The sequence below is a fragment of the Camellia sinensis genome, chromosome 11 (genome assembly GCF_055761805.1).
Source record: "Camellia sinensis isolate YWXY chromosome 11, ASM5576180v1, whole genome shotgun sequence".
NCBI lineage: Eukaryota > Viridiplantae > Streptophyta > Magnoliopsida > Ericales > Theaceae > Camellia > Camellia sinensis.
In genome coordinates, this window is record NC_138971.1 from 174,915,698 (window position 1) to 175,059,876 (window position 144,179).

At 35.0% G+C, this 144,179-nt stretch overlaps 4 protein-coding genes across 7 annotated transcripts; 1 reads left to right on the top strand and 3 right to left on the bottom strand.

The window, feature by feature from the left end:
- Positions 1 to 36,041: 36,041 nt before the first annotated feature.
- Positions 36,042 to 38,942, bottom strand: LOC114300106 (uncharacterized). Its single transcript, XM_082896373.1, has 2 exons — positions 37,108 to 38,942; positions 36,042 to 37,026 (listed from the first exon to the last, which is right to left on the bottom strand). The coding sequence occupies exons 1-2, from the start codon at positions 37,585 to 37,587 to the stop codon at positions 36,190 to 36,192; spliced, it is 1,317 nt and encodes a 438-aa protein (XP_082752499.1). The 5' UTR covers positions 37,588 to 38,942; the 3' UTR covers positions 36,042 to 36,189.
- Positions 38,943 to 40,430: 1,488 nt separating this feature from the next.
- On the top strand, positions 40,431 to 54,995 carry LOC114313300 (endoglucanase 6). The gene is made up of 9 exons (XM_028259676.2): positions 40,431 to 41,155; positions 41,310 to 41,522; positions 42,382 to 42,582; positions 47,966 to 48,055; positions 51,493 to 51,657; positions 52,704 to 52,988; positions 53,159 to 53,507; positions 53,620 to 53,685; positions 54,224 to 54,995. The coding sequence occupies exons 1-9, from the start codon at positions 40,949 to 40,951 to the stop codon at positions 54,520 to 54,522; spliced, it is 1,875 nt and encodes a 624-aa protein (XP_028115477.2). The 5' UTR covers positions 40,431 to 40,948; the 3' UTR covers positions 54,523 to 54,995.
- Positions 54,996 to 55,535: 540 nt separating this feature from the next.
- Positions 55,536 to 70,853, bottom strand: LOC114261326 (long chain acyl-CoA synthetase 4). Of its 4 annotated transcripts, none has more exons than XM_082896375.1 (19): positions 70,456 to 70,853; positions 69,563 to 69,626; positions 69,381 to 69,470; positions 68,776 to 68,832; positions 66,153 to 66,201; positions 62,096 to 62,172; positions 61,774 to 61,813; positions 61,598 to 61,692; positions 60,670 to 60,837; positions 60,440 to 60,550; positions 60,278 to 60,365; positions 59,723 to 59,789; positions 59,038 to 59,113; positions 58,800 to 58,917; positions 58,166 to 58,411; positions 57,932 to 58,071; positions 56,814 to 56,996; positions 56,555 to 56,674; positions 55,536 to 55,844 (listed from the first exon to the last, which is right to left on the bottom strand). In XM_082896375.1, the coding sequence occupies exons 1-19, from the start codon at positions 70,605 to 70,607 to the stop codon at positions 55,809 to 55,811; spliced, it is 1,977 nt and encodes a 658-aa protein (XP_082752501.1). In that variant the 5' UTR covers positions 70,608 to 70,853; the 3' UTR covers positions 55,536 to 55,808. The 4 variants fall into 4 exon arrangements, with proteins under 4 accessions (XP_082752501.1, XP_082752503.1, XP_082752500.1 ...); XM_082896374.1 differs by lacking the exon at positions 55,536 to 55,844 and adding an exon at positions 55,863 to 56,076 and having other exon boundaries at positions 70,456 to 70,850; XM_082896377.1 differs by lacking the exons at positions 68,776 to 68,832; positions 69,381 to 69,470; positions 69,563 to 69,626; positions 70,456 to 70,853 and adding an exon at positions 68,544 to 68,736.
- An 8,141-nt stretch (positions 70,854 to 78,994) lies between these two features.
- Positions 78,995 to 93,201, bottom strand: LOC114313302 (mitochondrial inner membrane protein OXA1). The gene is made up of 9 exons (XM_082896383.1): positions 92,479 to 93,201; positions 87,185 to 87,275; positions 86,334 to 86,381; positions 83,332 to 83,390; positions 82,382 to 82,457; positions 82,118 to 82,249; positions 81,139 to 81,246; positions 79,915 to 79,969; positions 78,995 to 79,645 (listed from the first exon to the last, which is right to left on the bottom strand). Exons 1-9 carry the CDS (start codon positions 92,940 to 92,942, stop codon positions 79,380 to 79,382), a joined length of 1,299 nt encoding a protein of 432 aa, XP_082752509.1. The 5' UTR covers positions 92,943 to 93,201; the 3' UTR covers positions 78,995 to 79,379.
- Positions 93,202 to 144,179: the final 50,978 nt, after the last annotated feature.

Consider the following 144,179-nt stretch of genomic DNA (forward strand, 5'->3'; position numbering starts at 1 on the left):
TTTAAATTCCGAAAATCAAATTAGAAAAATTAGAATTTAATTTTAGAAAAACAAATTCAAATGTTTTTTACCCAAAAAGATAGGTATTGGGTCGGACAAGCCCAACCCAATCTCACACCACGCACCCGTGCCCAAGCCTAGGCCCAGCCCGCTCGGACAGCGTGCGCGCTCATACGTGGTGATTTTTTAGTCCAATGGCTCTAGCTCATTTTGCCTATAACCTTTCTTTTCTCAAAACTTGGGGTTTGGGTACCCCTTGGGACACACTCCAAGTTTCAATCCTAAGTCTTATAAACCCATTCAAAACTTCCCACCAAATCAATGTGGGACAAGCCTTCTTCAAACCTTTAAGAATTTTCTACTAAAACTCCATTTCCATGGAGCATACTTCGGCTTCAATTTTCCATTCATTCGGTAATGGTTTTGAGCAACCAAATATACCACGTGAATCAGTAAGTGACATAGAACGCGTTACCACTTTGACCCATGAAAAATGGCGCACAGGTCCCACCTAAATAATAGACTAATGTTTAGGAAAAAATTATGTTTTACTTAGAATTTTTCCAACAATTTCTAATAAGATGAAGAAATTTTTTTGGCTTAAAATAGAAAAAGAATTCAAGATGGAAAAAGAATGACATATATATATTTTTTATACTGAGAGGGTCATTTTATGTATAAAATGATATATATATATATATATATATTTTAAATTCTATGAAAAATAATAATTTTCACAAAAACAGGGGGGTCATGACCCCCCATAATCTTCTCCTAGTTCCATTCCTGCCAGGATTCACATGGCCATACTTTTCACCAATCACAATTTACCATGTTCTTTCATGTTTTTCAATTGGTCAACACAAATTCGTGAGTCTTACTTATAGCTGCAAATGAACAAAACTATTCGTGAATAAGCTTGAGCTTGACTCAGTAAGAGCTCGTTCGAACTCGATTCGTTAAATTTTGTTTGCATTCGAGTTCGAACTCGAGTTCGTTAAATTTTTAATTAATAAGTCTAAACATTCTAAAACTTGGTTCATTAGCTGACTCGTTTAATATTTATTATTTATATATTAAATAATGTAAAAATATGTATAAAAAATAAGATAAATATGTTATTTATATATTTAAAAAATATAAATGTAAATAATAATTAACTATAAATGGTAAATTTATATAATAGGGTAGTAGATATTATTATTTTGATAAAATATTAACTTTTTTTAGTATTATTAATATAATTGTATAATCAAAGTTTTAATTATAACTTTAGTTTTATAAATATGTTGGTTTGTTAAAACTTGTGAACAGAGTGGAACTTGAGTCAAGCTTAAACCAACCCGGTTCGAGTTCAATTTGTTAAATATTTATTAAGTTCGAATTTGAATTCGTTAAAATCTTAATAAACAGGTCCAAACATATTAAAATTCAGCTCGATTTAGCTCATTTATAGCTTTAGGAGTGATTTGAGACGATCTAAATAAATGTACTTTTTAACTTTTTATAAAATATGAATTAGATATAAGTTAAATTCAAAATGATATAGTAGAGAAGTAATATAACTTAAATAAAATAATACGACTTAAATAAAATCCTAACTTTTTAAATTTTGAGCTTTTTAAAATTATAACAAACAAAATCTTACTTTAACCCCTCTACTAATCACAATATCATTTAGACACCACCTGACGGGATGCAAGACGAACCAACAACTTGTCGCTTTTTTGTATGTTGCATGGCGGTGTCACGTGGTGGGTCCACCCTATACTGTCAGAACTTGCACAAGCACTCACATGTCACATGATCATGCTTAATGTCACCCTCTCTTTACCACTGCACACGTGTCATCTTGTTCCGGATATCACGGCCGCGAAACCACCGTTGATTGCGATTGAAGATTCAGAATGTGGGACCTCTAAGGCCCTACCACGAGGGTCTCGAAGGTTTTGACGGTCCAGATCCGCTTACAAGACATTCTTATCGTATTCTCGCTTCTATTTTGTCCGCTTATTTTATATTCTGCTTCAAGTCCGCCGACGACGCGCCAGTGTTTTTAGGCTTCGTTTGCCATAAAAAATCTAAATTAAAATAGTTAATAAGATGAAATATTAAATTTAAATTATAATTATTTTATATTTTTTTCATAAAACTTAAAAAAAAACTAAAAAAAATCTATCTCAAACCAAACATTTTAATCTCAAATTAAAATAATCAAAAAAATCAACTCACATCCAAACAAAGGCTTAGTTGTAAAGTTAAATTATAAAAATAAAAATCATAATTTCTTCATCTTACCTTCTTTTCCCTATCAACTTTAATCCATTTATTGTGCAAAAAAATATAAAGAAATTATTTTTAAAAAATCAAGATTTACCTTTATAACAAAAACAACCTGAATTTTTTATTTTGTTAATTTAAATTTTAATATTTTGATTTACTTTTAATCTAAACATCTATCTATTTTTATTAAATAAAATTAACAAAAAAAATATATTTTTATCATTAAATTCAATGAAAAATTTATTTTATAAATTTTATAAACACTTATATTGAATTTAATGACTAAACACTATTTTTGTTCATTTTTTCACTTAACGGAAATAAGTAGATAATTTAAATTGAAAACAAATCAAAATATTAGAGTTTGAATTGATAAAATTAAAGCGTTTTTTTTAGTTTTTTTTTTTTTTTTTCCATTCACAACAACTAAAAAGCATGGTGTACTATTTTTTATTTTTTTGTATAGAAAGATTTGTGGAATGAAAAGAAGAAGAAAGGCGAAAGATAGAAAAAGAAATTAATTTTTACTATATTTATTTTCCCCCCTTGAAATTCCAAGATATAAATATAATTTGAAATGAAGTGGATTTGATTTCAATTTTTAAGTTTGTATTACTACAATGGATTTGAGTAAAAATTTTGTTTGTGATTAATATGACCTTGCTCAATTATTCTGCTTTGGAATTGAGAAAAGCTATGTACGAGAAGTCCTCAAAAATAAAAGGAAAATATTAGGAACTCTAAATATTTTATTAAATGTCCTACATACATGAGTCTCATGTTGATCCCACACTCATGTGAGATATTTGATAAAATATTTGATAAAATATTTAAAATTCCTAACATTACTTAAAAGAAAATGTATAATTGGAATGTAACCTTGTATAACTTTTTATTATTATTATTTTTTTTTTTATAGGGAAAATTGCTAATCAATGGTAAGAATAAAAAAATTACGAACTGATGAAAAAACTTATAACTTCAACTATTCAAATTGATAAGTTTTATCATTAATTTAAAATTTATTTTGAAAATTTGCACTGATTTGTAATTTCTCTTATTTATTTATTTATTTTTGGTGATTATTTTGCCCCTAACAAGAAGAGTGTGATTACTTAGATTATTTCTCTAAATTAATCTCCCAAAACAAAGGTCAAAATTAAAATTGGATAAATTAGAGATTATATGTAGTATATATAAGTTTGCCTCAATTTGACATTGCTTTTGTGGCCCGCACTAAAATCGCATCTCATCTCTAATGTATTTAGAGTATAGATTTAGATAGAAATTTAAAAAGAAAAAAAAATTATATATATAATCTAGGTGATATGGAGAGTGTTTGTTTGGGTTTTTCTGAGTTAACTTATAGCATCTATCTTTGAAAAGTTATTTTGGACTGTTTGGTTAAATTTTTTTTAAACAACTTCTGATTCTAACAACTTATTTTAAGTCAAAAAAACTGATTCTGAGAAGCTGCTCACCCCTTACTTCTGAGACTTCTGATTATCAATTTCTGCTGTGGACATGTTAATTTACAGTTATACTCTTAGATTTTTTTATTTTTTATTTTTTTTAAATAGAAAAAGATCCAAATGAACTATAGAATATTATTATTATTTTTTTATGAGAAATGTAGATAAGTAGTGAATAATAAAAAATAAAAGTTAATTGAAAAAGTTACTCCACAATTTATTTAACAAACATTGCTTATCAATTTAAATCTATAATTCAACAGTTACACCAAACAGATTAACAACTTCTAATTAAAGTTATAATATATAATTTGTTAAGTTATAATTTATAATCTATTTTAACAGTTACACCGAACGGGTCTATAGTTAACTGTTCCACCTCAATGCATTTTAAGGAGAGCCAACAATATGAGTGGCAAAGTATAGTAACAATATCGATGAAAAGTGCCAAAGTTGTTAAATTTTTGAAAATGAAATGCACTAATGTGTAACCAAATTTTCTAAGTTTGGCTAAACTAAAAAAGTGTACTTATTTAATCTTTTTATCTTTTTTAGGTCACATCAATCAACATTTTCTCTCTATTTTTTCTACACATAATACAAGAAAAGTCAAAAAATACACTTATTTAGTCTTCCTAAACTTGACCTAAGTCTTTTGAAAAAGTGCCAAATTGAAGGCAACAAATATAAATAAATTTCACAGTTCAAAAAAATATATATATAAATAAATTTCAAGTAATTACAAAAAGTTTGGGTCCAAAAGTGCAGTACAGTTAGTGAGTGGAGCCGTTAGATCAATCTCTGGGATTCGGCTGTCGGCCTCTTTAATTTTCAGTTCATGTTTCAACTCACTTTTCTTTTTGCTTTGTTTTTTTTTTTGTTTTTTTTCAAATAAAATTTTCAAATATTTTTTTCATTAGAAAAATACTTGGGAGCACTAATTAGTGCTCCCACTAATTAGGTGACAGTGAATCCCGCCATTAATGATGTGATGTTTTAGTCTTGAAATTGTATTTTTTTTTTTTTACTTTTTTAATGCATTAGTGCTATTAGTAATGATGTTTTTAATGGGATGAATCATTGTTGTTTTCATTATTGTACTTATTTTGGGGCTCTATGTGATAATTGTGGGGGTCTTTCTGTCCCTTCATTTTCTACACTATCTTTTAAGTGTACATCCACTTGCTTTATATTTTTATTTTTAGACAGCATAACTCACAATCCCAATCCATTAATGATACAATAATTCCCATACCAAAAATGAAAAATAAATAAATAAATAAATGAGAACAACCCTAACTTCTCAATTAAGTATGTACAGGAGTAAGAATAATACTATATGAGTAAAGTTAGAGATCTTAAATATTCTATCAAAAGTTTTGTCAAATATCTTACATAGGCGTGGGACCCACACAATGTGTGTTCCATGTGGGTCCCACACCTATGTGAGACATTTGGTAAAACTTTTAATAGAATTTTTGAGACTTCTAGCATTTTTGATATTATATATACCAATTAATATACTAACAGATGATGTGACATAATTTTAAAAATTTTGAATATTTATAATTTATATAATAGGTGAAGTCAGTAATAATGACCTAATATTAGTTGATACACTAATGTGTATATTAATTAGTACATTTAACACCACCGAGTAATATAATAACTCGGTTGCAACTACTGAGTGATTGCTATAAAAAATATTTTTTACCTAGTGGCATTGTTTAGTTGCTCCGTATACTAAAAACTCGATAAATTTAGCTAACTAGCTCTCTTTAGTAGTAGCTTAGCCAAACAAAATGGCCATCCATGTGAAATTACCCTCTCTTTTTCAGGGTCCTCAATGATGGCCATCCACTTTTTTTTTTTTTTGAAATCTTTAGAAAATTAGCTATGGCTTCCAATTTTCAACCTACACGCCATGTGTTATCTTAAGGTTAGTGTTTTAAAGTTGAATTGATTGTCATATTGGTAATGTGACAATATATCTTTTTTCCAAGTCTTCTACGTCTTTTATTTTAAGGTCTTTATCTATTGAACTATCAGTATCGGAGGAAAGAGATCTGCTGTATAAAAAATAAAAAAAAAATGGCTCGAAATAAGATGATAAAAAAAAAAGAAAAAAAAAGTCTAGAGATACAAAAAAATGATCACAAAACTAGATACAAAACTTATACGAATAGATAAGATTTTTTAGAAATAACCCTACCAACAAAAAATATAAAATGTTATTCATTTATATATTCTATACTTATTTTTATAATTGATTTATGTGTTCATAGCAAAATCACAGTATAAAATCCAAACTGAAAATCCCATAACTTCTAATGTTAACCACCCAAAATAATATATTGCCAAAAAGATTTGGGTCGTGGACCACTAAGAGGTAACTTTGTCCATTTTTGGCTGTAATTTCCATGTCTCTCCTTCTCCTTCTTCCTTACCAAGTACAAATTGGAGTCATTGTCCCTAAAGTTCTTTCATGGGTGCCTATTTAAAATAATCTTAGTTGTACAAAAATAAAATCCAAAATTACAAAGAATTCAAAAATGAATATTAAGTTTTGGAAGAAGAACAAGTGCAATTAGGACCTCAACCATGACATTCACTTTCTTTGGAGTATTGCAAAACTTATGATTTTTGACAGATTAGTACGTGAACAATATTAAAAATTTTAATGGACATTATTGGTTTAGAACTTTTCAGGTACTGTTAATGATGTGAGGAAATTTTTTCAAAAGAGCTAATCATGAGCATTTTATATTAATAACGTAAAGTTTCTACAATATGAAACGACAATTGCTAGAATTATAGTGGTTACATTTGTTTCTTGCATTATGTTGCCATGTTCTATAATTAAGGATTAATTAACAAAAAGTTGCTCATAAAAACAAAAACAAAAAGTTCATTCTATAACTACAAAGTGACAATGATGTTTAATTGTGACTGCCTTGTATAATATAGAAATTAGTTGTAGGAGAAATAATTACCTATCATTTGACACAATAAGAAAACCCGATAAATCATAGTTTGAAAAACTAAATAAGGTCAATTTGACAAGTTGAAAAAAAGTTAAAAAGTCAAAAATTTAAAAAATTATCATTATTTATCAAAAGTCAAAAATTACGACTGCACAATTCTCAATCATAATTTTTCTCTACACACTAATTTATATAATTTTTTAATACATATTTTTTAATAAAAAGTTAAAAAATTAACTCAAACATCCATATTTTTTTTTCTCAATTTTTTAATTTAAAAAATAAAAATACACTTATTTAACACACCTCAAACAACTCCTAATTGTCAAAAGTGTTTGTTAGTTTACTCTTCACTATTATATAACACCATTTTGTATTATCGGGAGCAAATGTCATTTATATTTTATTTTTTTGGTAGTGGTCTGAGTGATGGTCAGAAAGTATAGAAAAGAGATGAATAAATTAAAGTTTATTTTCTAAACAAATGAAATTAACTCTTTTTTTATTGTAAGAATTAATTAAATTTTATAAATCGTTTACGGTTTTTTGCAAATGAAAATAGGCATCAAATAATTTTTATTTATAATAATTTACATTTTTTTTTCTTCACAGAAGTGCTGCAGGCCCTAAGACTCCCACACACCTGAGAGAGCAAAAAATATATAATGAGTGATCATCAATCAAGGTCTCATTTGGAAAACGATCGGTTTAATCAAAAAGTTATTAAAAAAATCAAAAAGTCAAAAATTTTATTTTCTCTTTACTTTTTATACATCTTTTCTTAAAGAAACAAAAAATCATTCCAAATATATTAATTTTTTTACATTATATTTTAACTAAAAAATTAAAAAATTACTAAAAAAAATCTATTTCCAAACGAGGCCTTAAGCCATGAGAGTCCCCTATATTGACGTTTCAAGTATTAATCTTTTTTTCTAGACATGAACAAACTGAAAACACATTTTTCTACTCAAAAAATCTTTTTCAATATAGTATTGGATTTTCATCTTTCTTTCTTTCTTTTATTTATTTTTTTAATAAAAAGTCCCAATTGGCTGCGAGTCTCATCGGTAATCACTCCTAAAGTGATGGTTACTTTGAGATTACAAAGGGACAAACACACATTCTAAAAATATATAAAGAATAGCAACAATAAATTAAATTGTGCATTTGAAAATCCAGAAACAAACAAGAGGGTATTGAAAACAATTAAAATTAACAATCGATGAAGAAGTGGAAGAACACACAAAAGGAATACATACATGTATGATTTGAATGACACAAAAATGGTTTCTCTCTAGTCCACATGAACAAATTAATCCAAAGTTTGAAATGAAGATTTTAAAGAGTTGAGGTTTCAGAAATTACTTTTAAATAGTTTTATTTATTAGAATCATTTAATTATATAACGATAAGTTATGAACTCACACATAAATAAAAATTTAAACTTACACTTCTAAATGGGGTCTTTTGAGAAGAAGATAAAAAGATTAATTTTTTGACTTTTTAACTTTTTTATACAAAAAAATTATAAAAAAAAATCCAAAAAATCACTTTTTTTAGCTAAAAAAATTATTTAAAAAGTCAAAAAAAAAAAAACTAAAAAAACACCACATGATTTGTACATGCCTAACAAAAAGAAAATAATAAGAAAATGAAGGAAAATCTCAAATCCATGTAGAGAGAACAAAAAGGTTGTAGGGTGTAGACCGGCGCACCACATGCTACTGTGATTGGCATTCTGGCTGTGGGACCCAGCCCATCAATTCTCTTGATTTGCGTTCTTTGCTAGCTTTCCCATGTCTTGTTTTTTAATCTGATTTCGTTCACATCACACTATGAATTTGAATTTTTACGTGTGCGAGTTCATGAGTTATGGCTTCACGAATTAAACAATTGTTTAGGATGTTTTAAATAAGCGTATTTTTTATTTTTTTAGATTAAAAATTTAAAGAAAAAGTTATGGATATTTGAGTTAATTTTTTGACTTTTTATAAAAAAATGTGTGTTAAAAAATTTAAAAAATTGGTTTGTAGAAAAAAATTAAGATTAGGAGTTGTGCAGCCGTAATTGTTGACTTTTGGTGAATAATGTTAACTTTTTAACTTTTTGAATAATTTTTTGACTTTTTGACTTTTTCTTATCTTTTCAAACTTGGCTTAAGGGTTGTTTTGAGGAGGTAATTAAAAATTAATTTTTTAATTTTTTAAAAAAAATGTAAGAAATGATTTGATAAAAATAGATTAAAAATTAAAAAATAATTTTTAATCATTTTTCTAAAATAGCACTAATGGGTGCTTTGGCAACCCAATAAAAAGTTAACTTTTAGCTTTTTTATCCATTTTTGTTCACATCACCTCTCACATTTTTTATTCACAAAAATATAAAATAAACTAAAAAATTTAAATTTTTTTTTTTCCAACTTTTTAAAATACCACTAGCTCTGGAGCCTTAGAATCTAACTCAGGAAGTCACCATTTGGCATTTTGTTCACACAAGTAGACAATACATCTATTTTGATTGGTGAAGAAAAATAAGACAGATTGATCTTTGAATTCATAGGTTCAATTTTAATTATTTTTTTTCTTTTTTAAATCATAAATGTATAAATTATTTTAAAAAAATTATATTGATTTAATAATTATAATCATATAATTTTATCATATTTATTTTTAAAATATTAAATAATAAATATGATCTGTGATGCAACATACCTTTTCTTTTACGTCCTTCAGTCTCAATCATGTCTTTTTCCTCTGCATTGCATTTAGGGTTGCAAACGAATCGAATCGAGCCGAGCTTTGCTGAGTTCGAACTTGGCTCGTTTACTTATCGAGCTCATTTATTGAGCTCGAACTCGGCTCGATAAAAAACTCGGCTCGAGCTCGGTTTGACTCGATAATTTTTTTAAATATTATTTATATTACTTAAATAAAAAATATTATTTATGAAATTTTATATATAAATAATGTATTTATATTGTTATTTATATATTTATATATTATTTTACATATAAATAATATATTTATTATATAATTTAAATAAAGATAAACGAGCCAAGCTTATGCGAGCTCAAACTCGTTTACCAAATGAGCCTAATAGTCAAGCTCGATCTCAGCTCGTTTACTAAACGAATCGAGCCGAACCGAGCCGAGCTTGTTCATGAACAGCTCGGTTCATTTGCAGTCCTAATTGCATTCGTCCATCTAATGGCCTTGTTTGGCAAGTTGAATTTTAGTATTTTTGGAGATTAAAATTGATAAAAAGATAAAGATCTTGTTTGACAAAGGTTAAAATAGTCAATTTTAGGCTAAAATTTATAAAAAAATAAAATAGGTTAAAATAGTCAATAAGATTAAATGTCACATCAAACTTATAATCATTTCACTTTTTCTCTCACAAACATCGCATCCAACTACAAAAAAATCTATCTTCCTAAACACAAAAATTTTAGTCTACTAAAACAACTAAACATTAAAATAGCCTACTAAAATAACCACCTTCCCAAATAAAGCCAAAATAAATTAAAATAATTAATAAGATAAAATGTCACATCAAATCCATAATCATTTTATTTTTTCTTTCATAAATATCATATCTAACTACAAAAAAATCAATTATATTTCTAAATACAAAAGTTTTAACCTGCTAAAATAGTCAACTTCCTAAATGAGACCAATGATGTAACATTTTCACTGGTTTATCATCCCTTTGATATTAAGGTGTCGTTTGGGAAGTGGGTTAGTTTTTTTAACTTTTTAACTTTTTTGACTATTTTAGCCTGGGGCTAAAAAGTCTATTTGAGAAGGGTTTTGGTTTTTTTGACTTTCTTGTAAAAGAAATAATGTAATAACTATGAGTTGGATGTGATGTTTTGTCTCATTAGGCTAAAAAATCTATTTTGTTTTTTGTGGTTATTTTAGCCAAAAAAACCCTAAAAGCCTCTTCCCAAACAGAAAGTATTTTTTTAAAAGATAAATATAATAAAATTATATTATTATAATTAATGAATTAATGAAATTAATTTTTTTTTAATTGTATAATGTACACATAATGACCTAAAAGATGAACGTAATAAATTTTGAATTTGTTTGAGTTGTGGGTTAATTTTTTGACTTTTTAGTTATTTTCGCCTGAAACTAAAAAATATCGTTTGGGATAGATTTTTTGTCTTTTTTAACTTTTGTAAGAGAAAAATTAAAATGATTATGGTTTGGATGTTACATTTTATCTTATTAATTTTTAAACTTATTTTATTTTTTTATAATTAAAATAATTAAAAAAAAATCAAACTTTTTAACGGACCAAACGAAGACTTCAAGTGGAACTCCTGATAAGTCTCACTATCCCAGACAATATTGTTCAAAATCGGAGAAAAGCCTTATACAACCTCCAATTCCCCCCAGATAAAATAAAGATCTCCTTTCAAAAACACCAAAAATAAAATCAAATTTTTTTTTTAATAAAAAGATACCAAAGTGGGTCCTAGTCAATTGGTTTGGGCTTGGTTACTTTATAAGATCTTTGTCAAATGGTTTGGCCTCAGTCAAAGTTTTCGGCCACGGCCTGTCATATTACCATGCAGAAAGTCTATTTTTAGCCAATATATTCACGCACTGAAAGCAATTTTGTGTGGGTATCAAGATGTGAGCTCCATTTTGTTAACAAGTTCCACGTGAGATGTGAGTAGTATATCCTTAAGTTGTTGTGTTATATATTAAAAACTTTCTTAAAATTTTGTTTAAAAAATAATATATGAAAATAAATTTTTTTAAAATTATATATATATATATAACACATCTTAAATTTATACTTTATACTTCATTTTCATAATAATACAGACAATTATTCATCCTCCAACCGATAGTGTTTGAGAGGAATTGAGGTTTGGGTAGGGCCATTAAAAGGCCAAATGCTCAGTCGTTCTGCCAGTGAAAAATCTAATAATTTGGCCGAGCAAGGCCCAACATTATCTGTCCTTAATTTTTTTTCTTCTTATTATTATTGAGTACAGGACTTTCAAAATTAAAGTACACTATAAAAAAAGAAGATATGAACTTTGAATAAGGAGTGGGTTAAGAATCTTTTTAATCAAATTTCGCTATTCTTTTATTTAAAACACTCATAATCACTATATCATTTAAAATCTTAAATTACAGTAGTATGAAAAAGAATATTTAGAGACAGAGAACTTATAAGACATTAATTTACTCAAAAAATGGTGTGTTTCAATGGATTTTCCAAGAACTTATTAGATATGAACCGATTTAAATAGCACACATTTTCTTTTCGTTCTTAATGCTTGAGTTATCTTATTTGCTAACTGTGGCGACACACACAGATAAAGATAGAGAAATAGTGAGAGAAAGAGAGGAAATAGACGTTGAAAAGGAAGGCACAAGTTGACCACACCGGGGCACCCAACGTTGGGCGAGTACAAACACAACGTAGGACATAGGGGGAGGGTATGTGATCAGGGACGAAGTCCGAATTGAGATTTTGCGAAGCTACTTTACATAATTTTAAATTATTTTAAAATTTTCTTTTCGTTCTTAATGCTTGAGTTATCTTATTGGAAAATGAGTGGGAGCTTTAATTAGAACTACTACTAATGATGTGGTAATGGGTTCCATCCATTGTCACAGTATGTGTTGTGTCTGTTTTGTTTTATTTTTTATTTTTATAATTTTTTCACCTCATTAGTGATGGATTTAGAGTCATAAAATTAGTGGTCTCTAACATGATGGTATCTTATTTGCTAATTGTGGCGACACACACAGATAAAGATGGAGAAATAGTGAGAGAAAGAGAGGAAATAGACGTTGAAAAGGAAGAGCGCGGATTCACGGCTGCCCTACCCGGCAGCCAAACCCAGCAGCCCCCAAAACGACGTCGTTTTGGGGGCAAATTTTCAAAAAAAAAAAACGCAGAGGAAGAGAGGGAGGAAGGAGGGAGAAGAGGGAGGAAGGGGGAGGGAGGAGGAGGCAGGACTGGAGGGGGCCATAACCAGTGGGGGAGGAGGAGGAGGAGGAGGAGGAGGCGACGAGCTGCGACGGCCGGCGACGAGCTGCGATGGCGAGGCGAGACGATGATCGGACGGCTGCGACGGCCGGCGAGGCGAGACGACGATCGGACGGCTGCGCAGCCTCCTCCCTCCTCCTTCCTCCCTCTTCTTCCTCTCCCCTCCCCTCCCTCTGGTTTCCGTTCGAAGAGAGAGAAAACGAGAACGAAGAAGAAGAAAAGGAAAAAAAAAAAAAAAAAAAAAACCTCAAAACGACGTCGTTTTGGGGGGCTGCCGGGTAGGGCGGCCGAGGATCCGGATTCGAAAAGGAAGGCACAAGTTGACCACATCGGGGCACCCAACGTTGGGCGAGTACAAACACAACGAAGGACATAGGGGGAGGGTATGTGATCAAGGACGAATTGAGATTTTGAGAAGTTATTTTACATTATTTTAAATTATTTTAAAATTTTTAATATAATATATAATATTTTTAAAATTTTTAAGAGTACGATTGCCCCTAAATCCATCATTGCATGTGATAATTATAGCAGTCGGGGTAGACAAATGCAAAATATCAAAAGAGATCTACATAGGGGGGGTCATGCTGTCTCTCTAGTCGAGTGTGTGGCACATATGGTCCCATAGACACCTGGTTAGTTTCGGTACACGCATGCATTACCCATATCACTCTTTTCTTTTCCTCTTTTGCCTTTTTATTTTTTTTAACAAGACTTAACTATTAACAAATTATTTAAAGTTATTATTATATTATTCAGATTTATTTTACAAATAAACCTGATATTATACAAATTTAATTTTTATATTTATGAGTATTTTGTTTTAAAATAAAACGCCACCATTAAGTTAAATTATTATGTTTGAAAATTTTATATAAAATTTATGTTCATATATCATCATTTAATAAAAATATATTTAGATAGATATAATCATAGAAAATTGTATAATGTAATCATGGTGATAAGAATAAGAAATGGTAGAAAAAAAGGGCAAGATGATTATTTAAAAAATTTAGTACATGACATCGATAATTTGTAATGAGATTACAAATCTTAGAGAGGAAAATATAATTTTTCAACTGTGAAGGGAGATTTATATTCAACAGAATCCTCAAAGGTGTCCGTGTAATTTATCCAAAAAATAATAAATAAAATAAAATTATTATGCGGTCCACAAAATTTGAAATGAAGTCATCCAACTCCTGAACATTTGTTTTTTTAAGGGGCTTTGCAGAAGGGTCATTTCGAAATATAAAGAAGTTTAATAGAGGGATTAGAGCAACTCCAATACCAATAGGCATCATGTCTAATAAAATTATATAAATAAATTACACTATGTATTTTGCATAACTATTTTGCCTAGTTTATATTCCAATAACATGCTTTACTTCTAAAATTGTTTTGTCTAGCTTTTAAAACTCCGAAAGTAGCTAACCAAGGGAGAATGAAACAGAAGTCATATGTTGTCTATCCTATTAGAGCTCTATCTTATGTTAAAGTTAGAAAAAAATGCTTAAAATGCTCTAAATGTCTTTCCTATGCTTGTTTGTTTACGGTAATACGGATTGACCATGTTTGATTACCAATTATAAAAGACAAGACAAGATATTATTGTTTTTGCTTGCCAGCTTTAAAGATATATAGGGCATTTTGATCGTTTTGTGATGATTTTGTTTTTTATCTACGCTCCTTTTTTTTCACAGCAAAAAAAGTAAAAAATAGAAAAAGGTCTTTACTTTTTGCGCAATGGCAGAAGTTTCATGCTATAATAATTTAAAAAAAAAAAAAAAAAAAGGTGAGTTTGAATCATGCCCTGTTTGAAAACAATGGCGTATTACTTGTTAGTCATAATATTAAATGGGCAATCCGTGGTAGTTGAACAGAAAAAAAAAAAAAAAAAAAAAAACTTGCAAATATTAAATAAATAAATGTAAATTAATTTCAAAGAACAAATTATTATACGGCAGTGGGTTAGATTTCAGTCCAATCCCTGAAGACACGCCACCCATTATATGTATTGTCTGATCATTAAGCTTTAAAGTACAAAATAATCAGTGAATTACTGAATTATATGGTTAAAGTGTTTTAGATTGCAAGGTTTAAAATCCAAGTCAATGCTCGAACACAATTTGGTGAATTGACTTAGTTATTTAGTGCCTAACACAATCTATATGCAGATTGAACTAATTCAAGACCAAACTTCTGAGTGTGAACCTTGAGAATTACCAAATGCGAACCAGTCAAATGCGGGCTGAACTTGTAATTTCTAAGTATTTAGACTTGAGGGATGATAATATATATTGCTCCACACCACTTATGTTTGGACAAGTATCATGTTATCTTCTTAAAAGATACTTTTAAGTAGGGGTGGGCGCGGATCGGTTGCGGTCATGGAACCTCCAATTCGCTATCCGTCCGCCAGATTGGCGGATTGGAGAAAATCAATCCGCATCCGTCCGCCAATCCGGCGGATGTGGATTGAGCGGATTGGCGGTTTGGCGGATGGATGCGAATCGGTTTGGCGGTTTAAAATTTTATAAATTTTCAACATAATTCAACTTGTGCACTTTCTCAAAAAAAAAAGAAAAAAAAAGAAAGTATTACAGTCAATGACTTAAAAAAGTATTACAATCACTGTATGTCTTATTTAAAGAAAGAAAGTTTAAAACTTTAGAATATCACGATCACTGCATGCCTCATCCACATATTATAATCACAGCATGATTCATCCACATAAAGTATTACAATATGTGGTTCTTAAAATATAATAACAATTTAAACCACCAAAACTATGAACAGAACAGTAGTAGAGATTGGATGTCTCTGTATTGTTATATATGTTTTTGAAAACAAAAACCAACCAGCATATATCATATTTTCTATTTATTATTTTTGGATTTAGATTTAAAAACCAAAAAATATAGATAAATAATACCTTTATTTTTTTCAATTCAAAAAATATATTCAAGTTGAAAACTTTTTTTCAACAGAATATTTAAACTCTTTTTCAATTGAAAACACAAACATAATATTTAAACAAATTGAAAACACAAAATCTTATAAATTACTAGGGGTGCTCGTGGTTTGGCGGTTTGGCGGTTCGGTTGCGGCCAAATAAATCTCAAATCCGCCATCCGTCCGCCAAATTGGCGGATTGGAGAAAATCAATCCGCAACCGTCCGCTCGTCATCACGCATCCGTCCAAAATGCGGCGGATCGGTTCGGTTCGGTCGGTTTTGGCGGATCGGTATATCCGCTGCTCACCCCTACTTTTAAGTAATGGAACTCACAATTTTAGTCAATAATATACAAGTTAAAACACCACCTAAATTTGCTCTGAGATCAAATTATAATTTCTCCTCTCCTTAATGGGTCATTTATGCGAGTTAAGATCCTCTCCTTCATCTCTCTCCTTAACTCCTTACTTGCTAGGCTATTGGGCTAACTTTTGGGTTCAATTTTAATGCTCCGAACCATTTATATTTTAAGATTTGTTGAGTATATCATACTTATAAAAAATTAAGTTGATTGGATATCAGAAAACATGTGTTCGAAAACTGTTAATTAAATTTTTTTAAAAAATGATTTGTAGTTCGATGATCCGAACACGTAATTTCTGATACCCGATCAACTTGATTTTTTACAAGTATGATATATTCAACAAATCTTAACATGTGAACGGTTTGGATAATCGAAATTGAATCCAAAAATAAGTCAAATAACTTAGCAAGTAAAAAATTAAGAAAAGAGATGAAGGAAAGGATTTTGATTCCATTTATGCATATTTGAAATTTGAAACCATTATACCCACTTGAAGCTGCATAGCAATGTGAAGTAGTTTGAGTTTGAACTTTGAATCGTCCACTCTCTAGTGTGTATAGTGTGAATGTCCAAATTTCAAAAGATGGCCTAACCATATTCTAAAAATTAAAAAATCAAAAACAAAACAAAAGTGGAAGTATATTATTTTTGGGAGACAGTGCCAAGGTCTCAAACAAACAATAAAGCTTCCACTATGAAATCAAGGGATGGATGACTTTTTGATTTCTCATTGGAGACCCTCCCAAGTCTTCAACTACACATCTAACACTTTCCACTTTCGGCAGCTGAGTATGGAATGCCCTTTTAAAAGTTCATTCAGAGCATTGCTACCAAGTCCTCTAAGGCCTTGCAATATTAGGGCAACCAAAACTGTCCCAAACTTGAATGGCAACCACCCAATTGGAACCGCCTTCAAGAGCCTAAATCACTTAAAATTATCCAGCCTTTCAAAAATAAAATATAATTTTACACCCGATTGATAGTATTTTATTATTTTTTAAATTATTTAAGCCATACAATTACATAATCATTTATTATTGAACGGACACATCATATTTTTAAAAAGCAGGCAAAAGAGGTACAAGGTTATCATTGACAAAACAAATGTAACCGGTAACTATTTTAGAATGACAATGAGAAATTATCAAATGTTTTTGACATAATATATAATTATGTTCTCACCTAATAATATGAGAAATGTCACTATTTTATAAAAATAAAAATAAAATAAATAATTAAACGTGTGTAATGAAACAAACATATTGATATTAATGAGACTCATATTAAACTTATTATGTCAATAATTATAAATAAAATATAATTTAACGTTCTCTTGAAAATCTTACTAATAACAACTTTAAGGATTGTTTTTAAATTTAAAATACAAAAAAACTTAAATATTTATAATCTTAATATATTTTTACACATGTTTATAAATTTTTTAAATTATTCTGATTATTTTTTCTTATTATAATTTGAGGCTGTCAACATGTGACTATATTTGGTGGTAGGAGAAATTATAAATCAGTGAAGTATTCTCAAAATAATAATAAATTCATAAAAAAATTATTGTTTTAATAAATTTATTATTTTATAATTTATAAAATATTTTAATAATTTATAATTATTTTGAGAAGCTCACTGAATTAAAATTTCGGTAGTGCTAGAGGCCTCGAATTCGTGGCCTCGAATTCGGCTCGAATGCGTTTTTTTTTTCTGTGTAAGGAAGTTTTTTTTGTTTTTGTTTTTTGTTTTTTTTTAGGATGGTTATGGGTAAGGATGTGTCAAAAAAATTAGACATTCTGTACCAACTCATCGTATAAAATTATATGAAATTAACAAAATTTAACCAACAACTTAACTGATCAGTCAATTTTATTATTCAACCAGTCTAACCTAATTGACTGATCAGTTAGACTGCTAGTTAAAATTCATTAATTCCATATAATTTTGTACGATGAGTTGGTGCGGGATGTCTAGTTTTTTTGACACACCTCTACACATAACCACCATTAAAAAAAAAAAACCAACACAGTTCAACAAATAAAATAAAATTGTGTGAGTGAATTTCTGATCACACTGCCAACTAAGTATTCAACTAGAAAGCATTGGCAGAATAGATGGTGCCTAAGTGACTTACAACAGAAAGAAGAGATTTCGGCGGTGGTTCGTCCACCTGGGGACACTCCGACGATCAAGTTAGTTATCTCTCAAAGATAGATCAAGTGCTTAACTCACTATTCCGAATATAAATTGCGTATCTTAGACCCATGGGGGTGTCTCTTTTTTATAACCAACACAATCCTAGTCCAAATAGAAGCCTAGCTTCAATGGACTTCTGCTCTGTGCTTAGCTTGGACTCTCTAATAGATAAAGATAAACTCCCTAAGAGCTTTATCCTTATCTTGGCTGAAGTCATTCCTCATTCTAGGACTCTTGTCCCTTATCCGCTTATCCCGGACTCCGATATCTTCGGAGATAACCTCGGCCTAGCCGAGATTACCTCTGCGTCACGACTAGGACACGTGGCACCCCCGGCTGACACGTCGGCGTCACCTTGGCCACGTGTTGGTATTCAGAAAATATATCCACACAACTGCCCCCTAGGTTCTATTACCTCGGCATCCTGAGGTGATGGAACCTATATCAGTACTACCTTCTATAACGTCGGCTAAGCTTGCTTCTTAATTCATTACCAAAGTAAGAACTCGTTGGCTCAATATGACCAAGACCTATAGTCTGTTTCCATCAATGCCTCAGAATCATTAACCAGGATTTGTTCAAGTTTCTTAGCCGAGATCATCCTCCAAGCCGAGGTACTGCTCCATGAAATTAAGAATTCCAAGAGCTTTATCACGCGTAGGAGCTGTCACGCATGACTATTCAACTGTTTTTGCCACGCGTCTCTCTCTCTTTGGGCTGTACCCGACACACGCCACTAAGTCGAATTGCTCTCATGTGCGCCGTCTGATACGTACGTCGTTTTAGGCACATTAATTGCCTTTTACCACCGTTTCTGAAGTTTTTCCTCTCTCTAACTTTTTCTCCTAAGTCTACCATTGTCGCTCCCGTGAAGCTTTCTGCAATTACTTCCGTTCACTCCCCTCCGGCGAGGATTTTTGCTGCACTTTTCTAGTCGCTACCACCGTCTGATCTCGGTGACTCTAATTTTCCCTTGTAAGTCACTGTTCCTTTGTTTCGATTTTTATTTTTCCTCAAACTGTTATATCTGTATATTGTAATTGCAATGTTGTTCATTTTTGTCTTTTTGAATCCAACCATGTATTATGAGCATATTTTCCTCATGATTTTGCTTTTTGCCCAAATCGTTCTTTAATATACACACAATACCCACATACTTGTTCATTCTGTCACTGTTCTTGGCCTTGCACCCTGGCACACACTCTGTCACAGTATCCTTAATGATTCACCCCTATCCTTGATTCTGAATCGTTGTTCTTGTTTCTGTTTACCGTGTTTTTTCTAGATTCTTGCCTCCAATCTTCGTTTCCATAGATCTAGATTTGGGATTTGTTTATAGAACCCACAAATTCTAAGAAGAACTGAAACGATCCCCAAAAATTCTAACCCCAGCTCACTTTTAGGTTTTTGCCGAGGTCACTACAACCCCTACAAAACACCTTATTTCTGAAATCCAACTCCTCCGAGTTAAGCCGACGTTATGGGTATGTTGAAGCATAGGATAGACACCCCAACCAAGTTAGAACACTTTAGGCGGGAGTTTGACATCGCGGTCGACGTTCATCTGTGGTTAGCTGGAGAGGATGACTCCATCATGCCCACAACTGATTCTATGCCCTTCCCCGTTGTAGCTTTCATTGAGTGTGGACTTAGACTCCTACTCGACATCTTCTTCCGTGAGATAATCCATTACTATAAATTGAACCCAACGCAGTTTGTCATCAACTCCTACCAAGTCATAAATGGTATAATAGCCTTAGCCAAACAAGAAAATGCTAGGATTACCTTAGTCGATATCCAATACTGCTACACCATATGTGGCCTCAAAAATGAGAAAGGCTATATTTACTATCTCAAACCGAGGTCCAAAGAGTATAGAATTGTTGCCGACCTCCCAGACTCCAACAAGAGAGCCGGAGATGATTACTTCATTATCTCAGGGAACTGGGAGTTCCCTCTAGATGAGGACCTCCACTTCTACCCTCTTCCTCGAACAGTTTTTGTAGAAGGTAATAGTAAGAGCCCAGTGTTTATACTTAGGGGTGTGCATAATACCGCCGAAACCGCTGAAACCGCCAAAACCGCACCGAACCGCACCGCCAAGGCAAATTCGTTATTATTTGTCAATCGAACCGCCGATTTTTGGTAAGAAAAATGGCAAATTCTAGTAACACTTTTATCAATCCGCCGGTTTCTATTTTTCTTCCAAACCGCACCGACCCGCACCGCTATTAAATCATGTTTTATAAGATTCTAAAAATTCTTTTTTACTTAAATTTGCTTGTTGTTCTATACCTTAGAATATAGTATTACATTACTGCTCAAGGGGAATTTTATGTATTGTATTTGATCATTGTAGCTTCCACAGATGCTTGTAATGAACTGATGGCATAGTCGTTCACATTATCATGTTGTTGCTACACTTGCTGCATCAGAAGAAAACTTCGCAAGATGCTTAACATCACGGTATCTCTCGTCTTTTTTTTACTCTTTGATTTAAGTTTTGTAATTTGAATTATATTTTTTATAAACCGCCAATCCGCCCGAACCGCCAAGGCAAATCCGCTATTATTTGCCAACCGAACCGCCGGTTTTTGATAAGGAAAATGGCAAATTCTAGTGACACTTTTATCAATCCGCCACCCGCCATACGGTTTCTATTTTTCTCTCAAACCGCACCGACCCGCACCGCGCACACCCCTATTTATACTTACTTGTTTTTAAAGTCTTCAATACTTCGTTTGTTTCTAATGTATGTCTTTCTTGCAGCTCTTTCCCAACCAGAAAAAGGCTTCCGTAAGTCCTTTTTCCCCAGCAAGGGTTTGAAGAAGCTATTGGATTTGCGAGTTCACACCTGTCATATTATGTTGTTGTTAACATTCACATATGTGTATCATTTAAGTTAACAACATAATAAGCATATAATGTTCACTGCGAATGATGTTAATGTTCACATCTGTCAATGTGAATGTTCAGACCTGTTATTTTATGTTGTTGTTAACATTCACATCTGCCTATCATTTAAGTTAACAAAATAAGCATATAATGCTGAGATGAACATTCACATCTATTGAACATGCAAATCAAATACTGTTCATGTGAACATTCTCATCAACATGAAACATAAACAAACCAAAAGTCTAGTGGTTACCAAACATGCGCTTGTAAAGATGAAGGCTGAATCCTCCAAACTTGGGTTGACTAGCCCTTGTAGTTCAAGTAGAATTTCACCATATACATCTATCACCTACAGAAACAGAGGGGTAGCAGTACATTATTTGCAGTGTCTTTACAGTGTGTGTGTGTGTATGTGTGTTTTGTACACATTTACGATTGCAATATATTGTTGGTTATTGATTCTTCCTTGATGATGTGTATGATGTCATCAAAATACACATCTTTAGTCTTTGTGTCCCCTGGCCACACTAGCAACTTGTGCATTGTGATTACAAAAAACATTAATGTCAACATTGCACATTTATGAAATGATCTAATCTATTAAGTATGTATGTGAACTTAACATGAGCAAAAAAAAAAAAAATCAGTTGGGGATATGTAAGATCGCTTACTCATCACCGCCGTTCTTGTGCAAATTTTGGACCTTCTGCTTGTTGAGTTTGTTCATGCCCAAACCTTCAGTTTGTTGTTCAATGTTAACTTCTTGTACTTTGTTGGGTGTTTTTTTGTGTGGATGCTAGTCTAAATCTTGTGCAATTTGGACTGCATGGGATTGCTTTTCAGCTCATTTTTTCCCTTTCTTTTGACCAGGCAAGTTGGGGTATTTAAACTCATCCAACTAGTGCTCTTTCCTTACCTTCTGCTTGATGCGCTTTACCCTTGATGGTGGGCTGATAATGTGTTCCAATGCTGTGGTGTGATGCTTCTTAAGGCTGTCATGAGCCTTTTGTGCTTCAACTTGAGTGATAATGTGGACGGACTGATCGTCAAAAAGGTCTTGAAGAATTGTTTTTTCACATTCCAAGTTGATGACCAACTTTGTCAACGTTGAATTTCTGTATCTTTCCACTCCATGCAATTGTTGATGTCCATGTCCATATTGAATGGGCCCGATTGGTCAAATAGTTTGGCTTCAAGGGAAGCAATCACCCTTGCCCTCAACTCCCATGATTCTTCCAACTGTTTGTATTTCACTTCTCATTGTCGTACGAGACCCCAATCTTTTTGGTTTTTTTTTATAAGTACATCCACAATGTCCGGCTCACTTGGTTGTGCTATGATGATACCTCTCTCGGCATTGGGGGTGTTAAAGCTGGGGTTGATGCCATGTCCAACATCATTTAGGTCCATTGCATTGCCAGAAAATCCATCGATGTCGTCACTGCGTTGACTGTCTTTGCTTTCATCATCATTGCTTTCATTTTGTTTTGCTAGTGCACTCGACAAAACCTCATGTTTGCGTTCCATATTCAATTTTGTATGATGGTACATCTTCGCTTCAGTTGGGGATGCCATTAGCTCGCCGCCATATACCTGCAGTTGGAGACATTATGTTAGTTAGATAGTTCATTGTCTCACTATGTGAATGGGCACAATATTTTTTTGTTATACTTCTACCTCATTTAAACCAAGCTTAGCCAAAGATATGGACTTCATGTTGGTATGTAAGGCTGTGAGGTCCCACTTCACACATCACAGAATGGCATTAGAGTTGCGGGGTTGTAAGATTGTTGTATGCTCACACAACCAGTACTGAAACAAATAACAAATATCAGTAATGTGAATGTTCACATCAAATAACACTAATATGAATGTTTACACTAGTGGCCAGTAATGTGAATGTTTACATCAATTAACACTGATGTGAATGTTTACACCAGTGGCTAATAATGTGTGTTTATACATTACTGAACAGTAATGTAAATGTTCACATTATTGATGTCAACTTCCACACCATTGCCTAGTAATGTAAATGTTCACATCAGTAATGTGAATGTTCCAAATTTGTTTTGGTGCTACCATCACATCAATCTACATTAATGTGAATGTTTACATCAGTGTATACTAATGTGTGTTTGTACATTACTAAACAGCAATGTGAATGTTTACATCACTGATGTCAACTTCCACACCATTACCCAGTAATGTGAACATTTACATCAGTAATGTGAATGTTCCACATTTGTTTTGGTGCTAACATCACATCAATCTACACTGATGTGAATGTTTACACTAGTGTCTACTAATGTGTGTTTGTACATTACTGAACAGTAATGTGAATGTTTACATCACTGATGTCAACTTCCACACCATTGTCCAGTAATGTGAACATTCACATCGGAGTGGGCAGACCCTGTAAATGTTCATATTAAACATAGAATAATTTTTATGAGATTTACCATTAACAACATCACACATCTAGTGACTCGTCCTGATTTTTCACAATTTTGGCCCATTGAACCTATCAGGGCTACCCGGATGCTCTCAGCCCAGTCATACTCGATCATGTTGTCTAATGGGTCCATGTATGAGTAGAAAGCTCATCCAATTGTTTCTCCGGACGTAGAAAAGAACAGCTTGACGCATGCATACATGCAAACTAATCTCGCGACCTCTTCATTGTCATGTTTCTTTGTGCCCTTTAATGCTTCGCTCAGAATTTCTCATATTTTGGCAGCACTTAACCGACTAACATCATTGCACATTCGGTGTATGATGCCGATCGTTGGTTTTGCACCATAAGAGAGGTCCATCGACTTGGTGCCGCAGTCTACCCCAAAAATCAGTGATACATCGCTTCTAAAAATCTGGATGCTCTTATCCCCGATGTAAAACCTCCTACTAGATAGATTGAATGTCTGCACTACACGTACAATGACATCATCGTATTTCATGCAGTGGTTGAGGTCGACTTCATTACTAATCAAGCAATCAAATAAGAGCCAAAACGATATTTTTCTAAGGAACTTCAATTGACCACTTGTAAATTTTGTATCATTTAACAGTTTCACCAATCCAGTTATATTTGACCGGTAGTTAACATTTTTCATGTTCACTTCTTTAGGACCAGCTGTTTGATCAGGTTTGGCTTTGGCACGGGATTCCCCTCTCTTTTGTTTGCCATCAAATCTACGGGGAAAACATGTTTGTTCCAATAAGAACATATAATTGGTTGAAAAACAGAGGATGGTACCAACAACACCAAACAACATTCAACAATCAACAGTGACAGTAATGTGAACATTCACATCATTATACACTGATGTAAATGTTCACATCAGTGTTTACTAATGTTAGTTTATCCAGTATTCTAATGTGAATGTTCACACCATTTATGTTTGCAAAATCAATTCCAAAAATAACAACAGTTATAGGGAAATGTAAATGTTTACATGGGTGATCATATTATGTTATAATTGGCTAAAAATCAAAGGGTGGAACCAACAGCACCAAACAACACCCAACAACACAAACAAGTCTGACATTTATGTCACAATGTGAATATTTACATCATATTCCATCACATTGTTGAGTGAGGATTGGGGGTTCTATGGACATCAACAATCAACAATCAGGAGTGACAGTAATGTGAACATTCATATCATTATACACTAATGTGAATGTTCACATCAGTGTCTACTAAAGTCAGTTTATCCAGTATTGTAATGTGAATGTTCACATCATCTGTGTTTACGAAATCAATTCCAAAAACAACAACAGTTATAGGGCAATGTAAATGTTTACATGGGTGATCACATTATGTTATAATTGGCTAGAAATCAAATGGTGGAACCAACATCACCAAACAACACTCAACAACACAAACAAGTCTGACATTGATGTCACAATGTAAATATTTACATCATATTCCATCACATTATTAAGTGAAGATTGGGGGTTCTATGGACATCAACAATCAACAATATCAACAGTGACAATAATGTGAACATTCACATCATTATACACTGATGTGAATGTTCACATCAGTGTCTACTAATGTAAGTTTATCCAGTAATGAACAGTATTGTGAATGTCCACATCATCTATGTTTACAAATTCAATTCCGAAAACATCTATGTTTATAAATTCAATTCCGAAAACAACAACAATTATAAAGCAATGTAAATGTATACATCGGTAATCACATTATGATTGAAAAGTAGAAGGTGGAATGGTATTACTTACTTTTGTTCCTTATGGTGGTGGGTATGGACCACACTCAGCGGATGAAATAAGCTCAATTCAACGACAAAAATTTTCGAACAACGAAGCACCCTCCTTCCGATGTGAACCTTCACAGTAGTGAGATGAAGAGGAATCTGGGGTCGACGGTGGACGACAACGACGATGGTGAGGCGATGTAAATCTGGAGTCGACGTTCAGTTTTTGTTTTTGAAATTTTGTGGATTGAATAGTTGGAATGGAAATGGGTTTTGCAGAATCGATTACACGCGGGAAGGCACAGGAGAGTTATTTTGTCATTTTACAATTAATGGATCTAATGAAATATTTAAAAATAATTTAAATTTTATAGAATAAAATAATTACAAATAAGATTTATCAAAAAAAAACTCATTTTTTTTTATTGGTTTGAGGCCTTTTTAAAGAAAAATAAAAATAAATAAAGTAAAAGAAGAAAACAGAGATTTATCTCTTTTTCGGCGGAGGCCGTTGATTGCGGTTAGGAATAAAGCGTTCGGAAGTGGGGCCCACTGTTTTTTGGACCAATTTGCCAATTTGGCTTTTCACTTTTGTTTTTCTGTTTTATTTTTATTTTTATTTATTTTTAGTAATTATAAATAGGAGACTACTTAACAGTGGATGGGAAAAAAAATTACAAAAATATTATAATACAAATGATTCTGTGAGTAAAAAATTATAGGGTGCAAGACTTGCATTCCTCCATGTTTAAGTTTTTTTTTTTTTTTTTTAAAGCAATTTTTCTTTATAATATAAATTTACTTAAAACACAAATTATTTATGTAATTCTAACAATTATAAATGCCTTATTTTCAATTACTTTTCTATATAAGAATAAAATTATTAGAATAATAAATTAAAATATATATCCGACATCATTAAAAATTATATACAATTATAAATTCTTTAAAAAAAATATTGTAATTTTCATTAAAATAAAATAATTCATATTTTAAATAAATATTAGGGATTGTATTTCTAATTTACTTTTTTTTTTTTTTTTTTTTGATTCAAGGATTAATGTTGAAAAAGTGGGCATTGTTTTGGATGATATTACGCGGATCTCACCATTCCCATTTGACTGGTTGTAAAAGTAATTAGATTTATCCCTACTGTTGTCGGTTGGTTATTTTTTAAAATAAAATATATTTAAAAATATTAGAGTTTTTAAAAATTTAAAAATTCTATTAAATATCTTACATAGGTGTGAGTTACCGGTTAAATATGTGCCAGTCTTCTCCAGACACCCCACCCACATGTATAACATTCATCTCATTTTTGCATTTTTTTTTTTTTTTGTTCTTTTTGTATTGCCTCATTTTTACATTTAAACTTAGAGTAATATTATTCAAATTAACCTCTCACACACACACACACACACACAAAAAAAGTTCAATAACATAAATTGTTTCTATTTTATTATTAAAATAATTTATATTTAACTTTTAAGATTTTATCTTTACATATATATCACATTTGTTGGTAAAATAAGTTTACAAAACAATCAGAGCATAAACAATACTTTTTCTCTTCTCAAATTACAACGAGAATCATATTTCTCATGAAAATTATTCATTTTTCCATGCAATTTGAGTAATGAAATGCCTAGAACAAACCTGCTTAGTGGTTGTAGGAAATGATTGGATCCTACTAAACTTTCACTTTAGGGTGTTTTAATTAGTGAAGGGGATAAAAACAAAATTTTCAACTTAGCAAAAGAACAAAAAAGAAAAACCAAGTAAAGAAACGGGGGAAACCCCAAATCTAGATAAAGGCTTTATTTATTGGTCAACTAATGTTGTGTTTGGTTAAAAGATTTGAGGAAAGATTTGAAAAAGAAAAAAAAAAAGTGTGTGAAACTATGTGAAATATAAGCATGTTTTATTCACATTTCACATACTTTTTCTATTACCCTTTTCAAAACCCTCCTCAAATCTTCCAACTAAACACAACGTAAATGACTCAAAATCAATGTAAGATGAACACATGATATAAATATATGTACACATATTTTTCTTTTGAAGAGCAAAGAATATTTGTATCGAATAAGGAAAAATACATTCAAGAATATTATAACTTGCCTCAAAAATGACTAAAATTACATAATCCCCCCCCCCCCCTCCTTCCCCCAAAAGGACTCACAAGTTGATAGAGTTCTATATCTCCGTTATCATGCCCAATTGTATAGCAACACGATGGGGGTGAAAAAAGAGAGGAGAATGATCAGTTTCTCTTGCTTCTAGCATAACAAGCTTTCATTGAAAAATTCACACGATTAGCTATTAGCTCAGTGATAGAACGTGCCTCTGGTAATTACATCGTTGTGCTCCAAGATTTACATTTTTTTTTTTTTTCATTTTTGAATAAGAGAAAAATAGTTATATTCTCAATTAGCACAATTTTTTTTTTTTTATTTTAATTATTGGTTAGAGATTATTCGATGTTATTAGAACACCATATGTCTTTACCCACCTATTATTCGTCAAATATCACCCCAATTGATGTCTAATATCAACCAATGTTTATTCTAGCAAACCCATCAATAGAAGGTGTGACGCTTGATAAATAATATGAAATAAAACCGTGTTATACTCTAAGCCCAAAAATACCTTTTTAAAATAAAATATAAAATAAAAAAGAGCTCTCCCAAAAATGAAATGTTACATGAGTATTTCTAAACACACTTTAAAAAGTATCTCATGCAAACCATTATTGTAGTAGCCCAATTCTGTTAACAAATCTTTTATTCAAATAAAAAAAAGTCTGCAAAATATATATAAGAATGATGTTATTATATTGTGACTTATCCTCTTAAAATAAAATACTTATTTAAATTACATTTAATTATAGAAAAATTATGAAGAATAATTTTCAAAACAAGAATAGGTATGGTATGGGGCACGTATGTCAGTTAGACATTGTTTGAAACTTTTTGACCCTCTTTCCGCTCCTCATTTTCCCCTTTCTTGTTTTAGTAACTGTGGGGATGTATTTTCAGGATACCAACACGTGGCATGGTGACGCCGACATGTTAGCCGAGGTGCCACGTGCCCTGGTAGTTAAGCCGAGGTAATATCGGAGAAGCCGAGGTCATCTCCGAAGATGTCGGATCCCGAGATAAGGGGCGAGAATCCTAAGGCAAAGAGGATTGAATCAAGATATGGATTAAACTCTTAGGGAGTTTATCTCTATCACTTAAAAGAGTCCAGAGTAAGCAGTGAACTAGAGTTCATAGAAGTCATACTTCTAGTGGGACTTGGATTGAGTATATTATAAAAGAGAGGCACCCCCGTGGGTCTAAGGTATGCAATTTATACTTTGAGTATTCAATTTAGTACTTGATTATCTTTGAGAGATATACTGACTTGATCGTCGGAGTGCCCCCGGGTGGAAGAACCACCGCCGGAGCTTTTCTTTTCTGTTACAGGTTGCTGGAGCCATCTATTCTGCCGGTGCTTAGCTGCTGATCACTAAACGGGCAGTGTGGTCAGATTTTTACCCACACAATTTGGCGCCGTCTGTGGGAACGAAGGAAGAATAGATGGCCAGTAACGGACAACAAGGAAACGCTGGGGACGATGCTCCTTCTGGAAGCAACAGACCGATTAACCTTGACACCGAAGGAGACAATCGCAATACAGAAGCCCGTGACCAGGGTCACAGGGAGAACGACGATATCCAGGAAGGTGACACAACAAAAAGATCAAACCAAGGAAAATACTACAATGAAGACAACCTCCAGGTATGGAGGGACAGGTGCCTACGCAGAGACGAGGAAGTAAAGGAATTAGCAAACAAGTTGGCGGACCTCCAGTCGGTCGTCAACTTCATGATGCAGAACAATGTTATGCAACCACCATACCCGCTGCAAGATACGCCAATGCCAGCAACCAACACCCAGAAGGGCGGAGGAAAAACAATCCCCGAGGTCCCTCAACATACCAGGAGCGGAAGGCATTCTCACCGGCCTTCCAGGGAAGTCGGACGAGAAAGGCCGAGGCAAGAAGAGTCCCGAAGGACGCAACACATGAAGAATCCAGACCCCAAAGAACATCGACATGTTCAGGGGCAAGTACTCCACTTTGACACAACCCATGAAGAGAGACCCAAACGGACCCACCTCGAGGCCGAGAGCAGTATACCAAAAAGACTAAAATCAAAAGACAGCCGAGCTCCAGGGAGGAGCAAAGAAGACTTAAGGGACTACCTCAAGAGGAGGCAGCAAAATGCAGAAGCCGAGGTAAACTCCCCAGTAAAACCGAAGACAGCCTTCTCGGTAGAACTGGACAAATTCGAACCACCCAAGAGGTTCAGTATGCCGAGGTTCCAAATCTATGATGGTAAGTCAGATCCAAACTTTCATGTTGGGCTATACCTAAATTCAATGGCACTATATAGCGGGAACGAACCATTGCTCTGCAAGGTATTCCCCTCATCCTTTGGGGAAATTGCATCTGATTGGTTCCACAAGTTACCGAAAGGAAGTATAAAGACATGGGAAGGCCTGGCCGAGATGTTTGTGGCCAGGTTCGTGACCAACAAGCTGCAACCCCTGAGGGTTGATGCTTTGATGGCTCTAAGAATAACCAAGGAAGAAGGCCTTAGGGCCTATGCGAAGAGATACTACGAGGTGTTCAACCGAATACCTGAATGCAACCAGGAAGTAGCAGTCGTATCTTTCAAGAACGGCCTGAAAGATGACTGCCCACTACGGAAGTCTTTGGCAAAAACACTGCCAAAGAGCATGGAAGAACTCATGGCACGAATTGAGAAATACGCCAGGGCCGAGGAAGATACGTCGGGAAACAAAGAGGTGAAGCAAGAAAAGGGAAACGGCTCGCCAAAACGAGGCCGAATCAACAATGGACTCACCAGGCAAGAAATAGAATTAAGAAATAAACAGGCGGTAACCACGGTATTCCGGATCCCCATCCATAAAATCTTGGATCGGATTCGGAATCAACCATATTTCAGGGCTCCAGAAAGAGCACCAGGGGAATTCATGGGAAAAAACGTCGGCAGACGTTGTGCCTACCACAATGAAGGAGGGCATCCAACTCAAGGTTGCAGGGCCTTAAAAGCACACTTGGAGGACCTAGTAAGGCAAGGCCTTTTGAGGGACCTGGTCGATGAGGCCAGAACAAGGGAAGAACAGGCAAGGTTGCCTCAAGCACCAGCAGCACCCCCTCCCCCAGCACAGCGACCACAGGCAGGAGAACCAAGGGTGGTCAATGTGATCCACTCAAGGGTCAACGAAAACGAGGTCAGAGGAGAAACCCAGAGGGTAAGACATTTGCAGCATATCCACCAAGTTGGGGACAAGAGACATCGGCCAGAAGAATGCCAAGGGCCAACAATAGCCTTTACCGAAGCCGACCTAGAACTGGTCCAACATCCGCATAATGATGCCTTGGTAGTATCCCTCCAGGTTGGGGAATGCCAAGTAAAACGCATCCTAATAGACCAAGGCAGCTCCTGTGATATCATGTACGTCAGATGTTACAGAGAGCTAGGCCTTCACCCCGATGACCTAGAGCAATCCAGCGGCCCGATGGTCGGCTTTAATGGGACGCCAACATGGCCACTGGGCGCAACAAGCTTGGAGGTACAAGCCGGCACTAAAAAGATCAGGACAGAATTCCTGGTTATTGACACACCCTCACCATACAACATCATCCTTGGAAGACCGTGGTTGCATACAATGGGGGCAATTCCCTCGACGTTGCACCAACTACTCCGATTCCCAACAGAGAATGGGATTGAAGAAGTCAGAGGGGATCAACTACAAGCCAAAAATTGCTCAATGGCAGCGATAAAGTCCACCTGTAGTATACAGGAGCCAAAGAAAGCAGAAGTTGAAGAGGGAGACATGGAAGTCCTGGAAGACGTCGGGAAAGAACCGACCGAAAAAAGCGAAGAAGCGCTAAAGAAAATCCTCGTCCAGGAGGGCGACGAAGAACGATTTTTTCTTCTCGGCTCTGGCTTAGCTGAAGAGGAAGAAAAGGAACTAGAAGATTTTTTAAGGGCAAACATAGAGGCATTCGCCTGGACACCCTATGAAATGCCTGGCATTGACCCCGAGGTCACTTGCCACAGTCTGAATGTCGACAGATCGGCAAAACCAGTGATTCAACGAGCCCGAAGGCCGACGTTGTTACACGTCGAAGCGGTCGAGGAAGAGGTAGACAGACTCCTTGAAGCCAGGGCAATCCGAGAAGTTCAGTACCCAACGTGGCTGTCCAACACAGTAGTGGTAAAAAAGAAGAATGGTAAGTGGAGGGTTTGTGTGGATTTTACCAGCCTCAACAAAGCTTGCCCCAAGGACAGCTTCCCTCTGCCCAAAATCGACCAATTGGTAGACGCCACTTCGGGACACGAAAGAATGAGTTTTTTAGACGCATACAGAGGGTACCACCAGATTGCTATGTACCCTCCAGATGAAGAGAAGACCGCGTTCATCACCCCGAAAGGCCTGTACTGTTATAAGGTAATGCCTTTTGGGCTGAAAAACGCAGGTGCAACCTATCAGAGGTTAGTAACAAAGATGTTTAAACATCTGATCGGCAAAACAGTAGAAGTTTACATTGATGACATGGTCGTAAAGACCAAGGAGTCAAAAGGTCATCTTGCCGACCTAAAAGAGGTCTTTGACATACTCAAAAGATATCGGCTCCGACTCAACGCCGCAAAGTGTGCCTTCGGAGTTGGGTCAGGTAAATTCCTAGGCTATCTGGTGACAAGAAAGGGCATAGAGGCCAGCCCAGACCAAATCAAAGCCATCCTGGAGCTACAGAGCCCAACATCGGCAAAGCAAGTCCAAATGCTCACTGGAAGGGCCGCAGCCCTGAACCGATTCATCAGCAGAAGCTCGGACAAGTGCAGACCCTTCTTTAACCTGGTAAAAAAAGCCACAGACTTCCTGTGGACCGAAGAATGTGAAGCAGCCTTAGCCGATCTGAAAAAGTACCTGACCACAACCCCGGTCCTTTCTAACCCTGTTCCAGGAGAAGAATTATTTTTGTACTTAGCAGTCTCTGAACACGCAGTCAGTGCAGTGCTAATCCGCGAGGAAAAAGGGGAGCAGAAAGCTGTCTATTATGTAAGCAAGACTTTGGCTAACGCAGAAACAAGGTACCTACCACTGGAAAAATTAATGCTAGCCTTGGTAATGGCCTCAAAGAAACTAAGCCATTACTTCCAGGCACACAAGATTGTGGTTCTAACAGAGCACCCATTGAAGTCCTTATTACATCAAGGAGACTTAACAGGAAGGATAGCAAAATGGGCAGTAACACTGGGACAGTTTGACCTAGAATTCAGGCCAAGAACAGCAATAAAGGGCCAAGTTTTGGCCGACTTCGTCGCAGAACTCACACCTGAAGCCATCACATCTCAGGCTCCGTCGAGCCGAGATGAGCATCACCCCGACAAACAAAAAGAAACCCAGTCAAAGACAAAACAGCAAGAGAAAGAAAGGCTCAGACCATGCAGCATCTACATCGGCGATTCGTTCAGACTATATGTCGATGGAAGTTCAAACCGCCAGGGAGCAGGAGCAGGAGTACTGCTGATATCTCCAGATGGAGAGATTGTAGAACAATCCATCCGACTGGGGTTCAAAGCCTCCAATAACGAAGCAGAATATGAGGCATTAATTGCAGGATTAAAGCTAGCAGCAGCAGCAGAGGCAGACGAGGTAATTGTTTTTTGTGATTCACAATTAATTGTTAACCAATCAACAGGAGAATTTGCAGCCAGAGACGAAAGAATGTCGGCATATGCAAAGGAAGTCATCCGACTGGCAGCCCTATTTCAGAACTGCAGATTACTCCAAGTCAGCCGAGATGACAACACCCACGCCGACGCATTAGCCAACCTGGCCAGTTCAATTCAAACTGGAAAAACAAGGACAATTATGATCGACTACATGTCGGCCCCGAGTATAGATAAACAGAGCACCGAACAAGAAACAATGTGCGTGGGCCTTGGACCAAGCTGGATGGATGCAATCATTGCATTCCTAAAAGAGGGGAAGCTGCCAGAAGATCACAAAGAAGCACATAAAATTAGACTAAAATCGGCCAGATTCAGCCTAACAGCGGAAGGCCATCTTTACAGGAGATCCTTCACTGGACCACTTTTAAGGTGCGTACACCCTTTGCAGGTTGAAGATTTTCTTTATGAGATCCATGAAGGAATTTGTGGAAGCCATGCCGGGGGCAGATCGTTAGCCCATAGGGCCATTACCCAGGGGTATTGGTGGCCCTACATGCAAAAGGATGCCGAAGCCTATGTAAAGAGATGTGAGCAATGTCAAAGGTTTGCACCTTTGATACATCAGCCAGCTGCCGACCTAAACCCAGTATCCAGCCCCTGGCCGTTTGCCCAATGGGGCATGGATCTGGTGGGACAACTTCCCCAGGCAACTGGGCAAAGAAAATATTTACTGGTAGCAACGGACTACTTCACAAAATGGATAGAGGCAGAGCCTCTTGCCAAAATCCGAGATGTGGATGTCAAGAATTTTATTTGGCGAAACATAATCACCAGATTTGGGATTCCAAGAGCAATAGTTGCCGACAACGGAACACAGTTCGACAGCAAACTAATCAAAAACTTCTGTGCGAAATTCAAGATCAAAAACTATTTCTCAACTCCAAGTTTTCCTCAAAGTAATGGGCAAGCAGAGGCGTCCAACAAAGTAATCCTGGATGGGATAAAGAAGAGGCTCCAAGCAGCAAAGGGAAAGTGGGTGGACGAGCTGCCCAACGTACTTTGGGCATATCGGACCACGCCGAGAAGATCAACGGGAGAATCCCCTTTTGCCATGGCCTATGGCACAGAAGCAGTCATCCCATTGGAGATCGGCATCCCAGGGATCAGAACCCAGGGAGTAGAGAATGGCACCAATGACATACTCTTAGCCCGAGACCTGGATCTGCTGGAAGAACGAAGAGAGAAGGCTGCAATTCAGCTTGCAGTATACCAGCAACAGCTTGCCAGAGCTTACAACAAGAAGGTTAATCCAAGAGATTTTCAAGTTGGCGACTTAGTCCTAAGAAAAGTCGTCGGAAACAAGAAGGATCCCAGGGAAGGCAAGCTTGGCCCGAACTGGGAAGGACCCTACAGAGTTACTTCAGTATTGGGCAATGGAGCATATCGGCTTGAAGACAATGAGGGCAAAGCACTACCCAGACCTTGGAATACTTGTAACTTGAAATTCTTCTATCATTAGATAAACATCATTGTTTGGCCGATATTATCAATAAAGTTTTTTCAGAATTCTCTCAACACGTATGATTAATGGTTATTGAAGACATATCAAACTCAGGCAAACTAAACCGATATAATTCCTTGATCCACTTGTTGAAATTTGTAGCAATTTACAAGTTGGAATCAAGCTGATTCCTTATCTTCACTTGTTAAAATTTGTAGCAATTTACAAGTTGAAGTTAAGCCGATGTTATTCCTTGATTCACTTGTTGAAATTTGTAGCAATTTACAAGTTGGAATCAAGCTGATTCCTTATCTTCACTTGTTGAAATTTGTAGCAATTTACAAGTTGAAGTTAAGCCGATATTATTCCTTGATCCACTTGTTGAAATTTGTAGCAATTTACAAGTTGGAATCAAGCTGATTCCTTATCTTCACTTGTTGAAATTTGTAGCAATTTACAAGTTGAAGTTAAGCCGATATTATTCCTTGATTCACTTGTTGAAATTTGTAGCAATTTACAAGTTGGAATCAAGCTGATTCCTTATCTTCACTTGTTGAAATTTGTAGCAATTTACAAGTTGAAGTTAAGCCGATATTATTCCTTGATCCACTTGTTGAAATTTGTAGCAATTTACAAGTTGGAATCAAGCTGATTCCTTATCTTCACTTGTTGAAATTTGTAGCAATTTACAAGTTGAAGTTAAGCCGATATAATTCCTTGATCCACTTGTTGAAATTTGTAGCAATTTACAAGTTGGAATCAAGCTGATTCCTTATCTTCACTTGTTGAAATTTGTAACAATTTACAAGTTGAAGTTAAGCCGATGTTATTCCTTGATTCACTTGTTGAAATTTGTAGCAATTTACAAGTTGGAAATCAAGCTGATTCCCTACCTTCACTTGTTGAAATTTGTAGCAATTTACAAGTCGAAGATAGGCCGAGATTATTGCGTAAGTTCTCATAGCAATATGTGGGTTGTCTGAACCCTAGAGAAGATGCTTAACACTTGTTGAAAGTTGTAGCCATTTACAAGGTTATGTTAAGCCGACGTATGATCACCCACTGAGGTATACAGAAAATTAACGGGTCGATGCAAAGGTTAAGTATATTATTTAAACACTTGTTGAAATTTGTAGCAATTTACAAGTAGGTTAGAACGAAATCATTGTTTAAGTACTTATTAAAAACAAAAAAAAAATGGCAAAAGTATACATTGAGTAGTATGTGTTTAGTTCTTGACAGAATTTATACAAGGTTTGCAGGTCAGTATCCTGCCGAAGTAAAAGCCTTGCAGTTATACCCAAGGTATGTAACCCCGAGAAGATTGCACAAAGAAAGCATGCAAAAATTTCTAAGTATAGAACTATGCAGAAGCAAGCAACAGAACATCACAAGATCAAAAATATCCTTTGCAAGAACAGTTGCAATTACATACTGAAAAAAGGCACATCGGCCATAAGAAGGAATGTACATTGTTCGGGAATTAAAAGAAAGAACAAAGTCCAAAATCCAGAAAAGAAAGAAGGGAAAATCAAGACTCTTGAACATCAGCAGCAGCAGAAACTGGAGCCTCGGATGATTCAGCTGGAATATCCTCGGCCACCTTCTCCGCTCGTATTTCGGCATCTATCTCTGCTAAAGTTGTGTCAAGACTTCTGTCAGTCAGAAGAAGATCAGATGATGGACACCCCTGAACAGGTTCCCTGGGCACTTCCTCAGCCTCATCACCCACTTCATCTTGAGTTAAGTCTAAAATTTGCTCAGCTGGAAAGGACTTGGCCTCAGTAGCGCCCTTGGGTTTTCTCACCAAGGCTTCACCTTCATCTTCGTCTTCACCCTCAGCTTCTACCTCGGTCTCTGATTCATCCTCAGCTTGACTTGGAGGAAGAAATGGTAAAAGATTAGCATCAACCTGGCGCAATGGCGAGTCAGCAGGGAGATCAAGCTTCTTTATCAGAGACATCCAACCAAGGGAAAATCCCCTGTTGCATGCCTGCCTGACTTGAAGTTTGTATTCTTCTGCAACGTCGGCCATGCCTTGAGCATAGGCCTTTTCATCGGCCTCCTTGACTTCGGCCTCCTTGGTGGCCAGAGCTTGTTGAAGTTCTTTTTGCGCTTGGACCTTCTGAGCCTCGGCCTCCCTTTTCTCGGCCTCAGCTACTTTTTTAACGGCCTCAGCAGCTTCGGCCTTCTCAAGAGCTAAGGTTTGGTTCTTCGTCGCAGCCTCGGCTTGATCCTCTAGTTTCTTCATTTTTACCTCAAGAGCCCTTAATTCTCTCTTCATTGAGGTCGCTTCCCTCTTCATATCAACCAATCTTTGACGATTCTCAAAGGATTGCATTGAAAATGAGTGGGCATGTTGGATAGCCTGAATGCAAACAGAAGTATCAGAAAAATTTCTCAGAAAGAAAAAGAAGGAAGAAACATAAATACAAATAGAAATACTTACTTGAGCAGAGTGTTGGAGCATCAGAGCGTAATTTTCATACTCACTGAACTTGGCATTTCGCTCCAAGTCATTCGGTAGAAGAAGAGCAGTGCTAAGGGCAACAGCAACGTTGATATCATCAGCACTTTCACTAGCCATGATAGGCCTGTCCTCCAGAGAAAGATCAGGGGCCCATGGGATGTCAGGCTTCTTTGAAGCCGAGGTCGTCGCAGACGATGACCTTGGCCTCTTTGTTTGTGTAGATCCTGAGGGTTGGCCCTCAGCAGACCTTTTGGTTGCAGTAGAGGTTGATTTTTTGCTTTCAGCTAGCTTCGAAATCGGCAGAGCATCCTCAGCCTCGGCGTCTGTAGCCTTGGCCTTAGGCTGAGCCTTTTTTACTCTCTTTTGTTTGGGAGGGAGCGTTGATTGCGCCGGTGCGGCTTCGGCATCAGTTGGAATATCGGCGAGAAGGTCTTGGACGACAGGCCTCGGACGAACCATCTCGGCAGTCTTTACTAGCCTTCGTCGGCGTTTACGTTCAGGAATTGGTATTAAGAAGGGGGCCGAAGTTGATGGAAGATCGGCTGGGTCAGATGTGGACTCTTGATCTGTCCGAGATGTAGAAGCAGTTAAGGTTGTGGCTGTTGGTGGAGAGAGACTCTTCTTCCTTTTTCGAGGGACGTCGGGTAAAATGGATTTGTGTGTGGGGACAAAGTTTAATAATACTGGGGCTTTTCGTTTAAGGATTGGAAGACCAAGAAGTGTTCTCAGATCTAGTCCTGGGAAGAAGGATTGACGAAAATTTTTCGGTGGTTGATGAAGATCTGCAAAGAATCAGACGTCAGAAACAACAAAAGTATTTAAGTGTTGAATGAAAACAACTAAGTGTTGACTCAGGGCTCTTACTCTTGCCCTCTGTAAGTGTTCGAGGAAGAGGGTAAAGGTGGACATCTTCATCTGGGCCAAATTCCCAATTTCCAGAGGCAATAAGATAGTCATCTCCAGCCCCCTTGTTGGAGTCTGGAAGGTCGGCTATAATCTTGTACTGAGTGGATCTCGGCTTAAGGTAATATACAAAACCCCTATCCTTCAGATCAAGAGGGCACATGGTATAACAATATTGAAGGTCGGCGAGGGTGATTCTGAGGTTTTCTTGCCTAGCTAAGGCTATAATACCATTAATTATCCTATAGGAATTGATAGTAAGTTGCATGGGGTTTAGCTTATAGAAATAGAGAACTTGACGAAAAAGGGGATCGAGTGGAAGCCGAAGTCCACATTCGATAAAAGCAACTACTGGAAAAGGCATTGTATGGTCTGTAGGCACGATAGTGTCATTATCCCCAGCCAGCTTAAGATGAACGTCGGCTGGGATAGAGAATTCTTGCCTAAAGTATTCAAGACTTGTTGGGGTATTTACCCTGTGCCTCCACATACCCATTGTGTCGACCCAAATTAAGAGGAATATGTTTTAGAAGACGGGCGTTTTTCAGGTTTCCCTAAAGATTAAGGGTTCTACAGACAAATCCCAAATCTACGAACTATTAAGATAAAGATCGAGGGCACAGATCTGGGGCAGATACAAAAAAGAGAAAACAAAAACGAGGTTTCAGATTCAAGAACAGGGCATAATTTTCAGAAACAATAGAGGTACAGGAAAAAATCAAGAACAGCGGCGAAAAGAATGATGGAAAAGCATAGAGGTTCAAAATATAGCCACAAAATTCAAGATACAAATAGATCCCAGACCTCGAGTAAGATCAGCAATGGCAACAGACTGACAATAGCGCATAAAGAAAATAAAAGAAATTAAAGGAAGGGGTCTTACCAGGAGAAGTGAAGCCAAGGCAATACTCGTTGAATCCAGAAACCAGTTGCGACAGCAAAAAAGGCTTTGCAAGAAATACGGGACTAAGGACAGTTCCAGAGAAGAAATTGAAGCAATGGCAGATTTGAAGAGGAAGAACGAGCTTTCGGAAGAGAAAGAGTAAAGAAGATGAAAAGAAAAAGTGAAGAAAAGATAGAGGCAAAAGAAGTTTTGTCAAAAATTTGAAACGGCGGCAAAAATAGGGCAATTATTGCGCCTAGGGTAACGCACGCGTCAGACGGCGCAGACGAACGAACAGACAGCCTCCAGGCGCGTCACTAACACACTCCAATAAAGACGAAACACGTGGAAGGAACAGTTAGACATGAATGACAGCTCATGTGCATAGGGTAGTACGACCGAAGCCACGTTCTCCGAAGAGAACACGTCGGCTGAGAAAAGATAATCTTGGCAAAGCAGTCTTCTTGAGCCATTATTCAGAAAGGGAAAAAAAAAAAAAAAAAAAAAAAAAAAAAATTCGGAATAGGTTCCATCACCTCAGAATGCCGAGGTAATAGAACCTAGGGGGCAGTTGTGGGGATGTATTTTCAGGATACCAACACGTGGCATGGTGACGCCGACATGTTAGCCGAGGTGCCACGTGCCCTGGTAGTTAAGCCGAGGTAATATCGGAGAAGCCGAGGTCATCTCCGAAGATGTCGGATCCCGAGATAAGGGGCGAGAATCCTAAGGCAAAGAGGATTGAATCAAGATATGGATTAAACTCTTAGGGAGTTTATCTCTATCACTTAAAAGAGTCCAGAGTAAGCAGTGAACTAGAGTTCATAGAAGTCATACTTCTAGTGGGACTTGGATTGAGTATATTATAAAAGAGAGGCACCCCCGTGGGTCTAAGGTATGCAATTTATACTTTGAGTATTCAATTTAGTACTTGATTATCTTTGAGAGATATACTGACTTGATCGTCGGAGTGCCCCCGGGTGGAAGAACCACCGCCGGAGCTTTTCTTTTCTGTTACAGGTTGCTGGAGCCATCTATTCTGCCGGTGCTTAGCTGCTGATCACTAAACGGGCAGTGTGGTCAGATTTTTACCCACACAGTAACTATCATACCCCAAAAACTCCAATTTAATTGCCAAGTGTTACTATCCACTAAAGTAATCAATTAAATTATCAAAAGACTAGTTGAGGTTTGATTCACTTACTAATTTAACTAATCTTTTTTCCTGATGATTTGCAGTAATTTCATACATTATTACTTAAAATAATGTTAAAATCTCCATCAATTTCTGTCATTTTATTTTATTATTTGATATGTCAATTTAATTATAAATACTTCATTAAAAATATCAAACAATATCAAAAACAGAGATTAAATAGAGAATGAGATCTATCACTTGTGAAACATTTATGTCCTAGTCTATATTTAATCATCTATACTCTTATACTCATTGTAAAAATATATATGAATGTTAAAATTTATTATACTAATATTGTGTCAAAAAATAAAATAATAAAATGTGGCATTTTTTTTACTATACATAACAATAGACCCAATACAGTCCAAACATCGACCCTTCCCATTACAGAGACGAACAAACCCACATGGCTCTGCTCTTTCTCAACCGTATACACCCCTAAAATAGCAATAAAATATTCACAAATTTATTACAATTATTGAATCACAACAAAAATAAAAACTCACATTTATTAATCTCTGGTATGGGGTGTATCATCACATTTATTAATCTCTGCCAATTTTCTGTGCAATTGGCATCTTCCCTCCCAAACTCCATTTATAGGGCCTTTAAGCTCTTCCCCTTCCCTCCCACCACAATCTCTCTCTCTCTCTCTCTCTCTCTCTCTCTCTCTCTGAGGGTCACTCTGTTTTTAGTGGGTTTATCAGGACTTTTAGCTGATAGATCTGACCAACATTGCCAATTTGTTCATATAAATACACATATACACCCTCTATACAGAACATCTCTGTGTACTCTTCTAGGTTTTGTTAATATACCCTCTATTGTTACTTACAATGCAGAGGTTTGTGAGACTCTGTTCCATGGCTCCTCTGTTTCTGCTTCTTGGTCTTCTTCCTCTAGCTTTGGCTGGCCATGACTATGGACAAGCTCTCACTAAGAGCATTCTCTTCTTCGAAGCTCAGAGATCTGGTTACCTTCCCAGCACTCAGAGAGTCCAATGGAGAGGCCATTCTGGTCTCAACGATGGCAAAGCCAATGGGGTATATATGATATCCCTCTTCCTCTGTTTTCTAGTCTAAATTTCTCTGATCCCCATTTGGGTGTTGTGTTTGAGACCCATTTTAGAGATAAGACAATTGTGATTTTGCAATTTGATGAAATGTTTGAATTGGGTTGTTGTTGTTGTTGTTGTAGGTGGATCTGGTAGGAGGGTACTATGATGCAGGGGACAATGTCAAGTTCGGGTTACCAATGGCTTTCACAATTACGATGATGTCATGGAGTATTGTTGAGTATGGGAGGCAAATGGCTGCAAGTGGAGAGCTCAGTCATGCCATGGAAGCTGTTAAGTGGGGCACTGATTACCTCATTAAAGCTCATCCCCATCCCTATGTCCTCTATGGAGAGGTATAGAAATGGCAAATATGTTTTCATTGCTTTTGTTTTTGTTCTTGTGGACTTCCAAGTTTTTGCTTAAAACACAGTGATTGCTATGTTCTCACCTAAACACATTCAAATCAATACATGAATTTGCTTTTATATTTCAATTTAGGTCGAATATTTGGATTTGATTTTGTGGGTTTCATTTTGTCTGTCATTTTCAATGGGATTATCTTTTCTAACTAAAACCAAATCTAGGATTGATGTATATATATATATATATATATAATTATATAAATGTACGGTGATTTGTATAAAATTTGTTTTCATTGTTTTTGCTTTTGTTCTTGTGGGCATCAATTTGTTGCTTTAAACACACGGAATACTCTTTGGAGCAATTTTATATCAATTGATTGCTCTGTTTTCACCCAAACCCATTCAATGAAAACATGAACCTATTTTTTTTTTTTTTAACTTTTCAATTTAGGTTGAAAAATTAGATTTGGTTTTGTAGCCTTCATTCTGTCTTCTCGTGTCTTTTATCAAATAGAAAATATGTTTTCATTGTTTTTGCTTTTGTTCTTGTGGACATCAAGTTCTTCCTTAAAACACACGAAATACTCTTTGAAGCAATTTTTTATCAGGTGATGGCTCTATTTTCACACAAACCCAAACATGAAAACATGAATTTGTGCTTTTTTTTCATTCATATTAGATTGAAAAATTGGATTTGGTTTTGTGGGTTTTACTCTGTTTGTCGTTTTAAGTGGGATTAACTAGAATTCATTTATAAAGAATTATATAAATGAACAGCAATTTGTGTGATTTGTTTGATTTGGGTAGGTGGGTAACGAGTTTTGATGTGATTTCTGTTTATGTTTTTCAGGTGGGAGATGGGAACACAGACCACTACTGTTGGCAAAGGCCAGAGGACATGACCACTTCAAGACAAGCTTACAAGATCGACCCGAACAACCCCGGGTCGGACCTCGCCGGCGAGACCGCCGCCGCTATGGCCGCCGCCTCCGTCGTCTTCCGCCACCACAACCCCTCCTATGCCAATGAGCTCCTGACCCACGCCCAGCAGGTTCTCTCATATCTCTCGGGAAATACTGTGCACTGTATAATTAAAAAAATTTATAATTTTAATTTTTTGAATTATAATTAAAAATATATATTATAAATAAATTTAACATAAGATATAATTAAAAGTTGCATGAATCATCATAATTAAATAAAAAATTTATTATAATTAAAAATAATAATAATATAATTAAATATATATAGTATATATTTTTTAAAGGAAAATTTACCCATAAGTCCTACTTTCTGAAAAGTTGAACAATTTAGTCCTAAAAGTTTTCTTATGCTCCATTTAGTCTCATTTGCACATCAATCTAATGTTTAAAACATTAATCTGATGTTTGAAATCTAATGTTCGAAACATTAATCTGATGTTTGAAACATTGTAATGGGACCTTTCAGTCTATAAGAAAATTTTTAGGACTAAACAGTGTATAAGTTATTAATTTGGAATTTATTAGTGCATCCCCCAATAAAAGGTACATTAAAATTTTTCTATTGTCGGTGGGTGGTGGTGGGCTCATAGTGGCGTATGTTAGCAAGGAAGGGCGCGTAGGTTAGGATAGGTAGTTACGATTCGGCACTTTATAAGTGTGTATGTGTGTGTCAGTCAGGCTGGTTGTTGTTTAGCAGTGTATTATGAAACAAATCTTTTTAATTTATAATATAATAAGGAAGAAACGATAACCTATTTTTTAGAAAAATAATGAAATTACTTTTATTGTGTTAAAAGACTAAAATGCCCTTACGAGAGAAATTTTAATTTGCATAATTTTTAATTTCAAATTCCAAATTTTTTAAAGTACAAAAAAAAAATAAATGTCTTTTTGTCAAACTCTTCTCTAATTGGTTTGAACATTCAATTTAAATTTTGTTGTAGAAATTGTCGGAGTCACACTAAAGTCTATTATTGTTGGATTGACAATCTGTCGCATAAAATTTAAAATATACGTTTCATTCAACTAGGAAGAAATTAACCCCTAACAACAAATGGGTGACATGGTATATATTTTAGGTCTTCATTAATAATTAAGAGGCTATGGCCAAGTTTGGCAACCTAAAAATAATTCATCTTTTTATCTTTTTTCTATAATATCACATCTCATCTCTATTTTTTTACACATCTTTTCATAAAAAGACAAAAAATATACTTATTTAGGTCATTCCAAATAATCTCTATATTGAAATTTTTTCTCTTTTTTGTTAGTGTTTTTTTCCTTTTATTTCAGTAGTATATTTTACTAATATTATTATTATGCTCTTACATTTTCTTTATCCTGTGATTGACTACCAAAATCTTATCCTAGTGAGATGCTTTTTACCCTAAAGTTTCACTTGAAATTAACAAAAGGCAAAAGACAAAATTTAAAAAAAAAAAACATTATGGGTGTGACCATGTGAGATATAGTTGTCTACCTCCATAATAATTTTACCAGTAATGGTATATTTAAAATTTTAAAGAAATTATAAAAGAAAATTCAGAATTTAACTTCTTATAATAAAATAAATTTTTTATTTTTAATTTATTAATTTAAATCTTAAATTTTTGATTTCTTTTTAGTCTAAATTATCCATCTATTTTCGTTATGTGAAAATGATAGAAAAAATATACTAAAGTCATTAAACTCAACAAAATATATATATATATATATATATATTTAAATATTTTATAAACACTTAAATTGAGTTTAATGATTAAAAATATTAAAATTTAAATTGAAAAAAATAAAAATTTAGAATTTATTTTGTTAATGAGAATTTTTTTTACCTCCCCAAAAAAGTTCTGATTTTTTTTAATAATTTTTTTCTAAATTTTTTATGTAGAATTTTAGAATTTAAATTCATTCTTTGTATCAACTCCAAAATATATTGAGGAAAAATATCATTTTGCCTTTCAAGTTTTCATGATTTTTTTAATTTGATCCTAGATTTTTTTTTTTTTTGGGGAGACAAATTAATTTTAAAGTATAATTTGAGAGTAAAATGAAATTTTAAATTAACTGTGGTATTATGTCATTACAATCCGTTTATTTGTAGATAAAATATGACGATGAGGTTAAATTAATTAAAATTTTAACAATTTAAATATAAAATTTATATTAATCAAAATTTGAAATTTAAATTAAAAAATATGTAAAAATTTAAGAAACAAATTAATATTTCCTCAAATTATATTTGAGTATATCTTTTGGGGAGAAGCACAATTAAGAATGACTCCGTATTCGACGCCAAAGTTGGACGTCAATGTTTTTTTGTTCCTTGTAAAGGTACATTGATAACCTCACCTGCAATAATAATACAGGAAAATCTTTCGGCATGTAATTGGGATCTCGGTGGGGGCATCTTTACCGTGTGAATCACGCGTTATGTCTGCTAAACCGTCTGATCTGTGTTTCCCTCAGATCTCAGCCGTCCACGTTGACAATCCCCCTAAAAAACGCTGTTTTTATTGTCTGTCACGTGAAACGACTCCGTGCTTGTTTGGCATGTATTATTTTAATTATTTTATTTAAATCACATCATCTCTTTATTACACTACTTCAAATTCAATTCATATTTTACGTTTTTTTTCTTAAAGAGTCAAAAAATATACTAATCTAGCATTTTCTAAACAACCCTTACATTCGTCCTCTCGTACTATTTTGATGAAATTATTTGGCGAAAAAGGGGCACACGTAGTGAGCAGGTGTGTTGTTATTAGGGTGTGCGCGGTGCAGTTCGGACAGTTTGAGAGAAATTACAAATCGAATGGCGGATTGACGGGTTAACAAATTACGGTTTGGACGGATTGGCGGATTGAAAAATATTTTAACTAATTATCATACATTTGCATAATATATAACACTAATTTGTATAATATTTTTTAGATATATAACACAAAATAATTTTAAATAATATGTTTCATATATATAACTATTAATTTGTAATAAATTTATATCTTAAATCTCTGTCATACTCATTTTTACATTGAAATTTCATTAGAGATTAAAAAATATATATGTATTAACTATAGCGGAGCGATGTGGTTCAGTTAGCGGATTATAAATTTTAAAATTTAAACCGCGGCTAGCAGTTAGAGCGGTACGGATCGGTTCACACAATAATTTTAAATAATATGTTTCATATATATAACTATTAATTTGTAATAAATTTATATCTTAAATCTCTCTCATACTCATTTTTACATTGAAATTTCATTAGAGATTAAAAAATATATATGTATTAACTATAACGGAGCGGTGTGGTTCAGTTAGCGGATTATAAATTTTAAAATTTAAACTGCGACTAGCAGTTAGAGCAGTACGAATCGGTGCGGTTTTAACGAATTAAGCAGTATTTTACACCGTTCTAATTGTGATTGGTGGAGGATTTACGATTTTGTATTAATTTGATCGTGTTTGGTCAACGGCATGGTGTGCGCGGTGCAGTTCGGACAGTTTGAGAGAAATTACAAATCGAATGGCGGATTGACGGGTTAACAAATTACGGTTTGGACGGATTGGCGGATTGAAAAATATTTTAACTAATTATCATACATTTGCATAATATATAACACTAATTTGTATAATATTTTTTAGATATATAACACAAAATAATTTTAAATAATATGTTTCATATATATAACTATTAATTTGTAATAAATTTATATCTTAAATCTCTGTCATACTCATTTTTACATTGAAATTTCATTAGAGATTAAAAAATATATATGTATTAACTATAGCGGAGCGATGTGGTTCAGTTAGCGGATTATAAATTTTAAAATTTAAACCGCGGCTAGCAGTTAGAGCGGTACGGATCGGTTCACACAATAATTTTAAATAATATGTTTCATATATATAACTATTAATTTGTAATAAATTTATATCTTAAATCTCTCTCATACTCATTTTTACATTGAAATTTCATTAGAGATTAAAAAATATATATGTATTAACTATAACGGAGCGGTGTGGTTCAGTTAGCGGATTATAAATTTTAAAATTTAAACTGCGACTAGCAGTTAGAGCAGTACGAATCGGTGCGGTTTTAACGAATTAAGCAGTATTTTACACCGTTCTAATTGTGATTGGTGGAGGATTTACGATTTTGTATTAATTTGATCGTGTTTGGTCAACGGCATGGTGTGCGCGGTGCAGTTCGGACAGTTTGAGAGAAATTACAAATCGAATGGCGGATTGACGGGTTAACAAATTACGGTTTGGACGGATTGGCGGATTGAAAAATATTTTAACTAATTATCATACATTTGCATAATATATAACACTAATTTGTATAATATTTTTTAGATATATAACACAAAATAATTTTAAATAATATGTTTCATATATATAACTATTAATTTGTAATAAATTTATATCTTAAATCTCTGTCATACTCATTTTTACATTGAAATTTCATTAGAGATTAAAAAATATATATGTATTAACTATAGCGGAGCGATGTGGTTCAGTTAGCGGATTATAAATTTTAAAATTTAAACCGCGGCTAGCAGTTAGAGCGGTACGGATCGGTTCACACAATAATTTTAAATAATATGTTTCATATATATAACTATTAATTTGTAATAAATTTATATCTTAAATCTCTCTCATACTCATTTTTACATTGAAATTTCATTAGAGATTAAAAAATATATATGTATTAACTATAACGGAGCGGTGTGGTTCAGTTAGCGGATTATAAATTTTAAAATTTAAACTGCGACTAGCAGTTAGAGCAGTACGAATCGGTGCGGTTTTAACGAATTAAGCAGTATTTTACACCGTTCTAATTGTGATTGGTGGAGGATTTACGATTTTGTATTAATTTGATCGTGTTTGGTCAACGGCATGGTCCCGTGGTATCTTTGAATCACAAAATAATTTTTCTATTTGGTGACAGATTATTATAATTGGTGAAGTGAATAGAGTCCGTAATTAGTGATTGGAGAGGGATATTGCGATGTGCCACCCCTGAGCTACCAAATAATTTTTCTATTAATATTTGTCCATTTCTTATTTTTCCATTAATTTTATTTTTCAGTTGGGCGTTGTTTGGAATATATTAAATTAGTCAAAGAGTCAAATACAAAAATCAATTTATTCCCTTTATTTTTTGACATTATTTTGTTTATAAAAATCAAAAATTCACTAAAAAAAATATCAATTCTAAATAGGGACGGATCCAGGATTTTGTCTTGAGAGGACTACTCTATAGTTTTAAAAAATTGAAAAATTACTCTATATAATTTTAAAATTATTTAGAAAAAAATTTGGAGTACGAATTTCTATAATTTAAGTTATTTTTAAAATTTTAATATAGTATATAATATTTTTCGAATTTTTGTTTAAAATTTTAATATAGTATATAATATTTTTCGAATTTTTGTTTTGTTGTGTATGCAGCTATTCGAGTTTGCGAACAAGTATAGGGGCAAATATGATAGCAGCATCACCGTGGCTCAGAAGTACTACCGTTCTGTCAGTGGATACGCAGTATGTGATCACTACTCTTTCTCACTAGTAACTATTGTCATGGGAAAGGGTTTTTTGAAAAGATTGTTAAAAATTAATTTTTTTGACTTTTTTCTTTTTTGTAACGGAGTTTAATCCACTTTCTAAAATAAGTTTAAATTTTCAGTTCACAACATTTTATAAGATTTATGATTGTGGCCTAAACATTTCGGGTGAAATATCAAATAAATTTTAAATAGTGATTTTATGAATTATTTGGTCCTCTTTTTTTTTCGTATGGATTCAAAGGTCCCATTCTAATATGAATTATACTAGCGGTATCCGTGCGATGCACGAAAAAATAGACTATATATATTTTATGTGTCACTTGATAACATAAATAACTTGTATCAAACTAAACAAAACATTAAAAGAGAGAAATTCTATAAGCTCAGAAAAGTTTTCATAAATTTACTTGGACTTTTAAATCAGTGGTGTATAATATTATTGTGGGATCAAATTATGAATAAATATCAAATTTTAATTATAATTTATAAGTAGTTTTTAAAAAAATTTAATCTAAGTTTGTTGCTTTGCTTATAAAAAGAATTTCTCAAACAAATTATTAATTGATTATATTAGCAATTCTCTATCTTTGATTTCTTCTATCAATGACACACTCATATCATATCAAAATACTTGCATAGTTCCTACGTCATTTTAAAAAAATTAATCAAGATAAGAATGTCATAATATTATAAAAATTATATAAGAGAATAGTTTTAATCCATTTTATAAATATAAAAAAATGATAAAAAATTATTTGAATTGTACTTGAAAAAATATAACAAATGATAGCTTTAATCATTATATACCTCAAAAAAAATTATATCGGTTACTTAACGAAAAAATGGTCAAATACAAATAGAGTCATGAACATTGAATTAAATCATATGGGCTCTAAATAAATTGATAGTATAATCTAGCAAATCAACTAATTAACATAGAAATATTGACAAATATGTAGTGCTTCCCTATCATCTTTGTATTATATTCATTAATTTCATATATTATATGAAAGTTTTATTCGTCTCGATCCTTCAATAAAATAAGGATCAAGAAAACAAATTTGATAAGAAATTAATTCTAAACTTAATTATTGAAAAAACAAAAATTTCAAAGAGAGAATTTAGAGATGGGATTGAAGAAATACTATAACGAATGACAGCCTTATAAAAAAATTTAAAATTTTTTTTTTAAAAAAAAGCATAACAATGATCTAATGCAAATTATTTTTAATAACTAATAGAAAGAATCTCAAATTATTACTTTTTATAAATATAGTGAAAAAAATTAATTTTGTGAGATTTTTGTGCTACCTTCTCCCATGTAGCCTTTATTATTTCATTATTAAAACTATTCTCATTCAGAGCGATAATTTTTTTTTTTTTTTATAATCTTTATCATTTGGTAGATTATAACGAATAATAAAAATTATCAAGAGAATGTTAAGAATGTTAAGAATTTAATAGGAGATAAGAAGTTATAGATAAGAGCATTTCAAAAGATAAAAAATTTAAAATAAAAAAAGATAATATGTGATAGGAGAAAAAAAAAAGAGTAAATCAAAATAAAGATTTAGATATATATGTTTTTGATAGATATATAAATCAACAAATCATATCTTTATCTAAATTTTATTATTTTAATTTTTTGAAAATCAATTATTTAATCTTTATCTTTATCTGTAGGCCACGAAATTAATCTTTATAAATTATTTATCAATTTTTATATGCTTATTTATCTATAAGTCATGAAGTTATTTTTTTTAAATAATTTTTAAAATTTTTATCTTTATCTATAGGTCGTGAAATAAATTTTCATAAATTATTTATGAATTTTTAATTAAAGTACGAAATGGGAGGGGGGGAAGAGAGTAATTTTGTTTTTTTTTAAAAAAAAATCAATTATTTAATCTTTATCTTTATTTGTAGTCCATGAAATTAATTTTTATAAGTTATTTATCAACTTTTATTTGTTTATTTATGGGAAGAAATTTTAAATTATCTATAAGTTATGAAATTAATTTTTTAAAATTAATTGTTTATTTTTTATCTTTATCTGTAGATTATAAAATTAATTTTCAGTTTTTATATGTTTATCTATATGAAGGAATTTTGAAATTCAAATCTTTATCCATAAGTAATGAAATTAATTTTAATTTTAATTAATCAAACAAATAAAAAATGAAGAAAAATAAAAAACATGAAAGGCAATCAAATAAGGTTGCCATGTGGGAAAGAAAGTGTTTTAAAATTATGAGAATTTAGGAATAAATATTTGGAAATTTTTGACAAAATAACTACATTTGGTTATATATATATTATATTATATTATATATTATATATTATATATATATTATAGATAAATGGTCAAAATATGAATTTTCTCATAATGTTAAAATTTATTAAATGTAACACTTCAAAAAAACTCCTTTAGTAATTTTTTCAAATGTAATATTTTAATATAATATACTAAAAAATTCATTTAGTATTTTTTCTAAACGTAACACTCCAATCAATGTAACATACTAAAAAACTCTTAAGTATACTTTTTTCAAAAACTCCTAATTATACTTTTGTCAAACGTAACAACGTAAAATTTTAAAAACATTACGTAATGTATTTTTCTCAAACGTAACATTTCAATCAATGTATGTAACACACAAAAACTCCTTAATATACTTTTTCTAAACGTAACACTCTAATATGACATACTAAAAAACTTTTAGTGTATTTTTTTTAAACATAAAAACGTAACATTTCAAAAAAAATTCTTAGTATATTTTTTTCGAAAATTAACACTCTAATCAAAGTAATATACAAATAACCCTCCAATATAACACTACAAAATCACACTAACAGAAATATGGATTTCCATGCTTGATAATCAACACTTCAGTCACCAATTCCTTCAAAAAGAATTTTTCACACCTCACATTTTCATTCCCACCCGAAAAATGAATAAGAAAATTAGAAAATGAATCATAACAAGGCATTCACTTAAACTCAAATGGCACCAAATCAAGTAAATATAATTTTTCAAAACAAAAAAAAAAAAACTAATTAGTTCATAAAAAAACTCTTAAAACTGAATGGATTAATATCCTCTCGTATGGGATTTATAGATAAATTGTCCAATAATTTCTATAATTTTTTTTTTTTATCTACTGTTGTGTTCAATTTTTATATTTCTACAGTTTAGCCAAATATTCCTCAGAGCAGCACGTAACATTGTTACACATGCACATCCCACCATCTGTTGCAGAGGCTCCATGCAGGATCCACACCAATAAATAGTCGGATATTCATATACAATAATGTCGCACACTATACCATATTACCATTTATACTTATTTATTTATTTATTTTGGTTACATTTGGACTTTTTTGTGATGTTTTCTTCTTCTGCATATATAGGATGAGTTGCTATGGGCTGCTGCATGGTTGTACAAGGCTACTAACAACCAGTACTACTTGAGCTACCTTGGCAACAATGGTGATTCTCTTGGTGGGACCGGTTGGGCCATGACCGAGTTCGGATGGGATGTCAAGTATGCCGGTGTTCAAACTCTTGTTGCCAAGGTAAAATTTTGAAAACTTGTCCTTCAATTTCTTGATGCATTATTTGATACGTGTGACATTGTTTCATCCACATGGGTAGCTCTGCTTTAATTGTTACAAACATGTTATTAAATGATCTAATTCTTTGTTGGCATGTTTGATTGGAAGGATTAGAGGATTGAGATTATTAATCTGCGGACCCAATTATCCTATGTTTGTTTTGACATTTTGTTTTAGGATTATCAATCAAATGGATAATTAATCCAACAAATTTGTAGGATTATTAGTAATGGGGTAGGGGTGGGATTGTGAATACTACACTAATTTGATTGGATTATTAATATCTCACTATTAGTCTTGTGGAATCAAACATGGTCTGTCTGTACGGAAGTTTTGAACTTGTAAATGCTTCCTAAACTGGTGTTTGGAGTCAGTGATATGCCAGTTTGAATCTCATCAACTTCCACAAAAAAAAAAAAAAAATTGTAAATGCCTCATTTGATTGTACTTAGGATTTCCCATTCTTTGTTTTGCACCTTATTAATCACTAAATTGTAAAGAGCAGCAATGTTTGGGTTTATTTTCATTTTTGATGTTTTTGTTTTTCGTGTTTTATGAAACAAACAAAAAAAAAATGAAAGTTTGAAAGTGCCTTTTGTTTTCTTTGTTGTGTATAATCAATTACTAAAAATTCAGAAATCAACTTAAATTGTTTTCTAAAAGGTTCTAGAAGGGAAAAAAAAAATTGAAGATATTTTTTTACACTGATTTGCCAAACAAGCTTTTCTATTCAGTTTCTGTTTTTTATATTTCTAAGAACAGAAAACCAAAACTATACCAAACCCGCCTATCATATGGCATTTTGAGAAATGACACTTCATGAAAGTTGAGTGTTATGCTTCCAGTATGATGTTGATGAATCCACAGGTCATAAGCTTTCATCTTCATTATGATCAATATAAATGACCCCTTTCAATCTGTTTCTTGTGGAACTGTTTTATAAAATCAGTTTTCAATGATTTTATTGATTGGGAGCTAAGAAATTGGTTACATTTGTGTTGTTGCAGCTTCTAATGGGAGGCAGAGCCGGTCACTATGCACCAGTGTTTGAGCAGTACAAGGAGAAGGCAGAGTTTTTCATGTGTTCATGTCTTGGAAAGGGCACTCGCAACACTCAGAAGACTCCCGGAGGCCTTATTTTCAGGCAGAGATGGAACAACCTGCAGTTTGTTACCAGTGCCTCTTTCCTTCTCAGTGTCTACTCCGACTATCTCACCTCCGCCGGGAAAAACCTGAAGTGTGCTTCTGGCAGTGTCTCTCCATCTGAGCTTCTTTCATTTGCCAAATCTCAGGTTGAGACTTGTTATCATCTGACAAGATCAATTCATTTTTGGAACTGGGACTAAACTGTCCTTTCAAAAAACCAAACTAAACTATACGATTTGAATCAGTTTGACATATTTTTAAGAATAGTAACTAGTTTGTTAGAAGGCTCTAATTCTTGCAATGTTTGAACCCTCAGGTGGACTATATTCTTGGAGACAACCCAAGAGCTACAAGTTACATGGTAGGCTATGGAAACAACTACCCACAACAGGTCCATCACAGAGCTTCCTCCATTGTCTCCTTCAAGGTCAACCCTTCATTTGTCAGTTGCCGTGGAGGCTATGCCACATGGTTTAGCAGGAAGGCGAGCGATCCAAACCTCCTAACAGGTGCCCTTGTTGGTGGACCCGACGCTTATGACAACTTTGCTGATCAAAGAGACAACTATGAGCAAACAGAGCCAGCTACCTACAACAATGCTCCTCTTCTTGGCATTTTAGCAAGACTACACGGTGGACATAGCGGCTACAACCAGCTCCTTCCAGGTATATATACGGGTTATAATCTGAAATTTTGTTACTTACTTATTTCTTGATTCTATATAATTAAGAATAACATTTTCTCTTGCTGATAATGTTTAATAAATTTGTTTTACAGTGACCTTTCCAGCCCCTAAAACCCAGCCAAAGCCTGCTCCAGTAACTAGAACCACACCATCTCAAGGTATTCCTGCAATCTCTGTTGGACTTTGTCTAATTCTAGGAAGCACGGACACTTCAAATTGGGTATTGTGTCTATGTCCGACATGTATTGGATACCAACACACCATTGATTTGCGTGTTCACATTTAGACACGGCACATGAGGTGTTAAATATTTTTTAGTTATTATTTTTTTGCATGACACTTATGTTTAGACATGCCTACAATTTTATGGATTTTTTAAAATAATTTTAGAAAGCTTATTTGAGTTCAAAGTAAAGAAACAAAAAGATGGAAAGTGAAAAAAAATAAAAATACACATATACATTGATGTCTCTTATCTTTATACCCAAAATTTATATTTATAAAAATATATATATTTTTTTGGGTTTACCATATCCCCAATGTTTCTTTTTTTTTTCTTTTCAAAATTGTTGTGTCTTGTGTCTATGTCCATGCTACTTAGGTCCAATGGTTGGATGCCTTTCTTGTGGCCTGTAATTCCAAATGTTCATCTGATATGGGAATAATTAAATCTAATGTAATTTGCTTGTTTTGCAGTTTCATCTTCCGCACCCATTGCCATTGAACAAAAGATGACAAGTTCATGGGATTACGATGGCAAGACTTACTACAGATACTCCACAACTGTGACAAACAAGTCACCCAAGACACTGAAATTTCTCAACCTTTCAATCTCCAAGCTCTACGGTCCTCTGTGGGGCCTGACAAAGTCAGGCAATTCATATGTTTTTCCAGCATGGCTCAACTCTCTACCAGCTGGAAAGAGCCTAGAGTTTGTTTACATCCACTCTGCCTCTCAAGCTGATGTCTCGGTCTCAAGCTACAATTTGGCCTAAAATTACGAAAAGAGGTGGCTGACATGGGTTTTTCTTTTCTCGGGTTGTGATGCAAGAATTGGGATTGTGCAGCTATACAAGATGCAATTTGGAAAGGGATTTGTTTTTTTAAGTTGTAATTTTTCAATTACTTGTTGATTTGGGATTGAGAGTAGGTTTGCCGATGGAATGTAGGAGGGAGAAAGGCGTGAAGAGATGATTAAACAGGTGTGCTCATCCTCTTTCTCCTCCACTTCAGTAGTTGTTAGCATTGATAGTTTTGAGACACAGATAGGGCAAGTGTGAATGTTGAGAAGAAAATCATTTCTCAGTCAGAAAAAAAAAATCAAGGAGATTTTTTTTTTAGTCCTTTAGAAACAGCTTTGAGTGCTCTCTCTCTTATGTAATTGTATTTCCAAAATTTCACATTTGCAATATGAATATAGTTTGTGCAATGACAAAAGATTTCTCATGTTTGTCATTTGATTGATGAATTTTGGTTTATGTATTGAATTCTTTTTCTTGGTATCTTTGTCTCAAGTTCACATTATAATTAAGTGCTCCAATCTTTCTATGCCTGTGTTCTTTGGCCATTTTTATATAAAATATAATGTTTTCTAAACAATTTTAGGAAAAATATATCATTAAAAAAAAATTAGACCAAAAAATGATTGTTGAGTCGGCACAAATAGGGACCAAATCTTAATATTCCAGTTCTCCCAATTCGATATCTGGTGACTGACCAATACAAATTCAAGTATGTACCTGCAAAGTAACAATAATGATAACAATATCTTCAGAGAATTACAAGAACAATTCAGGATTTAATTAAACCTTGGTGTTCTAATTTTTCATATTAAACCTCTCAGTTTTTAAATTGATACAATTTGAACAATCTGTCCATCCCTGTCTAAAGCCAATAAACCTTTCTCTTTTCAATACCAAATTTATCTTTCAACACAAAGGATGGAAATTTCCTTTTCTTGTGTCAAAGACTAGAAAGATGAATAATTAGAGAAAACACAGCTTCGATAGAACTGAACAAGATTTGGTTTTGGCATGCATTAATAGAACTTTGAAAAGTTAAACTGAATCCAATAAATTAACATGATTGGGGCCACATCGGTTTGTAAGTTTTGTTGATTTGTATAGCACTAATCATCAAGGTTATACAAGTAACCAACAATATATACAGTTTCAAGAAAGAGTGGGATGCCAAAAAGCCAAAATTGGCAATCGCATCGAAGAATGAAGAACCTTTTTTAGGGCTGTTAAAATTTAGAAAACACCATCTTCAGGTAGTTTGCTTACTTTGCACCCTTGTACATGTTGTCAACAATGTTCTGCAATGCAACACAAAGGTAAGTTTTGTTGATTTGTATAGCACTAATCATCAAGGTTATACAAGTAACCAACAATATATACAGTTTCAAGAAAGAGTGGGATGCCAAAAAGCCAAAATTGGCAATCGCATCGAAGAATGAAGAACCTTTTTTAGGGCTGTTAAAATTTAGAAAACACCATCTTCAGGTAGTTTGCTTACTTTGCACCCTTGTACATGTTGTCAACAATGTTCTGCAATGCAACACAAAGATTTCCCCTTAGTACTGTGCCACCCAAAAAAAAAAAAAAAAAAAAAAAGAGTACTATAAAGTAGTCATAAACAGAAACGACAAATTAACAAATTCCAAAAAAGTTGATTGGAAATTTAAGTCAACTAAAAGTTCTTGCATGGACTAGTTGCTTGGCAGATGGCAACATGGAGTGAACTAGAAATCTCCAATGTTCAAATACTCATGGCCAAGGGCGGAACCAGGATTTTAACTCGAGGGGGGTCAATTTTTGGCTTTTCTTCTCCACAGATTATTCTAATACATATTTTTCTACAATGAAATGATTTCCTCCCGATTCCTCTCAAGTCTCACTGGAAAAAAATTAGAATTCTAATACACATTTCACATATTTCAAAACATTTTTGGGTCAAAGCGTCTAGTCAATGAACATAGTACAATGGCATGCCATAAGATTCCTTGAAAGAATTAAGAAGAGCTACCTGGTAGTATTTGAGCAACTGAGGCCTCTTCTTCTTGAATGTTGGGGTCAGAAGTTCACGTTCCATGTCAAATGGCTCAGGGTCAAGATGAACAGCTTTTATAAATTCGAACCCTTTCAACTGCCAGGCACATCACAAAAGTTTCAGAAATCTTCCGGAAGTAAATAACATTTTCTTCCCCTCCTCTAACTCAGATTATTATTCAATTATCAAATGGAAGTAGAAATGAGAGGTGGTTGGAAGTGTAAAAGACACAAACCTTCTTTTCCTTTCCAATCCTTGTGAGCTCTACAAGTACGTTTTGTTTTGCCTTGGGATTTTCACAGAGGGAATTGAAATCCCCAGGTACACCGTTTTCTTCAGCCCAACGTTCAAGTACTTGCTTATTTGGGTTTACAACAGCAACAAGGAAAGACTCAAAGCTGTTCCCATATACCCATATCTGAGATTGAAATTCAGACATAATAAAACACAAGAAGATTCTGGAATAAACAAAATGCTCAATCTCCTAGCCCCAAAGTACAGGCATAGATTTGACCATTCATTAAGTCACTCCAAGGATTGTTTCCAACAGGAAAAAGTGCACAAATGTGAGAAATGAGAACATTCTTAGCAGATCCATAAGTATGCACAAAAGCATGAATGAACCAAGTATATAGATATCCTCAAGTTTTAACAAGAAAGAATAAGTTGGACCTCAGTATGCACACATCAAAGTCAACCTATGGCAAATATCTTGTGCCGTAAGTGTAAGAAAACAAAAAACAAATCTGATGGGAAAAAAGCCTGTAAATGCAAACACTAATTTTGTGAGATATAATCAATCATAGAGACCTGTGTCAAGTTTCTTCCTGTGCTTAAAAGCACACAACATGCACAAATTAGTTTAGCAGAAAAGGGATTGAAATTTAAAATAGAACGCACTGGAAATGTGTGTGTGTGTGAGAGAGAGAGAGAGCCTATGTAAGGTAATACATAAAAAGAATAACTTTTAACGGTTAAGAGTTACACAAACAATATCAGAAACAAAAGAAGACCACATTATAATGTCATAACAATCAAGAAGTATTAAAACAAGGAAAATGCTATGGATCCCAAGTAAATTACCAAACCTCTCACATGGGTGTGGGACCCACACACATGTGATTTGTGTGGGTTCCACACCCATGTGAGAGGTTTGGTAATTTGTTTGGTGTCCCTAGCATAACTTTTAAAACAATATCAGAAACAAATCCATGCTCTCATTACTAGAAGGACGTTGTTGGTAATATCTACAACGAATACATTCCATATTTGTTGACAACAATTGGAATGCTCACAGAGACAAAACTGAAACTTATATTCCATTTATATATTTACAATAGTTCAGAGGCATACCGAGTCAATACCAGTAACAGAACCATAAACATTCTCCAAGTTTTCAACTGCAACATATTCTCCTTGTGACAGCTTAAAAATGTTCTTCTTTCGGTCAATAATTTTCATGCTCCCATTGGGTTGCCACTCACCAACATCCCCTGACACAAACATTGTTAGGGGCAGGGTTGACTAAGAAAGAAAATTATGACCACTATGTCAAATTAATTATGAAAGACACTGTCATAGACAAACCTGTGTGGAGCCATCCATCAATCAGGACCTCTTTGGTGAGGTCTTCACGTTTGTAGTACCCTGAGAACAAGGTATCGCCCCTTATACATATTTCTCCGCGTGGTGTGCTTGAGAGGGCATCATATCCCATTTCAGGAATAGATTCTAGGCACACATCCACATTAGGTACTGGAGGACCAACTGTACCAAGCATACCCAGCTCATTTGGTAGTGAGACAAATGTTCCCGCACAGCTTTCTGTGAGACCTACATCACAGAAAGAAAACAAATTAAAAAAAAAATTTAAGTTTACTGTATGACAATGGATATACAATGGAAGATACCAGTGCTGAATTAGTAGAAGTCTCCATTCATGGGCAGAAACAGGGGGAATATGGCACTGAGGTAATGGATTTAAAGAAATTTCATCAAACTTTCTCAGATGCCTTCAAAGCGAAGTGTAATAGAACTCATTCCCAAGTGGAGTTTAAGAAACAAAGAAACATATATCAGCAAGCTGCCTCAAATAGGCTGATAACTAACAAAAACCACTTCCAACAGGAGGAATGAGTGAAATTCAAATGTACATGCTAAAAAGGCAGATAAAATAATTCAAACATAAATTGATATGTACAAATTTCAAAGGACGACATACCATATCCTTGCAGAACATGACAACATGCCACCACTCGTAGAAAAGCTTCTACATGAGTAGCAAGAGGTGCCGCTCCAGATAAAATAAGCCGTACATTTCCCCCTAGCCCATGCTTTACCTGAGGATGGAGTTAAAAGAAACGAAAGCCATATTAAAGATTAAGTTTTGTATATATGGTCCCATGAGAAAGTAAAAGAGGAAAAGAAGAATGAAAAGCTGCTACAAGAATGTCCACCACCTTATTGAAAACAATTTTGTCACAAAGTGGAGCTGCATCTACATGTTTACTCCCCTTCTTCATGTTATGTAGCTTGCTGCAACATTTGTTTAAATGCAGATAAAAATTAGACAGCACAAAATGACAACAAATTAGCTACCTTACAATTAAAGCAAACGCTGTAGAAAAATCCAAGTCCCTGTAGATACACATAGGGTAGCCACAGTTTATGTTTCGTACACATGATGCATAAAGGGTTGCACCGCCTTTTGATTTGTGCCTTTTAATACAAAATCTATATTATAAAAAAATGCATGATGAATGAGATGACACTTGAAATAGGAAGTATAAAGTACAGAGTTCTGATCTTAAAAGGGTAATTTCAAGGTTATATAAATACAATGAGAAACAGAATTAAGAACATGAAATTGTTCCAAAGGAAAAAAATGACCCAAATTTTGGAAGAATTGAATATCTAGTCACAAATTTTTGACCAATCAATATATGGTTGCGATGATGTCCTTCAAGAAGTGATAAAAGGTCTTCAGTTGAAAGGGTTAATAAATAAAATAGAATCTTCAAATTAAAAGAAATTGATGTGTGCATAAGTGATTCCACAACATATCCCTATTATTCTTTTCTTTTCTTTTCTTTTCTTTTCTTTTTTTCTTTTACTAGGAGGTTAGAGATGTCGAGTAGAACTTACTATGAGTATGCGAAGTTGAACATAGTATTTTTTAAGAGACCCCCAGATGAGATCTTCTGTTGCAAACCTGAAAATAAGAACCGGAGTTGGAGAATAAAATGCATGAAACTTGAAGTTATGTTTTGCAACAGAATGAAATTATGAAAGTACACTATGTGCCTCTGAAATGAGCACCATTGTATTTAAATTTAACTCTGCCCTCATTAACCATTCTGTTTCTTGTGTTCTCTATTCAGATTTTAATAGTCCCATGGCAGACCAAAATAACAAATTATCAAAATTTAACAACTTAAAATACACTGAATTTGTTTCATGCTTTCTAGAGCATAAATGTTTTTGGAATTAAAACAGAACACAAAAATTAATCACTAACATTAAATCTTTTACTGTTTCATATTTTAGTTGATTACTGTGTGATGGATCAAAGCCACTGTAGTTGATTAAAGCCATTGTGTTTCATTATCTGCTACCGATGAAAGTGTCCCTTTTAGGTTCTATTTTGCTCAGAACGTGTACCAACTCGCATTTGCATCCATTGAGAAAGAAAAAACTTACCTGCATAAATTCTATCCAGTACTCGGGGAACAGCACAGAAAATAGTAGGTTTCAGCTCACCAATATCTTCAGTCAATAGTTTGACATCCTGAAGATGTAAGAAACACCGAATTGTTACATTGAACTCTAATGTGGAAGGAAAAGAATTGGTAGTCATATTACCCCGCGCCAAAATCCTATTGAGCCGCCAATATTGATAAAACACTCTTCAATCACTCGGTCAAAGATATGTGCCAGAGGAAGATATGAAAGATATACATCCTTTTCAGTCAACTGCAAAAATTTTCAAATGGATGTGTAAGAAATCCTAAATAAAGCAGAATAATTTAGATTAAATCAAATAAATAGCCTGCCACGTAGATTTATGAATGTAAATTGATTCACATGCTTACCGATTCATGAACGCTCCCTAGCAGGCACCTCACCCCAGCTATAAGAGTAACAATGCTATTATTGGAAATCAGAACGCCCTTTGGGTCACCAGTTGTGCCACTAGTATACATTATTGTACAAATGTCACTTTTCTTTTTTACTGGAAGATCATACTGTTTATCATCTCCCTGCAAAACAGATAGGGTGAAATTCAAATCGAAGTAATAAATAGTCAATGGAAGTATCATCCACACTTAGCCCCCCTTGGGGAAATGGTATCAGATCAGTTGGTAATTTATAAAAAATTTCCAATTCAAGAACAGATTTTTTTTAGGGATGCACCACATAATATTTGAAATTAACATTCAGTACTAGAGACAACGTATATATAGCACACATCATTTCAAGTGCAAAATGCCTCAGATTTAACCACAATTTACTTCAGAGCACCATCAGATTTAGTCAATAGTACTCAACCTATCCTATAACCAAATGTAATTGAAGTAACACGATGGAAATAACTGGATCTTAAAGTGAAACATATTTTGACTTTTGACCTTATATCATAACCCTGAACCAATACGACTGCCTGCCTGCAATATGGAAACACACCAATGCCAGTGACCACTTGTGCCAGCTGTCAACTCCAGCACATCATCTAAGTTATCCTCAAACCACTTTATTATTAGATAAATAAGGATCCATAAAATGCAATAAAGTGGCACAATACAATGATTTTTGTAATACAAAATGTGCAGTATGCCATCCAACATCCCTGCTTTGAATTCAACAAATTATACACCAATCAATTTCCATTTAAATCATATAACTGCTAGTTTCTTGAAACAAATTTCAAGTGGTACAATAATGGGCATTATTCAAAACCAAAAAATTATTAACAAAACAACCAGATATGAAATGAATAATGGATTAACAGAAGTAGCTTACCAATAACAAAAATTCATCCCAAGCATATATAGCCAAACCAAACTTTTCAACTTCTTCTTTTTGTTCAGGACTAACCTTGCCAAAGCTCACAATTGCTACATGAAAAAATGAATACAGTATTATTTCTTAATGCCGCATGCAAATGCAAACTGAATATTGTATCAAATACAACATACTTTTCAAGTATTTCGTTGCACTAGGAAATGTTTTCAGCACCTGAAAAGGCAGAAGAAAAATTAAGACGCATAATCCAGACATCCTATTATATTTTGTTCTATTGCCACCATCTTAGCACTAAACACAATAAAACAACTACAACAATAAGTTGGGCAGAAATGGACCTTTCAGAGTATTGAATTATAAATGACGTCACATAGAAGATGCACCAAATTTTGGTATCAACTTGAACATATTCATCAAATCAGATCAAGATACATCCACGAATATCTCATAACAACCTTAGTCGGGACACCAATCATAAAATGAAAACTTGTGTACCTCAGGAATCTTTTTCTCTTCCACAAAAGCAATAGTAACCTCTGCATGGCATAAAATAAATTCTACAGCACCAGCACCTAAACCATGGAAGAGAAGTGGTCAAGCAACATTACATTTATTATCATACTACAAAAAAATAATAATAATAAAAATAATTAAATTATATATATAGGCGCTGTTTGGGAAAGGCAGGTTCAGGCTATTATAGCCTCATTTCAATTTTAAGCCAAAAAGCATGAACAGTAGGGCGGAGGTGCAAAACTCAAAAAAAGAATAAATAAATAAATATAGGCCGGCAGTGCTGTCACTGTGACAGAGCCTACCACTGTCACAGTGACAAGTAGGGAAATTACCATTTCGCCCCTTTATATTTATTTTGAAAAATGTGAGATTAGGGATAAATTTGTCATTTTAACTTTAAACATCATTTCAACACATCTTTCAATACACCAACTCAAATAAAAATCTATCCCATCTTTCCAAACACAAAAACTAAAATAGCCTACTAAAATAGTCAAAAAGCCAAAAAGCCTCTAAAATAGCCACTTCCCAAACGAGGCCATATATATATATAATACAACAAAAATAGCTGTAAAAAATAAATGTATAATTGATTGATGTATTTGATATATTGATTGATGAATTGATTACATTTCTGTCTATTACAAATGGTTCCTTATATAGATGTAGGTGTAGTGGATGGTGATAGTGGTGTAGTGGGTTAGGTTTAGTGGAGTAGGTGAGGTGGTAGTGGTGTAGTGGGTTAGGTTTAGTGGAGTAGGTGAGGTGGTAGTGGTGGTAGGTGATGGTAAATTCTAACAGCCCCCCGCAAACTCAAGGAGGATAGAAACTAACCAACTTGAGTTTGAAGAGAGGAACAAAACAAGAAAATACATAAAAAAAGGATAGGAGACACTGTATGGTCGTGTCAGACCATTGGTGAAGACACTGGATGGTGGTGTCAGACCGATGTAGAAGACAGTTTATGGGGTCATGTCGGACCGTTGTAGAAGACAGTTTATGGGGTCATGTCGGACCGTTGTAGAAGACAGTTTATGGGGTCATGTCGGACCGTTGTAGCAGACAATGTTGTGACAGTTGTTGTGACAGTTTACAGAGTCTTGCTGGACCCTTGTAGAACCTAACCGGAATCAATGTCGGGACAGTTTACAGAGTCTTGCCGGACCCATAAAGGAGCTAACCGGAATCAATGTCGGGACAGTTTACAGAGTCTTGTCGGACCCTTGTAGAAACTAACCGGAATCAATGTCGGGACAGTTTACAGAGTCTTGTCGGACCCCTAAAAAGTCGTACCCTCAAAAGGTGTGCCCAATCTGTCAAAAGGCGTGCCATCAAAAGGTGTGCCCAATCCATAAAAAGGCGTGCCAGATATGATGGCGAGGCACGTGAGTGCCTTGGCTGGCGCGCCCGTTTGTCGTCTGGCGTCAAGTGGCGCGCGATACGCGTGGCTGCCTCGGCTATTTAACCAAGACGGAGGCTGAGGCTGAGGCAGAAGCTGAGACAGAAAAACTGAGAGAAACCTCTGAAAAATTCTTCCTTTGCTGAGAGAGAAACTCTGTAATACTCTGTTTTCTGAGAGAGATTCCTGAGAGAGACACTCTGTAACACTCTGTTGTCCAGAAAATGGCTTCATCTTCCCGTGGTCTGCTCACTCTCTTTCCAGACCTTAACGAGTCAACAAGAGAGATAACTGGGGCGGGGGCCAGTGAACCTCAACCAAGCGCCCCAGGGTTTGCTCCGTTGAACTTTCCTATGCGGTCGGTGGAGCAAAAAATGGCAGTGCAAACTGACATTGAAGCCAATCAGTATACTTTGAAGTCCTGTGTGGAGACGATGACGGCAGTCACAAACTTGTCGCACCGGCTGCAGAGTAGGACAAATGAGGTGCAGCATTTAAACGGCCAACTGGCTCTGCTCCAGCGCATGTATAAGGATGCGCGAGCAGAGATAAGTATGCTAAAGGCGGAAAATAAGGAGCTGAAGCGGAAGGCCACCGTTATGTTCCGATTTGGAGGTCCGCCATATGCTGTAGTGGAGGAGTAGGGGGGAGTGATCGTGCCCAGTGGAGTGGGAAACACGGAGGCAACACCGTCAAGGGCCGCCCAGGACGGAGGCAAGAAGAAAAGACCGGCGGAATAGGCGAAGAAGTGAGGTCGGTGGGTGGCCGCTTGCAGAAAAGAAAACAAATCTTTGGTTGTTGTGTTTTTGGTTTTTTTTTTTTTTTTTTTTTTTTTTTTTTTTTTTTTTTGTAAAATTGTGATCGGGGTTGAGCCCTGAGATGAATAAAATTTAGTTTGGTGTGCAAAGCTATATGGTATGAAAGGAATTTGAAAAAGATTAAAAATAATGTGAAAGAAAAAGAAAGAAAGAAATAATAAGAATATAATTGAAAGCCGCAACGGTGTGCGGTATATAAAAATAGATATATATATATATTTTTATTTTATTTATTTATTTATTTTATTTTTTATTTTATTTTTTTTGGTTTTATAATAATAATAATAATAATAATAATAATAATATATTAAGGAGGAAAGCATGTGCGCGGGTGAGAGTTGTAGAGAAAAGAGATAAAGATAGGTGAATGGTGGTGGATATGATTAAAGTGGCTCTGATATGAGAGAGGGTTTTATGTTTAAAGAAAAGAAGAGTGGGTGTCCTTGAGTGGAGAGAGAGAGAGAGCCTGAGGCTAGGGAGTGTCCTTGAGTGGAGAGAGAGAGAGTGCCTGAGGCTATCCACAGAACAAGGAGAGAGAGAACAATAATCATCGCATTCTATCAAAGAAAAGTGAGACGGAAAAAAGAAGAGAAACAAGAAGATCCAGCTGAGGTGAGCTTAAACACAGGACTAAAGAGGAGCAGTAGATCGCTTCTTTGAACCGTTTTGTTTCTTATCAGCAGCTGCATCTGCAGCCTTTCTCTTGTCCTTCCTCTCCCTCTTCTTCAAATTAACCTCTCTGTCTTCATATACTTTTCTTTCATTTTGGGCAAGTTTTGAAGGCCACCAAACAGCAGGCTCAAATGTTAAAGGAAACTTTTCAAGCATGACTCCAAGTAAGGGAAGTGGGTATGCTTGGTCAAGTGCCAAAACCTTCTCCATTGCCTCATTCACATCATTTTGATTGACGTCGCGAAGAGCCAGAATGATTTCAATTTTTTTCATAGCTTTGCTTAAACAACCGGGCAGCGCTGCGCTGTTCTTCAGCAAGTTGTGATGGTTGGAGCTTGTTCATCACCATCAACATCCCTGTGGCTGCACAAAACAAGAGTGTTGATGACAATTTAAAAGCAAAAAGTGGCACTCCAATGGCAGCAATAGTATTGCTTGCTGCAAGTCCTGCCATGGTCGCGGCAGAGAGAGTGATTGTGTTGATAGAGCTCAGAAGAAGGGCGTTCCAGTTGACATTGAAGAGGGAGAGATTGACGAGACTGGGGTGGAGCCACGTGACATTGATTTGGTGATGACACAGGCAGGTGTATCAAGGGGTAAAGCTCTCAAGGCTCTCAAGACTCACAATGGAGACATAGTCTGAAAGTATTTGGACAATGATGGGAAGGTATGTGAAGAAAATAAATGGAATAGGTTGAGGTCCGGAATGAAGATATGTGTAGAGGTCCGGCGGGCGGCCAAGGCGAGGCTGCCGCCCGCCGGTGAAGCAGAATTACTAGCTTCTCAACCTTGCTCTGATACCATGTAAAAAATAAATGTATTATTGATTGATGTATTTGATATATTGATTGATGAATTGATTACATTTCTGTCTATTACAAATGGTTCCTTATATAGATGTAGGTGTAGTGGATGGTGTGCAGTGGATGGTGATAGTGGTGTAGTGGGTTAGGTTTAGTGGAGTAGGTGAGGTGGTAGTGGTGTAGTGGGTTAGGTTTAGTGGAGTAGGTGAGGTGGTAGTGGTGGTAGGTGATGGTAAATTCTAACAATAGCTATTATACAACATGGAAGAATTTTAATTAAACACATAAAGCGAAAATAATAATATTCGCATGGTTATGGATTCAAAAGAAGAGATAGTACATACCTAGGGTATCATATAAAGGAACACAATAAAGGCCATGAGCATTGCATGCCTGCATTAGTTTTTAGTGTTAAGAAAAGTCTCAAAAGAACTGCAGAACATGCTTTATAACAACAATAACAGCAATGATGTCTAGGTGGCAAAAAATGCCCACATATAGGGGAACACCACAAGGAAAAATGAGATGGAATAAGAGAATAGACAAAGGCAATTTGTTGCTGTCTTTCTGTTAGATCATAAAACCAGATGACAATTCCATGTTTCTTCTTTCCTTACTAACATTCTGCAGTGACGCAAAAACTAAATATATCCAGCATACAACCCACCCACAAAGGAAGAATAAAAAGTAAGATCAACTTCCAGCAATGTAAACTATAACACAATGGATGATGACATAAAATTTTCTTCAGAGGGTTTCTCTATGACATATTAAGAGTACAGAATGAGTGAAGTGAGAAACATATGGGCTACATGTGATATGGACTTTAAAAGTCAAATTAGAGAATGGAGATAAATATGGGGAGAGATATTACTGTCATCATGAATACTTTATCAACTACAACGTTGTTTGGAAGAAATCTATGAATGAACAATGTGTACTTAATTCACTCTCTCTAACTTAGAATTGAGAGGATGAGATGAGGTGAAAATGTGAGAATAGTATATTTTCTGTTAAATCATTCAAATCAATTTTGGCAGCAGATCTAGTAGTTCTTTTCCTTGGGAAAATATTTAGAAGGCGGAGGTTACCCCAAGGTTTCTTTCTTTGTGTGGACAGTAGTGCTTGATGCTATCTAACCTTTGACAACTTGCCACAAAGAGAAAGAATCAATGGGCTACTTACTCTTTCACTGCGAGGTGGCAAGAGAACTCTATACTTTTCTCAATTTTTGGTGTTGCATAGATTATGCCAGCATAGGTCTGCTTCTATTGTTAAAATCAGGATACTGCTTGGGATTAGTGAGATGGTCTCACGGATAAAATTGTAGGATTGGATCAAGGATCGTAAAATTTCACTTTCTTTAGAAAATATGACAAAAATAACAATAAGGATGACGCATATTAAAAAGAATGTGAAAATCACCAGCACAAAGATTCTAGTAGCAATGCTACCTATGATCCTACTACGATCATATACTATCCTGCATGATCCCACACCATCCTATACAATCCCACACCATCCGACACAATCCCACTTGTAATTGTACTATGATACCAATTTTACAACAATTTGTGGATTGTTTTGGCAATTTAGGATCGTTCCATTGATTGGTTCCAAAGCTACCCGCAATGATGAAGGGCTTCGAAGGGGTAGGTCAATCAAAAGTTAACTTGTTTTGATTAGTAAAAAGTAAAAATTATTTCGTCAACAATGAGAATTAGTAATGAGCCACTTTGGATCATAAAATAAGTTAACTAAATGCTTATGTATTTTTCATTAAAGAGTTAAAAAACAAAATATTAAAGATGATCTACATCTTCACATGAATAAAAATATGCTTAAGAATTTGAACAATGGCCATCAGCCTTCCAAACTGCCTATGATACAAATCTAAATTTGTCTCATTGGTTCAATGCCATCATAATGGTGAAGAGAAGAATCCTTTGGAAATTGGAATCACCACAGAAGACAGAGATCAGAGGCCAGAGTAGTAGCCAGAAAAAGAGGTACAATGGAGAGCACTTCACTCAACCCTCAAAGATATAGCTTACCTCCGGCACAGTTGATGTGCAAAGAGATCGAGTCAAGCTGCATCCAAATTGGTACAAATTCTTAATAACAAAACTCACTATAACCGCATGTCAAAGTTAATTTTTCAGTTATTGCATTTTTTTTAATCGGTGAAAGTGTAGTTCGCCAAAGGATATCAGCAACAATGAAAGAAAGCCTTAATGCAATCAATGAATAGGATATCCAAGATAGGATATCAAGACTGAAACAATCAAAATATTACAAGAAGGCGACAAGGTTATCATAGGAAACTTACAGCAGTCTATGAAACAAAATAGGAAAAGAAGGGTTTCGTCAATGAGATTGATTTTTATTCAACACAACTGAACAAGAACTAATTTGAATTCCTTTGAGTTGAATTTTGATTGAATGTAATTTTTTTCCTTTAAACCAGATCAGTAAACAATATTGAAAAGGATAAAGGAAGGATCATGATTTTGGTTGCAAAATTCTAAACATACATTAAATTCATACAAAAAACTTGACAATAATGATGTGGCAATGCCATTATTGTAAATAATTCTATCTTCAATGGTGTTTTATTTTGAAGTGAAAGGTTCACAATGAACTACATCATTATGTATGAAAATTATGTATGACTTTTTTATTTGTATAACATTTCTCTTTTGTGTTTTAGTAAGGGAAAGAGGAAAAAGAAATACCTCCATGCTCATAATCCACTCTGCACAATTGCCACCATAGATACAAAAAACTTGACAATAATGATGTGGCAATGCCATTATTGTAAATAATTCTATCTTCAATGGTGTTTTATTTTGAAGTGAAAGGTTCACAATGAACTACATCATTATGTATGAAAATTATGTATGACTTTTTTATTTGTATAACATTTCTCTTTTGTGTTTTAGTAAGGGAAAGAGGAAAAAGAAATACCTCCATGCTCATAATCCACTCTGCACAATTGCCACCATAGATACCACATCGTCCTCCCTAAAACAAGAAGGCAACATATTCAAAACAGTAAGGTTCACACAATTCACATTTTTTATAGTAGTTCTTCAATATTTTCCCCCTTTTGCCTCATTCAGGGAGAAGGCATGCAAAAATTTGTGGTATCAGCAGTATATATTACTTAAATTAATTGTTAGCAATGAGAAAGATGTGAATTTAATAGATAGTACTACGCAATATAAATGCACGAGGGTTTGAATAGAAATGCACAAAGAAGGCAATAGTAACAAATGCAGACATATGTAGGAGAACAAAAGCAAGAAGAAAATCAAAACAATATTCTGAAAACAAAGTAACAGCCATGATAGACCTGTTGTACCTAAGGTAGATTGAGATAGGCAAACCGTTGTTTATATATAAGCTTGAGATAAGTCATCAGAATAGAGTTTATATTCAAACCTTCCCTCTGAAAGAACAAACCAGCCTGGGCAGGACTTAATTAGCCTCAGCTCATGATAGCTTCACATTGAAATATATAAATTTTAAAAACACCTGTATTACTAATAAACCAGCAGATAGTCACTTACTTCCTCAACACCAAGGCTGCGGATGGCATTTCCAACTTTTATTACTATGTCATATACTTTTTTGTAAGTTAGCCACACGTATTTACCAGGCTGCAGCGAGAGCAATAAATGTAATTATTAGCTAAAAGTTCAAATAAGTTACAACAATAGAAGTCATGCACAAATACACATAACATGTTTACCTTCCCATCCACAATCTCCCGACGACCAAGCATTGGATTACGAGGATATTTCTCCACAGACATGCTGCAACAGGAAGACAAAATACTATTCAGAAACACAAACAGGAAGAAACTCAGAAGAATATAGATCACCAAAAAGAAAAACTTCTTTTACAGTCTAACCTGTAAAAAAAAAATCATCTCAACTGTATCTTACAGTTAGAGGAACCACAGAGCTGGTTCAGAAACTGTTTTCCGATAGAAACTTCCAATAAAGCTTCTTAAAACTACTCTAGACAATAGAATTTATGTACAAGCACATGCGATTACACCACTGGCTAGTTTATTTGAGTGTACGTATGTATGTATAGAGCATTCCGTTTCTGCTTCATACAATTCATCCAAACTCCAAATAGCGATCTCAAATAATTAGTTTGATTTCCATAAACTAAATCAGTTAGAAAAAGTAAAAAACTATTACGATCCACATGAAACAAGCAAAGAGCAACACAGAGTGAATTCATAAGCCACTTCAAACAATCAAAACAGAGTAGAGTACCAATGCAACATTCTATACGTATGTATGTATAGAGCACTCCGTGACATCTCTTCACACAATTCACCGAATTCAAATAATCAGTTTGATTTCCACAAACTAAATCTGTTAGAAAAACTAGAAAAATACTACGATCCACATGCACAGAGTGACACACAGAGTGAGTTCATAAGGCAATTCAAACAATCAAAAACAGAGTAAAGTACCAATGCAACATTCAATAAGCGAATCAAAAACTCATTCGTCATCATAACGTGAGTGTTTAGAACACATAATTAAACGCATTTGACAGAAATTCAAGGAATTAGAGTTTGGAATTCATTTTCGGAGAGAGAAGAAGAAGAAGAGAAATGCTCACCGGAAAATGTCCCAACAGCTATCCATTCCACCGATCGGGGGAGGAAAACCATCCTTGGCGAATAAACTGCGATAAACAGGCCCGATCGAAGGCCTCCCTTCCTCCGCCGCCTTCGCCGGCTCCACCTCTATCAGAAACCTGTCCTGCGCCATATCCGATCTTTCTTTCTCCAACAAATCTCAAAATTTTATGAATGAGAGAGAGAGAGAGAGAGAGAGAGAGAGAGAGAGAGAGATTATATGAGACAACCAGTAGTGTTGACTTGAAGATAAATCAAGAGGAGAGAAAGAGGGGGTTGGGATCGGCGAGGGAAGACGTGAAGGGTGTGTTTCATTCGGAGGCCAAAATGAGTTATTACTATTAGGGTTAAATTACAAATACATGTTTGTTTAAAATGCAAATTATTTTTTGTAATTTAAAAAATTATAAATATTTTTTTATCAGAATTTTGATGCCGTTGTCATTTTATTTGACTCTAAATACATTTTATTTTTTTTATACTTTTTATACATAATTATTATTTTTATTTAACTTTGTTCAAAATATACTTCTTCTTATATATAACAAGGATAAAAAAATGAATATATTTAGAACAAAGTAGAGTGATTCTTATTTTTATTTAACTAAAATAATTAAAAAAATAAAAAAATTACCTGTATTCTTATATAATAATAAAATTATATTAATTATTAATTAAAATAAATTTATAATATCATTAAAAATTATTAATTGATTTGATAATTTATTAATAAAATAGACTATTTATTAAGTAATTAAAAAAATTAAAAGACTAGATGTAATTTTTAAAATTATAAAAATAAATTATACTTTAAATAAATTTTAAAAGTATATTTATAATTTTTTTATTATTAGATTAGAATATGATTTTTGGGTCGGTTTAAATGAGATTTGATCGGACGTCATGTATTAATGCTGACTTGGCAGATGGGAGAATATTCCACCGTTGAATAGAGGTGAGGTTAGTTTGGTACGGACGCAAGGACTCACAACTGTCCTCTTGTGCAAAGAAGCTTTATTTATTCGTCACATTTTTATTTTTATTTTTATTTTATGGAAAATGCTGTGAATTTTAAATAATTTATTACATTTTTTATCAAATTTTTTATATAAATGTGGAATGTATATAAATTTATGTGTATGAGTTCTACACCCATATGAGAAGTTTGATAAATTATTTAAAATTCCTAATATCTCTCAATTTTATTTATTTCTTTAATCTTTCTTCTCTCAATAATTTTTTTTTCCTACTTTACATAGACCGAAATGATCTTTTACAAAATAAAATATGTGAGAAAAACTAATACACTATTATAAAATAGGTAAATTATAAATACACTCTTGAGATTTGTTTAAAATACAAATTACCTCATGTGATTTGAAAATACCTCCCTGTTAGAATTTTTTATTTAACATAATTAATTGAAAAAAGTAAAATTTTTAACTATTCATCTATACAATAATAAAATTATCTAAATTATTAATTGAAATAAAATTTTGACATTATTAAAAACTGTTAATTAACTTGATGATTTATTAATAAAAATACCTATTTATTTTGAAATTAGAAACTTTAAAGGACATAATATAATTTTCAAAATCATATGAAATAATTTATAATTTAAGTAAATCTCAAAAAATGTGTTTGTAATTTACCCTTATAAAATTATTTATTATACAAAATATAACGTTTTAATGACTACCTTCATAAAATCAATTTTTGTTATTACCATCTCCATTACACTATTCTTAGTCCCTTCACCACTCTTCTCGTAACCCTTTATCGCTTCACTTTCAGTACTCGCGCAATTCCTCCTCTCTTCTCATGTGGATGAGTTTGGAGTTCACTATTTTAGTGACTTTTGTGGGTGTTGATTTCCGACTACACAACCAAAAAGGGGAACTCAGTTGGAGAGCACAGGTAGAATAGATGACGCCCAAACAACCTGTCACAGAAAGATAAAAATCCCATGGTGGTTCGTCCGCGCCGGTGGCACTCCGACGATCAAGTCAGTAAAATATCTCTCAAAGATAACCAATAGTGCTTAACTCACTAGACTAAGCATAAAAGACATATCTTAGACCCATGAGGGTGCCTCCATTTTATAGCCAACACAATCCTAGTTCCAATAGAAGCCTAGCTCTAATGGATTTAGGATTACTGCTAATCTTAGACTCCCAGTAGGATTAGGATAAACTCTCTAAGAGTCTTATCTTTCCCCAAACTGAAGTCTTCTCCCATTCTAGGACTCTTGTCCCTTATCCGCTTATCCCGAATTCTGATATTCTCACAGATAACCCCGACCTAGCCGAGATTATTTCAGCATCATGATCAGGACACGTGGCACCCCGGCTGACACTTCAGTGACACCTCGGCCACGTGTCGTCATTCAAAATTTATGTCCCCACAACTGCCCCTAGGTTCTATTACCTCGGCATCCCAAGGTGATGAAACCTATATCATTTCCTCCATTTAGCGCATCGGCTAAGCTCACTTCATTATTCATTACCGAGATCATCATTCGTCGGCTCAATATGACCCAGACCTATAGACTGTTTTCATCAATACTTTGGAACCAACAACCAAGTTTGTTCAAGTTTCTCAGCCAAAACCGTTCTCTTAGCCGAGGTATTTGCTTCATTGAATCAAGAACTCCAAGAGTTCCAGCACGTGTATGAGCTGGTACGCACAGTATTTCAACCGTTTTTACCACGCATCTTTCCCCTTACTGAATCGTACCTAATACGCACTATCAAGTCGCATCACTTTTGCATGCGCCGTCTGACAAGCACGTCATCCAAGGCACCATAATTGCCATTTGCCGCCATTTCATGCGTTCGATAAAAATCAACTCTCTCTCCGTCTTTTCAATTCTGCATCTTCATTTTTATTCAAACTTTCTCTCTCAAATCCTTCATTGCTGCTTTCGCAAAGTTTTCTACAACCAGTTTCACTCTCTCCTTCCGGCGAGCCTTTCGTTGTACTTTTTTGCTTACTACCATCGTCTGACACCCGCGTACTTCACACCGGCCTTTTTGTAATCTAAACAATCATTCTTCAATGTTAGGCCGAAGTACCTTCTTTCTTTTTCTGAATTCATTCTTTAATTTCTTCTTTCAATGTGGTTGTATGTGTCTTCTTTTTACTATTGTATGATTCTATACTTAGAATAATTTCCATGTTTTCAACATACACCTTAACTATGTAATCTTCTTGGTGTGGAATACTTCAGTTATTCCTATTGACAGCTTATTTCGACTCTAACGTAACACCTGAAAATATTTATCATAATATTTCTACAAGTGTTACTCACAACTTGCCACTTTACTCAAGTCATCTGTCTTCTATTATATGCAGCATAATTTTGTTTTAACTTTAACTTGTAAATTTTTCCCAAAATTTCAACAAGTGTTAAACCATCTTCCTTTAACATAACCTCGGCTTAACTTCAACTTGTAAATTTTTCTCAAAATTTCAACAAGTGATAAACCATCTTCCTTTAACATAACAGCGGCTTAACTTCAACTTGTAAAATTTTCTCAAAATTTCAACAAGTGTTCAGCCAACTTTAACTTGTAAATTCCAGCTCCCAAGCGATGATTCAAGCCCTCTGCCCCCTAATGTGAACCTAAGTTCTACTTGGGTTCTCATTAAGCATGGGGTTTTTGACCTTGTCGCCGAGGTCAGATTCAAATAAAGACTGGCTGAGGTTACCAACCTTGGTCTCTTTGTTAATCTGACCAACATGTACTTAGTTCGGATCTATGTCTGGCTCTGCCGATATGGGAAGTCCAAGTTAATCCAACTTAGTTCAACTCTATTATATGCAAATAAAGTTTCTACTCTACCATATAATAAGTCTAAGTTATTCGTCATGTTTCGCTTAGAAACATCGCCAACTTAGTTCAACTCTATTATATGCAAGTAAAGTTTCTACTCTGCCATATAATAAGTTTAAATTATTCGTCATGTTTCAATCAGAAACATCGTCATAGGATTGGTCGGTCCTATCGCACAGATTTCAAATTCACAAAAATCAAACTAGTACTTTTATTATTACTTCAGCTGATATGCCCTATAGCCGGCAACATTTCTCAGGATGAGGTCCCTATCCTTGAACTTTCTTGGGCTGACCTTCTTGTTTGTAAGCCCTAGCAAGTTGTTGTTGGTATGTTCCTAGCCGAATTGTTGTTCTATCGCACGTTGCAAGTGGATTTCAACAACATTTTCACGCTTTTTTACATAGGCTTCAGCTTCCTTTTGCATGTAAAGCCAAAAGAATTCCTACGATATTGCTCTATGGGCAAGGGATCTGCCCCTACATGGCTTCCACATACTCCTTTGTGGACCTTATATAAAAATTCTTTAACTTAGGCCGAGTTCTTCTCTTCGCGGACTTAATTATCTAGGCCGAAATCTTGTCTTCTAGGATCTGGGATCTGAGACCTAGAATTCGGAATCTGCTCACTTGGGCTGAGCTCTTGTCTTCTCGGACCTAACCATCTAGGCCGAGATTATGTCTTTTAGGATCTGGGATCCGGGATCTGAGCTCTTAGGCTGAGCTCTTGTCTTCTCGGACCTAACCATCTAGGCCGAGATCATGTCTTCTAGGATCTGGGATCCGGGATCTGAGCTCTTGTTTGTTGTATCCAGTGTTATCTCAGCTTCGCTCCAGCGAACCGTTTCTCTTCTCTTGTTTGGACGCCTTTGTCCCCGATGTGTCTTCCTCAGCTCTGGCATATTTATCAATTCTGGCCATAAGCTCCTCCATGTTTTTTGGTAATGTCTTTGCTAATGACCTTCGAAGTGGACAATCATCTTTCAGGCCATTCTTAAAAAACACGACCGCCACCTCTTGGTTGCACTCGGGTATTCGGTTGAACACTTCATAATACCTTTTGGCATAGGCCCTAAGGCTTTCATCCTCACTAATTCTCAGAGCCATTAGGGAATCCACCCTCAACGACTGTAGTTCGTTCGTCACAAACCTGGCCACAAACATCTCGGTCAGGCCCTCCCAGGTTTTCACAGTTTCTTTCGGTAACTTGTGAAACCAGTCCGATGCAATTTCCCCGAATGATGAGGGGAACACTTTGCAGAGCAATGACTCATTCCCGATGTATAATGCCATCGAGTTCAGGTACAAGCCGTCGTGAAAGTTATGGTCCTACTTACCGTCATATATCTGGAATCTCGGCATGTAGAACCTCTTCGTGGCTTCAAATTTGTCTAATTCTACCGAGAACGGCGTTCTCGGCTTGACCGAGGAAGTTACCTTGGCTTCTTGCTGCTTCCTCTGGAGGTCATCCCTCAGACCCTCCTTGGTTCGTCCAGGAGTTCAACTATCTCCAGATTTCAGCCTTTTTGGTGCACTACTTCCAGTGTCATTGTACGTCCTTTTGGACTTCCCTCCATTGGTCGTGTCGAAACAGAGCTCCTTCCCCTGAACATCCCGATGTTCTCTAGTGCAGTCTTCTTGGGTTCGATGTGTCTTCTGGGATTCTCTTCTCGTTGATTCTCCACGCCCGACCTCCCGTGAAAACCGGTGAAAATGTCCTTTAGTTTTGTTGTGCGGAGGGACTGCAAGAACAGTTTTCTGCCTCCATTTCTGGGCATCTTTTTTGGCCGCTAGAATCGGCGTATCTTGTAACGGGAATGGTGACTGCTTGACGTTGTTCTGCATTATGAAATTGAAGACTGTTTACAGGTTCGCCAATTTGTCCGCCATTCCTTTCATCTCGCCGCCTCTCCGTAGGCACCTATCTTTCCATACCTGGAGATCGTCTTCGTTATAGTACCCGCCTCGGTCTGATTTCTTTGGCACGTCACCCTCCTGGCCGACGTCCTTTTCTCCGTGATTCTTATTACGAGTCTTTTCGTTTCAGTTGTCTTCTTCGACATCAAGGTCTACATGTTTCCCACTTCTAGTAGGGATGTCGTTCCCAACCTTATCTTTCTGTCCGTTGCTGGCCATCTATTCTCCTTTCTTTCCCACAGACGGCGCCAAATTGTGGGTGTTGATTTTCGACCACACAACCAAAAAGGAAAACTCAGCTGGAGAGCACCGGCAGAATAGATTAAGCCCAAATAACCTGTCACAAAAAGATAAGAATCCCGCGGTGGTTCGTCCACCCGGGGGCACACCGACGATCAAGTCAGTAAAATATCTCTCAAAGATAACCAATAGTGCTTAGCTCACTAGACCAAGCATAAAAGACATACCTTAGACTCATGAGAGCGCCTCTCTTTTATAGCCAACACAATCCTAGTCCCAATAGAAGCCTAGCTCTAATGGATTTAGGATTACTGCTAATCTTGGACTCCCAGTAGGATTATGATAAACTCTCTAAGAGTCTTATCTTTACCCAAACTGAAGTCTTCTCCCATTCTAGGACTCTTGTCCCTTATCCGCTTATCCCGGATTTCGGTATTCTCGCAGATAATCTCGGCTAGGCCGAGATCATCTCAGCATCATGACCAAGATACATAGCACCCCGGCTAGCACTTCGGTGACACCTTGGCCACGTGTCGTCATTCAAAATTTATGTCCCCACAACTTTTAATCTTCTTAATTTTTAAATAACACGATACATTAAAAAATATATTTTTTGTGAGTAAAAAAAATATAAAAGCATCCACATCAGCCTCTCTACAATGGCTTTGAAGCTATTGTAAAGAGAAAAGCTGTGAATATCAAGTCCATCAGACTCTTTACTCTCTTCATTCATTTTGTAAATGCTACAGTGCCTCAACTGATTTGTTGAGGCACCGTTCATACGACAATATATTTTTTATTATATTTTTTAAGGCAAAGTTGGGGCAAAAAGCATGGCCAGTCGTCTACCCTGATGTCTCCTCGATGTGCCGTGAGCTCCTTGTAACAAAGAAAGAAAATGTCCAAAATTGGCTTGACCGGTTGTCTATCCGGTCGACCTCTCTCCGCTCCCTCCTCCTTTCTGTCTTCAGCCTCGATATTAAAACATCGTGAATCAATAATCATCGCAAGTAAAAAAATTCATTATCAATCCGAATTCAATATCATAATCACACCAACCCTCCCACACCCCCTCACACACACACACACAAAAACAGAGATTTGTATACAGTACCTTCGCCATCAACAGTATATGGACTTGAGAGTGCTGGTAAAAGTTAAATGTCTGGGAGACAAAGATTGTAAAATCTAGAGGATGTTGTTGTAGTCATGGCTTTGATGGACTTGAGAGGGCTGGTTGAAGTTAAATGTCTGGGAGACAAAGATCGAGTAGGCTTGAGGGAGAGAAAGGAGGGAGCGAAAGAGAGGGGAATGGGGACTGATTTATCATATATTTAAATTAAAAATGATAAAAAGAATTAAAAATAATATTTTAATAAAATAAAATTTTAAAATATGGAGTTTGATGGAGTGTGTACATAAAAAGGAAGTTAGCTAAAATACAAAAGTGAATTTTTGGTTATAATTTGACTTAAAATTTGCTAAGACTGATGCGGATACTCTAACTTTTAATTTTTTCATTTGATGACTTTTTTTCTTTGTTAACAAATTTTTTTTTTTTTTTTTTAGGAAAATGAGTTAGAGCACTAATTAGTGCTATTACTAATGATGTGGCAGTGGGTCCCGCCAGGAATGATTTGATATTTTGGCCTTGGTGTTGTATTTTTTTTTTTTTATTGAATGCCATGTCATTAGTGGTCTTTTTAGAGTTCCAAAATTAGTGGTATCTATCATTGTTGTTTTTTTTAATGGTATGCTAAGGCCAACCCTACTAGTCATAGGATTGTTTTGATAAATAAGTTAAAAGTTAATTTTTTTATTTTTTTTCAAAAAATATGTAAAAAATAAAAAAATAACAAACCTCAAAAGAGATTAAAAGTCAAAAAATAATTTTTAATCTCTTTGCCAAAAAGGGCCATACATATCCAAAGTCCTTGTGTGGCTGGTAGGGTAACCCTGTGGAATATGCACAATTGTGGTAGTTGCAAATCACTTATGACAACCAAATAGGAATCACAAAACACAAAGAAAACAAAACAACTAAATAAAAAATCAACCCCCACCAGAATAATTTAGGAGGGAAAGGTCTACTTCTTTAGTATAAAAAAATCTTTTTTGTCATGAAACAATGGTTAATTCTACTTATTATTGTGTCATATTTAAGAAATCTTAAATAAATAAAAAGCTTTTTTCTTTGCTTTTTTTTGTGAAATATTTTGTCTTTTATATATAGATATATATAAGAGAGAAAAATATTTAATAAGTTTAGCCTCTATGTCATTTATCTTTTATTTCTATAAATTCAAAAGTCCAACCTTGCCGGCGATAATTTAAAGAGTTAAAGATCTTTCCTAAAAAAAAAAAAATGAAGTTAAAAGATCAAATAAAAATTATTTATATAATGGGAGTCAACTAGAAGGAAAATCATTTCATTAAATTACCAACTCGATGTTCTCAATCACGTTCATGACAAGTGAGAGAGAGAGAGAGAGAGAGAGAGAGAGAGAGAGAGACACCCATTGAACTTGTGGGTAATAAATGTGAGGTAAACAGAAATCAAGTAGCATTTGTTTGTGCTTCAGACATTGAACATGAAATTATCAAATATTAATAACAACATATAAATACCAAATAAAATTTCATATGTTATTCCCACTAGAGCTAAAGCTGAGAGAACTCTCAAATTTTCTAATTCAACTACCAAAATGACTACCACTTTCTATGACTATTTAACCTATCAGAACAACCAAAAAAGCAGCTCTCTCTCTCTCTCTCTCTCTCTCTCTCTCTCTCTCTGTGGCATTCTAAACCTTGTCTCACTGAATAAATTTGAATGGATCACCAATTTAACAATACATTTATTCTGATAACCAGCATTAGATGGTTCAACTTTTATAAAAGAACATCAGTTCACCTCTTCTTGTTCTTCTTTCTTCCCTTCACTTGCTTCTCTAAGCTTCTTAGCCTCTGACTCGTAACCGATGAGGAAGATATTCTTGGATTCACTGCAGTCTTTGGTGCTTCAATTGCTGATGAATTAACTTTTTGTGCTTCTGCAAACTTTTTGAGTGTTTCAAAAAAAGAAAAGGCAGGTTTCTCTTCAGTAGTCGGCGGCGGTGGCCCAACAGGTATTTGAGGAACACCCAAGAACTTCTTCACCCCAGGAACTTTAAGCACTGTAGAATGAAGTCGCAGAATTAGATATCAGAAAGGACGAACAATTAACAACTATTTGACCATGTCTAGGGTCACTACCTCACAGTTATCTGATATATGTATTTGGAAGAAAGCCTAAACGCACAGAAGATTTTCACAGAATGGGAAAATCTTGTGTGTTCCTAGCACAGGTTTACTGTTGAACATATTTCTTCCTATTTGCTAGGCTAGTATGAGTGTAGCAAAATATTGAAACATTTCATAATGATTGTGAACCAGAAAGACTCACCTAATCCATACGTAAGCGAGAACAGGTTGGAAGTTATCCAATAACAAAATATAGCCTGCAGAGATAAATATATCATGACATCAAAGACCTTGGTTTAAAATGTGGACGCGAACTTCTCATTCAATCACTTACAATAAAGTAGATAAATACTAAAAGCAACTGGCACAACACACAGACAGAAATTGATCTTAACCAAAAGAGATGAATATAAAACAGAACAATGATGCCAAAATCATAGCAAAAATTGTGATGAATTTTTTTAAAAAGAGTACAAAGATGACAAAACACTAACAAACTCAAGTAGTCTTTCCTGCCAACCTCGAAAGGGAAAGAGCAGGACAAAGTCCTAGGAATGACATGGGTTTGTGTTTTATGTCCACACCACACACACATAACAAACAAATAAAATGGGCCCCATAACTAATCCTTTAATTCCATTTCAGCATGAAGTAATCTCCCTAACCAAACACTGTCTAGAGCATTTTCTGTTTTTTCATGCCACAAACATTAAATGCCAAAGTACATCTTCACTACAATCAGGCTGATTCATTCCCTATTTAATGTCTTTATACTCAAAAGGATAGATTTCCAATTTACCACACTACACGATTCACAAATAATATATATATATATATATATATATTATACAAACCATATGTGTTGAAGAAAGATCTAGAATCAACATTTTATGCACTCTTTCAAATTTTCAACTACTAATAGTAGAAAAAATAAAATTTCTACGAAGTAACTTGTTTAGGCAATCTCACCAAAAGACAAAGCTCTTACAAATACCTTTATGAGATGAAGAAATTAGGGCTTTGAAACCCTTGAGTAGCAGAAACTATAACATAGGTCTGGTACTTTATGTGGCTGTGTGCCTGTCCAATGGTGTTCTATGATTTGTCCAACAAGAAACCATGTAAGCATTTAGCCCCTTATATTTGCCAAACACACTGCCAACATAGTATTTCCAGAATACAGGATAATTACTCCTTTGGGTAGGAGCGGTCCAGTTTGTGGTAATGAAAGCAATATATGTATGTGTTTCTAGAAGCACAAAATGACAAACAAATGAAATATGCATACATTAACATCAACCCCTCCATCCAACCAGGGAATTCAACCATTTATATGGAATTATTTATTATTACTATTAATGATAGAAAGTATCTGTAAATACAACATAATATGCTTGTGCAAATAATGTTGCCAACAAGTATGTACCTTCGGGAAAGTCATCGTAAGTGGAACTGTAACAATAGCAAAGACCCTTGAAACATTTTTCATGGTTTTAGCAGCAGGATTACCTTCCATACCTTCTTGCATGTTGCACTGAGAAAAGGTTGGATGTTAGTTAATAGAAAACTGATTCAAAACAAAGTAGCAGGAAGAATAACTGAGTGAAACAAAAAAAAACATATCCAGCACATGATGGCGAGTTACAGGATCCAAAGCCAAAAAATAACACAAACATTTATAACGACCAACTCAGGTTGATTCGTTTCTTCTTAGTGAAACAGAAAACCATTGATTTAAGTACCTATTAACAAAATAAACCTAGTACAGATGCATTTAGCAGCATCTAATCATCAGATAACATCACCGGAAATATTCAACCTAATTAAGCATGAGATTTTTTGCTACAACTACAACCAAATTTATGCTTCACCATCTGAAGGATGAAGATGCACATAAAGACATACAAGTAATTGCATCCTATATGTGTGATTTTAGATACATTTTATATCACACCATTAGCCAAACTCTTCCTCTTCTTCTCCAAAACACTACAGGTAATTTGTACAATCCTCCTCAATTGACTCCGGCAACATTTGTTTCTCCATTTGCATTATGCTTCTCATATGTTTGGATGTTCGCATCTCCATGTGCAAGACAAGAACGCACAAGGAGGAGAGCGTTGGAGAGCTTGATATGCATTGTTGGGCTCCTTTCCTAACAGCTTAAGGTTTGGGGACTAGTGATGATCTAACAATTTGTAACCCTTGTCTACATCCTTTGTCTAAACACGGACCATTGCCAGCTTTATTAGAAAACAAAAGTCTGTTCAAGAGTTTTTTCCTTTTTTCAATCATAATACAAACCATATCCACTATATGGCATTTAAGCCCTCTCCAACTATCCAGAGCACGAGTATCTGAGACCATAGAAAACTTGGTTTGATAGGGAAATAAAATAAACTTACCTCCACTGTTATCCAGAATGACAGTGCTGTCAAAACTGGAAAGATATACATACTATCTGGAGTTGTCAAATCTGTAAACCAGTATGCTCCACCATGTTTGAATGAAGGAACTTTTTCTACCATGTTTGAAATCTACAAATAGGGTGTTTAGGTAAATGCTAAAAAAGGAGAAAGACAAAATTAAAAATTGAATTGATTTTTTTTCTGAAACAATTTATAGATTCTTGGTGCACTTAAATATCAAGAAAAAGAAATTCATCTTACAGCAAGGAAAAAACTGACGAAGACAGGACCTTGGAAAAGGAGACCCTTTAATGGTGTAAATGGAGTAACACCGTATCTGCAACATGCAAATTATAATTTCATTCCAAAAAAAAAAAAAAAAAAGCCACAGAAACAAATAGAAGCTTGTGGAACAGCAAAGATGTTGAAACTTGAACCTATGTTTAAAAATAAAAACCAAAGGAGAGCATATACATATATGTGGTAGTTACTTGCATAAAGCTACCAGCACTAAGCATAACCAAATAGTTATCTTGTGAGGTTAACTATATGAAAAATTGCTAAAAATCGGGAGGGAAGTTATGTTAATCTATAGCAAGATGCATTGGTTTTCTTTTCAAACCCGGGGTAAATTACAAGGATGACAACACCACTTCAACAAGTATCATCATCCTGCATCTTCCATCTAGAATGCATGGTTTTAAACTTCAAATTAATTCCTAAAACCTCCCAAAAGTTGATTTTGCTACTAAAATTCAGTTCAGATTCTATCTGCAATTCTGAAACTCTAAAGTTCTGTAACGGATTTATTAAAACGATCACTTATTGCAATTGTCTCAGTGAACTTTGACCCAAAATTATGTTTTCCGGTAGATATATTTGCTAAACTGAAGTCAGATGATAGAGCAATGGTAAATAGTCTAGATCACACTAAGAAAGCCTTTGTTAGGCTGCAAAAGTAATGGTTACTAAAAGGCATGCAGAAGGAATACATTAGCTGTTTCCAGTCTAGTCAAATTATTTGCTTATCACCAATATATCTGGTTATGAATACAGTGTAACTTTAGTTACTTAAAGCTGGAACAATGAATACTGGTTTGTGCACGAAATTTTAATATCATTTGGTTCCAACAAGTCTACAGACAACTCAATCAAAACAACTACTAACGGTTATCTATCACGCATATGGAGAAGTAACAAAAGTTGCTTACTCCTTAAATAGTGCCTGCATTCGTTGCTGACCTTCAGCCACAGCTTTAGGTTCCATGCCCTGAGAAAAAATTATTTAATAATTTGCAGTGAAAATATGATTTACATAAGGGAAATTTGGCTATAAACCCCCTTTACCTTCCTTTCATTGTTAAAAGGACTAAGAAAAAAATTATACTTTCTAAACCCCCTCATAATTATAAAGTCTTGCATAAAGGACAAATTTATTATTTAAATATTTTATATGACTATTATACCCACTCTCTTCCCCACTCTCTTCCTTTCCACAGATGGCCTCTTCAAGAAGACTGGCGAGCTCTGCAACTTGTGCGGCACCGAAGCCGCCGTCATCACCTTCTCCAACGCCGGCAACACCTTCGCCTTCGGCAACCCTCCATCGACTCCGTCCTCGACCGTTACCTCTCCATGACTTCATCATCCTCCAGAGCCTCCGCAAGCTTCTCTTCCCTCTTTCGATATAGGGTTTCAACTCAAATCTGTGCACCATGAACGATTCCGATCTCTAATCTCCCGAGATATATAGATATATATATATATCTGTGTGTGTTTGTGTGTTTTGAGATTTGAATTCGAATATATAGATTTTTGAAAGCTCAAAGTTTTAAAAATATGAAAAATCTGTAAAATCTGAAGAACCGGGGTATGAAAAATTAAGATTTCTCTAAAATTTTCAGATTATAGGCCTGATTCAAGGATTATAGGCATGATGCAATGTTTTTCAAAGTAAACATCGATTGATTCAAGGATTATAGGCCTGATTCAAAGCTCAAAGCTTAAAGTTCCATCGATTTTTCAGAGTAAACATCAAATTTCATTTGATAGAACTAGAGTAAAATTTTACTTTTATACAGAGTAAAATTTTACTTTTAGCTTCAGAGTCTTACAGTTTACTTATTTTTCATAGTAAAATTTTACTTTTATACAGAGTAAAATTTTACTTTTAGTTTCAGAGTGTAAAATTTTACTCTCATTCATAGTAAAATTTTACTTTTATACAGAGTAAAATTTTATACACAATAAAATTTTACTTTTAGCTTCAGAGTCTCACAGTTTACTTGTTTTTCAGAGTAAAATTTTACTTTTATATAGAGTAAAATTTTACTTTTAGTTTCAGAGTGTAAAATTTTACTCTTATTCAGAGTAAAATTTTACTTTTATACAGAGTAAAATTTTACTTTAGTTTCAGAGTGTAACATTTTACTCTTATTCAGAGTAAAATTTTACTTTTATACAGAGTAAAATTTTACTCTGAAATACACTGATAGATATGAGGGTAATATAGTAAAAAAAACAAGTTTTAAAATATTAGGGGGTTTTAAAAGTACTTATATAATTCTTGTCCTTTTGAAAGACAAATTAGATAGTGAGGGGGCTATCACCAAATCCCCCTTTACATAAATATAACTATGATATGAAAAAAAATCCAAAGAACACATACATCTGCAAACAAACAAATGGCAAAAGAGATCATGCATAGGACAAGTGTAAAGAGAATTCCTTACAAGCTACAAAACCAATTTGATTAGGAAAGAAATAGAAAACTTTTTATGCTACAACAGCTATTTTGTGATGTGATAGGATTGTAAAAAGCCTGCAAGTTCAGAAATTAAAAGGGTGGAAGAGAGGTTATATGGGTCCTAAATATAAGCAAGTTGGAATTGGTTATAAATTGTTGAAATGGAGAAAGTAGTTGGAAATTCTGAACAGCAACTAATTAGGAAGTTAAAATTAACTATGCAGACCGAAACAAAGTTAACATTTGGGGTTTACAGAAACTTGACAAGGAAGGGATTATGTGATGAAATAGGGGTTTTTGCTATTTTAGAAGAAGAGGAAGACAAATTTATGGCCATATTTGGATGGCAAGAACCATAGACAAGGAGTGGGCAATTCCTTTGTCAGGAATCCCATTTCAAATAACAAAATCCCATGCCAATAGGATTAAACAAAAAGATTACCATTTCCATAGGTATAGATTGCTTGGCCTTTCTTATACCACGATGTAATCCTAATCATCTAGGGTGGGATACACAGATCCTTCTTTACCAATCAGGTCTATGCAAAGAGTTATATAAAGTCCCAAGCAATCAAGTACATTCTGACGGCCTCAAGCCATGTCCTTTTTTGCATATATATTGTCTTTTCCCGTAGTACAGATAGGACTTTTAAAAAAAGAGCTTCGACACTTTCACCTTTAAGACTTTTCTAGACCTAAAAATCATTTATAAGACCCACTAATAAAACTTGAACCAAAATAAGATCAATAAATCACCACTGCAGCTCATTTCTAGCAAATCTAGGAATTTATAAAATATTCTCGATTTCTATAATTTAATATAACTTTCAGAAAATTGCACCAGGAAACAGATGCATACCAATTAAAAATATAGATAGATCAAAATTTAAATTAAACATGACACAGTTACAGAGGATCCTATGCAGATTCCATATGAATTTATCAGTTTGCCTATTTCCATCCCTCGGGTAATCCACAAGTTTGTGGGCAAGAAGTAGCCAAAATATTGAAAATAACAACAGAACATAAATTGCAAAAGCAATTTAATTTAGGAGTGATGAGGATAAGAACTCTACAAAAGTTGCGTCTAAAACCCACATAGTAGCATCCACTATGAAAAATTAAGCAGTTAAAAATCATGGTATCCATAGGTAATCTGCAAGTGTTGACATATCCTATGTAGGTAAAACTGTAAAAGTACCCGTACAGGGTCTAATATCAAAATTAATCTGTCCCAACACGAATGAAGTGATTGGTTCAATAACTACCAAGGAATTATGGTATTATAAAAAAGAATCCAACGACCTAGATTGTATTAAGTCAACGAGTGTCCTAGGCAGAAGGCAGTGAGTAGGACCAAACACTCATGCATAAAATTTACCATCATGAAATCAGTGGCTGGTCCATATTCTAATTAACAACACGATGAGAGAAAAATGATAAATGAGAATCAGTGGCTGCCCATACCCTATCTTGCATCTCTTGCTTAATCTCCTCCAATTGTGGCCTCAAAAGCTGCACAAAAATGCAAATCATAAATATGCAGTGTTAATCTCCAACACGATGAGAGAAAAAATGATAAATGAGAATCAATAAGGAATCAAGCCCAAACAATATGGGGAACATGATATCAACTACAGAAGTGCTATAGAAAAAGAAATTTTATACAAATTTTCAAACCACAAGGTAATTACAAAATTGTCATTGCCACATCAATCTAGATGTTAATCCTCTTCAAAAGCTCTGTTCATCTTACAACTAGAAGAATGCCATTAGAAGTTTTCATAAGGTTCTAATTGAGATGAACTACTCTATTGCCATCAAATGCATTAATGAAAGTGATTCAAATTGTAAAAGTGTTCTACCTTCTCTAAAAATGCCATTCGTAACTTGATGATAATTAGATTATATCTATAAACTTATAGAAAAAAATTCATAGGTTTATATTTAGAGGCACCATGGGCTTACAAGAAAATAAACATGTATGATGCTACGTTGAAATTCACTTTAGCCTTCCCCTTTCTTCTCCATTTTTTCCCTTACTTCTTGGAGAAAAAGCATTCCTCCATTTTTGGTCTTTACAATTTTATAACATATCATTCCTAAAACCACATGCATGGAAAGAAAAATACAAATTCAATTTTTTAAGAAAAATAAATAAGAAAATTATTGGAATTAATGAACTCTATAACTTTCAGATTACGGCCAAATTCTTTCACAATTTCACTCAACATGAAGGATCAGTGCTTATTGGCTTGTCATACATTAGCACACAGAAACAAGTAAAACTTAACGTGGGAACAAGTAACGGATCTTACACTCAATTTTGTAGTAGACTTGAGCTGGTTTATCAAAAGTGGAATTGTTGCCCCTCGAATGAGAAGAGTCGTCACAACTATGGATGCCCACCTGAATGGAATAAAACACTTTCTTCTGTCAAATCACATATCATTAATACTTTCACAGTATTCTGGATTCGAAACCATCAAATTATACGTTGCATCTTTTAAAAACATGGTGATTTCATATTCATAATGGCAACCACAGTTAGGGGGCACTTGGATTCAGAAAACATCTTTGAATGAATGCCTTATACAAGATTACAACAGAGATACCATCCCTCCCTCATTAGTGGGATATTGCAATACTGCTCGAGGTCATATTGTGGCAGAACACAAGACTCCTAACTCTTAGGGATCTCCTACCAAGGGCTCACATTGAGCATTGAACTAAATAAGACCAAAATGACATAGAGGGGGCGAAACAAAGAAAACAAGACGTAAGAAATGGCTAGTATGAGGGATAGAAGGGGGATATGAAAGAAAATGGACGTAAGAAATGGTTAGTATGAGGGATAATAGTTGCACGGAGCGAGAGCGGGGGAACGCGGCCACTTAGAGGAGTCGTAGATTAGGAGCGCTTATGTATTATTTTTATTAATTATATTTTATTTATTATAATAAATAAGGAATAATAAATTATGTTAAAATGAATAAAAAATAAAAATTAGATTCTTTATTTTATAAATTTTTTAAGATTTTTTTATTATATATGATTTAAATAGATTTCTTTTAAACAATTAAATGATTTGTTTTATTTATTATATGTTAAAAAGTTAAGAAATAATAAATTATGTTAAAAAAAGAAAAAAAGAAATAACAAATAAAAATTATTGTTAAAATCCACCCACTACACCACTACCACCTCACCTACTCCACTAAACCTAACCCACTACACCACTACCACCTCCACTTCACCTACTCCACCTACCACCTACTACCACCTACTCTTCTATATATAGGAATCATTGTAACATATCTATACATCAATCAATAATACATCATTCATTCTCTATACAATTTTCTTTATACATTGAATTTTAACATGGTATCAGAGCAAGGTTAAGAACTTAGTGATTCCGCTTCACCGGCGGGCGGCAGCCTCGCCTTGGCCGTCCGCCGGACCTCTACACATACCTTCACTCCGCTGTCAAATTTCTTGCTGCTCTCTCTTGAATCCCTTTCCACATATCATACAGAAATGGCACTGCCGTTTAAATTTGGCCCGGAAGGAAATATGTCTCCTCAAGCAGCCCTTGGAAACCCAGATGATCGAAGTTTTAATAACAACTCTATGCGCAGCTCCTCAAGCTATGATGATATTCCGGGTTTGCAACATCTGAAGGATGAAAGGGATACAGCTATGCGACAAACACGGCAACTGCAGCAGGAACTGTCACCTTTCAAGCTCAAACAGAATACCCTCCAGATATGCAATGCAAAGATAAATTTCTCCTACAAAACACAATTGTGGCTTCAGATGCTGATGTCGATGAGCTTCCACAAGATACCTTTAATAAAGACAGTGGAAGGACAATACAAGAATGCAAGCTTAGGGTTGTCTATCTCTCTTTCCCATGTGCACTTTTCTTTTTATTCTACTTTTTGACATACCAACCCATGCATTTACTCTCTCCCTCTCGGCAGACCTATGCACATGGGCACACACTCAACACACTACCACAAACAAATAAAATAAAATTCCTCATAGCCCCTGCTTGACACACCACCCCACTTTCTTGTTATTATAATAAATAAACTGATGTGATCCACTCTTTTTCCCCAAACAAATAAAATAACTAAATAAATAAGCAAATGAATTGAACCCTCCTCGGGCCACCCAATTCACTTTTCTTATTATTATATATACATTTTTTCATTCTAAAATATTCTCCACCCAAAATCATTATCACATTTTCCACCGCCCAAATTTTATTTTTTTATTATAAAACTTAATTGGTGGTCTATTTTTATTCCTTATTATATATTCATCATCACCATGCTTATCATTTCATCACTATCTCCACATTTTTTATTATTCGATTCCCTTACTTTTTCAAAAAAAAAAAAAAAAAAAAAAAAAAATCATCATTTCACAAACTCATTTTATTCATGTCGGGGCTCACCCCGATCACCATTTTACACCAAAAAAAAAAAAAAAACACAACGGCTTTGTTTTCTTTTCTGCAAACAACCACATCCACAGGCGGGATTTTTCTTCTCTTCGCCTATTCTGCTGGTCTTTTCTTCTTGCCTCCGTCCTGGGCGGCCCTTGACGGTGTTGCCTCCGTGTTTCCCACTCCACTGGGCACGATCACTATTCCCTGCTCCTCCACTGCAGCATATGGCGGACCTCCGAATCGGAACATCACGGTGGCCTTCCGCTTCAGCTCCTTGTTTTCTGCCTTTAGCACACTTATCTCTGCTCGCGCATCCTTATACATGCGTTGGAGCAGAGCCAGCTGGGAGTTTAACTGTTGCACCTCATTTGTCCTGCTCTGCAGCCGGTGCGACAAGTTTGTGACCGCAGTCATGGTTTCCACACATGACTTCAGAGTATACTGATTGGCCTCAATATCAATTTGCACCGCCATTTTTTGCTCCACCGACCGCATCGGAAAGTTCAACGGAGCAAACACAGAGGTGTTTGGTTGAGGTTCACTGGCCACCGCACCAGTTCTCTCTCTTGTTGACTCATTGAGGTCGGGAAAGAGAGTGAGTAGACCACGGGATGAAGAGGCCATATTCTAGGTAGCTGAACGGGAAGAAGAGGCCATGTTTTTTGGGTTGCTGAGTGTTTCCGAGAAGGGTTGGATACAGAGTATTGACAGATTGTTTCAGAATAACAAGTTCAGAGGTTTCAGTCTGGTTTGGTTTCCTCCGCCTCCGCATTGGTTTATATTGACACTGACGACGCGGCCGACACGCCGCTCTGTCGCTCACGTGCCTCGCCGCGTCTCCGGCTCACCTTTTGATGGCTCGACGCTTTCTGTCGGGCACGACTTTTGATGAAGTGGGCGCGCCTCTTGAGGGCGCAACTTTTGATGGCACGCCTTTTTATGGATTGGGCACGCATTTTGATGGCACGTCTTTTTATGGATTGGGCACGCCTTTTGATGGCACGCCTTTTGAAAGATTGGGCACACCTTTTGAGGGTGCGACTTTTTAAGGGTCCGACAAGACTCTGTAAACTGTCCCGACATTGATTCCGGTTAGCTCCTTCATGGGTCCGACAAGACTCAGTAAACTGTCCCGACATTGATTCCGGTTAGCTCCTTCATGGGTCCGACAAGACTCAGTAAACTGTCCCGACATTGATTCCGGTTAGCTCCTTTATGGGTCCGACAAGACTCCGTAAACTGTCCCGACATTGATTCCGGTTAGTTTCTACAAGGATCCAGCAAGACTCCGTAAACTGTCACAACATTGTCTGCTACAACGGTCCGACATGACCCCATAAACTGTCTTCTACATCGGTCTGACACCGCCATCCAGTGTCCTCTACACCGTTATGACACCACCATACAGTGTCCTCTACAACGTTATGACACCCCCATACAGTGTCCTCTACAACATTATGACACCACCATCCCGTGTCTTCACCAATGGTCTGACACGACCATACAGTGTCTCTTATCCTCTTTTATTTTTATGTATTTTGTTGTTTTGTTACTCTCTCCAAACTCAAGTTGGTTAGTTCCTATCCCCCTTGAGTTTGCGGGGGGCTGTTAAAATCCACCCACTACACCACTACCACCTCACCTACTCCACTAAACCTAACCCACTACACCACTATCACCTCCACTTCACCTACTCCACTAAACCTAACCCACTACACCACTACCACCTCCACTTCACCTATTCCACCTACCACCTACTACCACCTACTCTTCTATATATAGGAATCATTGTAACATATCTATACATCAATCAATAATACATCATTCATTCTCTATACAATTTTCTTTATACATTGAATTTTAACAATTATATTATATATGATAAAATAAATAATTTTTTATTTTAGATATAAAAATTATATTGTTTATAATAAATTATATTATAAAACAAATATGAAAACGGAGAGGGAGAGGGAGAGAGAACAGAGAATAGATCGAGAGAGAGAAGCAAACAGAGATCGACAGTAAGAGAAGAGAGGGACAAAGACTAGGGCTTCGAAGGGGAAGTCAAAGGGCGCGAGATCGAAGTCGTTGAACAGAGGATCGAAGCTAGCGACCAGATTCTCTCCATGCCCTCTCAAGAATGCTTTCTTCTTGCATCATATTCGCATTTCTCTCTCCTCAGAATCGCGATTCTTCTTCAAAAACGCAGAATCGCGCTTCTTCCTCAGAGTCGTCACCATCTAAGACGATTCCTACTACTGAGTGAGGGATACAAGGGGAATAGGAAAGAAAAAGGGATGTACGAAATGGGTAGTATGAGGGATATAAGGGGCATAGGATAGAAAAAGGGATGTAAGAATCATACATTTGGGCTTAATGATACTAAGCTCTTTGCACTGAAGATCCTCCTGTTTCATTCTTTCCATATGCACTAAAAGAGATGCAAGAGCACCGCTCCATATATTTTTATTATTCTTCTCTAGATTCATCATCCACTAAAAGACCTCCTTCACCAAATAATGACAACCGTGGGAGGGGGTGGAAGGCTTGCAAAAAGAAGTTAGCCGTGCCAACACTCCAGTTTTAGCTTGACTTTTTTTATGTACACTGGGTGGCTATTAGTGAGACACATGACTCCACATATATATTGAAGCAAGGCCCTTGAGCAAAATATTTTTGCTTATGCCGCTACCCAATTTGACTAAACCACCAAGTTACTCTAATTCAGATTGTCCTACATTGTCCAAAAGAAGATACACATGTGAACAATCAAACAACTAAATTATCAATTTGGAAGCAATAAATAACAGTACATATACACACACATACACATATGTCAGTCTTAACCCCCCCCAAAATGACAGGGATTAGTGTTAAAAAGAGGATAGGTGCTGCTCCTTTGTTCTTACTTCTTTAAAACCTATCAAAATTTTGTTTGTGAGGAGTTCAAAATTTCCAACCACAATTCAGCTGCGCCTATAGTGCCTTGAGAAAAATGACTTTCTCAATCCGAAATCGAACAACCCAATATTTTCCTAACAAGTGACTCACCATTTTCATGACAGATACAAATAAACCAACTTTACAAGAACACAGAATCCAAGTTCCAATACAAATTATAAATATAATGCTTCTATTACAGCTCCTTACCATTCAAATCCTGTAAACGAATGAACATTGTCGATCAAATACTGCAAAGCTGCCACAGGAAAAGCGGAATCCGCAGCGGCAATCGCAACTTCATTCGCAGCAGGGGCAGCACAAGCCACAACCTCAGCAGTTTTATCGGCAAGCACTTCGGCAACATCGGCCATATACTCAATTTTGTCAGCCCCTTCGCCGACAGCCGTGGACATGTGCCTACCCAAAACCGATCCCAGCATCGGAGAAATAGAGAATTGAGACCATCTCTGGTCTTGAAATGAAGTATTAAACCCTGCAAAAGTGTTGATTCGGCTTCCGAAGGATTGGTGTTGATGGAGAGTGTTAAAATTTCGATCTTTTTGGTGGGATTTGTGATCATTGTCGTCGCAATGAATGAGTGGAATTGAAAGGGTGAAACGTTCTCGAGCGAGGAGGGTGAATCTTGTTGAGATACTACGCCTGTACGCCATTGATGCGAAGACCCAGCTGTGAAGGGTAGAGAAATTAGCAAACGAATCGTAAAACTGAAACCTAAGTGGTTAGAGAGAGAGGGTGTGGTGATCCAGGAGGAGGAAGCAAGGGTTTAAGGTTTCAGTGAGATGCCCTCTCTTCAGATCGTTCGTTCGTTTGCCCTCGACAGGGCTTCTTTTTTTTCCGTTTTTTTTTATTATCGAATTTCAACTGGTCTCGAATCGATTGAATTTTATTTGGTCGGTTATTCTGCTGGTTATTCGATATGTCGATCGGTAAAAAGATTAATAGATGTTGTCGATATGGTAATAATTACGATAGATAAATATTGGACAAATTACAAATATTTGGTCAAAATTTTGTGAAAATATAAATTCCTTATTGAAGTTTGAGAAATTACATCTCGCTCTTTAAGATTTATATTTTCATAACAAATTATCCCTGAGATTTTTATTTTTATACAGATTTCCTCATAATTTTTCTTAATTTGTTATAAAAATTTGACCCCCATGAGGCAATTTGTAATTTCTCAAACCTTAAGAAGAATTTGTATTTTTATCAAACCTCAAGGGGGTGTTTGTAATTTGCCCATAAATATTTCATCCGGTTATTTGACTGATTTATGATGAAGACAAATTTAAATTATTTGAGACAATTTAACTCGAGGTATAAAGAATTTTTCTTTTTTTTATTATTAATATTATTATTATTTATTCCGGACTCAAAATTTGGGCCATTTATAAGCCGACCTTCTAAGGCTATTTTGGAAAGATAGTTATAATCAGCTTTTTGATTAAAAGTTACTTATAAATAGCTTTTTTGTGAGAGAGGAAGTGGGTTATAATCCGAGAAGTGGATTATAACCTACTTCCTAAAAGTCAATTTGAAAAAAATATCGAGAAATCCATCACTCACCTTTTATTTTCAGTCAAGAGAGCTATAAAAAGATTAGGTTAAGTTTGGCATCTTCAAAAAAAGTCAAAAAGTCACTATCCTATTTAAGTCATATCATCTTATTTAAGTCACATCACCTCTCTACCATATCACTTTAAACCCAACTCATATTTTGTAAAGAAAATTGTTTGAGGGCCACAAAATCAATGGCTCAAAACTGTTAAAACGACGTTGTTTTGCGTCGTTTTGCGCCCAAAACGACGTCGTTTTGACAGTTTTGAGCCATTTGAGCCACTGATTTTGTGGCCCTCTATCATTATTGTTTTATAAAAAGTCAAAAAATACACTTATTTAGAACATCCCAAACAACCTCTTAGTATAAATTTTGAATCTAAAATCTTAAGTCACCCAAATCGTTATTTTACCAACTTATTTAAGGTTGGGCTTCTAGTCTTTAACCACAATTGGAGAGGTTCATAAATAATTTATATAAGAGTGTTTTGAAAAGTTGGTAAAAAGTTAGATTTTGACTTTTTATCAAATTTTTTATTTTTTTGGAAAGTGATTTAAGAAGTTGGTAAAAAATTGACTTTTTTCTTTTTAGTTTAATATTTATTTATGGTGTCAGATCACTTTAAAATGACCAAAATATCTTTACTAAACTTGTGAAATTTACATTTTTCCCATGTGTGTTTGACCCTTTGTTTTTTAAATTGTAATATTAAAATTTACGGAGGGTAATTATGTAATTTGATAGACTTGCGTTTTACCTCTTCCCAAATGATGTTTGTTGCGTTTTGCAAAGCATGCATTTTTTCCCATAAAATAAAAACGCTGCTTTTTGTGAATGTTCCCAAAACGGCACACAGAGTATCTTGCTACAAAAATAAAAATTAAAAAAATAATTGAAATAATTTGTAATTTATAATTGAGCAAATTATAGTAATAATCCTTATATTTGGGTCCTTTAATTCTAATTGACTTTATTTTGATTATGAATTTATGATTTTATCTTAATTTGATTTAGTTGATTAAATTGTTAATTTTTTAAATGAAAAGTATACAAATAAACAACATGTAACAATTTTTAAAGGCAAAATTATAAAGTTTTTTAACTCAATTAGTTAACCTCAACTAAGGCCTATTTTGACAAGTTAGTTAAAAATTAATTTTTTGACTTTTTAGTTTTTTTTAGTCATATCACCTCTCTATTTTTTTAAACATTTTTTGAAAAAAAAAAAAAATAACTTTTAACTTACTTTTCAAAATACCCCTATCTCCATGATTATTTTTTTATCAAAAACCCTAACATTTTATCAACTTGACCAAATTGATACAAAATTTAAAATTTAAAATTAAAAGGTTAAGATTAAGTCAATTAAAAATAAATGAATCAAAATGGCACTAGGGATACAAATATGAGGATTACCAGTGTAATTCTTGCATCTCAAAAAAATAAAAATAAAAATCTCAATATATATCTCTTTATTTCAATAATCATTGCATCTTCAATTTAAAAACCCTAATTTTCTTTCATCCACTCACTCTTCTTATATTGTCTTTGCCGTCACTCTCTCTCCTTTATCGTTGTCACTGCTGCCACTCTCTCTCCTCTATCATTGTCATTGCCGCCACTTCTAACTCTTCTACTTACACCCTAAACCTCCACATGCAACCATGAAAATAGGTGCTTTGCTGCAAGGGTTTGTGTTGGGTGGTCTCAAACCAAAGAAAAAATATGTGGCAAGAAGGGATGGCGGAGGAGAGAGGCGGCGCTCGTGATGAAGCATGGTTGTGATGTTTAGAATTATGGTTTGAGTGGAATATGATAAGAGTATTATGATATCTTTATTTTAGAATAAAATCATATTAAGAAAAAATTTCATCAAATATGTGAACTTAAGGTAATTGGTGTTTACAAATAAAATTATCCAAAACTATGCCCAAACATAGGGAAAAAAATTTATATACCAATAGGGTATCAAACACACCTAATTAAAATTACACATTTTAATTTAGGATTACTATAATCGTTTTCACTATGTATATAAAAATAATTTTTTTTTAAAAAAACACTCAAACTTTTTTTTCCCCTAAAATATACACATGACATTATTGATAAAAAAATATGGAATAAGATTTGATTTATGATTGCGTCAACAACGACAATGGGGATAGCAATGACGTTGACGAGTAAAGTTGCATTGACGACGGCAACAATGATGTTGACAAATGAGGTGTAGCCACCGATGATCCGCCCGGTGAATTCCGGCACAATGGACACGCCACCTTGAGCCATTCATCTATGCAATTAGCATGAAAGTAGTGATTGCATTCTGGTATGGTTCTCAAGGTTTCTTTGGGCTGTTACTCGGCCAAACAAATTGGGCAAGTGCCATCATTGGGCTTGGGAAGTCGCCCGCTTTCACTGAGCACAGTCGTTGGGTAGGACTCTATGGTGGGCCGATCGAGGCCCATTATGATTACCATAGGCTGTGGAGTCCAGTTAGAGAGTTGAGCTTCAATTTGGCGTTGTTGATTGTATTTCTTGATCCTGCTAAGTGTAACATGAAAGCCCAATAAGGCAAACAGACCCAGGTATTGCAACTCCAATGACAATCCCATACTTAGCAGCCCTTGGTAGACCTATAAAATAGTAGTACTTTTGATGTAAAACTATTGACAAGCATATATATATATATATATATATAATAAAATAAATAAATAAAGAATATTCGGGTTTTATTATTTCAAATTAAAACCCTAGACAAAGTGACTTATAATTTTAAAGACAAAATAAACATAACAATTGTCTTGCTCTCGTTGAGTATTTAGCATAATATTTTTTGTTTAAAGATTACATTTCTTATTATCTTTGTGCTAAGTAAAGTTAGCAAGAATTTATAATTGTAAATTAAACCATCTCGTAGAGACCCCAAGGTTACAAGAGTGATAAATTATTCATTATTATGTGCGATATGTTGTACATGATATCTTAGTCATATATTAATGTAGTGTTTACACTAATCAATAACTGAGATATTGTATACAACATTTATATACACCGAGCCGAATAATCTTCACAGGAGATTAGAGGAGATTAGAGGAATAGTGAAAGTAGGGATCATTTGGAAGCCTTGGTTAACACCAGCTTCTTTTTTAAAAATATCGTGAATCATAATACAAAGTAGGTGTTTAGAAGTTATTATTTTAGTAAGCTATTTTAGTAAGTTAAAATTTTTGTATTTTGAAAGATGGTTGAATTTTTTTGTAATTATATGATGTTTATGAGAGAAAAAGTGAAATGATTATAGATTTGACGTAACATTTTGTTTGATTAGCTATTTTAACCTATTTTATCATTTTATAAATTCTAGCTAAAAAAAACCTTTATCAAACACCCAAAATACTGAGTCAAATTAATTGTTTGTCATCCGAAACTTCCATTTGACTATAGGGCTATATGTACAGACTTTGGCTTATTATGACTTATTAAAATACAGGAAGGGTTGCATAATCATGAAAGCAAGGTGACAAACACACCATTCTTCAATTTGAACATCTCCAAATTGGTTTTTGAGATTGATGACGTGTTAATATTAACTGGTAAAGGAGAAAACAATAATCATCATATTTGTGATTATAATTACTTCTTAACATGGTTAGGGGAATCAGTGGGACTAGGATTAATCAAAGTTTTTGTACTTGGAGATTAATAGTTTGAATCTTTTTACCTGCATGTAAATCTAATTTTTTGTGTAATCATTGAAAAAAATTTCTTCTTACTTTTAGAGTTTCTTTGACTAATTTGTATGTTATATTAAATTTTTGTCATTATATATTGTCACGAAACAGGGAAGCAATATCCTAGTTAAATTATAAATTTTTAATATTATCTTTAGGGAAAATTCTAAATATATATAAAATTAATATTAAAAATTTGACAAGAATGATGTGGCAATATCATTATTATAAATAAATCCATTTTTAATGGTGTTTTGTTTTGAAGTTAAACTTCTACAATGAGCCACATCATTATGTATTAATTTTTTTTTGTATATATAACATTACTCTTTTATTTTTTTAAGAAAATACGTGTAAAAAAATAAAAATAATAATTTGACAACTTATAAAAAGACTAACATCGCTTTGCATCCAAACAAAAACACGAAAAAAGTCTAAAAAGACGATTATTATTAGTTTTATTAAGAAAAAGATAAGCTAGGTGCCATTACCCCCACCAAAATAAATAAATAAAAATGAAATGATAGCAAAATAAATAAATGAATAGAATGAATTGAAGTTTTTTTTTTTTTTTTTTTGAACGAGGACTTCAATGTTGAATTTTCTACCTAATGCTGTCACCATCCTATGTCTCCTCTTCGAGTTGAATGTCTAAAACTTGTTTGTCTTTGTGTTATTGAGATGAGTCCACAGATTTAGACCACTACTCCCTTTCATTCACTGCCTTTCCTAAGCTGACTTCTTTTTCCTTTTCTTTTTTTTGAAAGAAAATAATTCAAATTTTTTTTATACATAAATCACTCAAAATAATGTGATAATTACATTTTTGTACAATTATTGAAATGGAATGATATGAAGAGATCACATTATTTTGTATAAATTTTATGTTTAAATTTTCTAATTATATAATATTACTTTTTCTTTTTAATTTTTTAAACTGACACTACAAAAAAATTGACTTTTTTGCGTTGGCAAAACGCCGACGCAAATATTCAAAATGCCGTCTCAAAAGGGTTTTTGCGATGACAGATGACTTTTAGCGACAACAAGTGGGGGTCGCAACAAAGGGGGTCGCAAAAAGGTTTTAGTGACGGAGAAAGAGAAGAGAGATGAGCGAGAGAGACCGAGAGAGATAGAGAGAGATGAGAGAAAGATTGAGAGAAGAGAGATGAGCAGAAAGACAGAGAGAGATGAGAGAGATAAAGAGAAGAGAGATGAGCAAAAGAGACAGAAAGAGAAAAAAGATGAGAGAAGAGATAGATGAGTGAGAGACACACAGAGAGAGACACAGATAGACAGACAGACAGAGAAAGAAGAGTGATGAGTGAGAGAGAGAGAGAGAAAGAGAAAGAGAAGAGAGAGAGGAAATGAAAAAATAGATGAAATAAGAGAGAGAGAGAGAAAGAGCGAAAAGAGATAAACGAGAAAGAGACAGAGAGAGATGAGTGAGAGAAATAAAGAAAAGAAAGACAGAGAGAGAAGAGAGATAGAGAAAAGAGATATGGGCGAGAGACACAGAGAGAAAGAGACAGATAAACAGACAGAGAAGAGTGATAAGTGAGAGAGAGAAAGAGAAGAAAGACAGAGACACATAAAGAAAGAGAGACAACCAGATAGAGAAGAGTGATGAGTGAGAGAGAGAAAGAGAAGAGAGACAGAGACAGAGAGATAGGAAGATGAAAAAATTGGTGAAAAGAGAAATGTTCAAAAGAGTAAGACGACGTCGTTTTTTTTATTTTTTTTTGTGACAGAAAAATACCGTTGTATTTATTTAAACCATTTTGTGACTATATATAAATGAAGCCGTCTCAAAGCCACAATATATATATATTTACTTTTTTTTTTGAAATGGTACCTATTGCAGTCGCAAAAAACTCTTTTTTTTTTTCTTTTTTTTTTTGTGACTGCAGGCTGTGCCGTCTCAAAAACTCTATTTTTTTTGCAACAGCAATCTTTACCGTCGCAAATACTCTATTTTTTTTTGCGACAGTAATTTTTGCCGTTACAAATACTTTCTTTTTTCGCTACAGCATTTTATGCTGCCGCAAATACACTATTTTTTTGGGATGGCAAGTTATGCCTTCTCAAAAAGTCACAATTTTTAACGACGACAAGTTGTGCCGTCGCAAAAAGTTTCATCTTTTAAGCCCCATTCTCTTGTAGCTTGAGGTACAATTGTGCAAAACATAACACAATAATATTACTAATAAAGACTAATTTAGGTGGTCAGAACCTTTTCACCTCGTTGCCTATAAAAGAAAGGACAACACTATGAATGTTATTATTGTAATTTCCATCCACAATAAGTTAAGCCAAAAAAAAAAAAAAAAAAGTCTTGCATCCAACTAAAAGTATAGTTTGTTGTATGTCATCATATGTGATCATTTACCTCGAAAAAATTATATATACAGCATGAAAGCAGAGTTTGTGTTTTAAAATTACGTGTAACAATTGTTGTTATTTAAGTAATAATTATTATTATTAAAAAAAATTATATTATTCTATATAAAATTTATATTTATACAACATAACATTTTTTTTTTATATAGAAGATATGGTTTTATACGTTTTCTTTTTTGGGTGGCTGATGAAAATTTATAATTCAATAAATTCAAGCTTGGATTCTTTACCGTGTTTATAATTTCGGATAAATTATACTGACACCTCCTGAGGTTTATATTTATTATAATTATCTCATCACCTTTTGAAAATTACATCTCCTCCCCTTGAAGTTTAAAGTTTCATTACAGATTCCCCCTTCAACAATTTAATTTTTTAAAATACCAATTTGCCCTCACTAGGTAAATTACATTGACACCCCTCACATTTTAAAAATTACAATCCCCTCCTTAAGGTTTAAAATGACATTATCAATTGTCCCCTCGGTTAGTATTAGTTGAAAAAAAATTCATTAAAAAAAAAAAAGAGTAAATTACACTGAAAATAGTATCACGTGACAACAAAAGTTTCAATAATGTAAAGATGAAAGTAGCTTTTAATCAAAGGGAAATTCTTTATCAAATTTTGTTTATCATTTTATTTGATACATTTATGCATGACAAATACACATATAAATATCATTATAATAAAATAAAATAAAAAATCCTAAAAATATGATAAAATTTTTCTCGCTTCTCATTTAAACCCTTCCCACTTCCCACTTAGGCTTAAATATTTCAAAAAAAAATTTTCTTCCACTTTTGGCCCTTGGATTAACAACATGTGGCATTTTTAATTGGAGAAGTGGGTAACAGTTTCTCAATAACACATGATACGAAGGGGATGTGGGCTAATAAGGAAATGTATGTGGAAATCATTCTCTTATATAATCACATAGTAGAGTATTGCCCAATGAAAGAAACGTCTGGCTTTTAAAAGTAGACTCGGTTGGGCCAAGGAAACATAACTGACTGTATCTGGAGGTGTGAAGTGGATAAATCTAATTCCCATAAGTCATGTAGGCTTGATACGGATACAACTGCTTATCACCCACCTTAGAATCAACCAGTTTAGTTCAACTATAGTCGCCTTAATTCCCTCATTTAGGATAGATGGAACCCCCAAAACGGCATTTTTCTATATGCTGAACACAAGAAAGGAGCTTGTTTATCAAGTACACTTTACCGGGAAATCAACAAAGTACTCTTTCATTATTCGGCTGTCAGTCAGAGAATGTGCTAACTGAATTAAAGAAGCAACGTTGGCTTAGTCAAATAAAAAAGTGTCCAGGTTCAATTTTTTTCGTTTTAGGGTTTTATGGAATCCCTTTTCTGAATCGTTCGTAACAAGGTAGCCGTAGGGGCTGGATTGAATCCTTATTTCCCATTTTCATTGTCTTGTCCAAGCTCCAATCGCATTGTATTTGAAGAACTAAGTTAGCTTATTTTTTTGTGACAGCGGTTCTTACACATTGAGGCAACTCCGAGAAATCGGTCAAACGGTGGGCTACCCTTGACTCATCTCTCTCTTTCTATAAAAACCCCTCCTCATAGAAGAACAGAAGGTCCAGGATGAGTATGTCCTGGATTCCTGGATTCATTCTCGTTTTGATCCACCATGGAATTTTCGAAATCTACAAAAAGATTAATGGAGAAGGCTCGTAATAATCTTCTCAAAGATCACAAGGTGCTGAAGGATAGGGGGGACCTGTAGGTTTTTGTGAAAGGGATGCTCTAATCATGTTATTGCTGAAAAGAATTATTATGGAATTTGTTGAAGGATGAGATTGAAGAGATTTTTAGACTTGTAGCCTAGCCAATCTAGACTTACTCGAGATATTTTTGTATTTTTACACTTTGGAAACACTTGAAAAAGTCACATCTTTTTTATTTTTAGTGGCTTTTCTCAAAGTTAAATATCTATATATATATTTATTGTGTGGGTGATTTTCTGACCACACTGCCCGCTTAGTATCCAGCTGGAGAGCACCGGCAGAATAGATGGCACCTAGCTAACCTGCAACAGAAATATAAGAATCCCATGGTGGTTTCGACCACCCGGGGGCACTCCGACGATCAAGTCAGTATATCTCTCAAAGATAAATCAAGTACTAAACTCACAAGCTTGAGTATCAAAAGCATACCTTAGACCCATGGGGGTGCCTCTCTTTTATAGCCAATACAATCCTAGTCCCAATAGGAGCCTGGCCCTAATGGACTTAGGATTATTGCTAATCTGGGACTCCCAGTGGGATTAGGATAAACTCTCTAAGAGTCTTATCTTTACCCAAACTGAAGTCTTCTCTTCGTTCTAGGACTCTTGTCCCTCATCCAGGTTGAGTTCCCTTTTCATTCTAGGACTCTTGTCCCTTATCCACTTATCTCGGATTCCGATATCTTCAGAGATAACCTCGGCTTTACCGAGATCACCTCAGCGTCACGACCAGGACACGTGGCACCTCGGCTGACACGTCGGCGTCACCTTGCCACGTGTTGGTACTCAGAAAATATATCCCCACAACTGCCCCCTAGGTTCTATTACTTCGGCATTCTGAGGTGATGAAACCTACACTGTTCGTTCATCTGTGCCCCTCTATCTGAGATCAAACTTGCCGACCTCAAAGTTCCCTGGATTTTATTGTCCACTTCTGTCATGTATCAAGATTCATGCCTTCCAAGCTGCTTGAAATCGCACCTCCTAGTCGAGGTTCTAGTTCCATTAATTCATAAACTCCAAGAGCTTTTGCAACTGTTCCACTCACACTCTCTGGTTAGTTCCCGATTTCCAGTCATCTATTTGACTCCGGCGATTTTCATATCGGCGTTCATTTCACTTTGTAGGTTCATAAACTCTTTACTTGCTATTAAGCTCAATCTTTCATAACTCTTTTGATTTACTTTAAATCTGTTTATTTGCCATCTGTTTCCTTCTATTTTCATCTGTCTTCAAGTCTTGAATTGTTTGAATGCTTGGCACCTGTTCTTGTCATATCCGCTTTTTGTTGCTAGTATCATGTCTGGTTCATTACTTTCTTGTTTCTTCACATACTTACTTAGTGCCTGTGCACTTGGCTTTATTCTTCAACTTTGTCATCTTCTTGACTCTGATTTCTCTTTTCTTGCTTTTCTTGTTGTATTTCCAGATTCTTGCCTTCATTTCTGTTTTCTGCATAATCTTAGAACCACGTCCCTTCTTAAAATTGTTGCCGAGATAATGGTAGAGAAGCTCTCCCAGCTGACTGTCAATGTTGAACCATCGTCAACCGTTTGAAGTAGATTAGTCCGAAGTTCTTGCCTTAGTCCCTAGTTCTTAGGGTCTTCATCTTTGTACTTTTGTTTTCTTTGCATATGTCACCTTTTTTGCTTCTGAAAAATGTTTGCTGTTGGCCGATGTTAACATTCCTTGCTCTTTGATTATCATTCATTCTTCCACTGTATTTGATAACCATGTCGGGCAATTGACTTCTCGGATGGCCCTGAGCTCCAAAAGTCTGTCTACTTCGATTGCTTCGACGTGCATCAACGTCGGTCATTTTGCTCGTTAGATTTACAGGTTTGGCCGACCCCAATGTTTGCTCTCAAAAAAGCTTCCAATTCCCTTTCTTCTTCTTCGGCTAAGCCTAAGCCGAGAAGAAAGAAGCATTCTTTATCCCCTTCTTGGACGAGGATTTTCAGTGCCTCTTCACACCTCTCGACTGGCTCCTTGCCGACATCATCTAGTACCTCTATGTCCTCGTTTTCAATCTCTGCATTCTCTAGTTCTCGAATGCTGCAGGTGGATTTCATTGCTGCCATGGAGCAATTCTCCGCCTGCAGTTGATCCCCTTTGACTTCTTCAATCCCATGTTTTGTTGGGAACCGCAGTAGTTGATGCAACGTTGAGGGAACTGCCCCCATTGTATGCAGTCATGGCCTTCCCAAGATGATATTGTATGGTGAGAGCGTGTCAATCACCATGAATTCTGTCTTGATCTTCTTCTAACTGCTCTTGCATGATTCTATACTTAGAATATTTTGCATGCCTTTCATACTTTGCCTCCTTTGTGCAATCTTCTCGGGGTTACATACCCCAGGTATAATAGCTACAAAACTTTTACTTCGGCAAGATACTGACCTGTAAACTTTTCATAAATTCTAACAAGTGTGAAACATATACTACTCAATGTTAACTTTGCAAAATTTTTCTCAAGTTTCAACAAGTGTTTAAACGGTGATCTCGGTCTAGTCTACTTGTAAATTGCTATAAATTTCAACAAGGATTAACATATACTGTAACAGGGATCAACAAGGATTAACATAACAAGTGTTAAACAATAATCTATTTGTAAATTGCTACGAATTTCAACAAGTATTTAAACAACATACTTAGCTTTTTCCTCAACCTGTAAATTGCTGTAAATTTCAATAGATGATCATATGTCGGCTTAACGTTATCTTGTAAATTGCTATAAATTTCAACAAGTGTTAAGCATCTTCTTTGGTTTAACCAACCTGTAGATTGCTACAAGTGTTTAGCAATAACCTCGGCTTTGCTTCAACTCGTAAATTGCTACGAATTTAAACAAGCGAAGAGAAATAGTAATCTTGGCTTAACTTTAACTTGTAAATTGCTACAAATTTCAACAAGTGAAGATAAGGAACCATCTCGGCTTAATTTCAATTTGTAAATTGCTACAAATTTCAACAAGTGAAGATAAGGAATCATCTCAGCTTAACTTCAACTTGTAAATTGCTACAAATTTCAACAAGTGAAGATAAGGAACTATCTCAGCTTAACTTCAACTTGTAAATTGCTACAAATTTCAACAAGTGAAGATAAAGAACCATCTTGGCTTAATTTCAATTTGTAAATTGCTACAAATTTCAACAAGTGAAGATAAGGAACCATCTCGGCTTAACTTCAACTTGTAAATTGCTACAAATTTCAACAAGTGAAGATAAGGAACCATCTCGGCTTAACTTTAACTTGTAAATTGCTACAAATTTCAACAAGTGAATATAAGGAACCATCTCGGCTTAACTTCAACTTGTAAATTGCTACAAATTTCAACAAGTGAAGATAAGGAACCATCTCGGCTTAACTTCAACTTGTAAATTGCTACAAATTTCAACAAGTGAAGATAAGGAACCATCTCGGCTTAACTTCAACTTGTAAATTGCTACAAATTTCAACAAGTGAAGATAAGGAACCATCTCGGCTTAACTTCAACTTGTAAATTGCTACAAATTTCAACAAGTGAAGATAAAGAATCATCTCGGCTTAACTTCAACTTGTAAATTGCTACAAATTTCAACAAGTGAAGATAAGGAATCATCTCCGCTTAACTTCAACTTGTAAATTGCTATAAATTTCAACAAGTGAAGATAAGGAACCATCTCAGCTTAACTTCAACTTGTAAATTGCTACAAATTTCAACAAGTGAAGATAAGGAACCATCTCGGCTTAACTTTAACTTGTAAATTGCTACAAATTTCAACAAGTGAAGATAAAGAACCATCTCCGCTTAACTTCAACTTGTAAATTGCTACAAATTTCAACAAGTGAAGATAAAGAACCATCTCAGCTTAACTTCAACTTGTAAATTGCTACAAATTTCAACAAGTGAAGATAAGGAACCATCTCGGCTTAACTTCAATTTGTAAATTGCTACAAATTTCAACAAGTGAAGATAAGGAATCATCTCAGCTTAACTTTAACTTGTAAATTGCTACAAATTTCAACAAGTGAAGATAAGGAACCATCTCGGCTTAACTTCAACTTGTAAATTGCTACAAATTTCAACAAGTGAAGATAAGGAACCATTTCAACTTGTAAATTGCTACAAATTTCAACAAGTGTTAAGCAATATTTTTCGATTTAACCAACTTGTAAATTGTTCACAAATTTCAACAAGTGGTAAACGCATTCTTCTTCTCTGCGCCCCCAGTGTGAACTTAAAATCCACTTGGGTTCTCATCATACATGTAGCTTCGACCTTGTCGCCGAGGTTGAATTCAAGCTGAGGTTGTCGGCCTTGGTTTCTCTATTGATCTTACTTGGCTCCAATTTGATTTTTCGGCCTCGCATCGGCGAGCCGTTTCTCTTTTCTTGTTCCGACGTCTTTGTTTCTGGCATGTCCTCCTCGGCCCTAGTATACTTCTCAATTCTGGCAAACTTTAGTCTGATCTTGTGTGTTTCCTTTTTATCTTCTGGGATCTGAGATCTGCTCATTGTGCTCTTCTCTTCTCGGACTCAGGTGTCGGGATCTTATCTTCTGGAATCTTGGATCTGCTCACTTAGGTTGAGCTCTCGTCTTCTCGGGCCTACTTGTCTAGGCTGAGATCATGTCTTCTCGGATCCGGGATCCAGGATCTGGAATCCGGGATCTGCTCACTCAGGATGAGTTCTTCTATATTTGAATGTTATTTCCTTGGGAGCGCTCATGCCCCCTGTCTCTGCATCCCTTCTGGAAAGGGTCTTCGTTCCTCCACAGGTATCTATCCTTCCATATCTGGAGGTCATCTTTGTTGCTTTGATCTGTTGTCTTTGGTGCATCACCTTCCTGGCCGGCTTCTTTCACTCTGTGACTCTGGTCACGAGTTTCTGTGTTGCAATTGTCCCTTTCAACGTCGAGGTTGATAGATCTCCTATTCCCAGCAAGAGCGTTGTCTCAGTTTGATCCTTTTGTCCGTCATTGGCCATCTATTCTTCTTTCTTTCCCACAGACGGCGCCAAATTGTGTGGGTGATTTTCTGACCACACTGCCCGCTTAGTATCCAGCTGGAGAGCACCGGCAGAATAGATGGCACCTAGCTAACCTGCAACATAAATATAAGAATCCCACGGTGGTTTCGACCACCTGAGGGCACTCTGACGATCAAGTCAGTATATCTCTCAAAGATAAATCAAGTACTACACTCACAAGCTTGAGTATCAAAAGCATACCTTAAACCCATGGGGGTGCCTCTCTTTTATAGCCAATACAATCCTAGTCCCAATAGGAGCCTGACCCTAATGGACTTAGGATTATTGCTAATCTGGGACTCCTAGTGGGATTCGGATAAGCTCTCTAAGAGTCTTATCTTTACCCAAACTGATGTCTTCTCTTCATTCTAGGACTCTTGTCCCTCATCCAGGTTGAGTTCCCTTTTCATTCTAGGACTCTTGTCCCTTATCCACTTATCTCGGATTCCGATATCTTCAGAGATAACCTCGGCTTTACCAAGATCACCTCGGCGTCACGACCAGGACACGTAGCACCTCAGCTGACACGTCAGCGTCACCTTGCCACGTGTTGGTACTCAGAAAATATATCCCCACACTTATTTTTTCTATTTGTCTTGTGTAGATGAATTTAAAAAGTTAAAAAATTTTGAAAAAAAAGCTAAAATAAGCCCAAAAAAAATGCTACTATTTTTGGCCCTTTTTTTTCTTTTCTTTTTTTAATAATTTTTCTAAAAAAATTTAATTTTTCAATTCATCTTGCCGAACTAAATCTAGAAATTTAATTTTTTTAAATTTGTTAATAAAGTCACTAAAGATAAAAATAAGTATATATAAAAAATTAAAAAACTACTAAATAAGTAAAGGGCTGTTTGGGAAGTTCCAAATTAATATATTTTTTGACTTTTTACGAAAATATTTGAAATGTAGGTTGCGGTTTAAATGATATAATAGATAAGTGATATGATTAAAATAAAATGATGTGCTAAAATAACACATGTCAAACAACACCTAAATCTTAAATACCTACTTAAACTCAGTCCACATCCAATCCAATCCAATCCAAATTTGACCCAACTCAATGTTTGTTCAGCATTACTATTAATAGCATTGGATCAGAACCATTTGGGTCAAATAAAAAAGAATGCTGATATTTGACAACTTTCATTTAATAATATTCAATCAAATTTTATAGGTTAAAATTTTACCATAGAATATAATGCCTTGTTTGATATGAGTATGGTGTGCCTTGTTCGAGGGCAAATTATTTAATATTTTTAGAGTATCACGTATTTATATTTTTTAATCAATTATTATTTAATATATTTTTTTATGTTTCTCAATTACTCAACATGATACCTCATCTACCCCCTTCCTCACAAATCATAATAATATGAAATATCATGTGTCCATATTATGAAATTACTGAATAATTACCCTTGTTCGAGATCATACAAAGCTATAAAGTCAACATTCTTCCAATAAAAGACAAATTAATTAAATATTGAAATATTTAATAATTTTGCATCAAATCCTGGATCAAATTATCAAAAAACTCACACAAGAGAATATTAAAATTCACAATAGTTCAATTGGGGTCTCTATCTCTTTTGAATATATTAATACAACTAATAAGATACTTTACATTTGCATATAGTCATAATTGAAAAAGGCAGGAGGTAAGATAAGATTTTTTTTTACTATAGAATATATATATATTGAGATTAAGGCTTGTTTTGAAAAATTAGTTAAAAGTTATTTTATTTTTATTTTTTTGGGAAAAAACGTGTAAAAAAAAAAAAGAAATAATGTGATCAAAGATAAGTAAAAGTCAAAATTTGACTTTTGACCAAGTTTCCAAATTATTAAAAGCCAAGATTTCACTTCTAACCAAGTTCCCAAATTAAGTCTAAGTGTGGATAGAATTGGATAGAGAAAATATTATGGGAGCAAAAGTTGAGAAGTACATATTTGTACACCACCAATCCGCTCACTTCACGTTATTACTATTATTGTTTTATCATTTTGTCCTTCAAGCAAATTATCATCTAGGATAAAAAGTACTCCTTTCGCATTCTTTCTTTTTTTTGTGTGAATAATTGGGTATCTAGACACCTTTCTTTTACTACCGTTGATCTCAAATATCGTGACCTCCCTCTTTACTCACTCACCATTGTTAATCGCCAACCATCATGATAAACCCCATCATCATCTAGAAAAAAAGAAGGGATTAGTGAAGGTGAAGGGCAAGGTTTTCACATTTGAAGGGGGAGGTGGGGCACAATAGAGATGAGGTTGGAGAAGGGGCAATTGCAAAAGAAAAAAGTGGTGTATGTAAAGACGTTGGGGAGAGAAAGGATTGGATTAGGGTTGGAAGGCACTTGGAAAGGAAAAGATAGAGAGAGAAGGGGGTTGGAAAGGGTGTCGACATTGATACGAATACAACGTGGTGGTTAATGGGTTTGGTTTAGTTTTAGAATTTAATGGATGAAGGTGATGGTATTATAGGGATTAAGTGGTAAAAATTGAGTAAAAATAAAAAATAAAAAATAAAATTATGTATTTAATAATGGTGTAAATTGAGATAAAATGATATATATATATATATATATATATATAAATAAAAGTTATCAAAAGTTGAAATAAATATAGAATATAATTGTAACGCCCTAAAAAAAATACATAAAACCCATCTCTTTGGACATGTATTAATACAAAGAAACCATCCATCTTTCTATTAATCTGAGTAGTTCTTACAAAGTATTACATGTTAACAACAAAAGCAAATGCCCTACAGGCTTACAGCTTTCCAAGTTAATACTTGGTTACAAAAAAAGAAGAGTGCTAACTCAATACATATTAAGCCCTTGGCTTGAATTTACATGTAATACATCAAAAGAAAGCAAATAACAAAGCAATCTGCCTGCCTCTAGCCTCCCAAGCTATGTCCTTGGAGGTGGCATGCTACCTGTACCTGAAAATGATATCCCATAAAGGGTAAGCCACAGCCCAGTAGAAATACACTAAACCAGCCATGAACAAGACTAAAAGATTAGCAGTTGATAGATGGTTAGCACAGATACGTCCACATATATCACATTTCGATTTCATGACATTTAGTCCATGTTACATTTCATTTCCCACGTATTTTCCAACTTTGAGTTTGAAAACAAGGCTCAACACCTAGCCAAATAACTTAATGAGATTTAGACTCATCCTTAAAACACTTTCAAAATTCATGAGGGATACACATTTTAATGTTGTATCAATAACACATAAACCATTCCTACACTTTGCGAAAGATACATATTTCGGTGTTGTATCAACATAACATAGAATCACTTCTATACCTCACAATTGATAACGATATACATTTTAGTGCTATATCAAATCAATTCAAACACTTCCATAATCAACACTTGATACACATTGTAGCGCTGTATCAATGTCACACAAAATCCGGTTTAGAGGTCCATCTCCTATCTTCCCCTAAACTGTGGAGTACATCCCCTATCTTCTCCCACACAACACATGTATAAAAACATAGATCATATACAATCAATCAATACATAGAATTAATGTATTATTCCAGTTGCTATATTTAATAGCATACTCAATCGATTAGTTTTAGTTTGCCTAATCATCATGTAGTGTCTACAACAATCAAGACTATCCTCCACCGAAAGCCCAAAGCAGTTATTTCTATACTGAAAATAAATGTACCAAATGGATATATAATCAACATTTCAACTAGGTGAGCGATGAACGAATCTAACTACACCCTTTAATCTCATCCACATCCAATTCCAACATTCTCAATTTAATTCCTCTTTTCTTCAAATTAATTATACCAATTGATTTATCAATGTAATTAGAGCATTTTCCATAATTATCATCACAACCCTAAGGTTCCATTTTCACCAATAATCCAATATTTATCTCATTTCTCTATGCCAAACATGCATATAAGTTTATACAAACAAAACCTCAACTTTTGTAAAATTACACAAAGGCCCAAACTTTCTCAAAATTACCTAACAACCCTCAACTCATCAAAATGCTAAAATTCAAAGACAAAATTCATGAGAAGGAGTAGGATATCCCTACCTCGAAGTTAGAGCTCAAACGGGGAAGTTGAAGAAAATCAAAATGCTCCAAACTCAAAGATCCACGGATCAAAATGGAGCCCTCGACGATCCACACACTTTTTACAAAGGCCGGAGGATAGTGAGACACTCTAACTAGATCAAACCCTAGAGAGAAGGGAGTTTCTAGAGAGAGGAGCTCTCAAAATATCATTTTAGAAAGTAAGAGAGAGAGAGAGAATGTAAAAAGTGATTTTAAAATGCTCAGCTGCCAACTGATATGCGACATTCCCGCTCGAGCGGAGAACACAACGCTCGAGCGTTAAGAACAAAAAACTAGGTACGCTCGAGCGCAAGAAGGCCCGCTCGAGCGCCAAGACACAAGAATAAAGTACATCCGCTCGAGCGCGAAAACCAGTCCGCTTGAGCGTGGATTTTCCCCTCCCAGAACTTACGCCAAAAAGCACTACCCGCTCGAGCGCGACTACTCGAGCGTAAATAAACCCGCTCGAGCGTAAAAATCACACCTGCAGAAGTTTTGCAAGGACACGAAATACTGGGAGTGTGCAATCTCCGCTCGAGCGGAACGACTTTTGGCAACAAGATTTTAGACCAAGGTTCAACCCACCTGTTTGAAACATGCCCAACACATCCTAAAACTCAAACAAATGGAATTAAAAGACGATAACAAGATAGATACAACTACCAACTCCACGGAACCGAGTCCGGAATACAACAGAACAGTAAAGGGACAACCGGGATCGCTATAACCTCCCCCCTTAAAGAATTTCGTCCACGAAATTAAATACAAGTTTTTCAAAAACAAGATTTTCTCAATTCCCAACATTATCACAATGCGAATTTTAACAACTCAACCCATTATCGGTCATCTCATCTCTTTTCAAGAGGCAGTTTACAACATTTTCCACAACATGCATTATAGTTATGCATTTCCTGAAATTCCACAAATTTCAATACTACATTCCACAATTCTATATCATATTCAGTATTCATGATATATTTCCATTTCCACAATACATCCAACATATGCAATGTTACATTAAACTTCCATTTTGAGGCAAGTTTCAAAATACTTCCATTAAATCAAAACATAAACCATGTTTTACAACCTAAGATATATTCAATACTCTTAAGGTTCAACAATACAACAAAATATACAATACATGCTCAAACATCCACAAATAGATCTGGATATCTCTCTCGGACCTCCAACTCACGTTCCCAAGTGGCTTCCTCCACTCCGTGATGTTTCCACAAGACTTTTACCAAGGGGATGATCTTGCCTCGCAAGACTTGATCCAGCCTATCCAAGACCCGAACCGGTCTTTCCTTATACGAGGTATCCTTATCAACCTCTAAGTCGGTCCAATCCAATACATGCGATGGATCTGACTTATACTTCCAAAGCATACTCACATGAAACACGTCATGAACTCCGGACAACTGCGGCGGCAAAGCTAAATGATAGGCAACCTTGCCAATCCTCTTAAGGATCTCAAAAAGGCTAATAAACCGAGGGGACAACTTCTCACTCTTCCCAAACCTCATCACTCCGCACCTAGGTGATATCTTCAGAAAGACATGATCACCCACCTCAAATACCAAAGGTCGCCTCCTACGGTCGGCGTAAGATTTCTGACGACTTTGGGCTGTAACAAGTCTCCTACGGATGAGCTCAACTTTCTCCGTCGTCCCCCTAACCAACTCCGGACCCAACAAAGGTGCATCACCCACCTCGGCCCAACACACTGGAGACCTACACGGTCGGCCATACAAGGCCTCAAACGGTGCCATACCGATGCTAAACTGAAAACTGTTATTGTAGGCAAACTCCACCAAGGGCAAGTACCTCTCCCACGTCCCACTAAAGTCAAGGACACAACCTCGAAGCATATCCTCAAGGATCTGAATAGTACGCTCGGACTGCCCGTCAGTCTGAGGATGATAAGTCGTACTAAAGGTCAACTTAGTGCCCAAGGCACTCTGCAAACTCTGCCACAACCTAACAGTAAAACGAGGATCTCTATCTGAGACGATCGTCATTGGGACCCCATGCAATCTCACTATGTCCCGAACATACAAGTCGGCGAGATGATCTACCAAATCTCTCATGCGCATAGGAATGAAGTGCGCCGACTTAGTCAACCGGTCTACAACCACCCAAATGGCATCACTACCCCGCTGAGTCCTCGGAAGACCTACAACGAAGTCCATAGTGACGTGCTCCCACTTCCACTCGGCAATAGGCAAGGGTTGCAACAAACCCGCTGGCATCTGATGCTCGGCCTTCACTTGCTGGCAAGTAAGGCACTTTGATACGAAAACCGCCACATCTCTCTTCATACCCCGCCACCAAAACTGGCGACCCAAATCCCGATACATCTTAGTGCCTCCTGGATGCACCGCAAGGCGCGAATGATGGAACTCTCAAAGTACTTCCTCTCGGCAAGACTCCGGCACAAACAAACGGTCTCGGTATCTCACACTCAGGTTGAGATACACCGTCAAATGTTTCTCAACCTTCCCACTGGAGATCTTCTCTCGGAGGGACTCTACCTCAAGGCCACCTCTCTATGCCTTTAACACTCGGGCCACAAGTGTAGTCTGCGCAACAACAGAAAACAAGGTCGCAGCCTCAACAGATTTGCCCAGAAGCAAATCAAACTCGCCAAGTGCACCGAACATCTCCCATTCCCGGGTGGCTATACAAGCTACATCACTACTGGATTTCCTACTAAGGGCATCGGCCACAACATTGGCCTTCCCCGGGTGGTAGTGCAACTCAAAATCATAGTCCTCAATTGTCACGCCCCACTTTTTATTACTCGAAGTCATTACCAAATTCATTAACTTAATTCAATTTCAAGGATAACATGCGGAAATAACTCATACATTCAATCTGTAGAAGTGATTAACAATACTCTCATTCGTATGCGAAGTAAGTATTACATGAACATACTTAATAAATTGCCCTTGGGCTTACATCACTTAAGGTACAAGAAGAAGGGTGTAACCCTTTTACAACAATGACATTCCGCCAACATAACTGAGGCCCCATGGCCAGTAAATAAGTATATCCAAATCTTGCAGCTCAACTTACTTAATACCTGAAAAAGATTCAACAACGTGGGATGAACATATAGTCCAGTAGGGAACTCAACATGATCCTCAACAATAACAACTTACAGATAGCTATGATCATGAACACTCATTCTCATACTAGAATAGTAATGTGACAGTTTATACAAAATATATATGTATGAACTTTTCTCGAAAACAACCGTTTCATTCAACGCCATAAGTGGTTTGTCTTTCCTTTTTCCTTTCATTAACCCCCATTCCCAATCTTTCATAACATTAACAAATACTTAGGAAGTAATCTCACTGAGCCCGATACTCTCTTCCATTTCCTATACATACTCGGATGTACCTTTTCAAACATGTTTATCTTTAAAACATTCGTTCTCCTCCACACTTTCCAAAAGACAAAATGACACTTTGGTTCGTTTCCATTATCATCATAACTATACATGCATATCTTTGTAAAAATATAAATTTACAACCCACCAACATGCATACAATCAACCAATGGAGTAACTCGGTCCTCCGAACTGTAACCAATCAAATCCATGATATTTTCAGTTACAACGAAACAACAACAATCCCACTTTGCTCTACTAGCTATGTGTTTAGTAAGCCAAAGATATACTGAAATAACTACAACCAACTCCGCTCTACTAGCTATGTGCATAGTAAGCCAACAGTACACCCCACTCAACAACATTAACAACAAGCCAGTTTACCAGGCGCTAGCTGGAAGGGTATGGTGCCTCCGATTATTAGCGCGGTCAGTTCTCCAGGCGCTAGCTGGAAGGTAACGGTACCTTTGATTCTAAGCGCGGGGTATAACACCAACAATCATAGCACATCAAGGCATAACCAACATGTATAATGCATATACATAAACTATCAAGACGCCAGCAATGTGTTAAAGTATATGAACACATGACAATCTCCTTTCGAGCAAATATACATATATATAATGTGTCTAGCACTTCATCACATTCGATGTTCAATTAATCAATGATAAAATGCAGACCCGACAATTCTACAAAACCGTGTCATCCTCCACCGATGACCAAAGGCAAAAACTCTAGATGCATATAGTTAGTACATCTATTAAAAGACTCAAATATCATGAATCACTAACCCAACAACAATATTAACATGGTAGTTAAAGATACAACTTCTACATGTGTGTTCAACACCCAAGATACAACAATCCAATTCTCAAACTTATTTCGAAAACACTTCTCTCATTTTCACCAAAACGATTTCATTTCCTTTTTGTTATCACAAACCGACTCCATTAATCTTGTTTCCATAAAATCAACTCTAAGGCCATGGTTAATCCCTTAGGCATTAACACCCTTACCACTCTCATTTTGACAAAAGATATTTACACACAATGGTCAACAATTCCCCATTTTAATTCACCCAACCAAAATATAATTTAGGGCTTTTCTTCATTTAACTACAACATGCTAATTTGTATTTTAATTAGCCAAGACAACAATCAATGAAGCCAAAACCATTCTCCATACCACCAACCCTAGGTTTATTTCATGATTTTCAAACACATCCAACATGATACAATTTTCATGCAATACAAAAAAATTACCACATGTCTATCTATAGACGGAGTATTAAAAAAGAATAAGGAGAATCCCTACCTCAAATGGAGAACTCAAATAGGGAAGATGACCCGAAATCAAAGTGCTCCAAATCCCAAATTTCTTGGATCACAACGAAGCCCTTGACGATCAACACACTTCTTACAAAGGCCCAAGGTGAGGAAAACACTCTAGCTAGATCAATCCTAAGAGAGAAGTTAGGTTTTAGAGTGAGGTGCTCTCCAATGGCTTTTTCGGAAAAGTAAGAGAGAGAAAGGAAATCAAAAGTGATTCAAAAAGTGATGTCACGGGCTGATATTAAAACAGGTCCGCTCGAGCGTACAACACCCCGCTCGAGCGTCAGACACAGGTTCACGCTCGAGCGTCCAAAGATCTGCTCGAGCGCCGGATGCACTCTCTCAGAATTTTCTACAGACGTCCAAAATGCTGAGAGAAGAAAATTCACGCTCGAGCGTCCAAACTGCCGCTCGAGCGGAAAGGCAACAACAAAAGCCCGCTTGAGCGTCAAATCACCGCTCGAGCGGAGAGACCAAAACCTGGGCAAAGATTCAAAGCTTTAAAACACAGCCAACTTAATCCCAACTTGCCCAACACAACCCAAGGCTCTACAACAAAGAGTAAGGGATCAAAATGAGGATAAGACATCAACTAATCTACGGAACCAAGTCCGGATTACCGTTTCATAACAATAGGGAATACCGGGATCGCTATATCAATGAACTCCATCCATCTCCTCTGCCTCAAATTCAAGTCCCTCTGTGTAAACAGATACTTCAAACTCTTGTGGTCCGAGAACACCTCGAACCTCTCACCATAAAGGTAGTGCCTCCAAATCTTCAAGGCGAAGATCATTACTGCTAACTCTAGGTCGTGTGTAGGGTAATTTTTCTCGTGTATTTTCAACTGACGTGAGCCATAAGCAACCATTTTTCCCTCTTGCATCAACACATAACCCAAACCCTCTTATGAGGCATCACAATAAACTGCATAACCCAACACTCTCTCCGGAATAATCAAGACCAGAGCGGTGGTCAATCTAACCTTCAACTCTTGGAACGACTTTTCCCAAGTCTCACTCCACACAAACTTGACCCCTTTTCACGTTAATCTAGTCAACGGTGAAGCTAGCCTGGAGAAATCTTTCACAAACCGACGGTAATACCCAGCTAATCCCAGAAAACTGCGGATCTCAAACACACTCTTAGGCTGTGCCCAATCTTGCACTGCCTCAACCTTGGATGTATCAACAGACACCCCTTCGCCGGATACCACATGGCCTAAGAATTTGACCTCTCCTAGCCAGAACTCACACTTCCCAAACTTGGCATACAGCCTATGGGCTCTAAACAACTCAAGCACCACTCTCAAGTGTTCCTCGTGCTCCTCCTCAGAAGGTGAATAGATAAGAATGTCGTCCACGAAAACGACTACAAATCGATCCAAGAATTCCCGGAAGATCCGGTTCATCAAGTCCATAAAGACTGCCGGTGTATTGGTAAGCCCGAATGGCATTACCAGAAACTCATAATGGCCATACCGCGTACGGAATGCCGTCTTCGGAATATCTTCCTCCCTGACCCTTAACTGGTGGTAACCCGATCTCAAGTCTATCTTAGAGAAACAACGGGAATCCTTTAACTGGTTAAACAGATCATCTATACGGGGCATAGGGTACTTATTCTTAACCGTAGGCCGATTCAACTTTCGGTAGTCGATACACAATCTCAAGGCACCATCTTTCTTTTTAGTAAAGAGGGCCGGTGCTTCCCACGGCGAAACACTAGGGCGAACAAAACCCTTAGCTAGCAATTTCTGGAGTTGAATCTTCAACTCACTCAACTCGGCTGGGGCAAAACGATAAGGTGCCATAGAAATCGGCGTTGTGCCGGGCACTAAATCAATAGAGAACTCTATCTCTCGGTGAGGTGGCAAACTAACGAGATCCTCGGGAAAAACATCCGAATACTCACAAACCACCCTCGGCAATACAATCTGGGTCTCATTACACTCACCACTCATAAAGCTAGCAAGTAGACCACTAAGCTTATTCCGCCCTCGCGGATCATACATCGGTGGCAACACACTACCAACTCGATCCTCCAAGAAATGGAAACACTCCCCGCTCAAGGTACAAACTGTGACCCTCTGGCGGTAGCAATCAATAACAGCCCGGTATGACGATAGCCAGTCCATACCCAAAATAACATCAAAACCCTTCATGGGCATGACAACAAAAGGAAAAGGAAGCCTATGGTCGGCGACCTCTATATCACAACCTCTAACACCTTGTTTCAAGATCAACTCACCACCAACAGGCGATACTACACATATAGGAGATGCTAACTGTGCCAACTCCAATTTCAAAACAGATGCAAATGCAGTAGATACAAAAGAATGAGATGCGCCCGTATCAATCAATACACTAGCAACCGAGTTGCAAAACAGAAAGGTACCTCTCACTACTGATGGAGCCGGTACTAGGTCCTGCGCGATAATAGCATACACGCGCCCTGTAGGCCCCTGATCCAACTGCTCACCCCTCAGAGCAAACGATTGCTGCACTGACTGGGACGATGAAGCTCCCGGATTAGCCCTCGAGGCCTGCACAGACTGAGCTGGCTGAAAACCCTGCACCTGCCTAGAACTAGACGCGCCCGAAGTGGCACTCAATTGTGGGCAAAACCTCTTTAGGTGCCCAGGCTGACCACACTGATAACAAGACAATGGCTGACCCCTGCCCTGACTCTGGCTCTGCGGTCTAGCTGAAGATGAAGCAGCTCTCTGACCTCCTCCCCTCTGTGGGCAAACTAAAGTCTTGTGGCCCAACTGACCACATTTGTAACAGGTGAACTCCCTCTGATTACCTCTCCCCGAGCCTACACTCAGCACCAGAAAGGTTGACCTAGCAACACCACCCTGAGACTGCTAAGGGTTAGCACCACTATGTCTCCTGCCATCACCCTGACCATCTTGGCTTCTCTTGGAACCTCTCTGTCCCTCCTCTTCCTGCATCATGATCTCCATATGGGCTGCAGTATCAACCAAGCGCCCATAATCTCGGATCATCGAACCTCCAACCCTCATCTTGAGGCCGCGCCTCAACCTCTTCTCGAACTCGATACAGCGGCGTTCCTCGGACACCACAAGTTCAGGTGCAAACCTGGACAAGCTAGTGAAAGCAGCCTCATACTCGGCTACTGAAGAACTCAACTGCAAAAGCTGACAAAACTGGTCTCTCAGCTTCTCCCTGACTGCTGGAGACAAATACTTCTCTTGAAAAGCCTCCACAAAAGCTTTCCACGTGCCAGCAATACGGCCCCTCATGTATTTCCACCACTGACCCGCACCCCCTTTAAGCTGGAAGGATGCCAAGGTCACTTTTAACGCTCCGTCCTCGATGCCAAGCATATCGAACGTCTTACTCATTTGTTCTAACCACTTGTCAGCCTTCAGTGGCTCCTTCAGATCCCTAATAAACTCGTTCGGGTTGGACCGGAAAAACTCCTTTTTCAAGAAGGAAGGCCCTGCCTCAACAACCTGGGCCTGAACTGGAGCCTGAACTGGATTCTTAGCTCTGAGAATTCCCATAGACTCCCTTAAAGAATCGGCTATTCCTCGGGCTAAAGCGCCCATAGCCTCCTGACCTGCTGGATCGGCCATATTGGCCTGACCAACCCCTTCCTGCTGTGCCGGAATATCATCCGGTAAAGGCATCTCCTGCCTACCACGTCTGTCACGTCTACCACGTCCTCGTCCTGACATCCTAATAAAGGTAACGAAGAACGTTAGCACATTTATAAATGTGCCAAAACTAAACACTCGCGTCCTAATACATGGACAACTGTAATTCACTCCATGTAAGCACATAAACACATAAGCACTTACAAATTTCGTTTCCGGATAATGATAATCCCGAGGCGTTACTAGAGTTCCAGTTAGAAACAGCATTGATCAAGTGCTTTTCCAACAAGACTCACAGAAACCCAAGGATCCAATCAACATCCTAGAAACTAAATCCTATACCCAGGTAGTCACATAAACATGTTATCAAATAAACACATAATGTCACACATAAGTCTCTAACAAGCGAGACAAGCCCATTGTGATACTAATCACTTCCTATGTACCCAAAGTATTCGAACCCGGTATGCTTTGATACCAAGTTATAACGCCCTCAAAAAAAATACATAAAACCCATCTCTTTGGACATGCATTGATACAAAGAAACCAACCATCTTTCCATTAATCTGAGTAGTTCTTACAAAGTATTACATGTTAACAACAAAAACAAATGCCCTACGGGCTTACAGCTTTCCAAGTTAACACTTGGTTACAAAAAAAGAAGAGTGCTAACTCAATACATATTAAGCCCTTGGCTTGAATTTATATGTAATACATCAAAAGAAAGCAAATAACAAAGCAGTCTGTCTGCCTCTAGCCTCCCAAGCTATGTCCTTGGAGGTGGCATGCTACCTGTACCGGAAAATGATGTCCCATAAAGGGTGAGCCACAGCCCAGTAGAAATACACTAAACCAGCCATGAACAATGACTAAAAGATTAGCAGTTGATAGATGGTTAGCACAGATACGTCCACATATATCACATTTCGATTTCATGACATTAAGTCCATGTTACATTTCATTTCCCATGTCTTTTCCAACTTTGAGTTTGAAAACAAGGCTCAACACCTAGCCAAATAACTTAAGGAGATTTAGACTCATCTTTAAAACATTTTCAAAATTCATGAGTGATACACATTTTAATGTTGTATCAATAACACATAAACCATTCCCACACTTTGCGAAAGATACACATTTCGGTGTTGTATCAACATAACATAGAATCACTTCTATACCTCACAATTGATAACGATATACATTTTAGTGCTATATCAAATCAATTCAAACACTTCCATAATCAACACTTGATACACATTGTAGCGCTGTATCAATGTCACACAAAATCCGGTTTAGAGGTCCATCCCCTATCTTCCCCTAAACCGTGGAGTACATCCCCTATCTTCTCCCACACAACACATGTATAAAAACATAGATCATATACAATCAATCAATACATAGAACTAATGTATTATTCCAGTTGCTATATTTAATAGCATACTCAATCGATTAGTTTTAGTTTGCCTAATCATCATGTAGTGTCTACAACAATCAAGACTATTCTCTACCGATAGCCCAAAGCAGTTATTTCTATACGGAAAATAAATGCACCAAATGGATATATAATCAACATTTCAACTAGGTGAGCGATGAACAAATCTAACTACACCCTTTAATCTCATCGACATCCAATTCCAATTCCAACATTCTCAATTTAATTCCTTTTTTCTTCAAATTAATTATACTAATTGATTTATCAATGTAATTTCCATAATTATCATCATAACCCTAAGGTTCCATTTTCACCAATAATCCAATATTGATCTCATTTCTCTATGCCAAACATGCATATAAGTTTATATAAACAAAATCCCAACTTTTGTAAAATTACACAAAGGCCCAAACTTTCTCAAAATTACCCAATAACCCCCAACTCATCAAAATGCTAAAATTCAAAGACAAAACTCATGAGAAGGAGTAGGATATCCCTACCTCGAAGTTAGAGATCAAACGGGGAAGTTGAAGAAAATCAAAATGCTCAAAACTCAAAGATCCACAGATCAAAATGGAGCCCTCGACGATCCACACACTTTTTACAAAGGCCGGACGATAGTGAGATACTCTAACTAGATCAAACCCTAGAGAGAAGGGAGTTTCTAGAGAGAGGAGCTCTCAAAATATCATTTTAGAAAGTAAGAGAGAGAGAGAGAGAGAGAATGTAAAAAGTGATTTTAAAATGCCCAGCTGCCAACTGATATACGACATTCCCGCTCGAGCGGAGAACACAACTGCGACGCCCCAAATTTTTTTTTTTGAAATATCAAGGGAAATTAAATAAACAAAATGACTTAATAAACTAAAAAGTTGACATCTTAATAGGGTAATCCAACTCTCGTACATAACCAAAGATTCAAATAATATTAAATAAAAATTTAAGATTATCCAAATACAACATCAAATGAAATTATAAGGTCCTTAATAGCTAATTTATAAGATAATAAAGTTATTCGACTTTAGTCATGATTTCAAGTCAACCAAGGCTCTACGTTAGCATCAACTCTATTTCAGCTTCAATTATTTCCTCGCCAAAACCTGGCATAAAACGCCAGGGCAACAAAAATATATGCCATGAGTTTTGCAACACAGTAAGAAAACATAACCAACCTACCATTCTTTTTAAGAGAAAAATAATGAGATTATAAACGCGAGATAATAATATAATTGTAAACATGAATTACAACCATTAAAATAATTTCAATAATTTTAATAAATTTGGTGACACTCGAAATCTCACCAAAGAGATTGAACTTACCAACCACTAAGCATGGCAACGGTTAATTTGAAACCCTCCCTTGGTCAAATATTTTACTGTTACCAACCGTAACTACCAGGGATGCCCATGTCCGGAGTTATACACCCAAGTAGTAGCATCCGTGGTCTGCCCTAAGGAAACGGTCTGCCAGGGGTACGTAACCTCCCTGTGTGCCACCGGCACATCCACCCTTATTCCAAAACCAAATACCGAAAAGGATTCAAATAAGTCCCGTGCCATCTTAGAGTTTCGCAACACAATTTACGTGAGAATTCTCAAAACCAGGGCTCACCCTGAACAACCGGTATTAACCGTCAATCCCTTGATTTCATACACTCTTTAAAATCAGGACTCACCCTGAACAACCGGTATTAACCGTCAACCCTTAATTTCGTACACTCTTTAAAACCAAGACTCACTCTGAACAACTGGTATTAACCGTCAATTATTAACTTTGTATATGCCGTTAATCATTACAGTTAATTTTGATATTACTCACAAATAATTCCAAATTTTAATCACAATTGATGTTATACCAACTCATTAAAATTCCCAACATAAAATATTACACATGTCACACAATAATAAATAAATGTACAGCATTTAAATAAACAATTTATTTAAACCATGGTATGAAATAATAATTTAGATACAGAGAAAATAAACCAAAGTCACACACGTGCATGGATCTTTAATTTACAAGATTAGGCTACCACAATATTAAATAAACCACAATACACCCATACATGGATTACTAATTTACTATATTTGATGAATTGGACCAACACAATAACTGATTTTTATCCGAATAAATAATTGAAGTCATGATCTTAAACCTGTCTAGAAATTTTCAGGTTATACCTTAGGTAATAAAAATTATAAACAAATTATTTATACAGTTCTAAAATTCGTGAAAATGTACAGAATATTCAATAAATATGTTTGGGTCATTTTTCAGAAATAAATTCCCAAAATAAGTTATAAATAATTCTGTAAAATTCCCAGAAATTTTATGACACAGATTTATCACATTTTCTTAAATTAATTCCATACTTAAATTTATAAATCAGATCCACAATCTAAAAATTTAGTATGAAATTAGACTTCTCAAATTTCATATTTTAGTTAGAAATTACCAGATTTTGCTTAATATAGAATTTTTAATAAGCTTTTAAACATATACTAAAATCTGTCTTATAGTAGCAGATTTAATTATAAATTTGTATAAATTCGTACCAAGATCAATAATTGTTAAGAAAATTCCTGGATGAACTAGACATCATTCTCAACAACTTTGTAGAAGAAATCATTTCAAAATTTTGAGCATAAAATTGTCTAAAAATTCGTACAAGTTTCTGGCAGATTGAAGAGTTATATAATCAAACCAAATAAAATCTTTAATTATCTCTTTAATGGCACAAACTACACATGCAAGTCTAAATCCAAGATTATACCATGATTTTAAGGCTACTAATAAAGAAATGACCTTCAAATATTTAACATACCAATCACAAATTTACATACAACTATAAACAAAATTTTATCTAAAGTTTTAGCTATGTTAACATATGAACACAAATCTAAAAATTTAACAATTAAAAAGAATGAGACGGTTATGAGAGTTTTCTTACGATGTTAGGTTGTTAACGATTTATCGTCCGAATTTGATTTATGATTCTGATCGTAAGATATGATCGTCCTGGCTCCATGATCGTCTTGCTGAAATTTCACATCAATCGGACACGATCTCACCATTGATCTGCCATTGGATTCTCTTAGAACTTTTAGTTGTTGATCATCATCTTAGACTCAGAATTTGCAAGATCTAACCCCAAAAATGGATTCTACACATCGAAAAACCTAAGGGTGGTCATCCCCAAAGTCATAGGACCACTCGATTAACCTAAAGGTACTAGGGTGCACCGTAGCACCATGGGCCGAGAAACACTGGATAAAATTTAAGCTCATCTTCTCCAACGGCCGTAGCATGCACGAACAGAAGACCCAGAATTTTAGTTTTAATGTCACTAGTTCAAATGCTTGTATCTTCTTCATCGTAACTCCGTTTTATCTTATTTTTCTGTCATTGGATTCAACTCACGACCTAGTTTTTGGTTCACTACTCACACGCCTCGTTCCGTCTCTTTTTGCATGCCGTCGGATCTCCAAAATTTGACGAAAAATAAGATTATTTTCCTACCGTCTCGGACATTTTTTTCGAACCATCTTTCGGACCCCATAACTTTCTTAATTCTTAACGGTTTTACTTCATTCTTTCACCAATCTTTTCAACTTACTTCGTACTTTATCTTACATGGCCTATTTGTCTCACTTCTTTCCAGAATGGATGGTTTTGGCATGCCGAAAGTAAGCCGAAAACCAACTTTTGAACTTCAAAATAAATTTCTCTAACTTTGCTTCTTTCTCCTCCATCTTCTTTCTTCTTCTCTTTCTTCACCTACAACACTTTGTGGATGGTGGTTGTAGATAATAATAGAAATAGGTGGTGGTGGTGGTGGTGGTCCGACGGTGCGCCAATGGTGGTGAAGTTTGCGGGTTGGCGATAGTGTGGGTTAAAGCCGTGGCTATGGAGGTCGGGAGGAGGAGTAAGAATAGAGATAAGGAAGAAGAAATAGTTTTGAGAATGAGAGGTGTAGAGAAAGGGAGATGAAACGGATAGAGAGAAAGCTATGAAATTGGAAGAGAAGCAAAATGAGGAAGAGTAAAAGATGATCAAAGAAAATGAAAAGAAATAAAAAAAAAAGAAATTGAACACAGCATGTTCACCACGTTTCTTTTGTTATAGGAAATGATTGCACGTGAAAGGTGGGATGTGAGAAAACATGGGGAGCAAGCCCATGGTTTCTGATTGGATTTTAGTGCAGAATGTATTAGGTTTCAGTATAATTTGATTACAAAAAAAATAGAGAAAAATATAGTAAAAATATCATACGGCTCATAAATTAATATTGAGTAATGATATAAAGTCAAAAATATTTTATTTTATTTTATTTTGAATAAATTTTTAGTATAAAAATATACAGAATATTAAATTCAAAATATTGTGAATAATTATTTAAGAAAATTAAAAATATATATATTATTTTTGTTGTATAAAAATACGGGGTTTCACAATCTTTCTCCCTAAAAAAAAAATTTCGTCCTCGAAATTTAAGTTGTTCTTGGTTTTGAAAAGTTGTGGATAATAAATGGGCGAACTCTACTATTATGTTATTAGTTTCCAATCTTAACTCGTTCACATCCTTTCTCATATTCGATTCAATGCTTTTGCTTCATGTTTAGGTCCTCTGGCACACATGGTTGTATCAAGATCTTGTGATTTGCAAAACTTTCAAACTGCTCATCATAATGACCCCATTGCTTCAATGTGAAGCCCTCTGCTCGAGAAACATTCGCATACTTGCTAAGGATTAGTCATGTTGACTGTCCTGTAGGTTGCTGGTGTCATTCGTCAACTCGTTGTGGTCAGAAAGCTAGTCTATCCTCCTTAAACAATTACAGCGTTCCATCGAATGCATAAGTCACTTCCTTCTTCTGGTGGCCACTAATTGCGGCTTAGTGTATGGACAATCAATCTGTGTCCAAGATGATGTCGGTGTCGAACATCTTCATGTCTCGAGGTTCGAGAATTCAAGTATACCATCAATTCGTAAGGATCTGCATACCAATTTTAGTGATCTTACACACGTGGCAAATGTGAAGGAATATGATGAAAACATATAGGAGTTTTAAAATTATTTACCAAAAGGAGAGATGTAATTTTTATTATAATTTCTTTACATATAAAAAATTGCACACCCCATATATTTATAAGTATTTTTAATATTCTACATTCATTTGTAATTTTCACTAAAGTTCAACTCTTTCTCTTGGCAAAACTATCCGACCTAGTTATATTTAATCCAATCCAATTTTAATAAAAAAATATTTGGGGAGACCATTGTTAAATTATAGAGTTAAGAAAATCAAAACTCTCCACATTAAAATAAAATATAAAATTATATCATAAAAATAAGGATAAATTATAAATACGTCCTCTGAAGTTTGATTAAAATACTAATCGCCCCTATGTTTTTGAAAATTACATTTCACCCCAAAAGTTTCTAATTTCATAAATCATCAAGTCAACTAACAGTTTTTAATGATGTTAAAAATATTTTTCAATTAATAATTTAAGTAATTTTATTATTGTATAGAAGAGAAATTATAAATTTTATTTTTTTAATTAATTCTGTTAAATAAAAAATTCTAATAAAGGGATATTTGTAATTTTTCAAACCACAAGAAATAATCTGTATTTTAATTGTTCGGGAAATTTTAAATAAATTATATTTTATTTCAAACTTTTTTGTTTTTAGTGAATTTTTTATTTAAAATTATGTCAAATTTTTTTTTATCTTATTTGAAAAAATATTTAATTTAAATATTGACTCAAACATCCAACAATTCGGTGAATAACAATGTTAAAATATGATGAGATTTTTTTTTTAAAAAAAACTAAATAAAAATTAAAGTCTGATTGATGTTGAGATTTTAAAAATGATTTTTAATTTTTTTTTTGTTTTTAGTGAAATTTTTAAATATTTAAAAAAAAATTGTTTCTTAACTTATATGGACTTAAAAAATAAAATATTTGTAAAGAAATTTTTTAAAAAATTGTATTTAGTGATTTTTTAAAATTTTGTTGATATTTTTTTTTTTTTTTTGCTTTTTAGGTGTATTTAAATTAAGTAAATTTTAAAAGTAAAAAAAAAAACTTAAAATAGTTCAGAAAGCCCACTAAATTACGTAATAGCGCAACAATTAATTTCTAAACAGAATAAAAGTTTGCCATTAGAATTTTTATTGAAATATTTACTTAAATCAGTGCGCACAAATTTCAATCATGATTGGAGGACATAATTTATATGTATTATGGAACTTTTAAAAAAAAAATCAAAATCTTATAGCTTAATTTGTGATTTTTTTATTTATTAAAACTCATTTGAAATTGACTTAAATGATAAACAAACTAAACTTTTAATATATTTTTTAAGCTCGTTAAGTTTTAATTGTCCGAAAATTTCAAACAAATTATATTTTATTTTAATTTTTTTTGTTTTGAGTGATTTTTTTATTTAAAATTATGTTAATTTTTTATTTTTCTAGTCTACCTTGTCTAGATGAATCTAAAGGTAAAATTATTTTTTTTAAAAATCAAACTCTAAACTGGTAAAACTTCCACCATAATTGTCCGGGAAATTTCAATGTCATTTCTCATAACTTTGGGGTTCTTTCTTATTTTGCTTTGACATTTAAATTATTACTCAAAGAATTGGCAAAAGTGCCAAAATTGCCCCTTAATTAGATTTTTTAATTATTATATAAGGGCAATTTTGGTAATTTATGTAAAATTGTCTAGGAAATAATTAGAGGTGCCATACAATAGTCACCTAAAATGCAACCCTCTTATATTTTTGAGTAATTATTTTATTTTTTCAAAACATGTGTTTATAATGAATAAATAATAAAATATTATTAAGGGCATACGATCTTGTAATATTTTAGATTCTTGATAAGTTTTTATTTACCAACTCTTGAGAAAAAGTTTGAAATTGGTGGCTTGTAATCGAGGTCCTATTATATTTGAGAGATCAGTCTCCATTATAAAATTGTAGGATCTAAAACTCAAGGCTCAATTGGTGGTAAAAGAACTTTTAATTGGCAAAAACAAAAGAGAGCAAGTATACCATGAGATTGGCCTCATAATACTTCTTATGAGCTCGCCCTTGATTGCACCACATCACTATCATCTACAGGTGTGCACTAGTTGATTCAGCTTGTTTATTTTAATTTATTTTTTTAAAAAAATCAGGATGAGAAATTTATTAGGAAATTTTCTTTCAAATACTTTTATTTCAATTATTTCATAACATATTCTTGTATTCTAATCAATCTTATTATTTGGACATTTGATCTACCAAATCTTATTTATCATATTTAAGGTATTTTATAAATAATTTTACCCTTATAAATATTTTTTTGAACCTTAGCAACATGGTGTGTAGTATTTTGGACTATTTTGTATTTTTTGTATATTAAACTTTAGAAATTTAGAATTTTTGTACATATTTTTGTTAATGCAATTTATATTTTTCAAACCTAATTAACGAGATCTATCAAAGCAAATCTCAATTGAATATGTAATTTTATAAAATAAATAAATAAATAAATAAATTTTACAGTGTAAATGCTTACATTGACAATATGAATATTCATATTATGAAACATTTACACTGTCATTATGAACATTAATTGGTGCTTCATCTTATCATTATTAGGGATATTTGGTAATTATGTCACTCATAGAATTTATTAAAATATAATAAAATAATTGAAATTAAATGAAACATAAGATGATGAAAATGGAATTATCAATAAATGCCCCATTGATATTTAATTTTATATGAAATTATAAATATTATATATTAGTATAATTATATCTATATAATTTACTTAATTATATTTGGATAAATTACAAATACACCCTCTGAGGTTTGCTTAAAATACGAATTGTTCCATGTGGTTTGAAAAATTACAAATACCTCCCTGTTAGAATTTTTTACTTAACAGAATTAACTGAAAAAATAAAATTTCTAGCTATTCTCCTATATAATAATAAAATTATCTGAATTATTAATTGAAATAAAATTTTAACATCATTAAAAACTGTTAATTAACTTAATGATTTATTAATAAAAGGACTTATTTGTTATGAAATAAAAACTTTAAGAGCATATTGTAACTTTTAAAACTACAAGGATAATTCGTAATTTAAATGAACTTCAGAGAATATATTTATAATTTACCTATTTTATTTTTATAATATATATTTTTTATTATGGAATTTGTTGAAAGATGGGATTGTAGAGATTTTTACACTTAAGGTTCCGTGTTTTATAACCCCTTTTCTTGTAGCCTAGGCAATCTAGACTTACTTGAGATATTTTTATATTTTTACACTTTGTAAACACTTGAAAAAGTCACATCTTTTTTATTAATTTTTTTGTTTTTAGTAGCTTTTTTCAAAATTATATATATATATATATATATATTTCTATTTATCTTGTGTAGATGAATTTAAATTTTTTTTAAAAAAAATAAAATAAGCTAAAATAAGCCCAAAAAAATACTACTACTTTTGGCCTCTTTTTTTTTTGAATATTTTTTTAAAAAATTAATTTTTCAATTCATCTCGTCAAACTAAATCTAGAAATTTAATTTTTTTAATTTGTTAATCAAGTCACTAAAGATAAAAATAAGTATATATAAAAAAATAAAAAAAAAACTACTAAACAAGTAAAGAGTTGTTTGGAAAGTTCCAAATTAATATACTTTTTAACTTTTTACGAAAATATTTGAAATGTAGGTTAGGGTTAAAATGATATGATAGAGATGTGATGTGATAAAAATAAAATGATGTGCTAAAATAACACATGTCAAAAAATACCTAAATCTAAACACCCACTTAAACTCAGTCCACATCTAATCCAATCCAAATTTGACCCAACTTAATGTTTGTTCAGCATTACTATTATCGGCCTTGGATCAGAACCATTTGGGTCAAATAAAAAAGAATGCTGATATTTGACGACTCTCATTTAATAATATTCAATCAAATTTTATAGGTTAAAATTTTACCATAGAATATAATGCCTTGTTTGATATGAGCATGGTGTGCCTTGTTCGAGGGCAAATTATTTAATATTTTTTGAGTATCACGTATTTATATTTTTTAATCAATTATCATTTAATATATTTTTTTATGTTTCTCAATCACTCGACATGATATCTCATCTACTCACCTTCTTCACAAATCATAATAATATGAAATATTACGTGTCCATATTATGAAATTACTGAATAATTACCCTTGTTCGAGATCATACAAAGCTATAAAGTCAACCTTCTTCCCAATAAAAAAACAAATTAATTAAACATTGAAATATTTAATAATTTTGCATCAAATCCAGATCAAATTATCAAAACACTCACACGAGAGAATATTAAAATTCTCATCAGTTCAATTGGGGTCTCTATCTCTTTTGAATATATTAATACAACTAACAAGATACTTTACATTTGTTTATAGTCATAATCGAAAAAGGTAGGAGGTAAGGTAAGATTTTTTTCGACTGTAGAATATATACATATATTTTATTTTTTTTGAGATTAAGGCTTGTTTTGAAAAATTAGTTAAAAGTTTTTTTTTTTTTTTTTTGGGAAAAAGCGTGTAAAAAAAGAAGAAGAAATAATGTGACCAAAAATAAGTTAAAAGTCAAAATTTGACTTTTAACCAATTTTCCAAATTATTAAAAGCCAAAATTTCACTTCTAACCAAGTTCCCAAGTCTAAGTGTGGATAGAATTGGATAGAGAAAATATTATGGGAACAAAAGTTGAGAAGTACATATTTGTACACCACCAATCCGCTCACTTCACATTATTACTATTATTCTTTTATCATTTTGTCCTTCAAGCAAATTATCATCTAGGATAAAATGTACACATTTCGCTTTCTTTTTTCTTTTTGTGTGGATAATTCGGTATCTAGGCACCTTTCTCTTACCACCGTTGATCTCAAATATCGTGACCTCCCTCTTTTGTTACTCACCATTGTTAATTGCCAACCATCATGATAAACCCCGTCATTATCTAGAAAAAAAAAAGGGATTAGTAAAGGTAAAGGGCTAGGTTTTCACATTTGAAGGGAGAGGTGGGGCACAAAAGAGATGAGGTTAGAGAAGGGGCAATTGCAAAAGAAGAGAGTGGTGTATGTAAGGACGTTGGGGAGAAAAAGGATTGGAGTAAGGTTGGAAAGCACTTGAAAATGAGAATATAGAGAGAGAAGGGGGTTGGAAAGGGTGTTGACATTGATACGAGTAGCAGGTGGTGGTTAATGGGGTTTGGTTTAGTTTTAGAATTTGATGGATGAATGTGATGGTATTATAGGGATTAAGTGGTAAGAATTGAGTAAAAGTAAAAAATAAAATTATGTATCAAATAATGGTGTAAATTGAGATAAAATGATATATACATAAATAAAAGTTATCAAAAGTTGAAATAAATATTGAATATAATAGTTAACGAGATTGAATATTTTAAAGTTATGGTAGTGTGATGGTATTACGGTAATGAAAATTACATTATTAAATTAATCAAAGATAAAAATTGTCCATTTAATTTTATTTATTGATCAGTGACTATTGCTCTCAACAATTATTGAAAAAAATTAGAAGACAGTAGAGAAATGAAAAAATTATTTACCACAAGGTGAGATGTAATTTTTACTATAATTTCTTTACCCATAAAAAAATTACACACCCCATATATTTGTAAGTATTTTTAATATTCTACATTCGTTTGTAATTTTTCACAAAAGTTCAACTCTTTCTCTTGGCAAAACTATCCAGCCTAGTTCTATTTAATCCAATCCAATATTAATAAAAAAATATTTGGGGAGACCATTGTTAAATTATAGAGTTAGGAAAATCAAAACTCTCCACATTAAAATAAAATATAAAATTATATCATAAAAATAAGGATAAGTTACCAATATACCTACTGAGGTTTGATTAAAATACGAATCGCCCCTATGATTTTGAAAGTTACATTTCACCCCAGAAGTTTCTAATTTCATAATAAATCACCAATTTTATTAATAAATCATCGAGTCAAGTAACAGTTTTTAATGATGTTAAAAATATGTTTCAATTAATAATTTAAGTAATTTTATTATTGTATAGAAGAGCAATTATGAATTTCATTTTTTTAGTTGATTTTGTTAAATAAAAAATTCTAATAAGGGGGTATTTGTAATTTTTCAAACCACAAAAAATAATCTATATTTTAATTGTCTGGTAAATTTTAAATAAATTATATTTTATTTCAAATTTTTTTTTAGTGATTTTTTTAATTTAAAATTATGTCAATTTTTTTTTCATTAATTTTTTTTTATTTGAAAAAAGATTTAACTTAAATATTGACTCAAACATCCAACAGTTTGGTAAATAACACTGTTAAAATATGATGAGATTTTTTTTAAAGATTGTTTGATTTTGAGATTTTAAAAATGATTTTTAATTTTTTTTTGCTTTTCGTGAAACTTTTAAATATTTTTTTAAAATATGTTTCTTAACTTATATGGACTTAAAAAATAAAATATTTGTAAAGAAATTTAAAAAAAAAATTGTATTTAGTGATTTTTTAAAATTATGTTCTTATTTTTTTAATTTTTAGGTATATTTAAATCAAATAAATTTTAAAAGTAAAAAATGAAACTATTTTAGCATAATTTGTGAATATAATTTATATGTATTATAGAACTTTTTTTAAAAAAATCAAACTATTTTAGCATAATTTGTGATTTTTTATTTTTTTTATTTTTTGTGATTAAAACTCATTTGAAATTGACTTAAATGATAAACAAACTAAACTTTTAATATATTTTTTAAGCTCGTTAATTTTTAATTGTCAGGAAAATTTTAAATAAATTATATTTTATTTCATTTTTTTTTTTGTTTTTAGTGATTTTTTTAATTTAAAATTATGTCAATTTTTAATTTTTCTAGTCTACATGAATCTAAAGGTAAAATTATTTTTTTAAAAAATCAAAATATAAACTGATAAAACTTCCACCATAATATCACTATCAACTAAAAATCATAATCCATAATATCACTATCAACTAAAAATCATAATAATAGACATAAATACAAAAAATAAATAAATAAATAAAAATAAAAACAGCTTTGAAAGCATTTACATTTGTGCACAATATCTTCACGTTAGCAAAGAACCCTTCTTGTAACGCCCTCGAAATAATAACAATAAACCCATCATATAGACATGTATTGATATATAAAAATTTCCACTTTCTTCTATTCATCAGAGTTCCATTACAAAAAGTATTACATGTTAACGACAAAAGCAAATGCCCTAAAGGCTTACAGCTTTCCAAGTTAACACTTGGTTACAACAAAAGAGTGCTAACTCATTTACACATTAAGCCCTTGGCTTGAATATACATGTAATACATCAAAGAAACTAAACAACAAAAGTTTGCCCGCCTCTAGCCTCCCAAGCTATGTCCTTGGAGGTGGCATGCTACTTGTACCTGAAAATGATATTCCCATATAGGGTGAGCCACAGCCCAGTAGAGATACACTAAACCAAATATGAACAATGACTAAAAGATTAGCAATTGATAGATGGTCAACACTGATACTTCTCCTTATCACACTTTACAGTTTCATGACATACAAGTCCATGTTACAACCCATTTTCCAATTCTTTTCAATTCTCAATTTACAACCATGGCTCAGAACCTGGCCAAACAATTTATATGAGACAGTAACTCATATTAAGCACTTCCCCATTTCATAATAGATAAGCATACTAGCTATATCACACACCAACAGATAAGCATACAAGCTATATCATCACTTCCATAGATATGCATAAGAGCACTATCACACTTCCAAAGACAAGCATATGAGCTCTGTCAACACATTAATAAATAAGCATATGAGCTCTATCTATGGAGTCCATCCCCTATCTCCTCCCAACAACATCCGGTTTAGAAGTCCATCCCCTATCTTCTCCTAAACCGTGGAGTACATCCCCTATCTCCTCCAACACAACGCAATACATATAAACAATAATTATACACATCATCACACAACACATAAATTTAATGTATTCTTTCAACCGTCATACTCAATGACACATTCCAGTGATTAGTTTCAGTTTGCCTAATCATCATGCATTGTCTACAACAATCAAGACTATCCTCCACTGATAGCCCAAAGCAGTTATTTCTATACAGAAAATAAATGCAACAATGGATATATAATCAACATTTCAACTAGGTGAGTGATAAATAATCCAACTACACCCTTTAATCCCATATCTTTCCAAATCAATTCCTCATTTCTCATAATTAATTATGCAAATTAATTAACCAATGTAATTAGGGCATTTTCCATAATTAACATTTCAACCCATCACAGTTTCATTTTCATTAATGGTTTAACATTAATTTCACCTTTCCATGCCAAACATGCATCTAGGTTTTATATAGCTAAAACCTCAACTTTTGTAAATTTACACAAAAACCCCCAAACTTTCACCAATTACCAAACCAACCCCAACATCTCAAAATACTAAAATTTAAAGACAAAGCCCATAATGAGGAGTAGGTTATCCCTACCTCGAAGTTAGAGCTCGGATGGAGAAGAGACCAAAACCAAAGTGCTCCAAAGACCAAGATTTTCAGGTCAAAACGACGCCCTCGACGATCAACACAACTTTTACAAAGGCCGAAGAGAAGGAGGACACTCTAACTAGATCAAACCCTAGAGAGAAGGGAGTTTCTAGATAGAGAGGCTTTCAAAAATGAGTTTTAGAAAAAGTAGGAGAGAGAAAGAAAAGTAAAAAGTAATTTAAAATCACCCAGCGGATAACTCATATATGTATGACCCGCTCGAGCGGAGAACACAACGCTCGAGCGCCAAGAACAAAAATCTGGACACGCTCGAGCGCAATAAGGCTCACTCGAGCTCCAAGACACAAGAATAAAGCACTTCTGCTCGAGCGCGAAAACCAGTCCGCTCGAGCGTAGATTTCCCCTCCCAAAACTTACACCGAAAAGGTACCACCCGCTCGAGCGCCACCAAACCCGCTCGAGCGTAAAAATCACATCTGCAGAAGTTTTGCAGGAACACGAAATACTAGAGGTGTGCAATCCCCGCTCGAGCGCAAGATGACCTGCTCGAGCGAATCGCCTAAAAAGTGGACAACAAGGAATTGAAACCAAGGCCTAACCAACCTGTAACAACCCTGCTCAAAACATCCTAAAACTCAATCAAGTGGAATTAAAGGACGGCAACAAGATAGATACCACTACTAACTTCACGGAACCGAGTCCGGAACATAATAGAACAGTAAAGGGACAACCGGGATCGTTATACTTCTTGCTTGTACGGCATCAACAACTGCCACTGTAGACGTCCCCGAACACCCCGGGAGGGTGAGTCCCGTTCTGTTCATTTGGGGTCACTACAGCTCAGGACTCCAAAATTGTCACGGTTCTAAGTCTGAACCAAAGAGTCCAAATCCGGCAAATCATTTTGAGAAAACAGATTTTTGAAAGAAGTGCCAAACATGGACTGCTTTGCCAGATACAGAGTCGCCACCTAAATATTTTATTTTGGGGGAAATTTAGGAAACCCTGACTCGTTTGCCTAAGGCCACGTGTCCGTCATCACCAAAGTTGCCTCAGCTTGGGAACTTGGGTACGATCAGGGAAGGTCACTTCGTGAGCACCCCCGCTCGCCCGATCAAAGATCGGCCTCTACTAACCATGATATCTAGTTTTGAAAACATTGTGTGTTCTTATCCCGGTTATTAGCCTAGATTTACTATGTGATGCGCACAGCATACAAGTATAGACTGGATCGCCTGAATTGGAACAAAACATTTCATGTTTGTTTGTTTAAAAATGGTTTGATGGTGTTACTCGTAAGTAGGCTAAGACGTGGATTTGCCACCCTCGGGTGGGCTTAGAAAAACATGATTTTGCCACTATCTAGTGGGCTTAGAACACACTTTTGATGAATTGTTCTAATCTAGATAACCCAACCTTCACCCACAGGCATTCAGGCAATTATATCACATAAGCAAATAGCCTCATGGTAAGCATGCTATTCATGGCAGTCACTCACACGCATGCAAGGATGCTAAAGCATAAAACTTACCGAGTACTCCAAGCCAAAACAGAAACTAGTTAGAAATCCATGCATGATCCTAATTATACAGAAGTGTCTAATGCAATACATGCAAAAATGCAACTATAGCAGGCTCGGCTATTCTAAACATGGCATATGAAATGCTATAGCTAACATGTATTCAATTTGAAATTGAAAGTATAATGCAGTTAGTATGATGCGCCGAGCCCGGTGCATGTAAAACAGATGAATGAATGCAAACATGCTATCATACTGTATGCTAATTGAAATATGCCCTAATCTAACCATCATAAGCGGATAAATAAACGGGAGAAAGACGTGGGGTTGAAAGACATATAACACACATATGCACACTTATTACAGTTGTGCCCTCGCGCAGAGGGTCCGAATAAATAGTACAGTCTAAATAATACAGTCCAAATAATACAGATTCCTAATTAATTTACAAATTAACTAAAAAAAATAATAAACTGGCATGCAAGCTAGGGACTGCCTTGACTCTTCTTCAGATGATGGATGATGCATGTCTGAGCTCCCTTGCGCGGAAATCCACTGGGATGCCTCAATTAGCCTCTGTTTTACAATTACTCTTGGAAAGCGCGCCAAGCTCCGGAAGGTTGCTAATTCTTGATTTGCTGCAACAGAGAGCAGGAAAGGGGCATAGCAATGTATTTTCACAAATGTATGCATGTCTCGATCCTCGTGCCATCAATCACGTATATCGATGCATGATGGTCGAGGAGTCGATTTGCATGACTCAATATGGAATGAATGCACACATAAACACAACAAAACCTAAACTCTATCATGGATAATCCAGAGTGTCGGTGACTGGGAATTGAGACACGTTCCGTCACTCGGAGTACGAAACGTACCTCGTTTCCCGTGCTCAGGCTAACTCCTATCCCAAGCACAATGCAATATGTATGACATGCATGAATGCAACTAATATACAACCTAGCATGCACAATGCTATGAGATGGCATACACGATGCACAAGGTAACATGGCATACACAATGCGCTAACATACAACCTAGCATACACAATGCTATGAAGTGGAATGGCATACACAATGCATAATGGAGTTACACCAACACAAGTGGACCTCAGCCACACTCACATAGGAGGCCATAAGATGAAAATGAGATAACTCGAGATGCGTGCACACGTGCACGCAAATCGAGGACCGAACCTAAGGCACGAATGCCACTCTACCAAAGCATGGCAAGGCATGGAACATGGTATGCAAACATGCAAATTTCAGGGGCAATAAGTGATGCAAAACAGCCCCGAAAGATGGAAAGATGGCACCCGATGCAAGACATGCGACCCGAAACATGAAATTAGGCACGTGCATTGGCCTATGGCTATACAAAACATGCATTATTTGAACATGGAATGTAAATACAGAGTCAAGACAACCCTAAAATAGGCACATTTACAGTTCTAAGCAAGGTCAAACGGCGAATGCAAATGGGACTAAACTAGCATGCAAAAAATGGCCCTAAATGTGAGATAAAGAAGTGAGTCACAGCTTCAGGCCTCAAACAGATGAGGTCCCTTCAACAATGTTGAAGAGGGGCCCAAAATATGATATTTTAAAGTTTACAACAAACCACAAAAACCAACACAGGTATGGCTAAGCTCTCATGCAAGAAATGGGCCAAAAGAGGGACAAAGAAGCAAGTGGTGGTTTCTGGCCTCAAACACAAAGGGGCCCTTCAACAATATTGAAGAGGGGCCCAAAATATTGCACTTTACAGTTGATGGATAGACCCGAAACAGTATGCATGCAAGCCTAAAATACTACGCAAAATAAGGCCAAAAAGAGAGATATAACACAAAGTATATAAAGGATGCCTCAAACAGTGAAATACCCTTAGTGAAACATGAAGAGGGGGTCAAAATAAGGCCACTTATAGTTCAGACCAGAGCCCAAAAACAGAAGAAAAAGAGGCTAACAAATCATGCAAAAATATGGCCAAAAGAGAGATATAAAGGCAAGTGATAAATGAAAACCTCAAACAGCAATGAGCCCTTCAACAATGTTGAAGAAGGGCTCAAAATAAACCACTTTTCAGTTCATGACAGAGCTCAAAGCAGTTTATACATAGGCCAAAAATACTACACAAGAAGATGGCATACAAGGGAGATAATGAAGCAAGTGCAACAAGAAGACCTCAAACAGGTAAATGCCCTTAAACAAACATGAAAAATAGCTCAAAATAAGCCTAGTTCTAGTTAGGGTCGGAGCCCAAAACAGCAAGCAAGTATGGCTAAGAAAGCATGCAAAATATGGACCAAAAATGGGGAAATGGAGCTTACCCTTGTAGACCAATCCTTTGGCAACTCTTGGCTTGAGTTTGGTGGCTCTTTAGCTTTGGAGAACAACCTCAAGCTGCTGGAATGAAGGATGGAAGGGTGTGGCTATGGGTTGGTGAAGAAATGGTGTAGGGACTTAAAGGTTTGGAAGGTTAAAGTGTAGAAAGAGGGAGATGTAATGCAAGAGGCTTGGGAGGGAATTTTGTAACCCTAATAACAGAGCTGGAGCTGCTGTTATATAGATAAAAGAGGGGGAAAAAGGGAGGAAAAAATGGAGGGAAAACAATCCAAGTTTCCCTCCAAAAATGCACCCCCCCCGGATACACAATCTGGGGGGAAAAGAGATATACAGCTGTAAGGAACAGGGTGCAAGGATCATGACCGGCCAGCTATTGAGGTTGCAGGTGGCCGGCTGGCTACTTCCCATGGCCGGCCGGCCATATCAAAAAGGTAGCCTCTGATGTGTGCACAACACAACCCTGTGGTTAAACACTGGAAATAGTGAACCAGGAGAGAGAACAACCCACTTTTCAAAGGGGTTCAAAAGGTTCAACAACAATTACTGGCCGGCCACCAAATATTGGTGGCCTCCTAGATGTGTACATCACAAATATGGGGTTTAGGGTGCAAGAAAATGGCCCAAGAATGGTCAACATTGGCTTTGAAGTGAGGAAAAACGGGCGACGAAGGGCGATGAAGGGATAAAGTTGGCTGACAGGACAATTACTGGCCTCCCACCCTTCTATGGCCTTCTTACCAATGAAACAGAGGTCCTTGCCAAAAATAAACTCAAACCGATGCAAAACGAAGGTTCGGGGGCCGAAACGCGCAGCTCGAGGCCCCGAAAACTGACTGTTAGGCACCGGGAGTGATGTTCGACCACGAAGTCGGTCTCTCGGACCACAGTGTCCCTCAAAAGGGAGCAAATAAGACGTATGCAAAAAAAAACGGAGCAAACGGAGATGGCTAAGCGGTCCCGAACCGAGGCACACGGCCAACGATTCCGAAAAACCGGGAACCGGACTCCAAACGAGCAAAATGGCCTACGACCATGAAATGTAGCCTACGGCCACTGAGAGATGATCCACAGGACCTCTCCCTCCCTTCGGGAAGAGAAACAGAGAAAACCGAGCCTGGTTTGCAAACTGAGGTAAGGCGTGAAAGAGTCCGAAAGTCCGAAGGCAAGGCTCGCAGCCAAGACTCCGCGACTTCCGAACGAGCACAATATGCAACATCACCAAGCGCTTAATCGGTGACGTATGAGTCTTAAGGTCAGTCAAAAATGGGGTGTCTACAGCCACCGATCTCTCCCCGGTGCCATCGTCACGCCTTCTCTGGCTACCGTCGGATTCACTCTTCCAGTCTCAGAGGCCTTCTTGTTGTTCTTCTTACATCTCTCCGGCGACTCCGCCACCGCTGGAGACGCATCAGATGCCGGAACTCCGTCGAGCTCATTTCTGCCAAAAATGGGAAAAATAGGCTTGATCTCATCGGCAAAGGTGGGGACTCAGAATCATCAGTCTCGTGGTTTTTACTTCTTAGCTGTTCTTCCAGATCACTATTCTGGTTCCGTAGTGAGTCCACCTCCCGTTCCAGGTCCTTCATTTTCCGTTGATCAACAATTTTTTTTTTTTAACTCCTCTTCGATTGTTTCTTTCAATTCTCTGACCATGTTCTTTGCACCTTGAAACACGTTTAGAATTTTATAAACAAGGCTCTCAATGTAGCCGTAGTCTTCCTCAATCGTGCTGAGATTCTCCATCAGCAACTTCACCTTATCTCTTTTCTGGGTACGCAGAGAGTCCAGCTTAAGTTCTAAATGTAACACCCCACTCCCGAGTCGTTAAATACACTAAAATAGCCCAAAAAAATTACAAGTTTTGCTCCCAAAAATAATAACTACAAAATTGTCTCCAAATGGTACAATATCCTCCAAAATAAACAATATTACAACTATCTCCAAATTTAATAATTACAGTGGTAGATCCTAAATCTCTGTATTAATAAATCTTTCTAATCTCAATTTCGAGCTCTGCTAAAATCTGCTTCGCACCTGAAAAATAAATTAATTCGGGAAGTATACAATATGACGGGAATACAAGGTTCGGATACAGAATAAATTAACAGAAACCCAACAATTTATGACACTAAATCAACGATACGATAATCAAGCAATTTACCAAATTGCACAACAAATCAATCATAATTTATCTAGACCAAACACTCAGTCCTACTCAGTACATGACCAGTGAATAAATTCATTTATTCACCCACCTCACCCAAGCTCCACGCTTATCCGGGCATATTGGTGTAAACAATTAATAAGATTCACTCGATCCATGTACGGAGTATTTCCATGTCATTCAGCCAGACAAATCACCATTTAACACAGAAATATTTGTAGAGAATTTTACCAAACGATCAGAATATCAACGATTCAACAACGAATGATTTTACGAAATCTATTAATAACCACACTAATCAAGTGGATTACAAATTGAGGATGATTAAAAATATAGAACTCTTTGCAAAGAGATTTAAATAGAACATATTGTTTACAACCCGAATTTACCTCAAAATGATTAATTCCATCGCCATAAATCTGAAATTGCTCCATGGATCTCCAAAAATAGCTTTGATCAAACTTCTAAAACATAAAGTATGTATGATTTAATAAAATCTACAACTCTCAATTTATTTATTTATTTTATAAAATACTCATTTTCACTCTAAGCACTCCCGTATCTAAACTTAATATTTCTACTCTATATAATTTATGAGAAGGGGAGAACTGAATGAAGAAATGGTTGTGAGGAGCTCCCACACTCGGCTGATTTATAGAGGAAATGAAGGAATGGAAGAAGATTAAAAAAATTTAAAAGAAATGAAAAGGTTAAATGATGGAATTGGTGGGTTTTGGTGGCAAGTCAGGGAAGTGAGGAAACTGTGGGTAAAGCCCATGGTTTTGTCTTCTTTCTAATTGTATATATATATATATTTTTTTTTGTAAGGAAAACTTGAACCAACAGTCTCAGATCATCTAGAGTCGCAGACAAGTTAAATGCAAACTAGAGACTCCTAGTTCACATGATTTGCATACGAGATCTACTCGAGTTTGACCTTCTAGCAGTGAAGCTACACTCATAGGTGTTTCTAATCGTTCAAGCTCTAATCTCAAGATTCACACAGTTATAGTAGAGAAGAAAGAGTATGACGTGGCTACGGCAATAGCATAACTAGCATAAGAATTCAAATGGAATTTGAACAGACGGTACAATCGGATGACATGATGGTTTTGAACTTTTAATAGGGTTAAGATTATGGAGCTGGTGACCAAACTAGATATTTGAATTGAAATTGTGTTTGGCCATGCACATTTCAAACCAAATACCTAAGATTCTTCACCCTGTAAGGATTAAAAGAGTGCAACTGGTTTTCAAGAGAACAACATAGAAGATACAATAAACATGGCTCAAAAATTACCAATTGATCATCTTAAGGCAATACTTTGTCGAGTTGGAAAGGTTCAATGAAAATAGAGAAGTGATGATTTTACATCCGACAAATTTCGCGTCAAGCTAGTTAGGACCAAACAAGGATAGTTACTATGATTAGAATAAAGTTCTCATAAACTATGAGTCACATAATTCTATTCCTTCTAACACATGACACTACTCATCGAAACGCAGTAAGAGACGTGTGCTTAAGTCTACCTAAGGTCTCAAGGGTTTCTAGACCTAAGCTCTGATACCATGTTGTGACGCCCAAAATTTTTTTTTTTTTGAAATATCAAGGGAAATTAAATAAACAAAATGACTTAATAAACTAAAAAGTTGACATCTTAATAGGACATTTCAGCTCTCGTACATAACCAAAGATTCAAATAATATTAAATAAAAACTTAAGATTATCCAAATACAACATCAAATGAAATTATAAGGTCCTTAATAGCTAATTTATAAGATAATAAAGTTATTCGACTTTAGTCATGATTTCAAGTCAGCCAAGGCTCTACGTTAGCGTCAACTCCATTTCAGCTTCAATTATTTCCTCGCCAAAACCTGGCATAAAACGCCAGGGCAACAAAAATATATGCCATGAGTTTTGCAACACAGTAAGAAAACATAACCAACCTACCATTCTTTTTGAGAAAAAAATAATGAGATTATAAACGCGAGATAATAATATAATTGTAAACATCAATTACAACCATTAAAATAATTTCCATAATTTTAATAAATTAGGCGACACTTGAAATCTCACCAAAGAGATTAAACTCACCAACTACTAAGCATGGCAACGGTTAATTTGAAACCCTCCCTTGGTCAAATATTTAAGTGTTACCAACCGTAACTACTAGGGATGCCCACGTCTGGAGTTATATACCCAAATAGTAGCATCCGTGGTCTGCCCCAAGGAAATGGTCTGCCAGGGGTACGTAACCTCCCCGTGTGCCACCGGCACATCCACCCTTATTCCAAAACCAAATACCGAAAAGGGTTCAAATAAGTCCCGTGCCATCTTAGAGTTTCGCAACACAATTTACGTGAGAATTCTCAAAACCAGGGCTCACCCTGAACAACCGGTATTAACCGTCAATCCCTTGATTTCATACACTCTTTAAAACTAAGACTCACTCTGAAAACTGGTATTAACCGTCAATTGTTAACTTTGTATATGCCTTTAATCCTTTTAGTTAATTTTGATATTAATCACAAATAATTCCAATTTTTTAATCACAAATAATGTTATACCAACTCATTAAAATTCGAACAAAAAATATAATAAACAATTGTACAAAATTTAAATAAACAATTCATTTAAAATCATGTTCCAATTGCCCAAATTTAGTTTTAATTCATCTTAGTAACATCAACCCACAATTCTAAAATATAAATTAGACTTCCCAACCTCTTGAAATTCCATGATGTATATAATACAAATAGATCCAATCTTACTATTAATAACAAAATCAACTTAACTCAATTCTTAACCAAATACTTGATTTATAGTCATGGGTGTTCTAAAATGTATCTAAATTGAATAAAATTCTTAAATTACATCACATGCATGGATTGAATAAAAATCTAATTATAAAATCAAAACTTTAGGATTAATTCCAAATTTCCATAAACTTGACTTTCTTAAAACATTTCCTTCATCTCTTCAAAAAGAACTTGAATGACTCAATTTCATATAAGACAAATAAATTCAAACCCAAAAGGGTTATTTTCAAATTAACTTCTATAATTTTGAATCTAATTCAATTCTACACCATTTTTCTAATTCCTTTTAATGTACATGAAATTGAAGTTATATGACCCTTAGGAAAATATTTGCATGTATGACATTAAGATTAAAACTAATTAATTCTTCTATATTCAAAATTTAAACCAATGTTTAATTTTCCATAAACTTGATTTTTTTTTTCTTTAATAAAATTTCTTCCTTCTTTTCTTCAAAACATGAAATCGTTTACCTTAAATTCCTCAAAATCCATAATGTATGTATAAAACGCTTATCAAATCCAACCAAATTTTACATCATCAAGCTCAATTTATAATTTGACTTCTTAATTTATATCACAATTTAATCCCAAGCTCATAAACTTTAAAATATGAATTAATTTCTAAAATCTTGAAAACTTACCATGCATGCAATGATAAACTTCAAATATGTGAAGGATGAAGAAAATCAAACTCAAATATTTAATCTCAACATCAATTTCTTAATAATTAATTTCTACTTTATTTTCTATGATCATCCACATGCATGTACCCCATTTCATGTTTAGAACCCAATTTCCTTCATATCTAACCCAAATTTAAACTTATCAATCTTTTACACATGAATTAAATCTAAAACCTTGAAAGTCCAGCATGCATGCAAGGATGAATTTCAAGTTTGTGAAGAATAATAGAAATTAAACTCTAACTACTTAATTTCCAAATATATTTCCATGATCTTAACACATAATTCAAAATTTCTTCATCTTCTTGCTAATTCCTATTAATTACATGATTTTGAGTCCAATTCCATCCTTAATTTCAAGTGTGATACAAGAATTCTACAACAATCAAGGTTAAAATCCTTACCT

Coding starts and splice junctions, on each gene's coding strand:
- LOC114261326 (XM_082896375.1), bottom strand. CDS start 70,607: ATGGCGCAGGACAGGTTTCTGATAGAGGTGGAGCCGGCGAAGGCGGCG. Junction 69,471..69,562: donor GGGAGATTGTGGATGGGAAG/GTAAACATGTTA, acceptor CTCTCGCTGCAG/CCTGGTAAATACGTGTGGCT. Junction 58,412..58,799: donor TCATGTTCTGCAAGGATATG/GTATGTCGTCCT, acceptor TCTGTGATGTAG/GTCTCACAGAAAGCTGTGCG.
- LOC114313302 (XM_082896383.1), bottom strand. CDS start 92,942: ATGGCGTACAGGCGTAGTATCTCAACAAGATTCACCCTCCTCGCTCGA. Junction 83,391..86,333: donor AGCAAGAGATGCAAGATAGG/GTATGGGCAGCC, acceptor ATTTTTTCTCAG/GGCATGGAACCTAAAGCTGT. Junction 82,458..83,331: donor ATGCAGGCACTATTTAAGGA/GTAAGCAACTTT, acceptor TGCATGTTGCAG/ATACGGTGTTACTCCATTTA.
- LOC114300106 (XM_082896373.1), bottom strand. CDS start 37,587: ATGGTTCGTCCGAGGCCTGTCGTCCAAGACCTTCTCGCCGATATTCCA. Junction 37,027..37,107: donor TGCTCCAACACTCTGCTCAA/GTAAGTATTTCT, acceptor GTTTGCATTCAG/GCTATCCAACATGCCCACTC.
- LOC114313300 (XM_028259676.2), top strand. CDS start 40,949: ATGCAGAGGTTTGTGAGACTCTGTTCCATGGCTCCTCTGTTTCTGCTT. Junction 41,523..42,381: donor CCTATGTCCTCTATGGAGAG/GTATAGAAATGG, acceptor TATGTTTTTCAG/GTGGGAGATGGGAACACAGA. Junction 53,686..54,223: donor TAGAACCACACCATCTCAAG/GTATTCCTGCAA, acceptor CTTGTTTTGCAG/TTTCATCTTCCGCACCCATT.